We start from the raw sequence: 144,179 nt of genomic DNA on the forward strand, positions 1-144,179 counted from the left end.
AATATATATTTTTTTAATTCTCAAAGTTCTTTGGTGTGCATGTGATTTACAATAGCAGCCTCATCCTTTTATGTGTCCTTTTTTAAGGCAGGCTTTATGTATGCCATTCTTGGTCTGGTGCCATTGTGGTTTGCCTCTGGGCAGAATGGCACCGCATGATTGATGATGCTGACAGAATATTTGCACCAACAGACAGTCTTGCAGTTCTATAAGTTAGCTCCATAAGCTACTGTTTTAAACCAGATAATGTATTTGGATTTGTATAACATAGCTATTCTAAACATGGTGCCTTAATTGCTACATCAGCGAGAGGAGTTTTGTTCCCCAAAATCAGTACACTTGTAGAGAAGGTCATATATGAAAACAGGCATCTAATGAGATAATTGATCATTTCTGGTTGTTTATTATGATAGCTAGCTTGTGGATCTATAGTCTGAAACTGCCTACTTATGACATGATTAAAGAACAAGAGGACTCTTGTGGCATATTGTCCCCATGGAACACATACATGGTTCTAAATAGCTTTATTACTGTTCACAAAAAAGATTTACTGTCACTTTATGAAAAACAAAATACTCAGACCCAGACCACTGGGAAAAACTTGTCAATCCCAGTGCCTCAAAACTTCAGCAGATGAATGATCTTCAACGTGGGGTTTCTAGGTTGGCCAACACCACAATTCTCGCCCAAGAAGAATGCAAAAACAGCTTTGTCTCAAGCCCCCATTGTGCTCTCCAGAGGATTCGCATGGTTTCACTTAGCCAACACTCAGCTTAAAATGCCCCAGTTGCTGTATGGAATAATAACACAGCATATGATAACTGTAATAAACTAACAATGGAAGCATGTGCTTGATATTGGAGTGTGTCTCCTCCATATGTCAGTGATTGAGCTACAAGGCAAAACAGCCTTAATGCTGTTTGATCCAGGTGTTATCATCTGTCCTTCCTCTTATCAAATCATAAAGAGTGCTAGCCTACATCTATCCTCAGATCATCTTCAAGAATCCAACTTTTATTTCCATACCAAACACAATGTTTACATCCTTTCTAAATGTGTTTAGTAGATATGTTGGCCATTATTTGACTTTTTAAACGACATTATGCAGCTGCATGATGTCTCACTCTCAATTTGTTGCCAATTAAAGCAAAATATTTGACGTAAAAGACAAATCTACGTGTAGATTGTCTGTTTTTGAATTGTATTTTTTAAAGATTTGTTTTTGGGCTTTTATGCCTTCATTGTTAGGACAGCAGACCGACCGGGGGGGAGAGACGGGGAGTGACATGCAGCAAAGGTCGTCCGCATCGGGAATCGAACCGGTGACGCCGCCAGGCATCCATGCCTATGTGGCAATGCCCAAGTGGTATGCGCCTGGACCAGTAGGCCAGAGGGCGCCCTGAATTGTCATTTTTCGAAGAACTTTAATCATATCAATGTTTTTCAAATTGATTCAAATTGATTTTGCACTTTTGGATAAAGTATCTGCAATCGGTGGGCTAGGACTCTCCAAGATCGGGATTGGCATAATACAAATGATAGACCCCAAAATCTGGCATTGGCCAGGCTCTAGTGTATGTCACTTGTTACCATCCCAAAACTATCGTCCATTTTGTTCTCTGCAGTGTTAGACAAGATATTCAACTATGGACAGTGGACACTTATGTACGGCTCTGTTCTGATTCCTGTGGAGAACAAAATCTAACTTGGGAGCTCCACCGCCGCAGCCATGCTGTCCATCATCATAAACAATTCACAAACACTTGTACACAAAGTATCGAGGTGAGTAAAACACTTCTTCAGCCCAGATACTGTAATTCTGAACAGCTTTCTTTCAGATTGTGTCAACCTCAATTGAGTTACTATTCACAATGTCATAAAATTAAGACTTTTGTGAAAGTGTGTTTCAAATTAATATTTCTCTCTTTGTTTATAGACATTGTTTCCTTGTAGTTCTGTGATGCAAGTGAGCAAACTGTAAACATTACAAGGCATCATTTTACCTTCTCACTTGATGATTGTTTGGGGTAAGGATACAGTACAATAACAACGCACATATTCATCAGCCGTGAATGGAAACAGCGATTGAGATTTCCACAAACAAAATAATATGACTGGAATGGAAAGGTTAATTCAAACATAATACAAATGATCATCCCAACTGGCAATTTCTCTTGCATGGATAATCAGCATCACACATTTTACCCGTCTAAAATAAGCATCGCTTTACAGATACAATTGTAGTTGTTGCCTGCCTGCTAAAGCCACTGTCAGATGTGCCTTTCTATTTCTCTAATCAGTGGCGGACAGGACTCCTATCACCGTCCCCATGCAGTGCCCCACTCAATACAGACATCCCCAAACACACACAGCCTGGTTTTGTCAAATGTTTTATTGAGTGTAGACATCTGGGCTACTGTAAAACATGCATTATCTGTAGAAGGGGGAGAGGAGCAGGTGGCATTGTCCCTGCTGTCAGCTGTGTCACTGCTGGCACCAGTGATGGAGATTAATGAAGTATCTGGAGAGTAATACGCTTCTTCAAATGCTGCTACATTTTGGAGTGGGGTCTGATCCTGATCTTAAATAGCAAAGCTGTCAGGGTTTTAGTGAACCTGTGCTTTGGTAAAGGCGCTGGAGTGGAGTGGTCGATGGGAGAGTGCAGGGCACAATACTCTGGGTCAGAAAAACAAACAGATAAAACGAGGCAGTGGGTGACTTTGGCTGGGGTGACCTGACAGAGAGCAGTCTACTGTAAATTACAAAGACAATTGATAGCCTGGCTGGCAGTACATTCCAGCATGCCAGCTGACAGGCCGCTCTCGCGTCACTTTTTCTTCGGTGCATTCGGTGCATTGAATTTGAAAAAGATAATGTCTCCGTCCTCAACGATATAGCTTCTTCCCTGTTGTCTGTACTTCCCAGCTGCCTGTAAGTTGGCAAACAGAATAAAAAATTACAGACTAAATAAATGAACAAATAAATAAGTCTTTGAAAGGTGTAGTATTAATTTGTGTAAACATTACATTCTTCTCATACATAAAGAAAACTGTCTCTCCCTTTCTTACATATACAAATATCTGTGTGTAAGTGTGTGTGTTTCCGTGCGGGTGTGTGCACACAAACACACACAAACACACGTTCCTCAAGGTCTACTTTCCCAATCACAGGGAGTAAATACACTTCTTTTTTGGCCATTTCCATCTCAGTTAATTTAATTAGTAAAGTCTTTGATTCCGATCGCATCATAGTTCTCAAGGAAACCGTTTCTATCCTATGGCAAGATGTGATTATTATTTTCTCTCACAAAATTCAAAAAAGAAATAATTGACTTGAAGTGCTAATATGGACAGGTTTATGCATTCTGGTTCTGCACAGCGCACAATTAATTAGAAAAAAAATCAATGTCCCTTTAAAGGCTCAGGAGACTATTTAATCCAAGCTCAATACCACCAGGAACACTGGTTGGAGAGAGAGACAGGGGGAAAAAAATCAATGGCTATTTGTGGTTGCCGAGTATGTATTAAACCAGACACGTCTAACTGGTTCATTTGCACTTGAAAGCAGCCATCTGGAGGAGCATGCTTGGCTTAAGCAGATATGATTACTAATAATGTGATATCCCCGTACACTGGCCCTATTCAGACAGCCTATTCCCACAACTGTCATTAAATAGTATGGGCCTTAATGCCACAGTCAGAAGCGCTCCATGTTCCTATGAGGCCCCAAAAGGGGAAAAGCTTATAAAGAGAGCATGCAGTAAGGATCTAACGCTCAGATCTCAACCTTGGATAACAATGATGCAACCTCCTGCCCCAGCATCACCGCCCCCCAGGGACCCACACATTTCACCCTCTGCTGCCAGCTTATGAAGAGAGGGGACAATATATTGGCAATGAATTAAATATTATATTAAATAATACTGTTTAAAAGGCTTATATATTTTAAAATGGTTTGAAGGATGTTGTAATGCTTCCATTTCACATTCGTGCTTTCAATGACATATTGTAGCGTTGGACTAAAAACCTGAGTGGGAAGAAGCTGTTGACAGTTTATTATATCATGTTCATATGACAGGGTCTGAAGACTCGCACTCCTGATCACACATGGCAGGTCTGAGTCAATGCCAGTTGAATTCACTTCGTTCAAAGCCACTTAAGGTTGGTTCTGCCAATTGAGGAAGTGAAACTTAATGAATTAATAAATTTCAATAAAACATGCATTTACATTTTTTTAAGTCAAATTGATGCAAAACCTGAAATATTGCCCCTGGCACAAGTGCATGGTACTGTACCTGCAGTACATAGTGTATAACTGTCTTCACAAATTCACCATGAAATCAGTTATTATATTTGACAGAGCTGGGCATGTGTAAAAGGCACAGACCAGTAACACAAAAAGGTCAAAACAAACGTTGGGAGTTAAAAAAGATATGCAAGTCACATATCTGTATCAATCATCCATGAAACAGTCCTTATTTAAAGAATTTCACACTTTATTTAACTTGTCTCCTTATATCACTGTCACATGCCCATGGTGGCTTGGGGATTTGGCAACAAAGAGCGCTATAAGCCAACTCTGCTAAATGCCTGTTGAAGTGAAGATGTACTACCTCTGAGAGACCAGGCTGAGCTATGAGCAAGACCTACCATGAGCCAGTTAAGACACAATGTGATAAAGATATGCACAGCTGGAACACAATGGCAGTGTTTAGAGCCAGAATCACTTGGCTTGTCAGGAGTGGTCCTGGAGTGTGTGCAGTAATTTCTTCCCCTGAGTAAAGGTGAAGAGCGGTTTGCAGTGGGCGCTGTGTGCTGACTGTCAGCTTCACTGATCACAGGAGACTTCCCCTCGTCTCCACTCGCACCCTGATGGCTCACCTTGACAGCGTTCTCGCTGCCTTCCTCTTTAAAATCCTGGAATTTCATTACTTCTGCCATAATGAAGCCCTTCTCAAAGTCCGTATGGATCTTCCCTGCAGCCTGTGGAGCCTTAGTTCCTTTCTGTCACAGGGAAGGGAAAGAGAGGACATGTAAGGCAAATGAATTGTTTTGGAGAAGATGGATTACAGCGAGCGAATGACACACTGTTTGATAGGGGGAACAGCGATGGGTGCATCACTAGGGGGTGTGCTGGGTCAGGGGTGTTCCTGCCTCGGTCCTGATTTCTGGATAGCTCTCCACTCGGCTGTGCCCTGCCAGGGCAGCCTGGAGTCCGATAAGGACCCGGCACTGCTATCAATGCTTTCTGATTCCCATTCCTTGGTGGTATTGATTTCTGTCCAGGCAATCTTGCCTCATTGTGGGTTGTTGCTCTGCTCTGCGATCATAACAGCAGAGCTAGTGTTGCAGTGAACAGCCAGTAGTGTATTGACCTCACTGCACCACACCTTACTTTGAGTTGCCCAAAGTTTGGCGATGCTAAAATGTATACTCAATAATGTTTTGTTGGTGTACACAGGGTGCCATAAAGTTCATCAAATATCAGAGAACAAGCTGTTTGTCATTACTCTAAAGTCTAGATTGACTTGGAACAGAGGGTTATTATTTATGTTTTTATTTTAACGTACAATTTAAATGTGCCCTTCGTCGCCATTGGGTTGACCGTGAAAAATCCAAAGTGATTTCAGACGCCAATTCAAAGAGGACAAAATAACATTTTAACAGTGTCATAAATTCTTTGTACATTCAATCCCATTTAGCACCAGAAGTCACAACTGGTGAGTGATAAAATGGGCAATTTATATGCATTGAAATAATGCTGGAGGGAAATGACAAATGACCCAAACAAGTGACACGGTCGCTCTGTATCATTATGACTCCTGCCTGTCGACCTGCTCCCTCTCTCTCTCTCTCTGCTCCGCAGCGCTGTGCTCAGGAACTGTTGAGCGGTTTTAATTATGTATATAATCAGGTTGGGGTCAACATATTTCATGCCAAAAGAATGATGTGTATTTAATGACTCCAATACATTACCATCCCCATGCAATCTCATTGACGGAGTGCTTGTGAGTTTAACTACCATTAATCAGCATCAAGGTTTGTCTATCTGGAGAAAAATAGATTAGGGGAGGGATTTTTTTTTTTTTTTTAATATGGTGCATTACAAGAGATCCACATTGTCCTAGTTAAGAACTATGCAGAGAAGGCTGATAGATAATGGTCACCTCGAGGCTGCCTAATAATGCTAAAGGACTTGGGGCCACGACATTACTGAGTGTAGTTTTTACAATGCAAGATGTATTGGCTTAATATAGTTACTCACTGATGCTTACCTGACTAAATGCCTCTCACACACAATCAAGGCTAGCTGTAATCAGTTAAGTTGAGGAGGACAACCATGTTTGTAAGTAGAGCTTTTTAAGTGTGCCGGGCGGCACTTCCTTGCATATACTGTAGCAAGAGCATTGCTCATGCTGGGACAAGTATGCCCCTAAAGACTATGATGCAACCTGAATAAAATGTAAAGTTTCCTAGCCATAAAAAACAACAGCAGTGATCTCACCTTTTCTTCTCACTCACACATTGTCTTTAAAAGCGAGAAGCTATAAAATAGTCCCCAAGGTCCCTACATAGGCAGATATACCCATTCATGAATGCGTCAGTGCATCTGTGTCGTTCTACAGCAATAAAATACATAAACTAAATATAAAATAATCAATGTTTAGGTGATTTGGATTTAGGTTGAAAATCAATACATCAATATATGGTAAAATTATTGAGCATACACATATACATACAGAATGTATGGTGGCCAAAGTACAGAATACTCTCTGTATGAGCTATTAATACTAAAGTTTAGTAAATTGGTAAAAATGTGGACATTCTTGTTTTTTCAGCTGAGCAATGAAAACAATTATTTAGTTTGACATGTACAGTACATGTATTTACAATCTGGACTGTTGATGCCTGCCTCCCAAATAATCTGGCAAACGTCAAAACACTGCAGCTCACATTTCAATGTAGCGTGTTATACAGTGTTACATACTGTAGTGTTTGTATAGTCTGTTGGGTGTTGATTGTTTTATAATGGACCACAATGGAAATGAGGCTTAATTCATTTAAATTATTGATACAGTGCTTTTAACTGTTGCCAATAAACAATTTCATCCATCTATCTTATAGTCAACTTTTTCCTACAATACCTTGTTTCAGAGTGTGATGAATGCATTGATCTACACAGTCCAGTGTCCAGACCCTGCATGTTAAACTATCAGCCATAGTCTCCCACCACAGTTCCAGAGGTTATACAGGGTTAGTTCGGCAATGGGATTCCTTCAAACTATTATTTACATTGATCTCCGAGTACATAGTAATAAATGACCCGCAGAGAGACCTGATATAACTTAAGGTTTGTGGTGAATGATTCACAAGCCAAGAGTGGAACTATTCATTCCACTCTGCTAAGATTCAGACAGTCTGTCCTGGAGATGAAATCCAACTAAGATTTATTAATCCGAAAGAGGGATGAAAAATGTAATAGCTGACACTGTGTACTTTAATAAAGTGTTGATCTGCTCTGATATTAGCAACTCTACCAAGTATCCAGAATCAAGAGTGTTTATTTGTCACTGCTCATGATACAGGTACAAACAGAAAAATGCTGTGGCAAGGTCGGCATGACTGTGCTAACAAGAACAGTAATACTGGATGTAATAGCAAGAAAAGTAATAAATAATGTGTAATAAGACATAACCATCATTTTCATGTACTGTATTTACCAGTGAATACATCTTACCACTTGAACCCTGGCATTTATAGTCATGTCATTATTGGCAAATCTCTCTTAAGTTTCTTATTTGTTATTTTTCTTTCAATAGAAATGGTTAACAGGAATATGACAATAAATGTAACAGCTTTTGTGTGTGTTTCTTTTTTTATTTTTGTCCTGTGTAATTAGTGTTGCCATAACACTGATTACAAAGATGCAGAAAAAGAATGTAACAAGCCATTGATTCTATACTGACTTCAGGACATAAAGCCATGATATGAATAACACACATGGTGCAAGTCAAAGCCCAAAGGTTTCAAAAAGTTTCAAATGAATTTCTCTTCCCTTCATTTCTTTCTTTCTTTTTTTTCTACTTCTCTCTGTCTATCTGAGCCATCCCTGTAGAACTCCCATGTGAACAATAGCAGTACGCCAGACAACATCTGTATCGATGTAAATCCTGCGATCCTGTTGCACAAAGCCCTCGGCGGGCCGGGCTCAGTAAACTGAGACACACAGGGAGGTGGAGCCCCCAGCAAGGCCCACAAACGGTCAAATGAAAAGCGACATCAATTTTGGCACAGACAGCCCCCGTCACACAGATTAGGCAGGCACAATGCACAGGCCCCTTATCTCTGGCGGCAGGAGGAGGGCAGGCAGATCTGCGCAGGATGGAAACATTCTCATGGACGTAATGGGCAAAATCAATTGTTGCCCTCCTCAATCAATGTACCCCCACTTTCACTGTTCAGCAGCTCACCAGTAATTGAAGTTATCCTTGGCCTGTAATGACTAGCTAAGGCACAACCATGACAAAGTTGAAAGTGTGTGATATCAGTGAGGGTGCCAGCAGGGTGGAACGCTGAGCATGTATGTGTGTACATGTGTCTGTGCGTTTGTGCATGTGCGTTTGTGCATGGGTGTGTGTGCATGTGTGTGTGTGTGTGTGTGTGTGCGTGTGTGTGTGTGTGTGTGTGTGTGTGTGTGTGTGTGTGTGTGTGTGTGTGTGTGTGTGTGTGGGCGCACATATATGGGTGTGTAAGTGTGTGTGAGTGTGAGTGTGAGTGTGAGTGTGTGTGTGTGTGTGTGTGTGTGTGTGTGTGTGTGTGTGTGTGTAGGCACATGTGCGCACACGTGTATGTGTATGTGTACGTGTGTGTGTGTGTGTGTGCGTGTGAGAGAGAATGTACAACCAGCGGTTGGTCCTTACCCGAATGGTCCATGCTCGGACCTCATCCGGTCCAGCAGTGAAGAAGTATTCAAGCTGAAGAGTTGAGTAGCCAGTCTTAATGATCTTGGACAAGATACTGGTGGAAGGAGGAAGACACAGGTATAGGAAATTCAGTTTATCCTAAATTAATCCTAAATTAAAGTAAGATTTAAGAAATTCTTTATCAGTATAATTATTCATAGTCCAAGTTCAGCTCGGTGGCGAGGCCCCATTCATTCCAATATAAACTCATTAAATTAATAAGATGGGTCACTTCGTTTCGCATAGGACATTCAACTCTCCAATGAGTCCTTTTGATTAATTGGAAAGCTTACGGACTCATTTAGCACTTTTACGAATTCAACCCAACGCCTCGCTCTGTGCCTAGAGAGAAAGAAAAAAAATCTGCTGTCACAATTTCTTTCTCTCCATAGAGGTTTTCACATGAGAACAATAAACCCAAAATGCCCAAGTTATAATTATACCTGCAGATGACAGATGACAGTTAAAAACTTAATTTAGAGGAAAACCCTTTGACTGAGTTGTTCCGTAAAGAGAGGGATCCTTTGCTTTATAATGGTAATTACTCTGCCATTTATTATTCTATCAGCACATGCAATTAAAGGAGTGCGTGGAGGACACAGTTGATAATAAAGTGCGGGGAGACTGAATGCTAATTAACCTCTGCGTCTTGTGCTCTGTGCAGTACTTGTGACTCTCCTCTTCACTCAGGTCCTGTAGATGGCTCTCCAGGCCTCCGCTGAAGGGGATGACCACGGCCGGGGTCGTGACAATCCACCCACTCCTTGATTTTCACCAACCTGGCAACACAGCAGCAGCCACACAGCCTTTTAGAGAACTTGACTGACATACGAAGTGTTATCTCTTGGGCTGATGCATATTCATGAGAGCAGCGGAACATATGAATGTTTACTGCACCGTTAACAGGAGATTGCTCTTCAAAGGTTGGTATTTCGTTTATGAAAAGTTTCACTTTCTCACTAGTGTTCTCTTTAGGTATAAGCTTTCCAGCTAAGAATGATTTCATATATTGTAATAATACATGCATTTACAAACTATTACAAATAAATATTCTGGGGCACCTGATAGCACGTGGTTTAATGCATGCTCTAAATCCTGACAGTGAGTCCTTGGTTCGACACCAGGCCAGGCCAGGCCAGCCAAAGACATTATCGATAGTTCTCATGATTTCATCATTGTAGAGGTTATTCTGCACAGTAAATAGCCTCACCGATACCATAACAAACAATCCGGATTTTCTATTTCTGACAGCTAGTCTCCAGCCAAACGATTACCCTGGGGCCAAAAGGAAGTGCAAATAAAATTACACAATACGTGTAATTTTCCCACTTATAAATGTCTTTCCCATAGCCCTTTGAGCTTTTTTTTCCTTTTCTTTTAAACTTTTTTTCTTTTTTTCCTTGCAATCCAGCAGGACACCTGACATTGTAGGACAAAGATATCCTCACAGTTAATGGTAACTCTCAGTCAGAACAATATAAGGGGGTCAGGGCAATTATGAGATTAGCCCCACACGCTTTCAGGCCGGGATTGGACCATTCTCAAAGAACAGCGTTGCACAAATCCATTTTCACACGGCAGGCCTGACCGAGCTCCCAGGCTGGATTGATTCTAAAGGGTCCCTGTCATTATCCAGGTAATCCTGGTTTCCTATTTAAAGTCCATAAGAAATCAAAGACTGGGAGGTACCTCAATACCACATCTCCTCCAATAACAATGTCATGGCTTCATCACCTTCAACACCACAAACCTACGTCTTGAAAATTATTGTCAATATGTAATATTAGACAGGGAAAGACTCTTTAAGCAAATGCCATTTTTACTTGTACAGGTCTGGATGCCTCTCCCAGCATAAACTTGAATTATAATACTATGGTGTAAACCAAGTGCTTCATAAGACATGGAGTTTCGGTATTTTCAGTAAACAACTATTAAGGATCATAATCTAATATTTCCCATTCTGTTAGTCGTATACATGCAGAGCTGAGGCAGCTGCAATACACTTCTTGCCACATCTCATAATCTCACAAAGGACAAAAAATTAGAATAATAAAAAAACAGAGAAAAATCAAATACATTTAGTCAAAACGGAGAACTTGAAAGCGGACGAGATAACTGGCTCTCCAAGAGGGGAAAAGAATCCAATCTGAGATAATAACAGCTGTAGTTTGTCACTTTTAGGAGCATAGCTGTCTATTCGGTGGCATGTTATTTGCATTCCTCAGGTATCGCGTTCTCTACAGGCGGCTGAATAATGATTCACAAATCACTCTCCCCACACCAGTCAAGGGCTGTGATCCTGTGAATAGACCATTGTACCTGAGACTGTAATTGGTGAAGACTTGACAGAGCTGAGCCGAGCCAGCCAAGTAACAAAGAGGCTCTTGGTAGAAGGCTGAGGAATGATTTTAATAATGTGAAGGCGAGATGGAGAACGTGAGCAGTAAATGAGCATGGGGGTCTCCAGGTCCTTGCACTGAGTGACACAGGACCAGACAAACACCTTGCCAGAGGAACATGATACACCCCCTTCCCTCAACTCCGGAAACAAAGCACTGTCAATTAAGAGCTTTGATGCTCCGTCAACATGACTTCCAAAACCAATTCAGTTAGGCCTCACTACTGTCTAGTCATGCCACTTTGCAATTTGTATTTATACCTCTTCCAATTATGTGTATGAAATTGTGAGTGGGAACATAGAATTACATAAAGTGTAAAACCTACTGCAGACGTATTTATTTATTTATTCATCTTTACATCATAGCAATGCATGAATTCCTGAATAATGAATTGGAACCGTTATTGAGCAGGTCCTTGTTTGGGCTTTAATAAGGAGGCATTGTGCCCCAGAGTCCCACCAAAAATCTGATCTAGACTCACTCTATGATGTCAGAAATGTATGCATTGTACACAGTAAAATCTTCAATGTCAATTTGTGTGTAAACAAATATTTAAGAGTTAAATTATTTAAATTCTTAATTAAAAAGACATTACATTTGACTGTGTATATACAGTATAATATAAACTAGCTCTAATATCCAATTTGCTGTTATTTTTATGTAAGATCATCTGCATTATACTGTATGAGATAACCTGACATTATTGATTCTAATTTGTGTAATTTACAGCATAAAAAAAGGATATTTAAAGTATGAGTAACAGAAAATCCACACGCCTCGCGTGCGTGTGTGTGCACACGTGCATGCATACGCGTGTCTTGTCACTCTTCCATTATGTCCCAGCATCAAGTGCCATCTCTCACCGCTCTGTTAATAGAAAGATTCAGCACTTTCTGGTCTACATATTCTTCTCTGAACAAATGATGCCTGAAATTTTTATTCTTTTTGTAATGGAATTCCAATGGCCTTTGCTGCAAATCTAGTGGAAATTCTTGCATATCAAGTGGGAAAAATTAAATGTTAACCACGTTTTAATGTGATTAAGGGTGACAGGGACATTATTTCTGCTAATCATTCACCAGCTTAAAAGGCTCAAACAAGACAGAGGAACAAGCCATGTTTGTGCTGCTTTTTGCTGGTCTCAATTCAGGAAGGAAAGAATATTTCAAAACCAAATAAAAGTAGCAATTTCTTTTAAAGCATGTCGTTACCCAACATTTACACATTTAAGAGTAATTACTAAGGGTATTCTAAAATGAGCGGAAGCTATAGATGCATTAGTCTGTTTCAATCACTACTCAACCTGTTTATTTTACCACCAGAAAAAACAGCTTTAGAGAGCAGCTTGTAAGATTTTACGCCTACAGCACTTATCATAAGTCCAATTAAAAGCACAATATATGGGGGAATAATGACAACCGATCAAAAACAAAGGGAGCTTCCACAACAGAGTGGGTTTGAATGGAGCTGTCCCACAGGGGCCACCCTCTGGGGCTTGTCTATTTGTCTTTTTTTGTGTGGGAATCCTGAAGGGGGAATAATTCCTGTGTTTCCGCATGCCTGGGGCTACCCTAGGCTTTTTTTTTCTTTTCTTTTTTTTTTACAGAGCTTTGATCTGCTTAAACGACTCCGGTGGAGGAAACAATGGGAGTTCCAGAAGTACAGGTGCAGATACCTGAGCCAATGACCTGGGCCTGCCACTGCCGCGTATTCATACAGGCGAGGCTTTATCGTCGGTACTTAGCCAGGTAAGCCTATAAAAGCTGTTGGACAAAAACAGCCCAGCGCCTCCACTCTGAGCTCCTCCTTTCAGATGCAATTGAATGCCGACAGGCCCAAGGAGTAATCCACTACCAGCTCTCCCAAATTCATTACTGACCCGCCCACTGGTGGACAGGCAGCCAAAATAACCGGCTCAGCACCTGAACTGGGTTATATCAGCCCCCGTGTGACGGAGCATCGGCCCGGCCTGCAACGCTAGTAGGCACCGAGTCGTCCAGTAATAAACCTGGGGGTTTGCTTGTGTGTCCCCTCACAGTCGCTGTGGCACACAGCATCCTGACCCCCTCCCCTCCCCTCCCCTTCCTCGAAGGAAAGGGGACAGAAACGAGAGGTATGAGCTCATGGTGGCTTTTGAGGCTGGGAAGTCAGGGGCTCTGTGGGACGCTTTTCATCCTCCCAGTGGTGAGGCTCCTGAGAGGACATGAGTGCAGACGCTCTCTGCTCCCTGCGGCCACTGCCGGATAGAAAGGCATCGCACACAGCAGCCTCTCTAGACAGAGGCAGCAACTATGCACACACACACACACACACACACACACACACACACACACACACACACACACACACACACACACACACACACACACGAACAAATGAATGAATGAACGACATGCACGCTCTCTCTAGCACGCAGAGAGGTACACACTATCGTGCGCAGGCATGCACATGCAGACACGGACAGGCACACGCATTTGTAGACACATACTAGACCCAGAAATTCACAAGTGCCTCTGTGAACACAAACACACATGCACGAATGCACGAATGCACGCACGCACGCACGCACGCACGCACGCACGCACTACTGCCAATATTGTGAACTTCTTTCACTCTTCAGAGCAGGCAGGAGCAGTGGGAAACAAAAGCCAGTGCAGTCACAATGGGAGCAGCTTTAATTAAGTGCATCATGGTGCATACTCTCTCAAACACACCACAAGGACACGCTAGCAGGCCTTTTTCTTTAACAACTTTCTTTGTCTCCTGGTGCACCCACTACTTTTCCAAAGACAGAATCCTTGACACGAACTCAAATCTGTGTTGATTTGGCACATGATGGACGTAATAATTCCCACTTTTGTCATCATGGCAACAGCAGAGGACACATCATCCGAGTAGTCCTAGTTTAACCACTTAAGTCCTATATACCTCCTACTATCTTAGGACACAGCAAAAATAGCTGATCTACAGGCTCACATGACACTTTGTGAGCTTGTTGAGCTGCTATTTTAGCTATTTCTGTCACTCAAATAATACTAATACTAATTAAAAAGGGTGTTTAAGTATTGTTCAGGAAAAGGAAAAAAGACGAGGAAAAGAAAGCGAGAAGACAATCATCGGGAATCAAAACGGCAATCCCCCAGATTGATCACCCAAAATAATTCTCTATATGGGGTGTGTGTGTGTGTGTGTGTGTGTGTGTGTGTGTGTGTGTGTGTGTGTGTGTGTGTGTGTGTGACAGAGAGAGAGAGGGGGGGGGGGGGAGTCATCAAGATGTGACAATTGTGACAAGAGCAGGCAAAGTGTAGCGCAGCAGAATGCCGCATGGAATTCTCCATCTCTCCTTTTTGCCAGGATGACAGCTTAATGTCTACCACATGCAATATTTATTCTCATCGTGTGTCAGACTGTCTAGCTGTCCAACGGAGTACAAAGAATGTCACTTATTAGAATAAAAGCAGCAGGAAGGTAATCAAGGACATATGTAACATCAGCCAATCATGCCCACTCCCCACCCCAATGCAATCCCGCATCCTTGCACCCATTCACAACAATTCAACAAGCTTTCAGGGGCTGTATGTAGGCACAACTAAATGTATTTATTTATCTCATTAGAGCTGGCAGGCTGCAGGACACGTGCAACATGACACTTGTGACATGTGCATTTTTTATAACAACCTGACCACAAAGATAACAAACAGCCCAACTCAACACAGCCAATACTATCAAAACGTGTCATTAGCCAGACTTGAAACTCTGATAGTTGTTTTTGTTCGGGATGCTCCACTTGTGCACCTGATAAAACTGAATATATATAAACAAGGGGTAAATCCTTCCCACAGCTGGCCCGAATCCCTCTCTTTCTCACCGTTCCTGTCTCCATCAGAATTAAGCAGAAATGCAGAAATATAATCTTTAAAAAAAAATGTGAGCGGTGCTAGCCGCTCCACTACGTGACTTTGTGTGTATGTCCATGTGGGGATAATAAGTATTTGATTTCTCCATTTCCTAGAATGGAGAAAATTTCAGAATGGCGAGCTCTGCAATTTTCCATTTTCTGTTTGGATAATATAATGGATTTGAGGATTACATATCACAATATGTAATATAAATAGGTATGACAGAATTCTTCAGGAACAGTATTTTCTAGTGTGAACTGAGCTCCACTCACTTCACACTGGTGTGATTTCTTCTGTACTTAAAATATCAAACTGGAAGCTGCACAGAGAAACAATTGTCTTGGCTTTATTTGATCCTGTATGAATTTTGAATAAATAAATATAAATCTGACCATTATATGTTGAACATTAGCATCCTGCAACTGGCGGTGTAACAGGTCATCATCCTTATCACATCAACAAAGCTTTTGGGGAACAAAATACTATCTTGCAGGATCATTATAGTTATGGAGCAACAAAAGGCATCTGCTTTGGTATTTATGATAAAGAAAAGGCGACACTCCTAAGTCAGGGTCAGGGTCAGAACACAGCAAAGCCATAGAGGCTGTGTCACATCCCCTACGGAATCCACATAGTGACATGATGACGTGTGACATGTCAACCGCATCCTTTCATTACCTGGACTGGGGGACAGTCAATAACGAGACTAGTGATCCAACAGGACTTTATTAGCGACATCTGGTTCAGTTTTACTAGTATACAGCCTCTCCTGTTGTTCTGGCTTGCTGAACATCTAGCTACAGGCTTCCATTAGGATGGGCTGTGGGCAGCAGGAAGCATGTCTTTCCATGGGAAAGTGTTCCTCAGGATCCCACACTACACTACACAAGAGGAGAGTGGACGAGCAGCGGGCGATTGTATATCTACTGTACCCATATGGCTTTGAAAGGCAAACCGTGACTCCCTAGACGGCAGTTCCTAAAGAACTTGCATGGAGCCAGTGGTTTTAAACTCAATAAAGTTTCAGTTGTGTTTATGGGAATTATGGTTTGGAGTAGAGCAGAAGAGAGCTGCAGCGAATGCTTTCATGAAAGGGTTCCCAGCGAATCATAATAGGCCCTTCCCCCCCTGAGCGGGTCTACTGTCCCTCAAGGGGCACGCAGACATGGAGGCCAGGACGTTTATCCAAATGATCAAATATGAAAGAAAATAAATATATTAAATTATGTATTAACACATAATTCACATAATTTCTTAAAAAAAAGAAAAGAAAAAAAAAACGGTGAAATAGAAGTAGCTATTGAAGCCGAGCAAATCTAATCATAATGTGGATAAGAATGTTAAATACTTTTCTGAAAGAGGGGGAAATCATAATTTTGTCCTGCAGGTGGTGGGTCTTCTGCTCTGCATTGACTCCATTCTGGAATACCTACAGAATGGTACACGTTTGCTAAAGCTCCTTCTACAGGCCAACTAAAGTACTGGCAAACAGAGTCTCACATTTCATTATTTTCCATTTTTTGCCTCAGTTGGAAGTACCCAACGAGATGTGCTCAAACCAAACACTAACAGTGCTGTCTTGTAGAATTGCCAGCAAACCCATAAGATCATAGAGCTCTACGAGAGTCAACCAGAAACAAATGTGGCAGGAGATCTTCCCAAATTAGCCCATCCCAGACACATTTAGTAGGATTAATTGAGGGTGAAAATTTTACGACAGTTTTTCTCAGAAGTGTTCAGAGAAAAGAAATGAATCTTTGCACTGGCTGGGAAAGTAACTGTGGTCTGTAATTGGTTCAAGGAATCTTGTAAGCTTTCAGCCTAAATCTAAAGACAAGACAATATGCAAATAACATAACATACATAATATATCGAATGTATTGAGAGACACGTCACGTTTAAGCTAACATTCTAGGCATATGGTAGATAGTCATAGATATACAGACAGACAGACAGACGCACGCACACATGCTCTCTCTCTCTCACACACACACACACACACACACACACACACACACACACACACACACACACACACACACACACACACACACACACACACACACACACACACACACACACACACACACACAGTTAATAAAAGCTACAGCACATGCAAGGTATCCAGGTGTTCCTACAGTACACTCACTGGAAGAAGAGACTGGTAGAGGCACTCATAGACAGGTCACGCTTACCGGTTTCCTTAAAGGTCAACACACCTACTTAAGAGGCTCCAATTTACTTTTAAAGCACATTATCAAAGGAAAGGGGAAAAAACAACTTCCCTGCAAATCAGGAGGATTGTCTGGCATGTCTGTTGCATTTGCAAAACGTGCCTGCTCTTAGTTCTCTGGTGAGGACGGGAAGGAATGACATTATTTGATATCACAACTGATAATAATGTATTAAAAAGTTTATAAAAACAGAGGACATCAGCTTGTAAAATTGCCTATTTCCCCCGTGACAAGTTAAAACACGCAAACACACAAGGCGAACGGCATCCACCGCATCATCATCAGTGGTGGCGTAATGAATGATCCTCTCCCAAACTCACACAGCAACTATGCGGCACAGACCAAAAGTCTTCAAGGCAGCCTACTGACGCCGAGCGAGTGAGAGAGAGTGAGAGAGAGAGAGAGAGAGAGAGAGAGAGAGAGAGAGAGAGAGAGAGAGAGAGAGAGAGAGAGAGAGAGAGAGAGAGAGGAGAAAGCCTCTTGATAGACTCTTGTAGATGCCATTCCCTATCACGCAATGCCTCTCAGTCATAAACACATGACAAACGCGGCCTTAATCATTTTTTACGAGCGGGGATGTGCAGGGGGGCAGCGCATGGCTGGAGGGGCAGAGGGGAGCAGTGAGCAGCAGGCGGCCTCCTCTGCACAGAGGAGAGGGCCGTGCGGTAAAGTCTCCTCTGGAACATCACTCGGCCAGCGTGCCTTTGATCTCCACACCGCAATTACGCCAGCATCCAAATGAGCATGGAGTCGCCTCCGACGCAGACTTCAAACATGCACATGGACGCATTCTCATACACGTACACGGCACTGTATATGGATTGGAGCCATGTGCTCCTCTCAACAGTAAATGATGTACTGTCTCCAGCAGTGAACCTGGGGATGAAAGGAGGCCCTGGTCCTGCTCTGATCCCTCCATTAATGATGGCTTGCTAAACCCCAATACTGCGCATTCTTGTTTAAACGAGGTCAACTTGGTATGTAGTGGCGCCTGCACTCTAAACAGGAGGGTACACACAATGGACATCTTTTTGTTTTGAGACTTCAGTTTGATGAGGCTCCTGATATCAACTGTGCCTGATAAGGTTAGAGCAGGGTCTCTCAAACCCTTTCAGCTTGAGACCCAAATGAGAAATCCTGTGTCTTCCTGCGACCCAAACTTACAAAATATATTTATGGATTTGTGGATCTGCTACTTTTGCAGAAACTAGCCCTTACCCGTTCAAAGATATGAGCTCCAAAATGATGTGCAGTGTGTGGGTTATGGGATGTGCACTGTGCACACAGTATATGAGGGATGGAAAGTAACTTTAACTGGTGCTTGCATGATGTAGGAGCATCAATGTAAGAAACCCGTTTCGTTTATGGCTACAGAGATACTGTCCCCCCCCAGCCCGCCCGCCCGCCCGCCCACCCGCCTGCACACACACCCGCCTGCCTGCACACACACACACACACACACACACACACACACACACACACACACACACACACACACACACACACACACACACACACACACACACACACACACACACAGAGAGAGCTGGTTAAACATGTTGCCTCATGCTAGATGCAGAATAGATTAGCCTCAAGCTAGATGCAGAATAGATAGTAGATACACCATAAAAATGCTAATATACAGCATACGATTTGTGAAAGTGACAAACGGGCTTCACAGTTATGTTAGGTGTGTTCATATGCTAATTGTGATGCGATTTCAGATCAATTGCTCCAGCCACTGAGGAGAAACGCTGTTTCAGACAGACAGACAGACAGACAGACAGACAGACAGACAGACAGACAGACACTCACTCACTCACTCACTCAGACAGACATTCGCAAAATTATAGTATAGATGTCAGCTATTATGACATGCCCAGATAGGGATGCTAGCGTTCCTGTGGTTAAGTTGGAAGCAACAAATGGCTAGCCTAAAATTGCTGATATGAAGTGCAAGGCATTGCATTTGCAACCATAGGACTGTACTGTGAAAAATACTGAGCCCGCAAAACAACCCGGGAAAGTATACTCAACGATACAGATGAAACTGCCGCACTTGCCTCACTTCTCGTCTTTGTTCCCTCTGCACATTAAAAGCTGAGATTGCAATTTGTCTTGCTGTTTGCTTTGAATAGCCCTTAACCATATCATCATCTCAACTGTGCTGCAGGAAAAACACGGGAGCATGGCGACAGCAAAATGGCAAGTCTGGCGTCTCTGCTGCAGACTAGCTGCCATTAGGGCTGAGAGCAGCATTTATTGTACAATTAGGGGCAGTCAGATCTACCTGTAATCATCTCCATACAGGTGTGAGCTCCTCTCTGGACAAGGGAAGTGACTCATCACTTGTCAAACGTCAACACTTTGATGTCAGCATTGTTTGACACAGGGCCCTCAGGGCACCTGGGCACTACTGTTTAAAACGCTCTCTAGATTTATTGCGTTTCGTACAGCTGAAAAAAGGAGGGGAAAGAAACACGCAAAAGAAAAAAAAGAAACTTCCTGCCAATGACTGATGCTCCACATGTCATGAATCATTTGATTTATGAGTTCTCTTCTTGAGATATTCCTCCTCCCTCTCAGTCTGACAGTCATACTTTCATGTCAGGAACATTTTAACAGTCAAAGGTAAACAACTGCCCTTTTAATACAATGCCGGCAAGTAAATTGGTGAAAAACAAATGCCGGAAGAACTGTTTGACATCGAAAACCCTCGAGGGCAATTGGAAAAGTGTGACAACAATCCACAAGATTTTTGTTATTTACGAAACGGCTGTAGATAAATATGCCTTTCAGATGTTATAATGGATGCCTCGCACCCATCTTCTAGATTTGCTCCGACTTCGGCCAGATCAGAGCATTACTCATGCTAAACAGCTGCTCATGAAGAAATATCACATTCTTGTACAACATAATGCCACAGATCTGGAGGGCGGGGGATAAGTATCATTTGGAGCATGCAATGTCATTAGTGACCAGTTTAGCGCTTATGAATAAGTGTGCTCCTGGAGAAAAAAAAAAACATCCCCATCTCGCCATACAAGCATTGAACAGTAAATCATGTATCAGGAATAAGCACATTTTAATGATCTCTGTGACATAAGGACTGCTATTGGAATCTATGTGGATTCTGTCTGGAGCAGACAGTGTAGCCTGTAAAGCATGCTGTTAATATTCTCAGCCCCTGGGCCAACGTTTGAAGCCAGAGTTCTCTTCAGACCAAACCAAACAAGTAAAGCAATTTTAGACATCACAATATTTAAAGACTACTATCCCTGTGATTTATAGGCCTCCCCCACATGATATTAATTACTTTTTTGGCTTCGGGGTCGGAGTGTTTATTTATTTATTTATCTATTTTGTCATTTAAAGCCTTCACCCTCTTTGATTTCATATGGAAATGAGATTTTCTTTTTTTCTTTTTGATGGAAAATGGAGACCATATGCCAAGAAGTGCTTAATGAAGTGCAGAGTTCGGGGGCTGGCTAGGGTTTGGCTAGGGATGTTGTGTTAGGATATTGCTTAGTGCCACCTCCAGGCAGATCCTCTTGCATAGACACAGCCATTTAGCCAGCAGGAGACAGGAGTCAGTGCACCACTCTTGGATATAGAGTACATTTTCCATATCCTTGCACTACAACGCAAGCACAGGCGCACACACACACACACACACACACACACACACACACACACACACACGCACGCACGCACAAACACACACATACTGTACACACACACACACACACACACACACACACACACACACACACACACACACACACACACACACACACACACACACACACACACGTCACGCACGCATGTTTGTTATTGCTAATAAGCGGATATTCAGAAATACTCAGTCAAAGGTTTAGGGGATTAGCATCACTGCAAAAATACATACAGAAAACAAAGGAAGGCTTGGTGATCTGCAGAACATGAGAAGGGGCAAGCAGTGATTTGTCTGGCTTAAGCCCTTCTCCTAAAGCCCTTACCATTTGTTCTTTCTCCTGATGTAGTCTCTCCCCGAGAGGTTAACGAGGTACATCATAGGTTTGGACGTCAAAAATAAGTATTTGTTCAAGACTTCGATCTGTGACAGAGAGAAGGCAAATACTAAGGACCCAAACTTTCCAAAGTAGCCTTTGAGGACCATGCACAGAGAGATAAGTGAGGACAAATCAAATTAGGGTCTGGTGCTCCGCAGGGAGCGCCAAGATCAGCATGGACACATGTCATTAGTTTGATAAAAAAAAGAAATAAAATTTCAAAACACCACAAAAAGAGACAGCATGCATGTTAACTTTCTATTTGCATAGAACACCCTTAAAAATACAGCAGCTGGACTTTCAAGCCAGATGAAAAGATTTAACACGATAAATCACATTAACAAATTTGAGTGTAACATCAAAGGCTCACCTCCTTGTCGTTCCAATCGTGATAGTAGCGGACGTGTTTCTTTTCATCCACAACCCAGCTCTTGATTTTGCACATTACGTCCTGTTTGGGATTAAAAGAGAATGAACAAGAAGCCATTAAAGGAGATGAAAAAGAATATAAACCCAGCAGGGTATGGGGTAATTATTTCCTAAATGCATGGCATCCTGATGCCAAAATGAACAATGGCTGCGCTCGCATTCAAGCAGGAGGACAGGTCCGGCTTTGACAGGGATGGCATGTGCACACGGGCCCCTTCCCTCCTTTAAATCATGACTAAATGCCTTCTGGGGAGCCTCACTTAGACTCATTGTTATGTACACTGATATTCCATAGGGACTGTCTGATGAATAGGATAGCAAGAGGGCAAAATTGGAAAAAGAGCAGGGAACTAATTGCAAGTTGGTTAGTTATGAGTAAATTATTAGCTCTTCCTCAGGCACTCTCTGCTGAATGCAGTCATATTGAATATGCACTTGTAAAGTGCTAATTATGCATGTTCCTTCTGGAGGAAATATTTGGCATTTCCACCTATATGTTTGCTATATTCATTACTGAGGTAGTAGAGGATGATGGAGACTGCAGGCAGGACTGGGTCTTGACAAGATCTGGGAAGTGGAATCGGGTGGGGAAAATGGGAGGGAGGCGGTTATAAAAATTTGTAATAAAGAAATTGAGCCTATTATTGTTGATCCAGCCCCACAGAAATTAGCAGAACACATTCTTTTTTGTTCATGTCAACTTAACCTCCCCCTTCATATAAAAACTACCCCACCCCACCCCACCCGCTACACTCCCCCTACCACCTCTTTCCTCCCCAAACCCTTGCAGCACTTCACAATCACACTCCCTTTTGAAAGAACTGAGGGGGAAAGAGAGGGAGAAAAAAAGGGGAAAAAATCCTGCCAGAGCCTCAATTACACAATGGCAGAAAAAGCTCCACACACTGACCCCCAGCCAGCTGCATTCACTCTCTGCACATCTTTCTCCGCAGGAATTCTAAAGGCCTTTTAGTCAGGCAGCCAGAGTGCAGCCAGCGGGGGACAGCACAGGAAGAGCGGCGCACACTCCGCCCGCGCCGGCCCAAGTCCTCACAGAGAGATTAATCATCTGTGAAATGGAAACAGCAAACGGCCAGTGACACAGGCCGAACCCGCTCCAGGTTTCCCTCATCAGCTCGCAGCCGCCGTGCAGCGCTCCTCTAACAGGCAGGTGTTAATAAAAGGCATATAGGTCCGACAGGGGTCAAACACATACGCCTGCCACCATGAAACGCCGCTGGTGGGCTCGCTTCTTATTATTGTTTGGTAAGGAATGGGATTTCTTTTTTCCCCTGCTTTTTTGGGGGGTTGGGGGGGGGAGGGGGGGTCAAACAGACAAAAGCAATGAAATATTGTCTGTGTACTCACAGTGCTAGCAACATGTATTTGTATTGTTATAACAATACAGTGATGTACAGTGCTATGAGCCCGTTGCCTGTAAACATGGCGTATTTAAGCCTATATTGAGACTCATTCACGCCATTCACAATAAACCTTTGCTGTGTGCTCTGAATGGAACAGGATCCATATAACTGCATCCACAAAAACCCATGTTAGGCTTTAAACCCTATCATTAGCAGGTTACAAAACACAATGCCTTGTGTCGGGAACACATGTGTGATGTACTGAACTTCATTTAAAACACACAGGAACAATACTGGAATTCCCCTCTCAACACATGCTATGTTTCTTTTTTTTCTTTTTTCACTTGGTAAAAGCAATGCATGTTAATTATTCTAAGCTGCTTGCATTTGTCTGCTAGTAATGAACTCTTTGAAAGTTGTGCTGAAACCACCCAGTGGTTGCAGCAGAAAAAAGAAGAAGAAGAAAAATAGAACTTGATGTGGATTTGTTCCTGGGTGTTAAATTCCCATTAGAGCAGAGCTATGGGCCAGATTTCACCCTCCAAAAAAACATTTCCATCACTGAAAAGATATACCAATATTAGCTAAGTCATAACATGTTAACTTTTTCTGTTGAACAAAATTTCACCGGTACATCTTTCACAAAGCCATTCACATCAACTTCATTGTTATGGTCACTATGCCAAAATTATGTAGGCACCGGGAATGTAAATATGTATTTTGCAGTTAATAAATAAACGTTTCTGACAACGATGAGCTGTTGCTTTCCTAAATATATTTGGGCTTTAGGACCCTGCAGCATTTGTTTTTCAGTGCTCCTTCTGTGCTGTAATGACAATGGTGCAACAAAGGTTGTCGCTAAAAACAGACTACTAAAATGAATATTACACAGTATGCCTTTAATGCATTTAAAAATTATAATAGTTTTGAGATCACTGGCTTATTACAAGTCTTACTGCGAATCTCTGAAACTAAATAAACCATATCATAAATAACCTGTTCCAAAATCAATATGCACACTTGTCACAAATTGTGACAAGTGTGCAAGAGTGAGCTAATGGATATCTGGTAATTGAAACAGATTGTGGCTCACAATCTGTTTCAATTGCCAGATCCCATTAGCTCTTGATGGAATTTTAATCATTTTTATCCAAATAAACTAAAGCTACTCCATGACTTACACTAAGGAGGGGGCTAAACCTCCTTGAAGACAGTTCCATAATAGGTTAACTTATGCTGTTTGTTATATGTTTTGCCCTAAGCACCTTTGTCCTGATCCTATGTCAGAACTGATTCTCGACTGTTTTGGACTTGGTCCGGTTACATTTTACGGCGTTCACCAATTTCAAATATCATTGTAAATAACATTTCTAATTAAGATAAGAAACTACAGTTTATCCTAGATGTTATAGATTTAGTCATATTATGGCTTATTCAAATTTACTGCAGAGACATTATATAAAAAGAATTTCCTGGGCAGGAATATGTCAGACTCTGAAACCAATAAAAGGATACTGGGGTGCGGTGGGAAAATGAGGTGCTACTACGGAAATTAGAACTTAATTCAAAGTTCTTGTTAATTACTCAGTAAGTGCAGAATCTCAGTATGTAATTAGCAATTAAATAGCTACATGGTGTTTACCTTTTTATCTCATGGTATTTTGTGGCACTATAAAAGGAAGACCAACCCCCTTAAATTCATAGCAACTGCGGTGGTGCACATGTTGTGCATATACATGTTGTAACAAAAATGTATCTTAGAAATACTCCCAGAAACAGATAGTCTCTCCACAAATTAAACTCAGCTTCACATGTCAAACGGCGTAGACTCTGCAACCCCCACAACCCACCATCTGAAGCTTGCTATAGCCTTTGATAAGGGCCATTCTTCCACGTCTAAAGAGGCCTTCTATAGATTTCACTTGGCATCGCGTACACAACCTTTGACAAGTAATGTAGATCATTTTTATTCATTGCCTGAAATTGTCAGCAATTATGTGCGTCAACGGCCACCTGCCTGGCCTGAATGGCTCCTGTCTGTGGGGCTGCGGAGGGGGATTACTCTGAGGGGAACCAACCAGGCGCTGGGCCTCTGCGGCAGGTGAAATGGCCCTTCTCGTTAGTATAATGAGTGGTCAGAGCCCTCGTGTGTCGGGCCCTGAAATTGGGCTCACAGTTTCACAAGTGAAAGGCCAGATTACCTCGCTTACTGGCCCATTTTGCATCGGGGTCACCCTCTCCCTGCCCTGAGCACCGCTAGTGCATGTCAAATCATCATGGCCCACTATATCCGGCCTTGCTTGTGTGACAGAGGATAGACTCACAACAAAAGCATAGAATCGCTGTCGGGCGGAAGCCTATGTTCCAAATTCGTACTTTTCAGGAAATGAAAAAATATATCAACAAATATACCAGTAGGACACCCTAAGGGTGAGAAGCAACCTCGGCGAGGTCACGCTGAAACAACAGAGACTGACACAATATGTCCATATATGGGCATTCCCAGATATGGGCTTAATATTAATGACATCAGTGATGTCCATGTATGGCCATAAAAGGGACAAGGACGGAATTAATTTGCAAGTGTGACTCTTGTCGCGACAACCACTCTGGTTAGTATGAGACTGACACAATATATCCATATATGGGCATTCCCAGATATGGGCTTAATATTGATGACATCAGGGATCTCCATATGTGGGCATAAAAGGGACAAGGACAGAATTAATTTGCAAGTGTGGTTGCCATGACGTGAGCCATACTTGCAAAATAATTCTGTCTTGGCCAAATATGGAGCGTTACCTGAGGCGTGACTGAGTGACTGACGCACATGAGCTGCAGGTTTTCATACTGTAGTAAATGCGACCTATACAAAAAAAAAGATGAGAGAACATATTACTCCAGTCTTAGCGTCGCTACACAGGCTCCCGTAAAATTATTTTACTTGTTTATAAAGCTCTAAATGGTCTGGCACCTTCGTACCTCTATGACTGCCTGCATAGATATATACGTTCCAAACCGCCCTCTCAGTTCTTCTAGTGCTGACCTACTCGATGTGCCTACAATGACATATAAAAAATATGGTGAAGCAGCTTTCTGCTTCTACGGACCGACAGCTTGGAATAAACTCCCACTACACCTAAGACAGGCAGCCTCTGTGGATAGCTTTAAAGCACAGCTCAAGACCTATTTCTTTAATCTTGCTTTTAGCTGAATTTTTAAATCCATTTGATGCTATTGACGTCCACACTGTTCCGAAATTGTTCTTTAATGTTTTATGTTTTTATTTTTATTTTTCTGCTTTGTTGTATTCATGTGTATTTTTTTTCTGTTAAGCACTTGTGCTTCATTTTCTGCTCTGTAAAGCACTTTGAGCTGCATTTCATGTCATGAAAGGTGCTATACAAATAAAGTTTTATCATTATTATTATTATTATTATTATTATACGGTCGCAATCAATATATCTAAATACAGCCTATCTAAAAGCTCAAAATGCGATATCACAACCCGTAGGTTTGTTATTTTTGCTACTTTTGTGTGACATTGGCGTATGACAAAGTATACAATATAGGGCATTCATTTATGAAAGGCAAAAAAATATGATCTATGAAGACACAAGGTTTCTGCCCAACAGAGCGACGATGGTTTGCTTCACCGCCTCATTACCCACTGCATAACTGATGCCACACACAGCATTATTTGTTTAATTTTTCATTTTCAACCTAGCTACCTCTACCACCCTGTCTCACGGCACATAACCCCAGGAACAGTTCGCTGTATTCATATCTACATGTAGGCTTGTGGGGTCACCCCATTGTGTTGTTCACCCAATTGTCTACGCTGTTGCAGGGTGCACGAACATGAGCAAGAGCTGCACTGTGATTTGAGTATTACTTTACATGAATAGAGCCTTGTGGAAACACTTTCATTAGCCCAGCGCTGCGACCCAGGGTTAGCGGCTGAATAAGTAACTCTCTATTAATGATTTCTACAGCAGAACACCCCTGACCCCTGATCACTTTCAATCTCAGGGAAAAAACAGGGAGCAGCAGAATGGGGTGGCGGTGTGAGAGAAAAGAAGGGGGGGGGGGGGGAGAGAGAGAAATACATACGTTTTCCTCCCATGTCATGTGTGTGGGATGATTATTAGTTGTCGTTAGGCTTGATGGTGGTTTGATGTCCTATTGAGATGTATAGATACATTACACATATACAGTATGTGCATTATTTATGTTTGTTGTCTCCACCAGCCGAAGGCTGAGGGAGAGTATGTTTTCCCCTCCGTCCGTCCGTCCGTCCGTCCGTCCGTGCGTCCGTGCGTCCGTCCGTGCGTCCGTGCGTCCGTGCGTCCTCGCAGTTTGTGAACAGCTAATCTCAGTCACCGTTGGCCCGATCGCTGCCAAACTGAGCACACACACTCCCTGGATGCCAATCTAGAACCTCTGCCCCACATTTTTCAAATCAGCCTCATGGTGGCGCTATAACAGGCCGATTTGTGTGGCCTGGTTGTTACCAGCTAATCTCCGGCGCCGTTGGCCCGATCGCTGCCAAACTGAGCACACACACTCCCTGGATGCTAATTCAGAACCTCTGCCCCACATTTTTTAAATCAGCCTCATGGTGGCGCTATAACAGGCCGATTTGTGTGGCCTGGTGGAGACCTGTGCTCGTTTTTATTGTCGTCTCTTGTGTCTCTCCACTGGGAGTACAAAAGATTCATTTGAAAATGTGGGTATACACCATTTATTCACAGTTGTTATCTTTTAATTGTCTAGGATAATACAGTGGGTGATTTATGCATTTGTCTCTAATTACATTGGTATATGATGATTGTCAAGTTCCCCTTAATGTTTTCACAGAATGTATTAAACCTCAAATGTATTGGATTGAATTGAATTGTATATGATTCATTACTTTTATCTGATTGGTTACATTTGGTATTCTTGTCAGATATTCTTGTCAGATACCAACAGGTGCAATGCATCTCATGTGATTCTCCACATCATGTGACTGCTGTCACTGTGTACTGTACTGTATATAAGATAATGTGTCTGATAAAGAGCATGTAGCTTGAAGCGTCACACAGGCGCGCTGTGGGTACACTAAACGCGAAATGTTAAACTGGAGCCCAACTGTGTGCAAGCTGTTTTTCTTTTGTTTTGTGTCTATTTTGTTTTCTGCCCAGCACCATCCTAGGGCCATTGATTCATGTAATCCGGAGATGAGGGCGATGGACATGCCAGGGATGCTGTCTAGTATCTAATGTATTCAGGTGGACATGCTAGGGACATTGACTCATGTAATCCAGGGCTGGGGGCAATAGACATGCTAGGGATGCAGTCTCGACTCTATGTATTCAGGTGGACATGCTAGGAATATAGACTATAGTGGATTCAGGTAAGGGGGGAGGACGAGTTGTATTGAGGCAGGGGGAGGGATGTATTGAGGCAGGGGGAGGGAAATATACATGCCAGGGACGTTGTACCATGTATTCAGGTGGCAGGAAGATGACATGCTATAGGGACATTGACTCACGTATTCAGGTTTAAGTTTCTTGTCGCCGCCTCTAATGGCCACTTTTTCCAGTTTTTCAATAATAGGGTCGATCATCTCCTCGTCCTTCAGCCTAAGCTCCTCGTGGATGATCTCAATGTCCCTCACTGGGTCCACTGTCCCCTCCACATGGATGATGTCTTCCTCCTCAAACGCACCTACACAGCCACATGGACGCACAACGCACACAGCAAAGACACCCTTACGGTCAAAGACAAAAATACTGTCATCTTATGTCGGTGACAGGAGTGTGCTCCCACGCATACAGACATGTTGCACATAAAGCGCCCACGCAATTGTAGAATCAATGGCATCGACTGCCCGAGATCACATATTGTAGAATGATTAAAGGTAGTTGGCCATGTTTACCTTCCACGGAGAATATCAGTAAAACTAACACATCCATATGAGAATGCATGGTGGGAGATGCAGGAAAGTCACAGTCACAACCAATACACTGAACACATTCATACACATTTGATTTTCCTGTTCAATGGGCAGACCTGTGTGTCAGCCCAATTCACAGTCAACTTGCAGTGTTTCCATCAATCCCTGATTATTCACGCCTTTAAATGGAAAAATTCAACTTCGGCATGGCACAAAGGATTTACGTTCATATTATTCTGTGAACTAAAACAGCTTTCTTCTCTCTGAGGCAGTGTAAACATCCACAATAACCACTAGCAGTAGCTTTCAAGTATCGTGCTGTCTTACAACTTATGAGCCATACTGTATTAGCATTAAGAAACAAATGTCAGAAAAAATAAATAAGCAACATTACCATCTAATCTACAAATATAGAAATATATGAGAAGGGGCACAATCCTTTCCTAATCAATGGCTTAGTAGCAGTGGCTGGACTGGTGATTAGATAATGAGGCACTAAAGTAGACCATTAGCCAGCAGCAGCTCTTGGTCTCCTTCTGAGGGTTAGGGAGGGGGTGGGGGTGTACATCTGTCACACAAGAGTGACAGCCTTTAACCAATGGCAACTACAGCGCATCCGTAGCCTGTTAACAATACACATGTTTACAGGCTTCCCTGATATCATGAGTACTTTGCATAACATACAGTAAACAAAAAAAAAACATCTTCTAGTTGAATTCACTGTCTGAATTTACTGCAGTACAGCGGCACATCTCAGGCCCGTTTTATACATCTTCGACCGACACTGTTGCAGTATTCTTTTCATTAGCGCAACAAACCAATTGTTTGCTGTTCAAGCTGACATAATATGAATACCAACTCATCCACGGGGGTGTGTGGATGATGTGAGATGAGATAGAGCTTTAAGCACTGCCACGTTGATGGATGCTATGTTCGGCATCTGCCTGTTGGAGTCACTTAATGTTGTCGACGATCCAGGTTGAAAGTGTTGACATCCATGTGTAAGGGACTGTTGACAGGTGAAGCCCAGGGAGAAAACAGCATCACTGCACTGTCACTTTATCACGGCTGTCACACCTCGTCTGTCACACCTCCATCACTCAACAAGTTCATACAGTGATTCATGTTGAAAACTGTTGATGATTCATGGCCGCTTGTAGTTGTCACAATGGCTAACGCCTCAGATTTAAGTTAACCACATTAAGCTTAGTGTCCCTATTCTGGTTTGAACATTCGGCAAAAATAGCTGATTTAAAAGCTTACAAAACGCATCACTTTGGGGAGAAAGTGCTTTTCCCCGCAAAGTAATTCCCTGCTTCATCATACCAGACTGTCGCACAAAAAGAGTGAGAATAGCAGATCTACAAGCACACGCCTCGCAGTGCGAGGCATTGTGTGCTTGTAGATCTGCTATTTTCACTATAAATCATTTTTAAAAAGATAACAAAAAAAGGTTTTCGACGTGTATACAAGGTTTCCACCCAACAACAACAAAATATATAAGGTGGTTAAGCAAACCACTGACCAAGATTTCATGCAGATATGTTACATCACTGGACTAATTAAAGCAGTTGAGATCATCATTTTGTTGTCTATGTAGTTTCCTTCCCAAGATCAATCAGAGAAAAACAATTCCGTCTTTACAGCAATGCTTAAAGTACTAACCGATTGATATCAACTTGGAGGAACATTCTACTTGCGTGTTGTATTGTGTTAAGAAGAAGTTACGTTCACTTGAGAAAATGACACAGAACTACATGGCCTGTACACGCCTGTATCAAAAATCAATGAATTTCTCTGGGGATGATAGGATCAGCAACAAAATGACACAAATCTCTAATATTATACGACAGATGTTCACTCCCCAACAGAAGCAGGTAGAGTCTATGGTGCAAGCTGTCATCCAGTGAGTTGTCCTCATGGTGAAATGAACTTATCCAATTACTCGTTGCCTAATCAGGCTGTTTTGGTTCCTCTGCTCTTCCAGAGGTACTCCACAGTATAAACAGTTCACTTACAGCACACAGAAAGGGGCTAATCAGTGGAATTATTGTTTTGCTGCTTCAATTTACCAGCTCCCTGTTCAACACTGATTGGAATGAAAATTTGCTATTGTCTCTGCATGAACCCAGAGAATCTAATGCAATGTAAATCACTGTGTGACCAGCAATAATATGCATACATTAAAAATGGGTGTGATGTATAGTTTTGGTACAATTAGCTTAAAATGGAAACTATTTGCTAAACCTTCTGTACAATTCACAACCTTAGATTTCACTGAAGGGAATGATATTGTTAACAGACAGATGATGATTAGTATGACTAGTATTTCTGTACCTATTAGGACTGTATTGGCACTGCTATTAAGCCCTCTTTTTCCAAAATGTAGAAAATTAAAAAAGCAAGAAGGAAGTACATCACTTTGTACAACTGTTCACACCAGGAATTAATGAGCAACAGTCTATACCTGTTTTAACTCCATTATAAAAGCCTGACGAATCTACCCATCAAACGCTGTTTCCCGTTGTTCAGGAGCTAGAGCAGCTGATCACCAACCATTTAGTCATCCACTTACTCTCTCTTCCGGCTACTATATATTCCAAAGTAATTTGCTTTAATTAATTTCGCCTAATTTAACATTCACATCCACTATGCCACAGTCCCCATTCAGGCTTTAGAGCCGGGGTACAGATGCATGAGGCGAGAAAGAGGAGGGGAAAATACGTGAAGGGGGAAATCTCCACAATTAGTCGTTTAACGACTGGCTCTGGGTCTGCCTGTGACGACAGCTCTCATGGTGCTGCGGCGCCACACAAAGCCACAAGCAAGATTACAAAAAAAGTATAAAGAAAAACAGAGAGAGAGGAAAAAGTGGGAAAGGCCTTGTTTCAGGAGTCAAGTCTCTATCGTACTTATCATTTACTACTTAAGTTTGAAATACTTTGTATTTTGAAGAGACTATTGACAGGTGTGCCTTTATTGAGCGAACAAAGAGCTTTGTTTATCTTTTTTTCTTTAAGGGGTGGAGTGGCTTCCAACAGCCAGCAGACAACACAGTAAAAACCTTACTTAACACAGGCTATATTTCTGCACTCGACAGAGTTAAACATGGTTAATACAGTATATACTGTGAATTGTATACTGTGTACAGTACAGTACAGTACAGTACAGTACAGTCAAGCAGGCAAGTAGTTACAAGAGGGACCTCTGGGTCCTCAGATTCAGCTTATCCTCAGAAAAAATGACTGACTTCTTCAGTTGTTCCTGAAGGACTCGAACCATTCTGTATTCAAATCTATTTTCATCTTGATAATGCTTCGTATCATGTCATCTCATCTTTAAGCTGCATCTTTTATAAACAGATTAGGCATGCATCTTAGGCATGAAACTCTTTATTCAATAGGTATATATATACATTCAATTCAATGATATATACATATATTTATTCATGAAGAAAATCCACTACTTTACTTTCAGGTACCAAGGTACTTTATATGAATTCTGATCAAGCAGGGTCCTCTGCGGTTGCTACCTGGGAGGATAGTATGCGGTCAACGACATAATTCAGTCAAATTATAGTATTCACTGGCTTCTAACTTCCTGTGCATGTTTTCACGTGCAAGATGGGTAAGGGCACATCTAAGCAGTTGCATTCCTAGCACTCCTTTTAAAATGTTCATGCAAACTTAGCAGTCTACCGCAATCCTCCTGGTATTCAGAGCAGTAAAAAGGTATTTTATGGGTCTGTCAGGAAAAGCACATTATGGATGTCTGCCCCGTATAAAACACTGGCAATGCAGACAAGAGTATTTATGTTTATTCAGGAAATATATATATATATTTTACATTCATCTTAGGGATACCGGTACACAAATTTGACAGAGATTTTCAGAATACTGCCTCGTGTAATAGAGTTTGTTGCCAATTCAGCCTGGTTTCTCTGCATATTTTGATTATGGCACATACATTAGCAGCCAACCAAAAAGCAGCTTGACACTTGAAAATGGTGGGTTTTTGTCCTTCAAATAGGCATTCATGTTTTTCACGTGATCCCATCTTTCAAAATAGATTATAGTGAAATGACAGCTCTCCATGGAATATGAGTATCGCACAAGGCGTCTCCAATTCCTGTGTAATCTACTCTTAGCTGTGATGTTTCATAGCTGCCGCATGTACTGCACACAATAAAATCCTCAGCATTCATGTACACATTTGTAACGCACAGAGTTTACATTTGTACACTCTCAAGAGTTAAATTAACAGAAAGAAAAACATGGAGCAGACATTCAATAGAGAACATTCATTTACACTTTTGCAATCTATACATAGCTGGACAATGAATGGGGGAGGCTCCTGTTTCCATTAACTTTGATAGACAATAATAGTGTTCATTCCTTTGTCATTTTACTTAACCTCTGTCATTTCATTTATTTTGTCAAATCAGGTGCGCGAGCGCTGTGATTGAAACGAACCATCACATGCGCGTCACTGTTGTCCCACAACGTTCAGAGAACAAACCTTTTTAGATCCCTAACTACCATAGCGCTGCTGATTGCACAGGCACCAGCAATTTCCTAACCAACCGCCACCTGAACAATGATGTGTTCAGCTTCCAGGCCCTTCAGCCTTTCAAAGGTGAATCATTTCACAGTTTGGAACGAGATCTCCATAGCAACTCCTCTTTGAGGGGTTTAGAATCACCCTCCAATAATTCTATGATCATTGGGCCTTGCCATTCCCAGTGGCCAGGGAAGAGTGTGTGTGTGTGTGTGTGGGGGGGGGGGGGGGGGCCGAGGAGGAAGCAGAAAGATTCTGCAGCCTTTTTCAAGCAATTCTTCCTCGAGCCCCATTAGAATTCAAAATATTTCGACCTTCAATCACAGAGCATGTTATCTGAAGCCGTGGTGATCTTGAGTCAAGATGGACAGACCTTTTACTTTAATCACCCGCGATGAGTGGAGGCTGACAAAAACTCTTCTCGCAGAATCAAAATGGTCATTTAACCACTTTTAACCTGCCGTCCCCATTTTGGGCATTATATTCAGAAACGGCGAAAATAGCCGATCTACAAGCTCACAAAGCACTGTGACGGGTATAGCTCTCATATCATGTAGTGAACTCTTGGATCAACCATTTATGCGGCGCAACACTATTGTAAGATGATGTATATAAAAGGGATTACGTGGTTATGGTCTGTGCACCTCCACACAGCCTACAAACATACAAGAGAGAGGATTTAGGCTCTTGTCAGCAGATCTAAAGGACCTGGATTTGTATCTCAAGAAAGCTGCACTATTGTTTAAACAACGCAGTTAAATGTACATCATGTATCAGCAACATACAGTAGCCTATCTAGTCTAGTCCTAGTTGCAGTTCATTGAGTAAAGTATTATCTAATTGCTTGGACTGTTAACCGTAAAACAGTCCAAACAACATTGACACTTTTAGCTGGACATTCTAACAGAATGCCTGTCACTTGATTTCAGGGCAGTTAGTTGTAATGACAGTTTAGTCACAGTATATCATACGATTATTTTAGTTTTTCCATGCCACATCTTTCACCAGTACAGTTACAAATTAGCTCAAGAGGCTCACATTCATTGTACAGATTCAATCAATCAATCAACCAACCCGCGTCTACAGCATTGTTCTCTCATGATGCAACTCTATCCTCAGCATAGGACAGGCCATGCAAGAGATAGGAAAGACAACTGAAATATTTGGAAATAGCATTTAGCAGTAGAGTTTACCTACAGTACAGATGCAGGTGTTCCATGGCATGAAAATCAGAGTGAAAGACAAGGGTAAAAGTGTGCCAACTGCCAAGAATAACATCTACTTTATAATTGATTGACCACAACCACATCCAGTCCTTTCAGATTAAACGTGCTGTACCACAATGTCTTGAGATTGGATTCTTAGCTTCTTAGATTCCCTGTGACTGTAAAGTGTTCAATAAAGAATGAGTCATCTGATTTCTACATTGGTTGTGGGACACTTTGTGAGCATTCATGTATTTAATTGTTAGAAACCAAACATCTGGGAACAAGGCCAGGTGAGCTGGCAAGCATTGCTAGCAGAGAATAGAGGAATAGATGAAGTAAAACGTGTCTGTCTTGTCTCAGACAGAGAGCATCCAACCATGTTCCAGTCACTCCAGAAGCACTGGGAACACTTATGCCCTGCAAACCATTCCCTTATGACACTGGGGAACACCAGGCATTCAAAAGAATCAGTTTTCAGGATGCTATAATGCGCCTTAATAGTTTTTGGAAGCTTTCGTTGAAAGCAAATCCACTGTTTACACAGGCCTTTCAAAGCCATTAGGGGTTGAAAAATATTCATAAATGCACAATACTGGAGGAATTGAGCAACTACGTCTGGTAGACCTCAAAGTCCTGACATCAAGAAGAAACTCCAGTAACACCACTGCCTGGTTCCAATAAGTACACAGCAGAAGGAAATGAAATCTTTTCAGTAATATCAATATCTAGTCTCGACCCAGGAGCATATTCCACCTCCATGCTTTTGAAAGAGTTTGCAACTCTTCTTTTTTCTTATATTTCACGTTTTTTAAACAAAAGATTGTAACATGATGCAGATCAATCAAACCAACTGAGATACATTATAAAGAGAAAAAGTAAACATTCTTAATTAATTACACAGAGGACCTCAACTTGTGTAGTGTTCTGCACGTCATTTCATCAGGATCATGTTATCCATTGTGACTCAGTGTGGCAAAAGCCTGTGCACTAACGAGCACACAAATGACATCAAGCTCTGGAACTGTGAGCATCCTTCTGTTGAAGCATGTTTTCAAATCCTGCCAGACACAAACATACCACTCCAGACAAGAAAAAGTGTGATTCCCCCAACCATATAATCAAGCAATATAAAAGAAGTGCCTTGAATATTGCAGCCCACACTGCCTGACACCAGATAAAACATTTCTATAATTGCAAAACAAAACCAGCTATGTTTAATGGTTAACTTGAGAAACATACCGCACGGTCTCCAAGGAATCCGCGAGAGGGAAAACAATGGTATGTCAAAACACACAGCTGTAAACTCACAGAAGAAGCCTTATATCATCTTAGTTCCGATGGATATGGATGTTGTTTTTTGTGTACCAGCAAAAACAAAAGAGGTTGGTTTCTGGTCAAGGATCTGTCATGTACATTTGGTCCTTATAAAAAAAGAACAGAGGGTGTTTTTTAGTTATGCACATATCTGTAAGCACAAGAAAAAATGTCCTAAGTCATTCTGGTATAAAGATCTGTTGTGGTCAAGTACACAGACATTATAGTTCCCTGTGGTGGCAATTTGTTGGCGAGTGTACACAGGTGGCACAAAACAGAAAACAAAATAATTCCCAGATCATCTCCTTGTGAGGTAAACAATTTCTTGTCAGTATAAAGGATTTTTTTAAATATACAAATGACAAAAATGTCATCCCTCAAAACCATCAGTCAGACAGTTGTATCTCACCTGACATCTCCTTATCCTCCTCTGTAAATCATTACTAGGCCTGACTTACAGTGGGTGGTCTTCCAATTAGTCACAAAGAACATAGTCACCATGCCGTGTGTGTGTGTGTGTGTGTGTGTGTGTGTGTGTGTGTGTGTGTGTGTGTGTGTGTGTGTGTGTGTGTGTGTGTGTGTGTGTGTGTGCGCGCGCGCGCGCGTGCGTAAGACAAGTAGTGTGTCGCAAAGCTATTGAAAAATGACAACAGAACAGAAATAACACACTTATACTGTCCACCAAGTCAAATCCCTAGCAGAGAAGGGAACATTATGGGAAGATGGTTTTGTATTTTAACCCTGTCCATTTGGCTGCTCTTTGTCTCCAACGAGCGACTCACTAATCAGAGCTCTTTCCACATAATGGTAAAGTCAATAACCGCATACAATCAGTAAACAAATTCTGCTATTTTTGAAAGAGACTCTGCCTCCATTTCAGGAACAGCAATTCAAATTGTTCTACCGTGTAACACTTTAATTGTGTAAGACAAAGACGATGTTGGGAGCACAAAAGAATGCAAAAGCAGAGAGAGAATTACAAGTAATTTCAAGGCTGCCATACTGAGTGACAGGTATTTTTTTGGTAATAATTTGCTGAGCTAATCACTTCTGTATAAGTTCGGAAAAAAGCTGCTGCTCTTCTACCAGACAAACACTAAGAAATGTAGTAGTGTCTGTTGGAAACATTATAGTACATCTATAGTACAGTGGGTAAGCATCTTTTCCAAAACGATTATAAAAACTAACAAAAAATTCTCCAAAATACCCTAGCCTAATTTGCTTTGTCATACCAAAAACTTGATTAAATGTGGCATCTGGAATCAAATTACGATAATATGTGGGATACCGGATGCTGTTCGACAGTCTAGCTTCATATCCAAACCTCAGAATATGCTACTGATTGTGCAAAGCTTAAACCAAACACAGATCCTTCCCTACTCCCCATTTCTGTGATTCTAATTCAGGGAGCCTCCCATTAGAAATGTCTGGCTTCATTACCCCTGACTGTATGTTGATCTTGGCACCTCAGCACAAGCCTCACTGCATGGTAAAATCCTCAGTGTGGGATGGATAAATGAACACTGAGGATTTTACTGTGTAGTGAAGCCACAACACTGCCAAAGCATCTCGGTTTAAAAAAGACTGGAGCAGGCAGGGACTGCTGTGTAAGACTTGACACTGATGACACAACTGCTTTAATGGCAAGATTTGCAACACATAATGGATGCTTATTGGTTCAAATAAATGTTACTTTTTCTTCCTTAGCAGGGAGAGTAACCTTAATGAGAGTGACTTACGTGTCATATGGAAGATGCCATCACATGCACTGATGTGGGACAGGAAGGCGTTTCCCAAACCTTCACCAGCATGAGCGCCTTTCACCAGGCCAGCAATGTCCACAACATTAAGGAATGCTGGGACTTTGCTGCATCCGGGAGGACGGGCAAAGAATTAGGCATTTAAAACGAAAGTTCAAAGATACATTGTGTCAAACCTATTCGAGCAACAAACTTTGTGGATTATATGCTTTTGTAAAGGGTTATAGCGATAATGACCAATGTTGTGTTCGTTTGGTTTCCATTGCTCTCTAAATGTTTGACTTCACATATCAAACGGTTCAATACTGTACTGATACTTGTCTGTCCCAGAGTAATAGAATCTATCTACTGGCTTATCAGCATAGTACCATGAAACACGAACGGAACCTCCTCTAACTGCTGGAAGATATGATAACCACGGACTGACAGCTCAATCAATGCTATGTTTTTTCTTTCCCAAACATCACGGAGAACAGCTACAATCATACATACCGGTAATGTGAAAGAAATTACATCTATGTGAACAACATTGTTATTGCTATCCTTTCACTTTCCTATAGTGTGTAGTTGGTATATGGCACTCAGGTACCTATATTGTGAATAATATATGAATGTGAGACCCCATACCTGGCGGGCTTGTGGAATTGGCAGAGGAAATCATAGCGTTCATCAGGAATGGGCACTCTGCTTTCATGTGGGTCAATGGTGCAGAAGGGGAAATTTTCAGCTGCAGCTTGGCTCTTTGTCAGCACGTTGAAAAAGGTTGACTTCCTGAAAATAAAAAAACAGAACAGAGGTCAATCTATCATAAAGGGCTTGTGGGACCTGATGGTTGGAGAGTTTTATTTAGATTATTCAAAGTCCTTGACAAATTATGTGAGACACGGAAAATATATTTTCCTTCTTCTTCAGAAGAAGAAGTTAATTCTAATGCATTGATATTTCTCGTTTTTGAATCAAGCCTACTTTGATTTTGAAATAGGCTACTAAGCACAATTACAAGGTCAGATAATCCCATAATAGATCAATTGTACTTGGAATCGAGGGGCAAATTACATTTCTGACAGATCTGGGCTATTGAACGGGTTCGGCCAAATGTAGCCCCATGTTGTGCTCAAAGGGACATTTCTATGGCACAAGCACCTCAAGGACACTTCAAGATGTACAGACAACAGAATGAATCTAAGTGAAATAATGGCATAGCAGTTAACTATAATCCTTATCCCCTCACCTGGTGACTCACATTTAAATGATTGGTTGACAGGACCTACAGAACTGAAATTGCTCAACACTGCAAAGGTCTATGTATTAATTTCTTATACAAAGCAGGGTCGTTTCTCTTAGATACTTAAAGGCTTTTCTTGGGTCACCTTCAGGGAAAACAAAACAAAGCATAAATGTAAAGTAACACTAGTATCACCAGGCAACTTGAGGCAAGTATAGACCCTGGTACAGTATATACACTGTGACAGATAACATGCACTTCAACGTAATGTTGTGGTAATTAACTGAAAATATCACTGTATGCTGACATTGATGTGAAGATGAGGCAGGCTTTAAGCTTGGCTAAGCACTGTAAATCTGATTGTGTTGGGATTAGCTATCAACAAATTATGCACAATCCTATTTATAACCAAAGACTTACAAAATGTACAAGTACACCCCCTAGACATGACGCTAGTATGTCACAGAGACTTACCCCCAATCGAACATTTGATGCAGAGTGACATGCGGGTACCATTTTTATTATAGCCTTTGGTATGACTCAGCCCCCCAGCTGAACACCCATCCTCAGGGCGGACACTAAAACCATTAACCACAAAGCCACTTAGCCAGGAAAGAATCTCTTTAGTTAACAATCTACTTCGCACAACAGTCTTGCCTACCAAAAATAACAGATTTTCAAGCTAACAACATGACAAAGTTATAAATTAGGCTAAAATTCAAAGACAAAATAACCAAATTAAAGGAATGTAAACAACTAGGCCTACTCAGGGAACGATGTATGTTGGGAATGCATAATACCCCACCTGGTTATGCAATACCGTTGCACCCATTGTCAGACTGCCCGTTGTACTTGTCTTGTCTGCGTTGCTTTTATGTCCATATATGGACAGATTGGGTGGATTGGTGGTTCTCGACAACCGATCTGACCGACGCCATGCACACTGGGAACCACACTCCCTCGGGTCCTCAGTTTGTGATATTACAGAGCGAGAATGTGATGTCATCAGCACGGTTCATGTCTGCCCGCCAGAAAATTCTCCATATATGGGCATGTTACTTTGTGACCCGCATGAGAGCCTATGTAGGCTTCAACTCTATATCACAATGCCGATATGCCCATATATGGACCCCAGGGGCCACATGTGCAAATCTGCGTTGTTATAGGTAAAAGTGCCACCAATATCCATCTTATAAGATGAAAAAATGCTTGAGATTTGCTTGTAGCTATAGGGGCACTTTTTTCTCTGTAGTGCTCTACTAGTACTCTAGTAGTAGTATTTAGAATGGCCCTTGTTTGGGGGAGGGAAGCCGGGTGGGAAGGGTGATATTGGTCACTGCACGTACTCCTATGGGCTGGGGCGTCACCTGTCAGCAGGGAGTGTTGGGCGGGAGGAGTAGGATGAAGGCCTTACGCTCCTCTCTGGCAGGTAAGTCAGTAGGATACAACACATAAATGCGTGCCGTGCAGGGAGGAATGAATTGGCATGATGACAAAATTTGGGGTACAAAATAATTGGCTATTCTAAATTTTAAAACAAAAGACACATCAGGTCAGCTACCAGCAAGGTCTTATTTCATTATTTCTAATGGTAAGTCACAGCAAATGTTAACCCTCAATGTTGAGCGATAATTTGTTTTCATATCATATGCCCATAGCTTTACTCATTCACAAAGACAACAAGAAAATAGCATCTGATCAACACTTTAATTCCCTCCTACTGTACGCTATATGGAAGAGAGTTAGCTGCTGACGGGCCTCACCCTTGTGGGAACAAGCATCCCTGAACTGTCAAAGAACGTTGTTTTCCACTCTGTGTTTTGATTCCTGCACCCACTAGGCTCTCCTCAGACATTAATTGTACCACACTATTAGCAGCAATTGTGATTAGTGGTCAATTTTACTGGTTTGACTCAAGATTATCATGACTGGCACTTGGGTGGTGCAGGGGTAAAGTTCCTGCATGCCACCGTGGAGACTATGCATGGTATAAAGGGACTTGAATCCTCCACAGTGACTCCACTAGCTTGACCAGGCATCCATACAAACACGTTTGGCTGTGTTTGCAGGAGGGAAGTTGGGTGATCTCTGTTGTTGCACTAGCAACTCTTAAGCCTCTATCATAGTCCAAGGTGAAGAGCTAACACCTCACCTCTGTGTAGTTTTCTAGCTATCGCCTAGGTGATTAATCACATTTTTAGGTGATAGCTAGAAAACTATACTGCGGTGAGGTGATGGCTCTTCACCTGGGACTATGATAGAGGCTTTACAGGTCAGTCAGAGCGTCTGTTCAGTGGATGCCCTGACCATTGGTGAACTAGGAGGAATATAGTGTACCTCCACATGTGGATTATAAGTCCTACTGATGAAACTCCTCACTGTCAGGTGAATGGATGACATAAGGAGGAGACGCAGGATTGTCTGTACTCTCCCTGTCGAACCAACTGTATGGATAACAGTGACTATGGGAATGGGGGGGAGATGGCAAAAACAATTGTGCACTAAAACAATTGTGCACTAGAACTCTCAAAATTCTGAACATTAAGGACATGCTACTTTTCCCCTCCAGTAGAACATGCAATCCCTCCCAGTTCTGCTCCCTGCTGAATAGGCGCCTCTGCCAACCTGCTGTAGTGCAGCGACAGAATCCTCCCCTGCCAGGTTTGCACCCTCAAACATTGCCAATTGTTTTCTTGGAGGCCCAATCAATGTCACATTCAACACTGCACTTCCTCAGGTTGTCAATAATACACAGTACACCCGCCAAATAATGTAAAGTGGATCGGAATGAGCGGTCTGTGAGACACGTCTGACTATTCAGAGCACGCAGGGCCGGTTCTGGAGAACCGCTCGCCTGATCGACTTCACGCTGCAATACCTTGGGTCCTTAGCAATACATCTTCCAAGTGTAAAGTCTATCTGATGAGTAGTTCGCTAGATCTATAGGTTAAGGACAGACAGACATACAGACAGAACGTTCCTGGAATTTATAGATTTACATATACCAGGGGTCAACAGGGGGTCCGGGACCCCTAGGGGGTCCTAAGAGTTACTACAGGGGGTCCTCCAAATCTTTGTGTGATAGAAACTTTTTTCTTCTTTTTTGTATTAACCACTTGAACCCTATAGCCGGGGAGCCACAGGCCCAAAAGCTCAAAGAATAGGATGTTACCTGTGATGTCATGACATACTTTTAATTTTTGTTTTTTCTATTAATTTGGTCATCAAGGTCCACAGAATGAGAGGCCTGCTCTGCCGGAAATCCTGCGAAAAAAAGTTATGGCCATTTGTATATTCACTCCATCGACTTCAATATAAAGGAAAGAAACACACCAAAAATAAATATGCTTTAAGTAGCATGTGAGGGGTCAAACTAGGGATTCTTGATGATTCTGAATCCATTGCAAGCATTTGTTTTGCATGAAAAACATTCCTTGGGCTAGGTTTGAGAGGCTGAAAATCTAGCCCAAGGAATGTTTTTCATGCAAAACAAATGCTTGCAATGGATTCAGAATCATGAAGAACCCTTAGTTTGACCCCTCAAATGCTACTTTTTTTGGTGTGTTTTTTTCCAGTATAGTGAAGTCAATGGGAAACTTTTTTTTCGCAGGATTTCCGGCAGAGCAGGCCTCTCATTCTGTGTACCTTATTGACCAAATTAATAGGACAAACAAAAATTTGGAGTATGTCATGACATCACAGGTCCTCTCTCATTTTGGCCCAGTGGCTCCCCGGCTACTATGTGTCTTTTTTCTGAGAACTTTAGCAAAAAATAGGAGATCTACGCGTTGTGAGCTTTTAGATCAGCTATGTTTGGCAAAGAGCTTTGGTGTAGAGGGGGAAAAGAGCAGACTAAGTACAGAGTGAAAGGTAAAGTTTATTGAGTATTGACGGTTCAAGGGGTTAAATATCTGAAAACACAAATTGACATGAATCGAAAATACACTGATGATCGATCGTGCTGTCAAACAATGAAACTATATGGAATCTATGAAAAGGTTGTGGGGGTCCGTGCTTCATCTCTCTCTCGGCTAACACTGCTTCCTCTTCCACGAAATCCATGACTTCCATGAAGTCTTCAAGTAGCTCTGGGTCACAGCTCTCATAGCACCATACTTGAAACAAGTAGTGTTTCTCAACCAGTGGACCAGGACTCAAAAGCAGGTCATGACATGTGGTGAAAGGGTAATACCGGTAGATAAAGAACAGCTCTGGGGTGTATTAGTTAATTTGATATACTGGTCCTATAGTCTATCATTCACATACCAGTGTGAAACCAGAATAAAAGCACTGGATTAGTGACTGCATGGTGCTAGAAGTGTGGGAAATATTTGATCAATATATGTCAAACATATCTTTCAAAACTTTTTAGGGATCAGTATTATCAGGGATAGGTATTTTAGCACTCATAAATATGAATAAATAAAACACAAGTGCAGCATGATGCACAAGGTGTGAAGGTTTGCTGGATATATGCATAGCCCCTGTTCAAATCTGGCGTCTTCAGCTGTAGATGTAATGTATATCTTGCATTACCTAAACGTGTCTTTGTGCATGCCCAGTGTTCATAAATAAGAACCTTTTTACTTACCCTACATTGGGTAGTCCGACAATTCCTATTTTCAATGAGGTGCCAAACCTTCCAATCAGTGGTGCTGCCTTCAGTTCTTCACCTCCCTTTCCCTATAAATGCAAAGTGATAATGCCTGGGATGAGTAGAGGCACTTGTCATTATTTAACCGGCAGTTCACATTAATGTTTGAATGGTGAGGTATTCCATACAACAGGTCACACACCTTCTTTGGAGCCATATTTGTTTTATACTTAGTTTTACACTGGGGTTATACTCTACACGCTCTATAAGCAAAACACATACATTAAAAGACAACGTGTCTAGCCCACTCCTCAGTATCCAGTCGGCTCCATTTCAACTGCCGCATGCCCCTCTCTCAAAATAGGTCATGCATTTGCTAGAAATGAAAGTTGACACTGGCTGCACGGCAAGCTGAACTATACTTCCAAATTTAGCAATTGTGCGTTGAGAGATGCTGCATGGTCAATGATCTGGTCTGAGTTCAGTCTTACAAAGAAATGTCAGTTGCGGAGATGGTATTGGAAAAACTAGCTAATACTCTTCATATTCTTGTAGTAAAATCACTCTGCTGAGAGTAATCAACAGTTATCAGTGTTGCCCCCTGTTCCTCTGAAGTTATTGGTCAGAGTACTGCTTCATTAGTACAATATTATGTAACATGTCATTTCAGCTATCTGATTAACTCACTAATAACAGGCTACAAACATTGGATTTGATCAGTTAGTTAGTTGGTACTCTATGGAGACATCAGAAGGAGCCATTCATAAGCAATAAACGTGATAAGGCAGTGTAAAATAAGGTAACAATAATCTACATTGAGTTCCAAAAATGTTAAGAATGCTTTCTTAGATAAGAAATATTGACAAGAACTTCACATATTGGTCCTTGCTGTTCTCTAATATTGATACCCTCCAAACATAGCTTTCCATATGCTTTGATCAGACAGCAGCGTACACAGGTGCTTAAAACATGACATGGCGTGAATAATCCCCCCACAACCTTTGACAGAAACAGGTGCAGGTACATTGAGATAGCCTAAAAATGTATAACATCCCAAACTTCCTTCTAGATAAATACATGATTAAAGCATGCAAGATATATGTCCCCAAATCTAGCACCCTGCATAGAATTACATGCAGAAAATGGATCTCTAATAATCCAGATTTGAAGCAAGTAGGGGTGCTTTTGTGGCAAGAATTTAAATGAATAGGTCTGAATTAATCATTTATCTTTTGTTGCTTAACGCCTTGATGGATGTACCGTCACTTAGACTGATCACAATAGATGCAGAGCGTTTTGTTCTACCAAATAAATCATCCCCATTGTTTAAGGTACATTGATCAATCTAATGGCTTGTAATAGGTTCCTAATTGCCACAGAAAAGTCCTCACCAAAGGAGTTCAGAATTAGAGATTCAACTCAAAATTCTCTCTTGAATGACAATAAGATTATATTCTTTCCCTTAGCCATTGGTAAAAAAGTTGAATGAGATTTATTTTAATAAATCTTATTACAGTGACACTATAGGTGAATTAGAAGCAATGTGTCTGAAATTTCTATATTCATATGAGCATGCAGAATATAGGGAAAATCATGTCAGCCTATAAATAAAATTGGAACCAGCATGAAATAATGTATAGGCTTGTATTGTCTGACCTTCATTAACAGTGAAAAGGCAACATCTTTTAATTGAAATATGAATTAGGCCTATAATCAAAACAATTACATATATCTATTGTAATTAGTTACTTCAATTTGTAAATAATGGGGGGAAATCGCCTTACATGTTACATTATTTTGTATTAATTGTCATATTATTTGAATTTCTTTAGCAACAATCAGAATACGCATTTAATGGTGTTAATGGCACTCCGTTAAATTGCCGTGATTGCAAAAATGAATCAATTTTCTTTGGCATAAGTATTTGATGAAATTGTTTTACTCGCCCCCCACAAAAGGTGGGGATTTAAAGCAAAAGGCGTATTTGAACAAATTGCGCTGGTGTTGACTAGCAGCAATCAGACATATAATGGTGCATTATTTGGCCGTTTAATTTGAATACTATAATGCACATGTTGGTTGAAGCCTTTCTCTGGAAAATTGCTTTAACTTTCAAAGGGAAGATCATGGATGATTCGCATTAACAGCAGGTAATTATTACCCCTGAATGTCTTAACAAGTTGTGGAACATGTTTGTGCCTTTGTATCACTGCATGCTGTCTTGAGAATTATTAGAAAAATAATATAAATCTAGGCCTATATACACAGACGAAATTAGCTCATTTCCCCGCTTCAAGCACATTAGCGAATTAGTTTCTCCAATGACAATTCTCCTTGCTATCGAATCAGGTTAGTTAATTTCGACTATGCTGATTGTGATGATGGAACATTCCAGAGGTCTCTAAAAGTTTTTCCTAAATAATTTAAGGACTTAAAAAAACGACTGTCTGGTAAAGCAATCTGTCATTTTTAATTAACCCACCTCACTCCCACAACAGGCAAGCATGAGGGAGTGCGTACACCCACGCGCCAAACACACACGCACGCACGCGCATTTATACTTTTGTTTGTGGTCCCTTTATACACCTGTCAAATATATCCCCATATACATCTTAGATCTCTATAGGCCTTCCGTAGGCCTATTGTATGTATAGCCCAAGTGTGTGTGTGGGCTATAAACTTCCCATCGGAGATGAAAGTGCATCATAGCTGATATTTGGCGAGCCGATCCGCGCCTCGTGTCATACCGTCACTAGCAAATTACACTTTAATAGCCCACACACTTTTACAAACAATCATGGGATGTTAGATTGTGTAAAAAAATATATATATTATAGGCTATATATATTGCCTCGCAGGCTAGTTGCCTAAATCGACCTAAATGTGCTTAAGATCGACTGCAGTTTCTCAATAATGTCTTGCTCGGTGACGTATGGCGTAAATGATGTATGATGTAAAGAATTAAGAGACATGCCACAATCCCCCCCCCAAAAAAAATGTTAAAAAGCAATTTGCTTACCTTCTGGAGCACTGGTGTTTTAACTCATTTCTTTGAAAGAAGACATTGAGCCTTCGTGTGAGAATACATAAAATGTATTTAAGGAAAAATTACCAAATCGTATCATGCTTGACAGTCAGAGCAGAGCTACACAACGGATGATTGACGTGAGGCGTCTGAGTCCATAGTCGACCCTCTCATTGGTTGACTTCATCGCCCAGCTTGGAATGCCGTTATTAGATTGGCTGCGCGTCCGTGCCAGCTGTACTTCAAAGAACACGCTCTCTACAACTAGCTAGTGTGGGAGCCAAGAGCCAAGAGAGAAATTGCGTGGCTGGAGAAAAGCACAGCGTCTGCATCAACTTGGAAACCTACACTATTTGCGATTGCGAACAATTTCATCATAGCACAGACCCTGGATATGGCTACGTCTATACTTGGGGTAAGTGGAATTGAGTGTCTATTCGTGCGTAAAAGTTACGCGTAAAGTTATTCCCCCGCGATTTCACCTATCCAGTAAAAGTAGAATGAAGCGTGGGATAGCCTGCATTTTATTGACATTCTTTTAAAATCGACACTATATCGGACTAGCCCACAGTTTCGCGGAATATTAATTATAATACCACCAATTCTGAACGTTTCCCCTTAGAATGGGCTAAAGCTGTCAGCTATTTTATACATGGTAAACAAACTTTCGAGTCAATATTCTCGAGTTTCTGGATAGCTCTTCACTCACGGACTAGAGCTGGTCTAAGCTACAAACTGACATGTCATAACACGTTATTTCGCCTATTGTAAGTTACAATTAACCTTTGTTAGTTATACAATATGCTACGTAGGTATACCACGGATGTGTCCTTGTCAAAATGAGCACTCCAAAAATAAAGAAACAGAGTAGCTGCTTGGAACAAAATGTCATACTTTTAGAACACGTTGGACTACTAATGTTAAACTTAATAATTTGTATAATGACTGAAAATGTCTTAAGATAATTAGACGAATTACCGGTCCTTCGGTTGTTAACTGAGAGAACTTTCAATGTGGTTTAACAAAATTATTCCAATAACTTTTTTCCCCCTCCCTTCCAGGAAGAGCCACGTTTTGGAACTACTCCTTTAGCGATGCTGGCGGCAACCTGCAACAAAATTGGTAACGCCAGTCCCCTCACCACTTTACCTGATTCCAGTGCTTTCTCAAAGGGTGGATTTCATCCCTGGAAGCGGTCCTCCGCTAGCTGCAACTTGGGCTCCAGTCTCCCCGGCTTCGCTGTGGCAACGAGCCGCGCGTCGACAGCACTAACATCAACTGGTGGCGGCAGCAACAGTGCGTTCTGCCTAGCGTCCACCTCCCCGACCTCGTCTGCATTCTCCACAGAGTACAGTGGTCTGTTCTGCAACTCTGCGAGCGTGAGCTCCCAAGAGTCCGGACAATCAGCTTTCATCTCCAAAGTCCACACATCGGCAGAGACACTTTACCCGAGGGTCGGGATGGCTCATCCGTACGAATCGTGGTACAAGTCCGGTTTCCATTCGACCATCTCTGGCGATGTTGCTAACGGGGCGTCGTCGTGGTGGGACGTTCACACCAACCCCGGGTCGTGGCTCGACGTCCAGAACCCGGCGAGCACCCTCCAGACCTCCCTGCACTCCGGGACGCCGCAAGCCATACACTCGCAGCTCGGTGGCTACAATCCAGACTTCTCCACGCTGACCCACTCGGCGTTCAGCTCCACCGGCATAAGTCCCTCCGCGTCCCACTTGCTATCGACCAGTCAGCACCTTTTAACGCAAGAGGGCTTCAAAACGGTCATCCCCACGTACACAGACGCGTCGGCCGCCAACGCCATGATTTCGGGAGCCAGTTCAGGAATAAGTAGTTCTTCGAGGTCATCCAGGAGGTACTCGGGCAGGGCGACGTGTGACTGTCCGAACTGTCAGGAGGCTGAGCGGCTGGGGCCCGCGGGGGCCAGTCTCCGGAGAAAAGGACTTCATAGTTGCCACATTCCTGGCTGTGGCAAAGTGTACGGGAAGACGTCTCACCTCAAAGCTCATTTGAGGTGGCACACAGGCGAGCGGCCTTTTGTCTGCAACTGGCTCTTCTGTGGCAAGCGATTCACGAGATCCGATGAACTCCAGAGACATCTTCGCACCCACACGGGCGAGAAAAGGTTTGCGTGCCCGGTGTGCAACAAGCGCTTTATGAGGAGTGACCACTTGAGCAAACACATCAAAACGCACACGGCCGGTGGCGGAAGCAAAAAGGGGAGCGACAGTGACACCGACACCAGTAACCTGGAGACCCCACGGTCCGAGTCCCCTGAACTCATATTAGACGGGGTACATCCCAGAATCACGTCTAAAGACCCGTCTCCCCACGACGAACCCTGATAGTGAGAAATGCAACATCATGCAACAATCTAATTGAAAAATGGCAGTTTTGAAAACGGGTCTGATTAGAAAATGATTTCCAAGGAGGCATTTGCGAAGCTAAAACACTGTTCTCCACAAGCAAAACGAATTTTGATTCGTAACACCATTACACACAATGGGACATAAATTAAAGAATAGCAGGCCTTGAACTTTTGACAACTTGAAAAGAAATGGCACGGTTACGCGCGCTAAACCTGTTGAACTTGGTTGGACAATGTGAGTTCATCTTGTATATGACGACAAATGTGTTACTTTCATGTAAATGTAATGATTGTTTTATTCGTGTTTGGTATCCTGAAATCAGGGAGTTTACTTTCGAAGCACTTTGTGGATATGTATGTACACAGCTTTTTAAAACTTTAGTTAACCATTTTATTTCTTTGCTAAAATATATATATATAAATGTTTACCTGTATAAAGCCACGTATAAGCCTTTCATTTTACCATAATTAAAAACATTTTAAAACATCCGAGGTTGAAATTGTGTGATGAACATTTTATCATTTGCCCAAATGATTTCCTTCAGGCCTAAACACATCTAGAAATAAAATTACATGTATTTGTACAAATATGGGATGACATTAAGATGTGTTTATTTTCTAAATTCTATCAGGTAATCGCACCTTGACTTTGACTATTTTCTCTATGGAATAAATCAATGGTTAATGCCCCGGAAAAGACATTTCATGCCCAAATGAAAATCTTGTTAAATGGTATTAATTATGACTTGGAGCACATCACAGCCCCATGTGTCTTGTATTTGCGATTAGGGATTCGTGTCTTATCAAATATCTAATTAATCTCCGAGACATCTTTTGTTCAATTTCACTTTATCTGGCGGTTTCCAAGGGGGTATGATGACAAAGGTCCCTGAATATTTATTCTAATTGTCCAAATTAACTGCTTTAATTTGCATACAAAACGGAGATGGTATATCCCAAGAATAAGGCCCAGTCATCTTTTCTCTTTGCTGGAAAAACACACTAAATGTTAGGGAACAGTTTTTTTTCCCTTCTTTTTTTTAACACTTTTGAAAAGAAGGGGCAAAAAGCCACATGCAAATGTTTGAATTTAAAATGCTCTTTGCTCAGCGCAGTCAAATGGTGCCTTGTGTGTATTTGAATATCAGTGGCCCCGTGTTGAAAGGGTTCAAGGATGCTCTCTGCCTCCTTCTTTGTGCTTACCCACTGCAGCGTCCGACTCTCAAAGAAAAACCAGCCCGGGGAATAATTACAGCCCAGAGTCCAGGCCTGGGAATAAGCATCTCATCCTGGCAGACACGCTCTCTTTTTACAAGAGGAAGTTAAATTGAGCAGAAGGCAATAGAGGGGAATTATTTTCATTTCCTTTTGTGCGACTGCCGTGGAAGGAAACGGTTAGATACAACCCGGTGTAAACTGTTAAATTTGAATGGCATTTTGAATTTCGTCAATAAAAAAATCTGAACTATAGCGGTATTTCAATATAAAATATGGTAGGCCTAAAATTACAATGTTTAATTTTCAGACATTCAGCCATCAACACAAATATATCAATAGGCTATATTAGGCCTGTCCCCGTCTTGCTTTCAATTTAATTCTAAAAATAAATAAATAGATAGAATAATATGTAATTAATAATAACAAGGGTAATAATCATAATAATAATAATAAGTTAGAGAAAATAATTCCCCTGTGATTTTAGTTTTTTTTAATGAAATAAATGGTGTCACTTATTTCATGTCGCCCTTGGGCCAATAAAAAAGAACATTTAGATTGCTTAAATTAAATGAGACTTAATGAGATGGTTGCGACATGGATAGTAAGTAACTAAAGTCAATGATCTATATATTCTTTTGCCTAATAGAACCACTTTGAACATTATCCATAATATTTTCAGGTCACAATAAGGCAGATGCAAGAATAGGAGCACTCAAGAGACAGCATACAAGGGACATTTTACTCAGGACTCACGCCTGTTTTCCCGTCATATAGCCTATCATCAAGTCCAAGTTTAGAATTGCAGTAGCTATCCAGAGTAGCATAAATCACAAATGAAAAAGGCCTAAGATTTATTATAATTGATTTGGCTTCTTAAACTGGAATTGGTTGATATCAGAGATATAGGCAGCACACGAAAGATCGTTGGCAATTATGTACAATATATGTGCTGTGATCACTAAAGCGAACATGACAAGTGTTTATTTCCATTAGACTGATAGAGTTACACGCTGCCAGTGCTGATATCAATTTAACCTCATGTAAAAGCATTCATTTAGGATAAAATACATCCCTGTGTTGAGGAATCCAGTATACCTTCAGATATAGGCCTACAATTATTCAATAACATAGGCAACACAGAGGAACAAACACACCACACCACCTGTGGTCAAATTAACGCGAAAACGACTCTCCAACACTATGAAAGGGCCACAGATGAAAATTACTCAAATACCAGGAATCAATTAACCCATACAAAAGGGTTGTGGCAAGTCTGATGTTATTTGTAGTCCATGACTGCCATCTACTGGAGGAAAATCAGTCCCACATAATCTCTCCTATGTCGCATGAAAATAAGGGACGGTCCATTCTTATATTGCTTTGTCTGTTATAGGCCTACTAATCATCAGCAATAATAATAATAAAAAATACATCAACATGGTAAACATTTCATTTTGTCTCCCCCCCCCCACCAAAAAAAAAAAGTAATAAAAAAAAAACACAGGACACACTCAGTGCTTTCACTCTGATCTATGTTGATTCTTATCTCTATTTTTCCAACTCCTACTCCTTTCTTTCTTTCCCTCTTTCCCTGCTTCTGCTCCTTCCATTTACCACTCCATCCTTCCGTCTGTCTGCACTGTTCCTATAGTCATCTGTACTGTGACGACCGCCTTTACCTCTGTCGTCGCTCTGGCTCCTCTCCGGACCAGACTTGGAGCTGCTGGGTCTCTGTCTGTCCCTGCTGTCGCGTCTCTGTCTGTCCCCGCCGTCGCGTCTATGTCTGTCCCCACCGTTGCGGTCCCTGCTGTCGTGTCTTTGTCTGTCCCCACTGTTGCGTCTCTGTCTGTTCCTGCTGTCACGTCTTTGTCTGTCCCCACTATCGCGTCTCTGTCTTTCCCCACTGTCACGTCTCTGTCTTTCCCTGCTGTCGCATCTCTGTCTTTCCTGACCTTCCTGCAGCTTGCTCTTCCTCTCGGGGCTGTGCGTCCGGCCCTCCTTGCTTCCCCTTTCCATCCCTCTCCGTGTGCCATCTCCATGGCGAGGGCTGCGTGACCTGCTCCTGTGGGGAGACCGGTTGTTCCCACTCTCCACGTCGGTATCCTCCTGACGGGAGTCGTTCCTCTTGCACTTCTTCTTTCTCTTTTTGTTCTTAGATTTGCCGTGGCTGTTGGAGTCAGAGTCTGAGTCAGATTCACTGTCGCTGCTGCTGCTGGAACTGTCACTACTCTCATGCTTTTTCTTGTGCTTCCTTTTGTTTTTCTTTTTCTGTTTCTTGCTCTTCTTGTTCTTCTTCTTCTTTTCCAGGCGATCAAGTTTCCTAGGGAATATGAGAAGTAATATTTAATGTACAATGCACAGTCCCTCTGTCATAATAATAATAATAAACACACACTATATATGTTATACAATAGTATATACACGTGTTGTGTGTGTTTTTAATTATGTAGACTCCCCACTACAGACCAAAAGATTGACAGTAGCAGTAGCGCAGTACAGGCACATACATTCCAGTTGTCAAGAAAATATAGTTTTACATTATATTATCTTGATATGTAATTTTAGTCCAACACAGATAACAATTAACAACAATTAAGTGACTTTCATGGATTGTTGTGACTGTATGAATGGTGCGAGTGTGAGTGGGCGTCTGTGTGTGTAAAATGTGTTTGAGTTATTGTTCCTGCTCTTGCAGAATTTTCCCCGACTTGATATTGTTTGCATCAGGCAAGAGCGGAGGATAAATGATTCTATCAAAAACCTTGTGACAAACTGGTCCGAATGTTTTACAATCATTCCATACAAATGGGTGTACTCATTTTAGTCAGTCAGTAAGTCAATGCTCCCGTCAAAAGTGTTCACACACTTAAAGTAATAATGTCACATTTTGTTGTACTTACCGGAGGAGTTTCTGTTTTTGTTTGGTAGTTAGTGACTTCAAAAATTCCACTTCAGGATCCTGTTCTTCGTCACTAGCTACATATTCCTACCAGACAAAAACGAAGAATACATGCAATACTTAGGTAAATTTCTTTTTTTTTCTTGTGGGAGCAAAACTATATCCCACTCTGATTGCACAAATTGGTTTTGAATATCTTTTATCAAATCTTAACACATGACTAATGTTGCTTATAACTGAATAACACAGTGCTTAATGTAAATAATTGGCCACTTTATAGCAATCACATGCAGAAAAAAGACACACCCAGAGAATGTTGGCAGTATGTCTAGACCTGTGTGTGTGAAGATGGGGAGGGTGAGATTGACAATTACCTGTGATGGATCACAAACGGTAGCATTTCTATCAAGGACACATTTCTTCAGGGCAAACCCACTGTTTCGCATCTCCGCCATTAACTCCGAGGGGTGCATCGACGGACCTGTTAGTGCAAATCACAGCCTCAGAGTCCCATTGATGTCAGCCCATGCCAACACACTACCTCCACAGTGGAAATTTCAGGGGTGGTTTTGTTAACAGAATAGGACCACCAAATCAACTCACTCCACTTCCGGCTGAGCAAATAATATAATATCATTCTTCGCAAAAGCAGCACTTACAGAGAATCAGAATATACAATAATTGCATTTTTCTCCGATCACAGGAGGGGCACCATTACCAAAGTCCACCATCAACACTGCTGAACTGGACTCTTCCACAAACGTGTTACTTTAGTACTCAACTCCCTGATTGCAGGAGTGAGATGCAGCCCGAGACTATGAACCCAGCTGAAACACCAGAGGAGTGCTGTGTGTGTCTACAGCACTACGGCTCAGACAAGACGACAGATTAAAGATAGATTATTTCAATCTAACCACCATTTTGTAAACCAGTGCCTGTATAAGTGCAACTTAAACAGGTCTTCTTTATTGAATATTGAGAATCCAATCACATAATGCAAAATGACCACTTAGAGCAATGATATTGTTTATAAGGGTTAAAATGTAGGTTACCTGCTGCTTCCTCTGTAGTCACAGAGCTGGCATTGATACCAGACAAGCCAAAGAGAGGACACTCTCTATCCGTGTTCACGTGGCCCCATTTGTGACATTTGATGCATCTGACGTTACGCACCTGAAAATTAAAGGTCAGTAGACATAAATGTCTCTATTTCAACAATCTGTGAACAAGGACAAGCAAAGTGCCAGATGTCAAGATATAATTGAAGCTTATAGGGACATTTACTTATACATTTAAAAACAAATAAGAATAACTTTCAGGATCTATTAGACAGGGTTAATTTCAAAATATGAATGTATCTTATTCACAATTCATGATGGCATTGAGACAAATGCAACAAAGTCCCACTATGATTTTAAACACCCACCTGGATCCCAAATGGCTGATCTCGGATAGTCATGTCATCCTTTGCATACCTATGTGTGAAAAAAAAAAGAAGTAGAAGAGGAAGAAGAAGAAGAGCATAAAACATATAGCTAGGTCTTAATGCTGAAGGCCTACACATTCCAATGGTTAAGATGTGTGTGTAAAAATCATATTTACTTCTCTCGAGGAGCAGTCTTTTGCCACTCAAACTTGCACTCTGACTCCCCCTCCTGAGGAATAGAAAAACAGCATTAAGATAAATCTACCACACAATCATGTTTTACTTGGAGAATAAAACAACTTAAAGGACCATACCAGTTGTATGTTATGTTTAGCCCCATCGACTACAACGATACACAGTATACTACACGGTAAGCAGACCTGGCTTAAAATTTTAAGAAGTTATGTAGATACAATTCATTTCAGTACAGTATGAAAATCTACTTTTAGATAATTGAAACTTGTTTGAGATATAATGAAAATTATGGCACCTTTATATGTTGTGAAAGTTATATTACTGTATCATTGCATTTTAACGTGTGGACTTATCTACCGTAGCTGAACAGTCCCAGGAGAAAATATTGATTTATAAGGAAAATGCTCTATGTTGAGACCTATGTACAATCAATATATGGCTGAATCTGAGAATAGAATTGTCAGTTTATAATATATGTAGTAAGTGAATGGTAAATGGTGCATTTATATAGCGCCTTTATCCAAGGCGCTTTACAGAGATTGTGCATCACGTTCACACACACATTCATACACTGATGGCGGGAGAAACCATGCAAGGCACCAATCTGCTCACTGGCAGCAAAAAGGGGTTCAGTCTTGCTCAAGGACTCTTCGACAACAACTTTGGGGGAGCCCGGGATCAAACTGGGAACCTTTCGGGAACCCTCCGAGTTCTAATGACGGTTTCTCTACCCCTGAGCAACTGCCGCCCCTATAAGTAAGCCTTGCCGAGCCATGAGGCCCATAGGGCAGGAGCCCATCTCCTGATTCTGTAGCGAGAGGCAGCTTTATGTACAAGTACACCCCCTAGACATGACGCTTACCCCCAATAGAACCCTTGATGCTGAGTGCACAAGGCCACTGAGCTGGTTTATATATACACTGCAATATTTTAATATTAACTACATTAGGAGATTAGTCTGAATACGAAATTGCCACGTAAACAACATTTTCTTATTATCTTAAACCGAAAAAGGTTATAGTAAAAAGTATAAATAATCAGATTAGGACGTGTCATCAAGTATTCAAATACATCTTAATCTAACTATTACTCTCCATTAAGAGTTTTGACAGCCTTTTGCTCAATATTTATTAGAGCATGTGTTGTTAGCATGCTCTACCAGCAATTGTGAAGGAAAGGGATATTTCATTAAGGTTTTGGATGAACATCGCAAGGTATATATTTTTTGTCCAAATGAAGGAAGAGTGCTGTGTGTTGGTGTAAAAGATTGCAACCATTGAAGGATGTTAACAGCTACTGTACTATGCTGCTGTGGAGGGGCATCTTCAGTCATCAATAGGCTATACTCTGTAGCAAATTCGCAATCTGTGTAAACGTCAGGTCTATAGAGCACCAAAGTCTGATGTCATTTACACATCATACCCGGGTCCCGTTTTTTTTTTTCATATTTCATTTTTCATATCTCGCCAGAAACAGACTGTATCAAATATGAGTGACTTACAGTTTTTATTTTTGGACCACGATTCTTATATGATATGACACGATTTTCAGATGACCCAAGTTGTTCTCCATAGAGAAATTACTTCCGGGAACCAGGGGATGAACGAGTGACGTCAGGACATAGCTACTCTATGACATGTACTAATGGTATGGTCCTTTAAAATGAGGTACATTGTACATAATGTGCTGGTTGGCATGATAATGTTCTTTACCTCCAGCTCCTTTGTTTCCTCTTCAGCAAGGAGACAAATATGAAGGAGAAAAGAGAGAAGAGTTCAAATAAAGTGCTTTCCAAAACAATCATATGTTGAACATATTGGAGGATAATAATCATTCAATAACCATCAGCGATGTGGCGATAGTGATTACTAGTGAGTTACCTTTGGATGCTCCGGGGGGAGCTTCATACATGAAATTGAGGCCATTTTTAACACGATCATCTCCCATCAACACTCTAAAAGTAGAGAGAGAGAGCAAATTATATTGATCAATGTCAGCACAAAAGCATTATCTGACCGTCTCCTTAGCAGCTGGCAGAAAAGCAGTGATCATGTGAAATGACCACCACGGTTATCTCTAATGTCTAATTTCATAGTTTCTCTCTGCAGCATAGAGATTTTTTATGAATCTCTAAAGGCCTGTCCATACTTTGACCGAAATGTTCGGTGAGTTGGACTTTCCAACGTGCAAATTTCTCTCATTCGGTGTAATGCTTTTCAGAAGTCGCGAGTGACGTCATTTTGTAGTCGAACTGGACTTTTTGACCGAAAAGGGCGGTTTCGGTCAAAGTATGGACAGGCCTTAATGCTGCAGTTTCATAAAACCATGTTTAAATGATTCATGTTCCGAATATGCATATTTCCAAAAGAAATTCTGTCAATTCAAGAAGGAGGCTGTTATTTAATAAAGAAATTTAGTTTATACAGAAGCAAGCAACTTTGACCTCACCTGTTGTTGTAGGTATCCTGTTCTTTCATATAAGCCTGCATAAGATCTTCTTGCTTCTTCTTCTCGAAGGTCAATTTTTGTTCTGCTATCCATACCTGTAAAATAAAAATAAAACATACGAGATGCTTCTTGTATAAATTGAGTACAAGGGTACCCCTGAAGGGACCCCAATGCAAACAAGCCTAACAGCTTTCTTGTGGTCTATATCCTTTTAGTTGACCAGTCAACTGTACTGTCCTGTACTTTTTCCTATGCAAACTTCTAATAAACTAAAGTATTCAATCAATCAATAATCTCAAGACATCGCCTGAAAAAATATAAATGGCCAAGTAATAACAAATATTATTTATAATAAGAGTTTCCTTAAACAGCATAAACATCATGTTACTAGCTCTTGCCTCCTTAACGCTATGTGACTTTTCGGGCATTTATTTCATACAACTTTAGTCAAAATGAAGAATACACTTTCGCTACTCGCCAATACAAATAAATATAAAATTTCCATTGACCAGATCTGTAGGCGAGGTTGTGCCATGTCTTTGCCATCTGGCCAGTGATGTACTGTATATCGGACCAGTTACCCATATAGAGATCCATGTAGGCCTATATGGAGATATAACACCCCAAACATGCTTATTCAGTTATTCATTATGTGGGAGTCCTATGACATCTGACATCATACATACAATCCCATATATGGAGATCCCCGTCTGTAGAACCAGCCACACAGATATGGGCTATCTTCATCATATGGATTCTGTTAGTGTGGTATGTGGCCTCCATATATGGGCATTCCCATATTGATGACATCAGGCCAGGGATCTCCATATAAGAGCATAAAGGGGATTCTGTTAGTGTGGTTCCCCTGACATCTCAGTGATGTCAGAGCGTCAAACCGAGCGTAGACAGACGGAGACAAGATGTGGTCGTTTTCATACTAAACAACCGCGACCTACGGTCGCAACTAAAACATTTCCCTGTCCGGTGGAATATTGTATTTTCTGGCCAAAAGGTGTAATTTAGACGGAACTTGGAAGGTGTGGTGCTGAGCGTGTTACAACCGAAGAGAGTATAGGCTTTCAAAGCTTAAACCCGTCTTTGTTTTGGTGAGTACTGAGTAGCGAACGTGTATTCTTTATACTTTTTACTAAAGTCGAGAGACCTGGAGCTGGTGAGAACTGGCCTGTTGTTTAATATGTTCAGTTATGTCATTCGTATTGTTGAGTCTATAGCCTATAGATTTAGGCTATTTGACGTTGGTTATTTAGTGTTATTGTTGTATAAACTTTTAATGTCCTGTAATCTGTGTTGCCTTAGCATTAGCTTAGCTAAATCCATTGGGAACGTAGATTAGCATGCAATTAGCATAGTTTTAGAGGGCTGTCTTGTGTGTGTAACTGTGTAACACTCACCTTTTTGATGTTTGACTTCGACGCAGGATGGAAATCTTTCTTGCACATGAAATTAGCAAACGACTTCCCCATGTTTGAATTATAACTTAGCTTTGTAGCCCAAGACCTTGATTCAAAATGAGTAAGTAGCTGCTAACTTGCTAGCTGTAGGGCTGACGAGAGTCTTCGCAGTACACAGACGCAACCGCAGTCACGCCATCTGCACTTCAGGAAAAGCTGGTCGCGCTATCCTCACTTCAAAATATGTTGCGCTTCTACACGGCTGTTTACGGTTTGACCAGGTGATGGTGCGTTCAAGGCGAGCTGGTAAATTATACATTCTAGACTTTCTAGACCAAAGGTGTATAAAATATGGAAATACATACTATTCAATTAACAGATGCTTTAAATTAGACCCCCCCCCCACCCTCCATTTAATAAATAAAATGAAATGAAAATATAAATGATATTGTATTTATTTTATTGATGGATAAGTTTATATCTTGAGTGGGACTTGGAATCACAATGTCTGGCTTTTGTGGGGCCTTCGCCGCTCCACTTGCATCCGACCGAGGGGCCTCCGCCTCGGACTCCAGAGTGGCGGACCCCCCACCCGGGGACCACCTCCAGGGACCCCTGGCGATATAACGGCGCCCCTGGGGATATAGAGACTGAGAACCGGGCGGCGAGGGGCCGACGCCGCTCCTTCTCGCATCCGACCGAGGGGCCTCGGACGAGGGACCAACCGGGGACCCCCTGGAGCTCCGGGGACCCCCGCGGACCCCCTCGCGCCGCTCCGATTTTTGGACCTCCAATGTTAACTACGATCGGACACATTTTTTTTGGAGAAATTCTGGACTTTGACCTTGTGGACCCCCTCCAGGGGTCCCAGGGAACCCAGAAAAATTGACAGCGCCGCCTAGTGGCGGCCCCTGGCACTACAGCGCACAAAAACGTCCATGACTCGGGCTAGGAGCGACTGGGAGAGACGGGACCGGTACCCACGCGTCCGCCTCGGGGCCCCGGAGCCGGCCGTGCGTAGAGCGCCCCCTGGCGAAGGAATGCCGCCGCTGCAGCCCACCTAAAAGGCCTTAACTCGTCTCCCCGGCCCCCGGAAGAGACGGGGCCGGCTCTGGGGGGGTCCCTGCCGGCTTGCCCACCCCGGGGACCCCCGCAGACCCCCGCGCCGCCGCCGAAAAAATACCCAAAAGTAGCCGATCTACGAGGCGTCGCTCCACTCCGCGGGCCGTAACTCGCCCGATGAGGGGTCCCCAGACCTATAGAATAGGTTACTGTAATGTGAATATTATGTAGAGGTACTTATGTCCATTTCCTTTTTGATAAGCGCTTTTATTTTTTTCTCAGATGTTTTCCCTTTTGCTTAACACATATGGTGCCAACCCCGAGTTTCCCGAGTTTGTATTGGTACTAGTGCTGTGCCAACCCCGAGTTTCCCGAGTTTGGGCCGTTTTTGAAAAAAAAAAAAAAAAATCATTTTTTTTTTTTTCAATTTTTTTTTTTGGACCTCCAGAAATGTATTAGGCATGATCGCGATCGCGAAATTGCATGTTTAACCCCCATACCAACCCATTCTTTCAAACATGGCAGCCATGTTTGTTTACATCTGAAGAAAACATAATGGCCCATAAATCATGAATGCCTGAACGGATTTCCAAGCGGATTTTTTTGTTTGAAAGCTGTGAACAGCATCTACACACGTGGTGCATCATCTAGGTATGGGCGTGCACTTTTTACACACTTGCACAATTACATGGAAGTCTATGGTAACCATGGCAACGCGGGACATTGGCCGGAAAAAATCATTGCAACATAAGTGTTAATAGCGAATGGGTCACTATAATATTTGTTGACACAGTCAAACAGGTTGGGAATGTTTTCATTGGTACTCATGTACTTCATGAACCAGAGGATTTAGTAGTATTTTGTTATGTAATGGCTTATGGTAATAATTGTAGAATTTATTATAAATTATTGGCACAGTAAAACAGGTCGGGAATATTTTTAGAGGTACTTAGGTACATCATGAACAAGTTGATATAGCTGTTTTATGGTAACAAATCTTCTTAATCTTTATCTGATTTTATACTTTTTGGTCTATAGCGGATGGATTATGGTAATATTTGTAGAATTTATTATAAATTATTGGCATAGTAAAACAGTTTGGGAATATTTTCAGAGGTACTTAGATACATCATGAACAAGGGGATATAGTTGTTTTATGGTAACAAATCTTCTTAATTTTTATCTGATTTTATACTTTTTGCTCTATAGTGGATGGATTATGGTAATATTTGTAGAATTTATTATAAATTATTGGCACAGTAAAACAGGTCGGGAATATTTTTAGAGGTACTTAGATACATCATGAACAAGGGGATATAGTTGTTTTATGGTAACAAATCTTCTTAATTTTTATCTGATTTTATACTTTTTGCTGTATAGCGGATGGATTATGGTAATATTTGTAGAATTTATAATAAATTATTGACACAGTAAAACAGTTTGGGAATATTTTCAGAGGTATTTAGGTACATCATGAACAAGGTGATATAGTTGTTTTATGGTAACACATCTTCTTAATTTTTATCTGATTTTATACTTTTTGCTGTATAGCGGATGGATTATGGTAATATTTGTAGAATTTATTATAAATTATTGGCACAGTAAAACAGTTTGGGAATATTTTCAGAGGTATTTAGGTACATCATGAACAAGGTGATATAGTTGTTTTATGGTAACAAATCTTCTTAATTTTTATCTGATTTTATACTTTTTGCTCTATAGCGGATGGATTATGGTAATATTTGTAGAATTTATTATAAATTATTGGCACAGTAAAACAGTTTGGGAATATTTTCAGAGGTACTTAGATACATCATGAACAAGGGGATATAGTTGTTTTATGGTAACAAATCTTCTTAATTTTTATCTGATTTTATACTTTTTGCTCTATAGTGGATGGATTATGGTAATATTTGTAGAATTTATTATAAATTATTGGCACAGTAAAACAGGTCGGGAAATTTTTTAGAGGTACTTAGATACATCATGAACAAGGGGATATAGTTGTTTTATGGTAACAAATCTTCTTGATTTTTATCTGATTTTATACTTTTCGCTGTATAGCGGATGGATTATGGTAATATTTGTAGAATTTATTATAAATTATTGGCACAGTAAAACAGTTTGGGAATATTTTCAGAGATACTTAGTTACATTCTGAACAAGGGGATATAGTTCTTTTATGGTAACAAATCTTCCTAATTTTTATCTGATTTTACACTTTTTGCTGTATAGCGAATGGTTTATGGTAATATTTATGGAATTTATTATAAATTATTGGCACAGTAAAACAGGTCGGGAATATTTTTAGAGGTACTTAGGTACATCATGAACAAGGGGATATAGTTGTTTTATGGTAACAAATCTTCTTGATTTTTATCTGATTTTATACTTTTTGCTCTATAGCGGATGGATTATGGTAATATTTGTAGAATTTATTATAAATTATTGGCACAGTAAAACAGTTTGGGAATATTTTTAGAGGTACTTAGATACATCATGAACAAGGGGATATAGTTGTTTTATGGTAACAAATCTTCTTGATTTTTATCTGATTTTATACTTTTCGCTGTATAGCGGATGGATTATGGTAATATTTGTAGAATTTATTAGAAATTATTGGCACAGTAAAACAGTTTGGGAATATTTTTAGAGGTACTTAGATACATCATGAACAAGGGGATATAGTTGTTTTATGGTAACAAATCTTCTTGATTTTTATCTGATTTTATACTTTTCGCTGTATAGCGGATGGATTATGGTAATATTTGTAGAATTTATTAGAAATTATTGGCACAGTAAAACAGTTTGGGAATATTTTTAGAGGTACTTAGATACATCATGAACAAGGGGATATAGTTGTTTTATGGTAACAAATCTTCTTGATTTTTATCTGATTTTATACTTTTCGCTGTATAGCGGATGGATTATGGTAATATTTGTAGAATTTATTAGAAATTATTGGTACAGTAAAACAGGTTGGGAATATTTTCAGAGGTACTTATTTACAACATGAACAAGGGGATATAGTTGTTTTATGATAACAACTTTTCATTATTTTTCTCAGATTTCTTATTTTTTTAGTCACAGAATCCAAGCTTGGTTATATGCTACCACATGCTGTTATTTGGGGGGCCCCGGGGTCTCCGAGCAGCGCGGCAGAGCCCTGGTGCTCGGAAGGCAGCCCGGGACCCATGGGGACCCCCCCTGAGAAGCGGAGCTCTGGGGACCCCTCCCTGGGTGAGTTACGGCCCGCGGAGTGGAGCGGCGCCTCGTAGATCGGCTACTTTTGGGTATTTTTTGGGCGGCGGCACGGGGGTCTGCGGGGGTCCCCAGGGTGGGTGAGCCGGCAGGGACCCCCCCAGAGCCGGCCCTGTGTCTTCCGGGGGCCAGGGGGCCGAGTTACGGCCTTTTAGGCGGGCTGCAGTGGCGGCGTTCTGCCGCCGGGGGGCGCTCTACGCACGGCCGGCCCAGGGGCCCCGAGGCGGACGCGTGGGTACCGGTCCCGTCTCTCCCAGTCGCTCCTAGCCTAAGTTATGGACGTTTTTGTTCGCTGCAGTGCCGGGGGCCGCCACCAGGCGGCGCTGTCAATTTTGCCGGGGTCCCTGGGACCCCTGGAGGGGGTCCGCATGGTCAAAGTCCCAAATTTCCCCCAAAACATTTTGGCCGATCGTAGTTAACATTGGAGGTCCAAAAATCGGAGCGGCGTCTGGGGGTCCGCGGGGGTCCCCGGGGCTCCAGGGGTCCCTCAGTCTCTATATCCCCAGGGGCGCCGTTATATCGCCAGGGGTCCCTGGTGGTGGTCCCCGGGGGTCCGCCGCTCTGGAGGCCGAGGCCCCTCGGTCTGATGCGAGCGGAGCAGTGAAGGCCCCACAAAAGCCAGACATTGTGAGTTCAAGTCCCACTCAAGATGTAAACTTATCCATCAATAAAAGAAATGCAATATAATTTATACTTTTATTTAATTTATTTTTCATTAATTTTTTTGTCTAATTTAAAGCATCTGTTCATTGAATAGTATGTATTTCCATATTTTATAGACCTTTTGTGGCCATCGAATCTAGAAAGTATAATTTACCAGCTTGCCTTGAACGCACCATCACCTTGTCAAACCGTAAACAGCAATGTAGATGCGCAACGTATTTTGAAGCGAGGATAGCGCGACAAGCTTTTCCTGAAGTGCAGATGGCGTGACTGCAGTCAGACGCAACGTGAAGTAAACAAACGTGTCACGTGACACACACGTCGACGCAAGGTAGGAAATCTGGAAATGTCTTTATTTAATAAAAAATGTCACTTTATGTAGCCTATATGAATGCGCTATAACTGTGTTGGATACATTATAATAACCCAGGTTGAAGTCAAAATATGTTATACTACACCACCATAACAGACTTGATGACAACGTTTAACTGCGAATTAAATGTAGACTATTGTTTCCGGATTAAGCAGTCACGTGGCCTCCTGACTGAGAGGAGGTGGCTTTCTGAGAGAAAAGGTGGAATGGAAATAGAAAGTGACTGTATGAACACTGGTGAACATTGGTAAGAAAGATTATCTCGAGTCTCGACTCTCACGATAGATATTTTGAGCACAAATATAAATCGGTCGTAGCCGACCTGACGTGCAATGGATGACTGAATATTACAGTTATAGTTATTAATATAACTGAACTCAAGACTGATATGGTGGACAGTGGACTGTAACTCTAGAATGGCAGTGATACAAACAAGACAAGTAGGCCTACACACATTGGGAAGGATCCGATTTAATTCATTTAAAGTAATCAATAATAATAAAAAATAAATACAAAATAAAATATAATAAAGTAGAAAATGGCTGGAATGTCAGCCAACATTAATTGAACTCGAAAGTGTAGACCTATAAACCAAATAATCCGCAAATTTAAGGGTCTTTTAAAGAGTTAGAAATGTATTCGTTAACAGAGAAGATTTGAATATGTTCCTGTATGTTTCAGCTACTACATTTTTTCTGCCCTTATGTTTGATGTTATGCCTTTTCTGCTATTTTTTTCTGATATTATCCTAGATAAAGTATTATGTTCTATCCGTCTGTCTTTCAATGTTATATGAGATACATAAAGTGTGGTTCCTGTGGAAATAAGCATCGGCTTACTAGGATCTCCTTTAGTTGACCTTGTACCAGTGATTTGTACAGTCATGAAACTGTACTTTTTTCTATTGCAAACTTCTAATACATTCTTCAATCAATCAACCAATCAATCAAAAATATATCCAGTGGTGTAAGTAACTAAGTACATTTTACTCAGGTAGGCTACTGTGGTTCTTAAAAACACTTATTTTTTGCGCGGTGGTCACACCGTCTCCTATACGTGGCCTTGTGTGTGGGTATGCGTGCGTGTCTGTCTGTCTGTATGTAGCCTGCAATACCTTTTCTGACCACACATGTTAAGGGAGGGGCTCTGTTGTTCAAGCCAGACACACGCACGCGCGCGCGCACACACACACACACACACACACACACACACACACACACACACACACACACACACACACACACACACTCACACACAGCCTCCACCGCTCAGTTCACACAAGTGTGATTTTTTACTTTCACAGCCAGTATATCCAATTTTCAGTACTTTTACTTCTGCTCCATTATATCTCAGAAATATTGTAAATTTTTACTCCACTACAATTGTTTTAAAACTTTAGTTACTAGTTACTTGATTTGACTTATTACTACAAAACATACATTATAACCACTCCAGCCCTATATACATTTTGGCCATTTGAAAATAGCAGATCTTCAAATGGCCTTATGGCCACACATTGTGAGCTTGTTGATCTGCTATTTTCAAAAGATATTTGTACATTTTGAAACCCGTGAAATACGACATTCTTCATAATGGGTACTTTCTACTTTTGGTACTTTACACTTTGATGCCAAATAATACTTTTACTCAAGTAAATGTTGAATATCGGAGTATTTTTGCATGGTAGTATTGATAGTACTTTTTCCACCCTTGTGTATATCTGACAATACCAGAAATGTAGCACCGTAGAATAAGTTGTTCTTACTTCTTTCCTTTTTATCATCATAGTTATACCTGCCACCATGTACCCATCCTCTTGTGACACTTTCGTGGCCCTGCCTCCATCCACCGAAGGACAACATATTGTGTTTGGAAAGAACTCTGACAGGTAGGGTTGTCACAATGATTTATTATTTGAGATAATCACATATATATATATATATATATATATATATATATATATATATATATATATATATTGCATAATCATCAGAATAGTTTTCATTCATCTCTATAGATTAAAACATTTTTAATATAGGCCTACAAAATCTTTCAAAAATAGCAGATCTACAAGCTCACGAGATGTGACGCATTGTGAGCTTGTACATTTGTTTCCATACACTTTTCTTTCTTAAAATATAAAAGTATTACAATATGGACTGTTCTGGTCATAGTACTATTTATTATTATTATTATTGTGTCATCATTTTATGAACTGAATGGAAATTAACTGAATAGTAGCAACGCCAAGGGGCCAAGATGTTACATACACTCTGAATATAGGGATAATACCTTGCCCTCTTCGTAATGTTTTGCATGTTATGCTAATGAGGTAGTATGATCTACGGTTAGGGTATGGCTCAATAAGTGTTGAGGTAGCAGGGCTAAGTGGGTCAGTCAGGTGTTATAGCACAAAAATCACAAAAGATTTCTCACAATACCTACAGTACAGTGTCAACTTCACGTAGCTCATTTCATGAATATCAAATGTCCATCTTGGGGGAAATAAGTATCTTATATCAGTCATTCCTCTCCTGGAATTTTTTGAGGAGTTTGTCATTCTAACTAAGAAGTTCATTTCATAAATATCAAATGTCCATTTGGGGGGGTCAGGATAAGTATCTCATTTCCATCATAACTGTCCTGGATTTTTTTTTTTGTGGAAATGTCATTGTACTGTATCAACCAGGTTAGGTAATAACTAACATATACAGTAGGCCTTAGTTACCCACTATCTGGTCCATCTCTCAACCCCTCTCTCTCTCTCTCAGAGAGATATCCACCATAAGATAATTCACATAGATCTTTTGCCGATTGTGGAGAGAGAGAGAGTCTCTCTGGGCTCTGGTGGTTATCTATCCTAGATCAGTAGGTTAGGTTAAAATATTGGCAAGTGTACTTAAAACTTTGTCAATTATCTCTGTCTAGTTATCATCATTGGTACAGTTCATTGTCAGTCGTTTCTGTGTATAAGCTATTTGTATTTGATTTAGCTGTATCTGCTCTGTGAAGTTTTGGCTTCAAAGCCTAAAAGGCACACAGAAATGAAATTGATAGGTTCCAACGTTCAATTCCCATTCCCATTCAGGCCTTGTGATGAAGTGCAGGAGGTGGTTTACTTTCCTGCCAGAGACTATGAAGCTGGAGAGAAGGTTGAGGTAGGTATAGGAAAAGGAAATCCTTACTTGCTTGCTGTTCCGAAACTGTGATATTTGAACATTGCCGAGTTGAGATTCGAAACCCAGGTCCCCCACATGGGAGACCACATTTCAACTGTACTAGTTATATTGTATCAAAATAAGTTCTGGATCGCAGGTTTAATACTATCCATTGACAGCTTTTGCTCCTCTTTGTTCTTCTTCAAAGTGCACGTATATAGAGATTGAGCAGGCCACCCACACATATGCTGTTGTGTTGAGCAGACCTGCTTGGCTGTGGGGGGCAGAAATGGGGGCAAATGAGCACCAGGTTTGTATTGGAAATGAAGCCGTTTGGGGCAGAGAGAATGCTGATGATGAGGAGGCTCTTCTTGGCATGGACCTGGTCAGGTAATAATTGCTCTCCAGGTGGATCATTTATGCTTTTTTATTTTTTTTACCATGTTGCTCCTTTTACTATTTGTTTTTTTAATCATTTGTTTTCTTTCGGAGAGCAACAGTTTAACTGTTTAAATTTGACTTTAAACATTACCATGCAATGTATTACAGCTATTATCAAGTTGCCCTTATTATTGCTTAATTAATACAATTGTAGATGCATACCGTAGTCATGCACATTAACTGACATTTCCTATTAAACTATGTTTGAGAAAAGATGTGATCTTTTCTGTGATTAAAGATCACAGAAAAGGCAATGCATGAATCTGTCTCTCTTAATCTTTCTAGACTTGGACTTGAGAGGGCGGACACTGCTGAGAAAGCTGTGGATGTCATTACAGAGCTGCTGGGAAAATATGGTCAGGGAGGATCTTGCATGGAGGATGAGAGTGGCTTCACCTACCATAACAGCTTCCTTATCTCAGACAGGAAGGAGGCATGGCTGCTGGAAACATCTGGGAAGTACTGGGCGGCAGAGAAAGTGGAAGGTAATCACATGCAACATCTTCGACATGGCTTAGACTGAACTCACAAAGCATGCCATCACATGCCCTACAAAATTCCAAAGTTCAGGCCATGGATAGTGTTTGTCATTAGGATCAACCATATGACCCTGTATGTCAATGGTCAGGGGACATTTAGGCCGGCTTTACACTGCAGTCAAATCCAGCCCAAATCCGATTTGGTTCTCAAATCTGATCTTTTGGCCCGACTTTTCACACTGCATTTGCAAGTGACACAGATCTGATCTGTGCGTTCTGACTGATTTTAACAGCGTCAGCCCAAAGCTGCCCTGCGTCTACATATCTGCTTTGGTTACCGTGGTAACGACGTCGGCGCCATGACGTCACGTCACAACGTTGATGCTAGTTGATCACGTGTTCAGGAAATGCGACATAACAGACAAGCGACAACAACAAAAACTTTTTCTCTCCTTTTCTTCACTCTTGTGTTTCGCTATTCTCTCTGGTTGTATCTATTTAGCTCACGTGTTTTCTCTCTCCTCTCTTGTTTTTGAGCGGTGGTCACACCGTCTCCATAGCGTGGCCGTGTGTGTAGGTATGTGGGTGGGTATGTGGGTGGGTCTGTGGGTCTGTATGTAGCCTCATGTGGTGTAGTACCTTTTATGACCACACATGTTAAGGGAGGGGCGCTGTTTTCAGGCCAGGCCAGGCACACACACACACGCACACACACAGGGGGGAAGGGGGGGGAGGGGGGAGGGGGGGGGGGGGGTTGGTGGGTAAACCACCGCTCAGTTCACACGGGTGTGATTTTTCTCATGTGCTCAGCGCGCTGTAATATGCGCTGTAATCAAATAGTAAATAATCGCGCTCTGTAATGACGTCGGCGCTCCGCGCTCGGGTTGCGCAGCAAGTGACGCTTGGCCACTTTGATGTGACTTGCATGTGACCTGCATATAACTCAATGTGGTTGCTGCTTTCAGACTGAGTCAGATGTCCTCAGATCCGATATGGATCGGATTTGAAACCACACAAAATCGGATTTCATGTGACCTGCATGTGACATGTTTGGATTTAGACTATTTAAAAAAAATCGGATTCCACTTTTGAAGTGACTCAGATCTGATTCAGGCTAGATTTCAGTGGCAGTGTAAAGCCGGCCTATATATCGCACCAAACAACTGAGGTGTCATCTACAAGTTTCCCCAGCTAAATGATTGACAGTTAGGAACCAAATTAATCATTTCCATTTGTACACTCTCAGAGTTTAGTCCCAGAGATAAAAAGATTACAAAATAATTCTGAGAATACAAATGTATTTTGTCCAATCCGTATGGTAGAGTACGTTTATACAATATAAATAACTTACAGTACATATGGGGTGGTTGGATTTTTGTCTCCCTTCTATTCTATTGGAGACATTGCCTATGTCTGTTTGACTCAGGTCAAAATTCAATTTCTCCTTTGAGAAAGCAGGCAGGCTCTATTAGCTCAGTGGTAAAAATGTATATGCTTTAAAAAGTTGGGAATCGCTGATCTAAATGGTATTATTGCATGTAGTAGTAGTCTTAATCTCTTATGTCAATCGTGTTTTACCCTGCTAGATGGATACCGTAACATCTCTAATCAATATGGCATAACAACCAAGATAGACAAGGAACACCCAGGAATGAGGGAATATGCCCAGAGCCAAGGCTGGTGGGATGGAAAGACACAGTTCAGCTTTGCTCAAGTCTATAGCTTCTTGACTACAGCCAGAATCGAGGCCTCTGGCAGCCGATACTGTGAGGGAAAGAACTTGTTGGAAAAAAGCAATGGTCAGTCACAAATTCACAATGCAATTCATTGTAATAATAATAATGACAATATTTGATGAAGAGATTGTTCATGATGTGACTTAAACTACCAAATACTTATATTTACTTAAGGCCACATCACTGCTGAGACGATGATGGATATCCTAAGAGATAAAGAAAGCGGTATCAACATGGAGGGGATGTTCATGACAACAGGGAGTATGGTGTCAGTGATACCCAAGGATTCAGCGTTGCCAGGGGTCCACTACTTCACTGCAACTCCTGACCCTGAAAGGTAAAAGTTACAACAAAATACCTTTTGCATTAGAAACAACACATTATTTCATTATAAACCTTATTCACTGAATTATCTTTTTCCTGTGACAGGTCTGTTTTCAAACCTTTCGTCTTTGTGAATGACATTAAACAGTTGAAGCTGACATGCTCTCCCAGCTATGGTATTGATGATCCTGTGAAAAAGAAACCCCGGTTCCAGAGCAAGCCTGATCGCAAACATCCGTTGTTCATCAAACATGAAGTGGTGGCTGCCATCATCGAAACCACAAAGGTTAAAACCACTTAGTAAACTTGGCCAGTTCTATTTTTTCCTCGAGTCTACACCAAATCCCTTTGTGGGAAAAGTTCCACATTTCGTTGGATGTTCCACCTAGAATAGGGAAGTGACTTCAGACTGGGAGTTAAAAATGTATTTATAGTTCAGAATTCAGTTCTCTGTTGACTATTTTCTACCTGCTTTATTTCCTACAGGAAAGAGGAAAGAAGATTACAGAAAATATGAGGCAGCTGGAAAAAGACAAGATGGCTGAGATGGAGAACATTCTATCAAATGGTGTTCAGGACTCTACGTTGGTGGTGAATCTGTTCACAAACGCTGTTCAGGAGGAGATGGCTGTGTATAGCAAAAGTTGAGAATGGGTCTATAACCCATATCAGTGGTTCCCAAACCATTTCAGCCGGATACCATAAAGAGACATTTGGTATCTCCCCGGAAGTCAAACTCACTAAAATACATTATGAATTAATCACTTAAACCATCACTGTTCACATAGCCACTCACAATGCGTTGCATCGAGATGCGTTGTGAGCTTGAAATTCTTCACAATTTATTATAGGTTTTTGGATTCATATTTTTGTGTGTGCAAATTTCAGATTCTTTTGGGGAAAAAATACTTTGATTTCTTAATAAACAATTTCATTGAAAAAAAGAAAGAAAAAAGAACTAGACTAGAAAACTAAAAAAGAAATGTTTACTCGTGACCCATAAAGATTGGGTCTGTGGCCCAAAAAGGGGACCCAATCCACTGTTTGGGAACCACTGACATAATGACAAGTTGAGACTGTTTTGTACGGCATATACTGTAACTTCTCTGCCAAGTACAGACCACGAGATACTTGCTCATAATTTGCACAAAGACAGTATATTAAAATCATATTACAACAGAACATTTGATTAACTATATTAATAGGCTCAGCTATAGATGCACTAAATTATGGTTTTATATATTGAACCATTGCATGAATTTATTAATGTAACTACAAAATCCTGTTAAGCTTGATGAGTATAAAATCGGTATAAAATGGTCTGATAACACGTAAGTGTTCACAAATGTACTTTATTTTTTTTAAACATGTCATAAATATGCAGCCCTTGGCATAAAATGCATTTGCTCATTTGTTTTAGTAACTGACAAAACAAATACACAATTATTAAATAAGTGTACACAATTCTGTTCCATATTTATAAAATACATACAGCTGTCTTGTTAAGGCTAAAGCAACATGAATCTTTTTTTTCTTTTTTCTTTCCAAATATACTTATTGACGTGGCATAGTTTGTTCCGTACTCATGTTTCCATATAAACGGAGCAACTAAACCACTACAGTAGCTTGGCGAATACATTCCCCTGCATTCAATCCAAAACATTTACGCATAAAATGCATTAGTAGTAATACATTCCCTGAGTTCTGACTGACTTGCATTTCTCAGGCTTTCAGGAGGTTATGAGCCCAATACTACCATCATATGGTAATTATTCTTACGGTAATATACCTGGGCTATCATTTATAAAAAACAATAACAAAACTATAATGACAAAACGTTCTGGCTGAAACTATTATGTGTGCAAACTCTAAAAAGCAGCAAAATGTTCAAGTCACTTATAAATATTAGTATTGCCTGCCAGCTAATTCATCACCCAGTGCCAGAGCAAGGCGTTTTGAGAGAGTCATGCTTTTATGCTGTTGCATTTGCTTAAAGCAAAAGTCAGTGTAGTTCACAGCTGGCATTATGGTCTCATATGACACTTATTTCTTTTAAATCTCTGCATTCAGAGAATTACTGAGGCCTGTCACATTTTAACATACTGTGCCCTTGGATTGTTATCCATACCGAAAAGCTATTTGGCCACTTTAGAATAAATGAAAGGGATACCCTGAACATTTATGTGGTGAATAGGGATGGGACGGTAAGCGATAAAAAACACTCACGATAATAGTATCGTGGAGATTTAATTTATCGTGATATCGTCCTCCGTCATGCGTCTGTGATCAATTCACTTTTTTTGCCGAGCTGCATATCAAGTACCGCTTAAACCCTCTATAATTGGTAAAAGGTACTTAATAATATACGTACTTGATACAGTCTTTTTTTCACTATCAAATGTCTTTGCCAAAAAATAGCCGATCTACAAGCTCACAACGCGCCACAAGATCGGCTATTTTTTGGAAAAAGTTCTGCCCTGGGATAATGGATTTTGATTATCGCGATAATATTGTATTCTTTTGTCACAATAATCATGATATGACATTTTCATATCGTCCCATCCCTTGTGGTGAAGCAGTGAAGCAGTAGTAGAAGTTACTGTCCTGGAAGTCATACTCCTGATTGATGTGCTGGAGTACAGCACCCCGCTGCAGCCGAGTCCCATAGAGCACTGCCTCACCCCGGTCCTGTGCTAAGCCCAACTGTAGGAGCCACTCCACAAGATCACTGCCTTGAAATGTGTCCACCATAGTCCTCTTCCCACACCTGTGAGTCAAAGGAAGTATTCCCCCAAGGGCCAATTAAGTTGTCTTCATCGCTGCAAGGGCAACGGTGAATGGCAGAGTGGGTGAGTGGGAAGAGATTGCATTAAGAGGAAGCAAGAGAGGCATGCTCTGCAGCACAATACATGCAACATAGCTGTAATAACTTCTTTTTACAGTGTCTAAAAATATGTCATGCACTTTCCATATCATGCATTATGTGTGTATTTTGAACAGTGAAACTGTGGAGCAAATAAGGTTACAGACAAACATTTTCTCAAGAGGTCAGCCTTGGTGAACATCACAAGTCCTCACCTTCTCTTGTGGACAATGTCCTTAATACATTGGTCCTTGTGGTATTTGTTGAACTGAGTGCAGGTCATCCTGATATCCTCAGGTAAATCGGACTCTGGTTGCTCTGCTCTTTCCTTCCCATACCACAGGCTGTGTATCCTAAACATAATTAACAACAACAAACAGATTATCTTAAAACTCTGTCAGTGCAGAGGAAATGTGGCATTGTGAAAAGAAAATAACAATTACCTTTTCTTGAATGGTAGTATAACCAAAGTTTTGTCAAGCCCAAATAGTCCAAAAGAAATAAATCCCTGATGAGAGAATACATATTTAGTACAGAGAGTGAATATTATTACCTGTAGTCACAATCATGATGTTTTAGAGAAGAACTACCTGTCCAAAGTTAGCCACAGCACAAAAGAACTGCAGCTCTAAGTAGAGTTTCCCAGGAACATGGTTAAAGAACAGCCACAGGTAGCTCGAGAAATTCTTCAAAAAGCAGTGAAAACAAACAGGGATTATATAATTAGACACAGTAGTATTTTTGAAAAGTTATTTTGGATTCACGGTAATGGTTCTACTGGTGCTATTAGTAAGTAGAGTTTACAGCATTAGGACATTCAGCTAATGTCAGGTTTGACTTCCAAATGCTTTTGCAGCACTATAAACTTTTTGTGCTCTTTGGATGCAAGCCCTACCCTATACCTTGTAACTCCTTTTTTGAATTACGCTTTATAATTACAATTTACACACTTACGTATGTACGTGCATGCTGACTATGTCTTCAAGTATCTACCCTTACCAGAAGCAAATTCCATTCAGCATTATGATTACTTAAATGAATGGATATATAGGGTATTAGTTTTAGATTACTCACAGCAAGCAGACTGACAGTCAGAAGCAAACATAATAGTACATGACGCGGCAACTGTTTATCCGTATCCTGCTGGAACTGCTCCACTTGGATTAGTAGACAGTCTGATGATTCACAGCTATTCCCACACTGACCTGAGGGGGGCAGCACAATGTAAGGTTTACATATTATTCACTCAATATAATCTGGGTTGTTCAAATACAATGAACACAATGTCAAGATAATTTGATCTTCATTAATGAATTTGACATAAATTGCATAAGATTTTCCAGTAAATACAGGGCCAAATGCATAAGACTTTCCAGTAAATACAGGGTCCGATGCAAAGATACTCATCAAGGTTAGTCTGTTAAGTTGTTTCCATGAAGTATTGAAAAGTACTTCTGTAATAATTTCCCTATCAGTCAAACAGCGTCGCTGTCGAGTGGAAACCTTGTATGTAGGTGAACCATACAATACCTAGGTGTGTGGGTGGTGTGTCATTTATGTTTGTACTGATAATCATATCAGGCAGATCCAGGGGCTGGGCAGGGGCACAGTCGCATATGAGGCAGTCTGAAAACACAAACCAGTGAGTGATTTTCTGTTAAGAATTTACACACTGGATAAGTATGACCTACTGTATATTGACATAGTTTGATATTTATTTAGTTATTAAATAACTTCTCTGTCTGTCTGTCTGTCTGTCTGTCTGTCTGTCTGTCTGTCTGTCTGTCTGTCTGTCTGTCTGACTGAAGGAAAGGAAAACAACTACTGTGATCTTAAGACAGCAGAAGTTCCCACGAGATTGATCTTTCCGACTTCTGTTGTTGTTTTTACTCTGAAGGTGAGTCAGACTTGGAAAGCATAAAGCTGCTATACTGACACGTCTCATGTCATGTAATGTCATGACATGCCATTATACTAAAGTGAAGCATGGCCTAACAGCATTGTTCAGCACAAGAATACAGCATATTTGTTGTCCAAAATCTGGCTTAAATTATGAATCACTTGGCTAAAACGTAGGACATTTTCCTCCATGTTTTGCCATTGACCATGTTTAAATGGCCGCCATTATCATTCACCCCAAAGGTGCTATTGTTTTAAATAATCATGACACCATGTGGCATTGAGTTGTGAACTTAACATCAGACTAATGCAGAGTTTCACCGTACTGCAATGTGTTCTCTGCAAGAGCTCAAAGCTGCATAAGATACTCTATGCTAATTATTTTATTGCAGATTTCATTTAATTGCAGATCTATCACCCACTACTCCTTTCTGATCCATGCAAAGATTTGAAACAAGCTACTTAAAATGTTGTCTATCCCCAACTCTGATGAAGTGGCATTGAGACATTTGTCTCTACAGGCTACAGTAAGGGTTAAATAAATCTGTGGACCTCAGTTAATCATCAAGTTAAACACGGTACAGTACTACGCTGCACACTTTCTTTTATCAGCAATGTCAAAATAAAGGTTTAATAAAAGTAATATTTTGAGAGAACTGTTGTTTGGTTACCTCCATTGATGCTTCCTGATGGAACAGCTGTCTCCAACACATTTTGGTTCCTTGGTTCATCTACAGGTCTCAGGTCCTCTGCAGTGCCACCAGAGATATCTCTCTCAAGGACTTGGTAATTTGAGTCCCAGCTCCCTCTACTGAGACACACCAGAGAGCCCCCTCCAAGCAGTATGCTGAGGCCAAGCAGAACCGTGGTGCAGGTTATCTGAGCAAAACAGATATACAGAAGGTTGTTGAATTCATGGTTATTTTTTTTTTGTTTGTTTGTTTGTTTTGTCACATTCCTAAGCCAATAATTTGAGGACTCTTTGTAGGGAACAAAGCAGGCTCTTTGTGTCTCCTAATTTCACCTAATTACATCCCAAAAATAGGGATGCCAGGTTAAAAGTGGTTAACTTCAGCAGATGTTTGAGGGAGTGAGAAGTTTATTACCTGTAGGCTGCCGAAAAAGAAGGCTGAGTCAATTGTGTCTGGCAATTTCTCCCCAGAAATGAGTAGCACCGCAGAGGCAAAGGCTGGAACTCTAGAAACAGAGAGAAAATTCCATTTATTTTCTGCTGGCCATTTGCAGACAAAAGCAAAATGTAGACTAAACACTGTAAAAGGTCTGCCGAGGCACACTGGTGTGCCATGGGAGTTTGTGACATCTACACATTATTGTTGTGTGTCCTGTCCACCCTAACCAGTTGAAAGATAAATAAAAACGAATATCTACACAGTGAACAATGATCTCCCAATATTTCATTTGTTTTAATTTCGGTTATATAGTGCTTCTTCAGGCATTTAGATTAGATGTCTGCCTAATGAGAGAGATCTAGAGTAAAGGGTACTCTGTTTTAGGACACTTTGTACAATTTGCAACATACTAGTGTCATGTCCAGGGGTTGTACTATTTGTGAACCAAGCATACCAGATTAGTTTCATTTCTCATTTCCAGTCATTTACTCACCCCCAGCCTACCATCACCAAGACAGCTGGTGATACCTTCATCTCCTCACCACTCTTTGTTAGCACAAGAGAAAGCGCTATTAAGCCTAAAAAAATAAATAAATACAATTATACATAGACATACAGCATATATAAATAAAAACTCGTAATTTGCAACCCAAAAAAAGCACATTGAATCTCTGCAGTGGGAACAAATAGCAACAGTAACTTTGAAGTTGTTCTACAAAAAAGGTTAGTGCTAGATCCCAGCTGGTGTAGGAACGGACGATTAATAGACAGCTCTTCCAACCAATCAAATGGTGTTTAGTGTTGTTTAATTAATTCACTTTAATTGGACAACACGCATAAAGTATCTAACTGGAAGTACAGAAATCTAGCCCTGTATTTCCTGTACTTCCAGATAAGACACTTTCGGCAGTAGTCCATTTCCAGACATTATCTCCTCGTGAGATGGTGATGGGAACGGGGTTCAGCTTTAGCTAAGTTTAAGCATTTTATCAAAATCAGACTTATTGTCACACCACGGGATGTTTACAGTTGTAAAACAATGGGCGAAATTAGTTTTTGTGCAAGCTCCATCATTTTGATTGTTTCCAGAAAAGAGAACAAGGAGATAGAAGGGGGAACAACAACATATCTACATAATGTATTCATTGGAATAGTTAGGCTATGCCACATTTATACTTGGTGTTTGGGTGCCATGACACACTCCAAAAATGGCAGCTCTACAAGCTCACAACACGTCCCGGCATAACGCATTGAGCTTTAGATCTGTCATTTTTGGTGCTCAACAAAGCATACAACCAAGTATAAATCACTATTTAGGGTAAGAATTTGGGTGAGGTGTTCTGTGCTTACACTTCCTGGGATCTAGCATTAAACCCAACAGTACATAAATACCGGTATGTAATCCCAGTCATTATACAATATGGTAAGAGGAACAACAGAGATACAGTGTAATGTAAACAGTATTTATAATATGATGATGGTAAATTATTAACAGACTGTATGCATACTGTAGATGGCATACCTGGCCATACATATGTACTGTAGAGCGAAGTATATAACAACGCAAACGTCAAAACCTGGCCAAAGAAGGAGTCTTCTCTAACAATGAAGTTCCATAGGATCATTCCAATACATGTTGAGAACTGGAAGTGAGGAGATGCAATGTTTTTTGTTTTTTTTTAAGCATTGACAAAAGTAGAACTGAAAATATAAATGTTAAAATAGTGATAAATCATTTATTTTGGTGTTGAATGTACTGCTTACCTGCGCCAAGAACAGGTTGAATGTAAACATGTGAGGTAGACTCTTAAATTTCTTACTGAGGAGCATGACAGCTGTTGTCCATACCTATTAAACAGAGGATTTAGCATTAAAACGTGAGACATTTGTATTTGGGCATTAATTGTGACGACACAAAGGGTGATGCATGTATTATTTGTAACTGCTATAAACACTATTGATTGGTACAGGCATCAGTTAATTTACAGAGGAGGAGAGGAGAAAACATTGCAAAAGAAAAAGTATAAAGTATAATAAAAGAATAAAACAGTACTGACACAGTACTTTTTTTACGTGCAATAAAAATATATTAATGGGTAACATGTTTCATTACAAAGTCCTTCATTAGGTTACCTTGCTGTTATCTTGATGAAGATAACCTGATGAAGGACTTTAGAAACGTTCACAATAAATATTTTTGTAAATTGCAAGTGAAGAAGAGGTGTGCAAGAAGTAGTGCACACAGTCTGCCCATGGTCTTCTCCAATTAACACACCTGTCAATCTACAATTATGCAACAGTTCTTCTCTTTTCAAACATGTATTGTAAAAATGAAATTTCATCATTCTTTCCATTGGTATTGGTTCTGTGTTCTAGTTCCTTCTGTGTTGACAGTCAGACACAAAATGAGGAAGTAAGCCAAAGGTACTGGTATCTGTTGCCTCTCTGAACAGATCAATTTTCATCCCCTGGCAGCAACAGTTCTCCTTCTCAAAGGAAGTAGTGTCTTACTATTATTGCAGCCACAGTCCTTGGCTGAGTGTGTATGTGTGCTCTGTCTCTTGATACATTAGTATTGTGTAAAACTGTGCCATCAGACAAAGTTCAGCTCCACAGCTAAATTCCCTGTAATTGTACTGCTATAGTATGAATGGATTTAAGTGAAAAGAAGACAGTTCATTATTAAACCATACCTTGTTGGTAAGTAATAATTTACTGAAATAAAGCATACTGCCTTCAAACAAATCAAACAAAAAGGTCTCTCTGCTACAAAGGCGGTCGCAAATAACAGCAGCTGTAGATAATGATAGCCCTCATGTAATGGAGGTGCAGGCAGCTAATACTCACCAGTAGAACTAAGCTCACAATGCTTATGTTAAAGCTAACATTCTGCAATGAATCCATCAACAGCTTAGGATCCATCCCAGGTATTGTAAGTAACCAGGCAGAGGCATACATTATTGGAGCTGAGAGAAATGTGCTTATAACCATCCCAGACGTAACCTGTTGATTAGCAAAACACAAGAATCACACAACAACTCATCACAGGATGGAAGCTACATGACACAACCTTTAGGTAGTTAATTGAACAAATCAATTTAAATAAAATAACCCCGAAAGACACATGCACACATTTATACACACACGCGCACACGCACACACACTAGGGCATTCACCGAACATTCGAATATCAAAGTCACTATTCGACGTTGTTCACCAAGATAGGAAGTCCTAGATAGGAAGTCAAAATAAAGAGTTGTCAATGCCCCTGGTGTTAATGCTCTATATGGGGTTCTCAAATCTTTTTAGGCTGTGACCCCCAAAATAAACATATTTGAACTGGGGACCCCCACCCTGACAAGCACTTGGAATTGTATGTATTACATTTAATTTGTCTCGGTTCCGCAGATAACTATTGTGAAAATAGAAGATCTACATGCTCACAACGCCTCGCAACGCGAGGCGTTGTGAGCATGTAGATCGGCTATTTTCACAATGTTCGCCTCTTGCTTACTTAATATTTGACAGTTTGGTCAGTCCTGTCAAATATTCGAATACTTTGAAGTCGAATAATTCGAATACTAAAAATCACTATTCGTGAATGCCCTAACACACACACACACACACACACACACATCTCGATTAGGTAGCGACTTACAACTTCTAGCTCCATGTTATAGTGGGCAGCATAGATGGCCACACTGGGCGCAGTGGGAAAGACTCCATAAAGAAATGCATAGTTAGAAAGGCTGGAATGGTTCAGAGAGCTGCTGTTGTTACTAGAATCCAACAGTTCCACTGTGACTTTACAAAGTAGGGGCATCAACAACCTAAACAGGAAACAAAAGGAAAACAATTAAAAACACATCTTCTAAAACCGAGGGACTGCCAGCAATCTTGAATTACTGTAAATGATTAAATACAGTTGCCGTCACATTACAGTACATGCCTCGGATTTCACAAAAGGATTAAAATTTTGCGAAAGAGTTCTGAGTCATCAAAAGCTGCAAGCAAAATAGCATGTGCAGTGTACAGTACAAGCATGCAGAGGCCTAACCCTTTGTGATTTGTATTACAGTCCTAAGGAACAGCTACAGTAGTTCAGATCATTTAGGCAGGGTCACTGATTATGAAAATGATTTCATCCTGTACATGAATTAGATCAGCGGTTCTCAACCTGTGGGTCAGGTCCCCAAATATGATTAACTTAATGTGCAACATTGTTTTATCACTCAACAGTAAACAAACCAACATAATGTTTAGGTGTATAGAGTATGTATGCACATTTCTAAAGTAACAATTTAAGGACTTCTTAATACCTCTAAAATGACAAATTAAACATTGGCCAAATGGTCAAATATTAGAGGCAGAAATTGTGAAAACAACCAATCCACATGCTCACAACGCCTCGCAACTTGTGAGCATGTAGATCTGCTATTTTCACAATAGAACCGTGTCATACAAAATGTAATGCCTCAACTGTTAGTGCTCGACAGGGTGGGGAGTCGCCAGTTAAAATATTATTATTTTGGAGGTTGCGGCTTGAAAAGGTTGAGAACCACTGAATTAGATAGCAGCAACAGAGGAACATACCAGAATGAAAAGAACCAGAAAGAAACTCAAATACCTTGTTGAAGCACACAAAATTGGCCAAATATCGTTCAGTAAAAGTATTAATCTGATAATCTCCAATTATTTTTTTGCCCACAGCAAAGTACTTACAGTTTTGCTGTAATAAGCAGTATCAGAGCGAGAACCGTGGACCTGGTTAGTTTCCCCAACTGTCCCACCATGGACAGACCCAGGTAGAACAGTGCTGCTCCGCCAAAAGAGTTCGCCAGGCCATCCACAAATTCAACCATGAAGGGCGGAATTCTCTGGCCCAGGACAAAGTGGGCAATGATGCCAATGACAACCATGAATACGATGGGGTTCTTTAGAACCTGCAAGACGACAATCCCAAGAATCATAAGCTTGCTCTGTTGACGGTCTCTTTGGTTTTTCCATTTTTGGATCTCGCAGAAGGCGAAGCCAATGGGATTCAGCAGCATCAGGGACACAGGTGCCACCAGGTAGATGTATTGGAGGTACTCTGGATATGTGTTTCTGTACAGGGCCTCGACTGGGGAAAGAAAGTGAGAGGAATGACATAAAAAAAATGTTTTTACTTTACCAAGTAGGGTACAGTTTGCAATTGACTTCACTAATTTGATTCCCATTTTACTTTTACTGTATGTCATAATTCGGGGGTGGGAAGCCCCACGGTTTCTCACACCTGCAAATATGACCTACGAGCAAAATGGCCACTGTGTGAATACTGAATATGGTCAATGACGGCAAACATGCTGAAACAGTGCCCACGTTTGGAGATGACTGACATCACTGATACGTCTTAAATCCTACTATGACGTCACTGATACCGCTGCCATGGTAACAGCTGCAAGCTGAAACGGTGCCCATATTTGAAGATGACTGACATCACTGATACGTCTTAAATCCTACCATCCTATGAGCCGATACTTTAACATAATAAAGACACGATAGCTTGATAATAGTACTAAATCAAATATATGTTCACTGTATTTTACTCACCAATAGGGTATCCCAAAGCAAAATCATTGCTTTGAGTGGCAAAAATAGAGAAGAGGCCAGCTTTACTAAGGCGACTGTCTGGACTGGAAACCAACAACGTAAGGACAAAGACGAGGAAAAACACAGACACTTTGGCAATGAGGATGCTCCACAGAAAGGACCAGATGACATTGCTGAAGTCCAACAGAACCATGTTCTTGAACAGCAGTGCTGGCAGGGCAAACTTTGACACAAAGTTTCCCAGTCCTTTGGCTTGTGTGGATGTAATGATGTTGGCTCTCCCTGCAATGTATCCACACAGTATTATCCCAAAGCACTCCAGGAGAGCAGGAAAGAGTTTGTCAATTGACATCGTGGAGGGACTAGGAGTTGAATGCGGGTCTTCCACATATGATGACATGGCGCTACTAAAACTGTTAGATTCCATTGTGCTGCTCGTCCATTACATGTCAGCGCTCATGCTTGGTTTATGATCAACATGCTGGAGTTGTTTACTCCAGAGGGCTGTGGTGAGAGAAGATGAACCAAATTTAGATACATTTTAATAAAACAAAAAATAATGATGTGTATTATTATTACAACATTAATACAACATATTTCAGATCAAGTTTTTGCGTTGTGGCCAATTATAACATTTCTGTCTTATATTTAACAAGAAATCGTATGAACATGCACGGTACATCATTATCAGACTTAATTCTATCCTTCAACTTCTGGTTGAATATCTGGATACAGGTTTGTAGAAATAGTGGACTTTCATTGTCGAATGTAATAGCATGTTCTACTTATAATCGTGTATGCTTTACATTAGGCCTACTTAAGACCATTTAAAAAAATGTATGTCATTTTTTTCATGTAGGACAAAATAGCCAATTTTACATCGAGGTGCCAAGAATGATGTATCTAGTGCCCAGTGCCCACCTATCCTGTCTCAGATGCTACATCTGCATTATTTTTTTGGTTTGACAGATGTGTAGCTACATTGTGAATACATATCAGAATTATTATTATCTATATAGAAGAAGCATAGTAGCCTATACTGAGAACATAATATGCCCAAGGCAGTTCTTTGTACAAACACCAACAGATGACTTGTGACTTATCTCCACTCAGACACATCTCCAAGACAAGTGGAACCAGTTTAGAACACATTTTGAGGCCAGCCCTGCTCTCGAGGCAGTTTATGACACAACCAAGGCAAGAACCAAAACCAGATACCTTATTAGCATCAGCGCGAACTCACATTATCATATAATTTAGTGAGAGCAGTTCTGTAATCTCTGAAGAGAAACCTGACTTTGTAATTACACGTTAACGAGTCATTTTGTAAGCTCACTGCTGTTGACTTTTAAGGTTATCACTGATAGTGATTAGTCTAGACGCAGACACGCAGTAGTTATTTATAAACTTGAACCCCGGGCTGCTGTTCCGTCAGGTGATTTGCTGTAAGCTCACTGTGTTCAGACAAATAATAATCAGATCACGTTGTGTCAGTACTTACGATTGTTATTGTCAGTCAGGTCCATGTCCCGGACATTATGGTTCACGCACCCAGGGTTCACCCCTACATACAGTACAACTTTCATTAGTCCTATTTTGACGCAGGGAATCAGCCAATCACATTTGGAGAACGAGAACGACGTAAGAGGGGAGCTTTGAGCTTCTACCAATGCGCATTGCGCAAGCGCAACACTTTATACTGTGCTGTCTGTATAGTGCAGATTAAGATACCTTGGTGTGATTTGGCAGTGTTTTATGTCCATTTGGATAGTCTATATTATCTCGTATGTTCTGATGTATGATAACATTAGGATCAGGATGCCATCATCATCATAGCTAAAGTTGTGTATCTGGTTGCCAGACTTGCCACTATGAGTAGCTCCTGACTGGAGAAACAGTGCCACCTACTGCTTATCTCATGAACTAAGTCCTAATGTCTGCAATATTTGCACAACACTGGTGGGTGGAAGCATTGTAGGTTAAATCATGTTGTACAGGTATTGAACTCTGGGATATGAGACTGTGAACTGTCCAAATCGGTGGCCTCATGTAAAATGCTTTTAGGTATACTACTGTATTCAGATGTTTCATTCTCTTTTAAACAATCAGCATTTGAACCATTCAATCCATTGAGACAGGACATTTTTCTTATTGTTTATTTAATGTTCTCGAGGCACACAACAAAGTCATAACAAAACATTTTAAAGTCAAAAACTATATGTAAATATAATATCAGCACAACATAATTGCAAATATTACAGCAACTGAAGGCTGCAGATGGCACAAGAAAACATATATGACAAAGTTTACAAGACAAAATAAAATGCCTCATCTAATAACTATTGATCTAAGAGTCAATGTTCTATGTTTGAGGTGTGTACCAAATCACATTATCTCTACATCAACTTATAACTAAATCACTCTGTGACTATGTCTACACTCTTGACAGTGGCACACTGGCAGTAACACTATCAGTTATATATATACAGTACATACAGTTGATATCAGGCACTAAAGATGGTGACTGAATACCTGCTGCTAAATTGCTACGTTTTCCTTCAACCATGCCACTTTATCTATGCACATGAAAGTTTCATGATGAAACTGTGATTTTTATATAGCCTACCTGCTGATATTTCTATTATATATGTTTTTTTTATATTATGTTTATCACAAGAGGCATTTCTGCCTTCCGTATAGTGCCATTTATTCATTGCTATTTTCATGCACCTTGTGGACTTTGAATATTTGATGTGACTGTGCCTTCCTGTTATTTGATTTGTTCAGTGTTCTTTTCTGTCTGTTTTCTCGTTCCCTATTCAAACTCTTCCTCTAACAATGTAGCAATGTTGACAGCTTAGACAAAATATCATTTCTGACTCATTGTGCTCTCCATTATCAAGATACTGCAGCAGGCCTATGCATACAGCAAGTCACTATTGAAGTAACTGTTAACTGCTTTCTAGAACACCATGTTTCCTATCTACACCAATTCATATCCTGTATGGCCTACTAACAGGCATGACTCATCACTAACATCATTTCTGGTTACATAATATGGCTCGTGTAAAAACCCAGAACTCGGGTGTGCCCAAATACCTGCCCAACACCACAGTGTCTATAGGGCCTCAGAGTGACACACATAAAAAGCAGGTTATGCTTTACCTGGGGGGGTGGCGGGAGAAGAGCTGTGTCCAATTCATTCCCTATGGAAATCACATGGTTTTGAAGAAGCAACTTTCTTTAAGGCTGCCTTTAAGACAAGAAGCAGCCGTAAAGCAAGTTGCTCCTTCAACATGTGACTTCCATAGGGAATGAATTGGACGCTGCTCTTCCCCCCATGCTTTTTATGTGTGCCCGAGGCATATAGGGCTTCGAATTCATCGTGATTCATCCAGTTTGACAGCGTCTACTCTATACAAACACAATTGTCTGTGTTCAGGGGAGGGAACAAGAACTCAACTCCTACGGCCTAGGACGGCGCCTGTCCAGTGGGGAATGTTGAATGGGAGGAGTAGGATGGAGCCGCTATGTCCTCTCGGTGGGGGCTCCTCACTGGCAGGTGAGCCAGTAATAACATCATTGGCAAACAGTGGGAGGAAATAATTGGTGAATTTGGGCTACTTTAAATTTAGAAAAGAAAAGAAGAGGTGAAAAACTAAAAACTAAAAGAAACCTTCAGGACAGTGTTCTGCCTTTGGTGTCATTTTGTTCTCAGAGCTTGCGTTAGCTTACAGATGAATGACCAGTCATCACCTTTAACCCAAACTTAGTTGACCGTATTTCCAAGGGCTCTGTAGCAGAACTCCCCTCAATAAAGTTTATTCTAAATGATTCTGATTCTCTCCAGTTTTCGCTCCACAATAATGATCTGAAAATAGACGATTTACAAGCTCACAGCATGTAGATCTGCTATTTTCACAGAATGTTCCCTAGAATAAGGATGCTATAGGGTTTGTGTTTTTAAAAGAGGATCACAACAACAGAGGATTGTAAATTCCAACAATCAACTTGAAGAAAACATTAAAGTATCTAAAGTCTACTTAGCTCAATGAGGCGGCCTGCGAACACGCCTAATGTACCAATGAGACATACTGCCATGAACACACACAGCAGAATGTGATCCAGAACCATTGCCACAAACTTCCACTCCTCAGCAGCCTGTGGAGAAAAAGGACATATAATGTGTTACTCACAATGACAAGAGACAACAAAGAACAACATTCCTGCTTCCCTTCCTCAGAATGAGAAACCTCACATTGTTGGATTCCTCATCTGATTTCATGGTTTCTGCGATGTACTTCACCCCTTCAATGGCACTGCGAACGTCAGGATTCTTGGTGATAGGTGACTGGTAGGGGACACCAGAAGGGACAGGCTTTCCAGAGATGTCTGAGATGTCAAAATCAGCATTATAGATGACTTTGTCTGGCTTTGTTTCCTGACTTGGGCGCTTCATGGTTGAGAAGAACATGATGTTCGGAATTGTTTCAATAAACACCTGGAATGGAAAATACAATGCTCAATGTCAAAGTACCACCATCATGACAGCAAACAATGACAGCAGACTCTAACAATATTTAACAAAACTAGAAAACTGTTCCTTCAAAACAGTGTGGGCTCGCTTCCAACCCAAAACAATAATAGTAAAAGTGTCAAGTTCCCAGGCAATGCTCTCTTTCATTTTACTGACGTAAAATGGTAATGCAAATACAATGTAGACAAGCAGTGTTATTACATGAACTTAAAGGACCAGGTCACCTTTGGGACAACCAGATCTTATTTTATTGTTGTGTGGGACACGATCAACACAATGTTGAGTTATTTTTTGTGTTCAATCTGTGTTTTTAGATATTTTAGTATTTCAGTATGCTACAACTGGTCATATGATGCATTTTGCATCATATGATGCATGAGATGATGCAATATCATGCTACAAAGCATCATATGACCAGTTGTAGCATGCTGAAATACTAAAATATCTAAAAACAAAGATTGAACACAAGAAATTACTCAGGATTGTGTTGATCGTGTCCCACACAACAATAAAATAAGATCTGGTTGTCCCAGAGGTGACCTGGTCCTTTAACGGTATGGACAATTAAATCAAAATAAAATAAAATTAAAGCTGCAAGCAGCGATGACCGGGCCCTCGCAGCTCTACCCACGTCACAAGGGGCAGCGGTTACACTATTACACTTATTGCCCTTTTACACTTATTGCCCTATTACACTATTACACTATTACACTATTACACTATTACAATTATTACACTATTACACTTATTACACTATTACACTATTACACTTATTGCCCTATTACACTATTACACTATTACACTATTACACTATTACACTTATTATACTATTACACTATTACACTATTACACTTATTACACTATTACACTTATTACACTATTACACTATTGCACTATTACACTTATTACACTATTACACTTATTGTGCTATTACACTATTACACTTAATACACTATTACACTATTACACGTATTGTGCTATTACACTATTACACTTATTACACTATTACACTATTACACTTATTACACTATTACACTTATTGTGCTATTACACTATTACACTTAATACACTATTACACTTATTGCGCTATTACACTATTACACTTATTACACTATTACACTATTACACTTATTGCACTATTACACTTATTGTGCTATTACACTATTACACTTATTGCCCTTTTACACTTATTGCCCTATTACACTATTACAATTATTACACTATTACACTATTACACTTATTACACTATTACACTATTACACTTATTGCCCTATTACACTATTACACTATTACACTTATTACACTATTACACTTATTACACTATTACACTATTACACTTATTACACTATTACACTTATTACACTTATTACACTATTGCACTATTACACTATTACACTATTACACTTATTACACTATTACACTATTACACTTATTGCGCTATTACACTAAAATCATAGTCGACTATACAAATCCTTAGTCGGGGACTGTGTGTGTGTGTGTGTGTGTGTGTGTGTGTGTGTGTGTGTGTGTGTGTGTGTGTGTGTGTGTGTGTCCCTCTTCTGTGTTGCCTAGAACTGGAGGATTGATTTTGGGGTTTGTATTGTAAAGTACAATGTGTGATGTCATCAAGTTGTAATTTGCAATACAAACCCCAAAATCAATCCTCCGGTTCTAGGCAACACAGAAGATGGGGAACTTTCTTTTTATTTCCACACAACTCCTCTAAGGTATATTAATGACATAGTTCAATATTGAAAATGGGTGGTCTTCCCCTTTAAGACGTCTCTGCCGAGACTTTCGCATTGTCACTGCAGGGCCGACTTATGTAAGGCTAAATCACCACAGAACAGCCAATGACAGCCAAGCCTTTAATCACAGCTGTGTCAATCAGTAGAGTGCAGAGGGACATTTATTTATAGTTTTAACTATAACTATAGTTTTATATATCACACAGCTTAGACATTTGGATCAAATCAGACAGCAGACCTGTGTGAACGCATTGATATAAATAGCATATCTGAAGTGTGAATATTGCAGCCACAGCGACTTAATATAAACATGGGTCCCTTTCCTCTGTCTCACTCTGCTAAACCCATTGGAAATGCATTGGGTGCTTAAAGTTAAACATTTTAATTTTTTTATAATTAAACTACAAAACATTTCAAAAAGAAAAATACACGCACACTTGTCCTCAGTAAGCTGAACACATAAAAATTTGAATGGTGTTGAAAGGTGTAAGCGTTTAGGAGATGAAGCGCGCCAAAGTTTTGAGGATACTGACTAGTATAGTATAGAAATAAATAATGAAGATAACATACGTTTGCTCGCCTTCCAGGCGAGCCCACAATAACAAAATGCAATTCATCCTACTGCCACTAGATGGCTATAGAGTGCAAAGAATACATAGGATCCATCCTATGTAAAGTGCTGCCAGACTGAGGGAAACATAATTTATAGATATTCTTTCCTTGAAAATCTGTTATTTATTGGCGAGCCACGCAATCATACAATTGATCATCTAAATCAGGGGTCTTCAATGTTTTCAGGCCAAGGACCTCTTAGTTGAGAGAGAGAGATGAAGCTGGGACTTCCAAAACCTTTTCAGAGATTCATTCCATTGTTTGACAGCACAATCATCAGTGTATTTTGGATTAATGTCAATTTGCGTTTTCAGATATTTAACCATTTGAACTGTCAATACTACTCTTGAAGACCCCTGATCTAAATCCATTTTACAACAGTATAACCTCACCTGGCGAACCCAGTCGGGCATGGTGTGAGTGCTTGGGGAGCGGTGGTGGGTGTTGATGACAATGACAGTGATGATGATGGAGGCAATGACGAAGACCATGGTGAACAGCATGTACTTCCCGATGAGTGGAACAGCACTGGAGGTGGAAGGGATGAGCTCCACGATGACCAGCAGGAAGACAGTCAGAGACAGCAGGACAGAGATGCTGAGGGTCATCTTCTCACCTATAGGGACACATGGTCAGGGGCGTCACAAGGGTGGAGGGGCCTTCATTATTTTATACTTTAGCTATTGAAAAATAGCATAGGCCTATATATATTTTGAAAAGTCATGAAAATGTGTGCAAATCTTTGAATATATGTATTTTTTAAGCGAACATTTGTAACTAAAATTTTGCTTCTGGGGGGTCCCTGGAGCTAAATATTTTGAGATGTGGGTCCGTGGCCAACTACATATCATTTTGGGGGTCCTTCACATGAAAAAGTTTGAGCACCACTGACATTTCTTTAAACGGAAGGATTTGAAATCGGACTTGAATATAGACTGAAAAATTGCAGATCTACAAGCTCGGAGCGCGGCACTCAGTGTTGCACTGTGAGCTTGTATATCTGCTATTTTTCAATAGTTAAAGCACAAAATAATGCAAAACCCCCTCCCTCTATGAAGAACATTCATGGGGGTCTCGCAGTGAATTATTGTACCCAGGGCCCAGAATTTGGTGCAACACCCCTGGACACATACATCAAGTCAAGTCAATTTGACTTATGAAGCACATTTAAAAACAAGTTAAACAACCCAAGCTGACCAATGTGCTGTACATTATTAAAACAGCATAAACATTTTTACAAACAACAACATTAAAACAAGAGGATTAAATCAATTGTAGAAGGAAAGGTAGATAAAAACGTGTCATTGCCTGGGCAAGATGGAAAACAGTTTAGACTGCATGGTTCAAAGGCTATAGGGAGAAGGGTCACCAGCACTTTCGCCTATAACATATTCGCCTACACGCATTTGGTCCTTTCGCCTGCCATTTTCGCCTTGGAGGAGAGTCTTTTCACCTACCTGTCTGAGCCATTTCGCCTACCCTCAATTCTGCTGTCAGACTGTCCATGTTTGCAAATTATCTCTTTGTCATTTAAATATTATAGTGACTGTGACAGTGGTGTCAAGTGAATCTAACAGTTTACTTGACATTTATTATTTACATCACATTTTATTCCTAAAAAATGGCAAAATAGTTTTTTATGCCTGTTGACAGGCAAGGTTGATTCTATAGGCTAGCCTATTTAGGTGTAGCATATCTTATATAGACCTATATAGGCTAATAGCCTACATATATATTTTGTATAGCCTAATGTTAAAACAATATAGGCCTACAATACTGTTCATTTTACAATACTGTTCAATACTGCACCAAAGAATGTATAGTATCGGGACATGGATTAATTCATTATTTGGGCGCACCTGATTCCAATAGCTCTGTATTTATGTGATTACTATGGAGTGCATAGGATAGCCGTGTGTAGGTTTGACATGTAACACCACTGTCACAGTCACTATAATATTTAAATGACAAAGCGATAATATGAAAACATGGACAGTCTGACAGCAGCATTGAGGGTAGGCAAAATGGCTCAGACAGGTAGGTGAAATGACTCTCCTCCACGGCAAAAGTGCCCCGCGAAAAGACCTGGCGAAAATGTTATAGGCGATTATGCCTGACACCGGGAGAAGAGGTGTGTCTTTAGTTTAGAATTGAAAAGTATGAGGGAAGGGGAAGATCGGACAAGGAGTGGTAGGCTCCATAGCTTTGCCCTTTAGTTTGTCACAGGTCACCTCAGGTCATCCTCACTATCTGGCCCTTATATACCGGTATAATGGTGGACAAAGTACTCAACTCCAATATTTTGAATCAAAGTATAGATACTCCAGGTCAAATATTACTTAATGTGAAAGTTGCTCTGCCAAATTTGTACCTGAGTTAAAAGTACTGGAGTACCTGCTTTTAAAAATACTTAATTGTTCAAGTACATGCTTTGAAAAGTACAATTACAAACTACATTTTCCTTTTAATATCAATGCATTGCTGCATTAAAAGTTAGACTATTTCCAAACAATAAATAATAGTGAAAATAGCTAATCTAAGTGGTACTTTTTCTCTTTCTAGAAACAATTATTATTGTTATATTTTTGTCATTTTGTTTCAGTGCTGTTTGTTGTACTGTTGTGCTGCTGAAAGTATCAATCCACAGGGAAGATTCTTTTGGCATCCTTCACAGTATCATGTCAGCAGCCATATTAAAAACAGCCATCTAGTGATGTATAATACATGAAAGCAAAGGCCTGCTCGCAGACATGACAGCACAGAGGGTAATGAGGCAGGCCTCCACACTGGGAACGCGGCCAGATGTGCACTGGAGCACTGCAGTTTCAATAACTTAACACCTTATAAGCTGACATCCAACATGGAGGACAAGCTCTTGGCAAACAATATTCGCTCGAACTGTACAGGAGATAAACCCAAATGATCAGTGTTAGAACTAGATAACTAGAAAGATGCAATTGGAAATTCCAAGTGTGGTTGCCAATGATGCGGATTTCACAAATGAATTTCGTCTTACCATTTGAATTTCCCCTGTTCAAGTCAACAGGTAAAATTAATTCACTAATAGATTAATGGCCATATGGAGATCAATGTGTCAGTCCTTGTCCCTTTTATGCCCATATATGGAGATCGCTGATGTCATCAATATTAAGCCCATATCTTGGAAAAGCCCTATAAGGTCTATGATGTCTGACATCGATGAAGTCAGCCATCGCCATATTTGGGAAAAGTTTACATTTTAATTAAAGTCAATGGAGAAAATTAATTCACGAATAAATGTATATAAATTAAACTATATAATGTATCTCTTAGCAAATGATGAAGCCGGTCGATTTGACATATGGTCCAAGTGCGTGCTACCAAAACTGTGGGAGGAATAAAAAAGTTTACTTGGGAGACGATAGAAGATGGAGGATAAAAAATATAGCCTATTATGTAATTCTCATGTGGTCTATATATGGACATACCGGTACACGTGCCACCAAAACTGTGGAAGGAATTCCGTGGGAAAAAAATGTTTACTTGAAAGATGGAAGTACTATAGTCTGGTAATAATTAGTGTGGTTGCTATAGGCAACACACTATTGTTCTAGGTCCGGGAACTTTTATGACAGCTAAAGTTAACCTGTTTTTTGTTAACCTTTTAATTGAAGTTATCTGGGTTGCAAGGCCAGATATCTTGGACAATATAATGTCCAATCAGACAGGATTGGTCATGCTTCACTTGACATCACGATATTTAATCGCGACTCGTGTCAGTGCAACCACACTTGCAATTTCCCAGAATTGTGCCTAGTTATTTATGTGTTCCAATACACAACTTAATTGCCTTTGTTTGACTTTCTATTCCTCTAATATATGCACACATACATATGCACCACTCCACAGACACAATTACAGTATAGTGCCCTAAGTATCATTTTGGTTAGACCCTCGCCTAAGGCCACTTCACCAATGATTAGCAGCCATCACAGCCAGGTGTAATATCACCACTCTACAGTACATTCACCAGCCCACCATGGGCATACGCATGCACGCACGCACGCATGCACGCACGCACGCATGCATGCACGCACGCACGCACGCACGCACGCACGCACGCACGCACGCACGCACAAAGTTCAAGTTGACAGTGTGTGTGTGTGAGTGTGTGTATGTGTGTGTGTGTGTGTGTGTGTGTGTGTGTGTGTGTGTGTGTGTGTGTGTGTGTGTGTGTGTGTGTGTGTGTGTGTGTGTGCGTGCGTGTGCGTGTGTGTGTCTGTGTGTGATTCTTCTATATACTGCATGATTTTCCTGCCACCTCATTCATTCCATGTGTGCGCACTGAGATGAATTGGAAACAAGCGTCAACGTACCAGAGTCTGTCGGCAGATAGAAGACGAGGCCGGTCAAGAAGGAGAAGAGCATGCAGGGGATGATGACGTTGACAATGAAGTAGAGCGGCAGACGGAGCATAAGGAAATGGTAGGTGATGTCCAGGTACGGTGTGTCCAAGCAACAGGCATAGTACACCCAGTGCTTCCAGCCTCGGAAGTCCTTCATCACCCACTCGCCACTCTCCATGAAGTTACTCAGGTCAGGCCGGTCACTGTCCTGGTGAAGAGAAACAGCCAGGAAGACTTTTAACGCGCGACCTCGCCTCTCGCCCTTAGGGCGTCTTACTGTTTAGTATTAATATGGGTTCATTCAATTACTTAATCACTTAAGCCCTGTACTGTATGTAGGCCTACTTGTCGTACAAGTATTTTTCTTCCTTTTCCAGGAAGGAAGGACTAGCGGACATAGTCAATCTATAAACCCATAACGTATTACAGTATGACACGTGAGCTTGTAGATTGTAGGTTGATGTCTGAGTGGTACGGATCATTGGTGTTACCATGTTGACAACGACCAGGTTTCCATCATAGGTCCAGGTGCCCAGCTTCATGCTGCAGTTCTGGAGGTCAAAGGGGAAGTGCAGCACAATGATTTCACAGTAGCTCTTAAAGATGGCCGGCGGGTTCCATGTGATCATCCCTGTGTGTTCCAGCAGCACCTTGGTCTCATGAACGATTGCAAAGTCTCCGTCGGCGCTGTGGGCACAAATAAGCGCACAGGAAAATCCTCAGTGTGCATTTGTTATAATTCATGTATCTCTGGGCATCCGGGTGAATGATTATGGCACAGAGTGCCATGCTGTGAGCTTGTATATCTAAATGCCATCTAAATCCTTCAGAGGTTTTTGAAAAACTCATGTTTCTATCATGAGAGGTTCCCAAACGTTTTCATATCAAGGACACCCAAAATGAGTATTTGGCCACCGCCCCCCATCTCTAAATATTATGTATCAGGGAACCCCCAGAAGCAAATATTTGAATTACAAATGTTCGCTTAAAAAATAGATATTCAAAGATTTGAAAAAATGACAAGATTTTTCAAAAATAGCAGATCTACAAGCTCACAGCGCGGCACCGCTGTGAGCTTCTATATCTGCAATTTTGTAATAGTTAAAGCATAAAATAATGGTTAAAGTAATAATGCGGATAGGATTGATGTGTGTGTTTAGGCAGCACGAGAGTGGTGGGAGATAATGTTAACATGAGGGGACATCGGTGCCTGGGGCTTTGGCAACGTCTGGCCATGCACTGCAGTCAAACAGCCCGACCAACCAGCGCAGAGCCTGGGTGGTACAGGTTGTTGTGGCAGCGGAGGCTGGTTGTCAGGGAAAGAACAGCAGTGTGTGTCAGACACAGCATATGGTATAGAGAGGACCTGTGATACCAGGGGCCAGATTTAGCCTGATGCAATCTGAGCCTTTCTCCACTCAACACAATGGAAGTGAAGCAAAACGTGACTCGACAACATCCCTTTGAAGTCGTGTTGAGTAGGGCTGCAACTATTGATGCTTTCAGTCATTGATATCTTTAAATAATCAATAAATATTATCAATTTGTACTTTGTCGTACAACTGTGTTACGCAAAATAGGAAAGAAATTATCTACAAGCTACAAGCAAAAAAACGTTGATACTGTTTTTAAAATGACATAAGGATTTTTTGTCAGACTGGATGGAGAGGAAAGCTTACTTGTTGTAGAGAACCAGATCGGGCCGCCAAATGTCAGTGGATGGAACTCTTATCTTTTTGATACCGCCATAATCGTCCGGGTTCCATAGCAAGTTCATATCTTTCCATTGCTGAGTAAATGAACATAGAAAGGGCATCAGGTTATGCAAAAATATATTTCTGACCACGTTTCTCTTGGAAATGGAAAACATTTCCGGGATTTTATATATTTATTTACATTGTATACTTTTTAAATTTGTACTATTTGTACTATTATGCATGCGCAACATTTTCATTTTAAAGATACTCAATTCTTTGCATTCATTGAAGGAGACCTTACACAGCAAGTAATGTGTCTTTAGGCCATACTTATCTGTGCATTTACAGAGCATTTACAGAGTTCCAAAAATATGAGCTCATATTCATATAATTCACATTCACTAGGCCTATATAACCTTTCACAATAGCATTTGTAGCAGGTGTCCCTCTGTTGTGATTAGAAACAATTATTACACAAGTTACAAACCTGTTTTAATCGCACGTTGCTGCTGACAATCTGGTTGACCTCATCCTGCATATGGAGATAAACGATTCAACCATTTAGATTCTTGATCACAGTATGTGACTCTTAATAGGCATGAGGCGATATGGGATGGCTTAACCTCTCACCACACTGATGAGCTGGATTAGCTGAAGTCCAACAGTCACTACAACCGGATCCTTGAAGTGAGTGACAGGGCGCACAATCTTGTTGTAACCAGTGAAAAGGGTTTTGACCAAGCGGGTTTCATCCTCAGACGCCCAGGCAATACCTACAACAATCAGATAGGATAGAGATAGGATTCAGACTTAAAGGACAACTTAGTTTTTTGTACAATAAGGGTTCATATTTTATTAGACTGTAATTAGAGAAAAGAAAAGGTGAGTGTTTAAATGTTTTCATTTGCTGCTTTCTATCATTTTAGTGATTTTATCGATTTTGATTTCAGTGGGTGGGGGCATGCGGTAAGTGGCTATACTGTATGTCTTTTTAGACACAATAAGCCCTTAATTTCTTTATTACTATTTACAGTAACACTACTAGCCCCCATAAGCCACATCTATGAGAGATTGCTGAGCATCTTGGGAATGGGCTTATTGTGTCTAAAAATACATATTAAGCCACTTGTACGCATGCCCCACCCACTGAAATCAAAATCATCGCTAAAACTATAGAAAAGTAAATGAAAACATTTTAACACTCTTTTCTTTTCTCTAATGAGGCCTACAATCTAAAATATGAACACTTGTCGTAAAAAACGAAACAAAAAGTTGTCCTTTAAAGCAGTATGGTTCAAATATAGACAGCCATAACATGTGGGCACCCTGCCTGCAGTGATGCCACTAGAATCCCAATTCTAATTCACATAATTGAACTATTCAGCCTTGTTTTGTTCATAGTGGAACATGAAATCCTATCCGTTCATGAACAGAATTAGAAGTTGTCGTCACCACTGGAGACCACACAGGTCAGCCAGGGTCACTTTCCTACGTCTTCAGGAGACTGTCACAAGCAGCACCCACTGGTGCTGATGTCTGTGTAATATCAGATTTAATGTGTGAAAACCATCTCGTATTTCCAGAGAGCTATGTAGCAGCCTGCTTCTTCCATAGATGTAATTTGGACATCTATATAAAGTAATAAAAACAACAACAACAACAACAACAACAACAACAACAACATACAGTTTCAATTCTGCATGCTGTATTCTGGTGCATAATCTTTTGGAGATGAGAATTGTGTAAGGGTCATTTTGATAGAGATAGTGTTTCATTTCTACTATCCAGTATTTGACACAGGCCAGAGCAGTATCCCATTTCATTTTCCACATGACCTTGGGGGGAAGGCTGAATTAAAGCAACATGAACCATCGAATGATTCTTGACACATTTAGCTCACTAAACCCAGGACCCTCCGAACTTAACTATGCGGTTGTCTCGTGAAACATTGAAGCGGCAGCCGTAGGTTATAAAGTAGCATACAAATGTTCTTGTCAATCAAAGCATGTTATAGCTGGACAAGACACACAAGTAATTCACTTAAATTAAAATGTGTTTAGTTATCATTTATGTTGTTCCAACAACACTAAAGTCATATAGTACATCATTCATGGAAGAGTCGTCCAACAATAGCGACTAGGACCTATACTTTAAGTTAAAATTTTACTTAGTGTCATGCAAATCAAACATCTGAGTTAAGTAACCCTTTTCTTTCTCTGGTTTGCCAGCATGGACTAATTTCAGTGTCCAATCCTTACCTGTTAAACATATTAGATGAAAACCGAAAAATAAAAGCTTCATTCTTGTCAATGCTTTCTTGTAAATCCAAAATGAAGACTCAACTTCAAGTTGTTGCCTGCTGGCCCCTAGGAGAATGAAAAAGTATCTCCCTGCTTAAAGGATTCCTAGAGCACTGGCGCCCAATTACTTACAGCCGAGTTTTCCCGTTAGCAGTATTGTTTTCCTCTGACACCGTATGTGTATGACTGACTGCCAACGTTTGTCATTTGAGAGCCACATTCTTTGTCATCTGTTATAAGCCCAACATGCCACAGTAATCTACCACTGAAATATCCCATCGTGAAATAGCCCACACAGAACATAACAGGTGCAATGACAAGCCCTGGCTGCTTTTAAAGGAATGGCATTTGCATGTTTAGATGGACATTGAGAAGAATCGGAACAAACAAACTGGACTCTTTTGACCCTCGAAGATGTAACAACAAAGCTACCCTTGAACCTTGTACCATTATTGTTGTACTCGGCCCTACAAAGCCAATTGAACTTTATAATAATAATGGGTTTAAAAGTGTTTCAACTGGTCAGCCAAATGAGATATCGGCATATAAGTGATATTACACTAATTGTCTCTGCCAGGCCGAAAGGCATGGGGAGACGGCATGGGGAGACTATGTTTTGCACCCTGTCCGTCCTTCCGTCTGTGAACAGCTAATCTTTGGCACCGTTGGCACGATGGCAGTGAAACTGTACACGCACACTCCCTGGGTGCCAGAGCAGAACCTCTGCCCCCAGTTTTTCACATGGGCCTGTTATAGCGCCACAAGGAGGCGGATTTCTGCAAAACACATTTAAGAGAGTAGTCTACTAATACAGATTTTGTCCAAGATTCACACAAATCAGTATCTCTATAGTCATTAAACGAAACGGGTCTGATTTTTCATATTCCTTCCCGATTGGCTAAGATTTGCTTCCAAAGTTTGCAGGACAAAATCCCTCAAATCATGAACACTGCATGCAATTTTGGTGAAATTGTGCTCACGCATTCCCAATAGGCTAAGGAAGAAATTCCACTTCAACATTTTCAAATCAGCCTCATGGTGGCGCTATAACAGGCTGATTCGTGTTTTCACCTACAGTGTAAAACTTTGTATGTGCACTCCCTAGAAGAGGCCAAGGAAAAACATTGGCTTCCAAAGTTTGCAGGATTGGTCAGTTTTGAACAAAATGCCTCAAATCATGAACGCAGCTAGCGCTTTCCGTGAAACTTTGCACGTACATTGCCACTAGGTCACCAGCCACCAGCAGGTCTGGCGGAGACCTGTACTTGGAAGAGCACTGCTTCTAGTTTTATATCTCTGTTCTTGAGGTAATTGTTTATCCCCCAAAATCATGAAGGCTAGGGTAGAGTATGTTGATCAATGGTTGAAAACAATGCAGACAGTGCTTATGAAGACATTTGTAGTATCTAGAATATGTTAGTTCATTTAAAATGTTCTTATTCCGTTTTGTCTTATTTTGTCCAGTCGCACACTTTGAATAGATTATTAGTCATAGACTTAATTGAATAATTCTCAAAACGTCCACTGAATGTTGCAACAGCCATGTGTTTTCCAGATGGCCGGGCACTACACCCATGTGGCCCTCTACACCTGCCCAGCCCTGCTGAGCCAGTGATGGGTCGGGCAACTCAATTTCCTCACGGCACCAATCTGTTCAATCAGCCAGTCACTCAACAACTAGTCTCATTCATCTCACTTAAGGACAAATGACCATGTTGGCAATGGCTGAATTAAGAGAGATTTGTCTCAACCCCCCTTCCGCTCCGCAGATCACCCACCCCTTTTCCCTATCAAGCAGACCACCTGAGTTCACACGCACACTGCTCTGCCTCGCCTCTGCGCTGCCATGTAAGCACTGCAGTGTTCATTTCGCCGACTAAAACTATGACGAAAAATGTTCGTCGACTACCTTTTTCACTGACGAAAACGAAATGAAAACGAAATAAAAAGTAAGATATGAAAGACTAAATATATTTTCAATTTTGTCAACAAATAAAAACTAGACTGAAATGTTAGGTATAGGGACTATATGGGAGAAGAGATCCAGTAGAACAAAAAGTCATTTTATGAATGGTTGCGCACGGGTGTTGCACTCTGAAAATAGCAGATCTACAAGCTCACAACGCGCCATGCTTCGCTGCGTTGTGAGCTTGTAGCTCGGCTATTTTCAGCATTCAACCAAGTGTAAAATCAACCATTATGACGCCATCAAGGCCCGCCAAAAGACATTTGTGACAAAATCAACTGTACATTTAGTCGACTAAAATGTTATATTTAGTCGACTAAAACTAAAACTTTTCAGATGACTAAAATATGACTTAAACTAAAATTTAATTTTATTCAAAAGACTATGACTAAACTAAATCAAAAATTGTTGTCAAAATTAAGACTGCATGTTAGCGAGGGCAAATCATTGAATCGGCTCAGTAAACCAGGGTACTGACATATTTATTTTTATTTTTATTTATTTTTATTGTTTTTGTATTCGAAATGTGACTACAACAGTACTGGTTCCCGTACAGGAAGCGTACTGACCAGTACAACACTGGTTCCAGTAACAGCTCTGAAGAAGACTGGACAGTATTTTTAGCTCTCTTCGTGTGATGAAAATGGTCATGGAATATATGAATGATGATGCCACTGCTGGGGTTGGATGAACAATGGACAGCATGCTGGATGTTGTGGAAGATTATGGGGATTAGGGTTTCCATGATAGAGAGTATTAAGTGCATTATAACCATGATTATGTTATATATATCTGTGTGTGTGTGTGTGTGTGTGTGTGTGTGTGTGTGTGTGTGTGTGTGTGTGTGTGTGTGTGTGTGTGTGCATGTGTGCACGCGTGCATACGTGCATGCTTGCGTAGGCCTACAGCATATCTACAATATCTACCTACCTACCTATCTATTGTGAAAGTAACTATATTCAATAAGTAAAAACATAATATGTAAGCGAAGAACACTGATTATGAGATGTGTGTCTAAGAAATCTAATCACACAGTAGGCCTACTATGTGCCTATATGTGATGCCATATACTGGCAAATATATTTGACATGTGGATTAACTGAATATTTTGGTTTATCTTAGAATTTGTATACTTGGGCCAGCTATCTCTGTGGGAGGAAATCAACAGAGAGTAACATGTAATCAACAAAGAAGAAAGGTCACTTATGTCATGGATCACAGACACTGTCACATTTAGACTCATTACTGTGAATAAGGCACAGCCATCACACAATAAAATTGGCAAACATTATTGGATGTGCATGAGGAGACTACTGTCATGGAGTCATCACAGCAGATGTCTAATCGGTGCATAGCTTCCATGGTTTGGTCTATTGCCTTTTGCACCCAGTCAGCGCCTAATGTAGATGAATGTATAATACATTTGAAAAAAATGGCTGATTGTGGCTGGTGGAAAGCCATACAGCTGGAAGACGAATTTCCATTTTGTGTACAGCCAACAAAAGGTAGGTATGAATCCGTCACACAATAATTTGATGTGATGCGGTCCCAAAAACCTAGTGATTAAATGTCAAGTGAGGACAGCTTCTGAATTGCAAAGCAGGCAATGTTTGTGGGCATGTTTAAAAAGAAGCACAGGGTGAACAATAGCTGAATGAACAGAGAAGATTACATTTGACTGTTTTAATATTTGGGCAGGCAGTGATCTCTGTGAACAACCACTTAATAGGATTTTACTTCAGATAAGGAGACAGCTGTGTCCTTCATTGAGGACAACTGTATCCGTACCAACAGACACAAATAGAGAATAGTTGCTAGCAGACACTATAGTAATAGTATGCCAGCTTGTCTGAGTGTAACAATCAGGTTTGCCTTTAAGCCTAGTAGAGTTATCACTTGGTAGGGAAAGTAATAACGCCTTGATGTTTGCCCAGGGGAAAGAACATTATTTTTAAGTGTTTCAAACAATTCACCTCACTCCCATCTAACTGAAATGTCCACCTATTCAAGAAGTCAAAGTCGGTATTCAGATCACTCAGCAAAACTAAATGCCCCATATATTTTTTAAATGTAAAAAAGAGAGCTAAAATGCCCTTTCAAATGCAAAGAATATTACCAAAACATTGCAGTAAGAAAAACAACCCATGGTCGTCTTTCTTGAACACTCCCCTTGACCAATGAGAAGCCTAATCCACAATGAAGTATCATAGAGCAATCAATCCGAGATGGCATAAATCACTCACTCCAAACTAGTCACTTCTAGTCTCCCTGCAATATCTGGTGAAAATATGTACTGTATACTGATCAGTATTTCTTTATGTAGTAAATGGCATAAAGGTGCAAGCATTGTAAAGGGCATGCATGGCTGTGATTATAAACAATAACATAGATATATTTTAATTCACAATCATGATTTGCACCATACTGGTTCAAGATAAAGCAACATATTTAGAACCTGCCTTTGTAACTTGTGTAAGCCAAAAACAGTGGTAACACTTTGATCTCATAATGAGCTGCCAATGAGCTCACTATGGCATGACTGGTTTTTGGAAATTACATGGAAGGATTGCTTGTGGATAATTAACCCTAAAATGCATAAATCCCATGTGAGGTTGTTTGCATATATATCTAGCAATTAAAAATCTCATGGATGCACAGAGAGCGCGATGCCTAAGGTACTGTGGATTTTGATTTAATCTCACAGTGAATGACTGTGATTGACGTGTTCCCAGAGGGGTTGCTGTACAATCATATGTGGCATCTAGCATTACCCGTCACTCCGGATATGCAGATTTGAAGAAAGATGGCCCCATTTGCCTGTGTCATCGTGGAAGGTCAAATAAAAATGTAATTGTCGACATTTGTCGACAACAAGTTGTCATTAAATGACTACTTCCCCTTTTTGTCAACCATTTCCTGCAATTAAAATGTACCATACAAAATGGTGATGCCAATTCCAGAGCTTAATTGAACACATTCAGATGAGTCGTGCAGTTTCTGCATTTCTCAGCGAAAGGTTTAATAAATTAAAGTGTTCATGCACAAATTATGTACAAAAGCATTACAGTAAAAAAACAAAATAAACAGCACAAATAATCCTCTTTGAACAAGAAAAGTTATATATATTGTTTTAAACTTCAGGCAAATATAACAAAGCACACATTGACTGGTTGCTTTCTGTGAGGAAAGGCTCAAATGGTAACTTGGTAAGAACCGTAGGTTACATAAAAAGAGATAAGGAGGTAAAAACACAATGTCATAAAGGTGCTCCTCAGTACGTCAGTAGATTTCCAGCTAAATAATTTTTCACAGAAAGAAATAATTGCACAATAGGTAGCTATAGGGATCTGGAATGTAAAATCCCCAGTGTTAACTCGGAGGGTAAAGGAGGCCACATGGTCCATCTGATGTCCGAACTGTCTTCGGACAGGGTAGGTTATAACTACAAAATGTATTCATAAATCATAACTTTGCTTGGGCAGTCTCAGATAAATCCTGGATGTTCTGACTGTCCAAAGACAGTTTAGACAGTGTGATTAGTCAGGAGTTGGGTGGGTGTGAGCCATTTAGTTTTGTTTTTAGCCCAAGGCTTCATTCTGATGCTAGCCCAGGGTACTTCACTGCTGTATAGAAGTTGCACATTTTTATATCAACGTCTTTAACAAGCATGTAAAATCATATAAATGGCATATTTAATGTCTAAAATATATAAATAATTTACAAACAAGCCTGGCTGCCTGCCTGGCTGTGTGCTTGTTGGTGTGGCTCTCTGGCACTCTCTGCTACAAATCTCACAATATCAAGCCAGACAGTCTTTTTCAGACAGGCCTTCTGAAAAACATTCGGCGATCAGATGGAGCATGCAGGTCCCTTCAGATTTAAATGAATTAACATTGAGGTTTTACTGTGTAACTACTACATCAGGACAAACAAAATCAAAGTCACAGGGTTTCACAATCTTTAACACATGCTGGGTTACTGCTAAAAAGCTACACAGAAACAAAGAACCTGCAAAATTCATACTGGCCCATCAGCTTTAAGAAAAGCCCCGACAAAAATGGGGAGACATACAGTACATACAAGTGTAAGGTACATCATCCACACCCAATACAGGGGAGGAAGAATGTTAGGTTCAGCACTGGTCCATAAAGAGGGCATAGGGGGGGGAAAAGTATTAGACAATGTAATAAAAAAAGATTTGTTCAAGTCTTTACACAAAAAAATAATTATTATCAAATGGCTGTTCTACAAAAAGCAGTCCTTCCTCATCTGCTTTCAGAAGAGCACATCAGAGTTTTTAATGAGCACCTCCACCACCTGTCTTTGATGGCGGATGTCATTGAGTGCTGTCATGGCGTCCAGGTCTGGGGCTCGCATGAGGGTGGGCCCAAACACAATGCCCAGGTTCTCTGCGGTCATCAGGTTGTCTTTTGCATTCTGCGTCACCCTGCAAAAGTACATGATTGTTTTTAGAACACTGGTTCCCAGACAGTAGGTTCTCTCATTTATTTCGAGATTTTTCAATGGAACATTTAGACAATATCACAACAGACACATTTATAGTAAAACATATTTATTATTATTTTATATATTATTTCAAAAGATTTAAAAAAAGGTTTAAACTAAAACAAATCACATCTTTTCATCAATTGAAGAGTATTCCAACATTTTTCAAAAGTATTTAATAAATAAAACAAACTAAATCCAAACCATTTTGTCAAAATAAAAGTTTAAAAAGTAGTGAAAATCGCAGATCTAGAAGCTCAAAGGCAGTGCAAAGCGTCGCCTTTGAGATATTTTCACTAGTTTGGGTCCCGGGCAAACGTCTAACATAATATGTGGGTTTACTATGGATCATCACTCACCTATTTAAATGTGCCATGAGGTATTTCAGAGTTTCACTGTGTGATGGGGGCAACAGTGCCAGAGCTTCGCGGAAAGCTTCAAGTTTCTTTTCGGGGTCTGTCATTTCTGGAAAGCAGTGATAAAACATGCTGTTATAAGAGCCACTTGATCCACAGATACTCAGACCTCTCTAATCATGAGGGGTCTCACTGAGATTATTTGTACTATTCTGTAATCCTGTAAAAGTAAAAGTATCATTTGCTGTGAGGACATGACAGTCTATACAAATCTGCAAGGTAAAATATTCAAGACTTAAGCCATGCTCTGACATTAGGCTCACGTTACAAAAGTGTGACTGTGATCAGAACTGTTGGTTTAACAAAAAATAGAAAAGTAGTTAAGAACTGACTTTCCATTTATGAAAATGTTTTTAGGAAATAATGAAACTGTGGGAGCCTAGTCTGTGATGTCTTGACACTGAATCATTCTGTATGCCATGCAGGTTCCTGTATCCATAACAATAAGCATAATTAGGTCCCCCAGCAAGGTAGGTGCTGTAAACACGGAAACAGCACTTATGACCTATCTTTACTAATATAACTGCAGTACATACTTTACTGGACCAGCTAAATTGTTTGTAGAGGAAATGACCAAACTAACTCTTTCGCCTCCCTCAACAACCAACATTAAAAATGCCCACAGGCAAAGATTATTACTGTGGATCTGTTATGCCTGGTTTATACTTTGTCCTATGTTGACAATGTGGACCGAAAATAGCGAACATATAAGCTCATGAATCGTTGTGAGCTTATAAATCTGTCCGCAACTAAATTGTACAATGGAGCATAAATTAGGCATGATTAATCTAGACAATGTGAGCAAAGCATTACTGAAAACGTGCTTGCATGCTCAGCAAAAGAATCATAATATAAAGAGTAAAAAAAAGAAAGAAAGAAATTGATTAAATGGTTTGACAAAACTACAGACAGTATACAGTTTGACTTACTTGCAGCCTCGATAAACCTGGGGTAGGCATCATATGAGATGATTGGAACAGGCAGATCCCTCAGATAGAGTTTCAGTGCACCTGTGATGATATTGATGTCTTCATAAGCATCCACTGAGATGTCCGTCTTCTCACCATCTGTGAGGAGACACGACAGTATGGAGGGAACACAAAATGTGAGCTTGAAAATAAGAAAACTTTCCTCGTCAGAGGATTAAGCTTATGTCTCAGAATAAAGTGAGGAATATATCTCGCTAGCCTCGAGGGGGGGATGAATCTCTAGACTATTAGTCTGAATACAAAGTGGCTTCTATCACTCGCCTGAACTGTTTTACTCTGACATTGTCTTCATTTATGCGTGGTATTCAGCATAGGCTGTGGCCTAATTCTACTGGGCGGTCTGAATATCATCACAGTGCTGTGAGCTGGAATGACACTCTGTCATGGGTGATCTCCCAAATGCAGCTAAGACTTTAGTTTAGCCTATAGCTGCGGGGTTTTTCCTACAGTTAAAAGTCACGCTGCACTGGGCTACCAGGATAGACTCATTGTCACCACCGCCTCTTAAACTGGAACACCGTTTCTCAACCGGTGGTCCATGGACCAGTAATATTCCATGGCAATAATTACAGGTGATCCATGAGATAAAGGTTTTCAAATATTCAGCAAATATAATTTATAATGTAGCCTTGTTTCTTTGGGTGGGCAAAACCGCCACCGAATCGAGCTTTAAGATCATTAATGAAAATATTAATATTAAAATAAAATAGAAATTACTAAGTTATGCCTTCTTATATACATAATATATGCATATTGTTGTGGGGAGGTCCGGTGGGATGGTCCACTAGGATTGTTCAAAATATTCTTGTGGTCCAGAGGTCTAAAAGATTGAGAATCACTATAAATGGTGCATTTATGGTATATAGCTTTACAGAGATTGTGCATTATTCACCCATTCACACACAGTCACACACACATTCATAAACCGATGGCAGAGGAAACCATGTAAACCAACCTGCTCACCGGGAGCAACTAGGGGTTCAGATTCTTCGACACTAACTCTGGGGGAGCCCGGGATCGAACTGGGAACCCTTTGGGAACCCTCTGTGTTCTAATGACAGTTTCTCTACCCCTGAGCCACTGTAGCCTTTCTCCTGACCCCTCACTGTAATGGTCTGCGTTGAGTGGACCATGTCCGGATATGTTCCCAGACTGACATTAATCCCTAACAAACTGCATCACTTTTGTGCTTAATCTGAAATGTCCTCAGAGCCTTATGTAAACACATTGCAATGTTAGCATGTCACGTCAGCAGTTGTATCGAATGCTGATAGGGATCTATAAGCAGTGGTGGAAAGTAACTACTGTAAGTACATTTACTTAAGTACTGTACTTAAGTACAGTTTTGAGGTACTTTTACTTTACTGGAGTATTTCCAATTATCAGTACTTTTAATTATCAAAACTTTAGTTACAGTAGTTACTTTGTAGATTTGGATTATTATTACAAAACATAAATTACCCACTTAATCCCTATATGCATTTAGGCCATTTGAAAATAGCCGGCTATTTTCAAAAGATTGTTATACATTTGAAAACTTGAAATGGGATAATGACTAGGCTATTTTTACTTTTGGTACTTTAAGTACATTTTGATGCCAATACTTTTGTGCTTTTTCCACCACATGTCTATAAGACATTCTGTGTGAAGTGAAACCACTGGCCTAATCCATAGCAAAAAAGATAATGGACACTCTGGACAGAAAACTTGCCTCGGTCAAACGCTGTCTTGACATCTTCTACTGAATCGCTGAATCCAGACACTCTGTAGAGCCCTTCTGACTTGAGACCTAGAGAGAGACGACGACAAATAGGTTTCATTCATCACGTCACATGGAATTCTTTCCACCATTACACGATTAATGCAGTCAATTTACCTTCATAAGACTTCTCGGGTCATATGGCCACAAAATGCTCTTAAATATGCATATAAGAAATTAGCGGCCAAACGTCTGCAGTATCACAAGGGGGAATAACATGGACAGATGCAAATAGTTTTCTGCATCAGTGAACAAAATAATAAAGACATAAATCAAACTTAGAGCTGGTTACGCACATGTATTAGACACCAGACAATGAGTGAGAGATGAGGGGGTTCCATAGTTGAATGATTTGAACTGAAATGCAATCAACTTCGCCAGCAGGAAACAGTAATCTATTCCTCATTACACAAGTACAATTACTAGCACTCTCAGCAGCCCTCTTAATCATTACTGCATAAGACCAACACTAGAGTCATTAATAGAAAATACAGACATTTTCACAAAAGCAGGGGAATCGATTAAGATTTGCATCCTAAACCACTAAAACCAGGAAAGCATCTGTGTCATTAAGAAAATACAAATTAGGGTTTTATTTTGGACCACACTACTATGATTATGTAAATTATTGCGCTTCTCAACATGGGGTCCGGGGACCGGGGATCCCCAGGGGTCCTTGAGGGGGGTTCTATGGGATCATCCCCAGCTAAATGATTGATAGTTGGGAACCAAATGGATCCTTACGGGTCTGCAACTCAGAGCCTACAAATGGAACAATCTGTTACACTGTCAGGGTTAACCTCACACTGGGGATTTTACAGTGTTGTTTGGCATAACAGATTAAAATGGTATGAAATGAGCGCCCGTGCCATAATGTGTGTCAACTGGGGGTCCTTGAAATTAAAAAAAGGTAAGGATCACTGGTTTACGGCAGATGTAAACAATACTCTAATGTAAATAGAGGGTGGTTCCACCTTTTTTTTCCTCTGAGCCCACCTTTATTACATCTGACAAAACCTGAGACTCCCCAAACGTGCACACTTGTGTTAACCATATTGTGAGCGTGTAGCTCTGCAATTTCTCAATATTTTCTATAGTTTAAAATGTAGGGAATACCTCCTAAACAGACATGCCCCAGTTTGTCAGTTTGGGCACCTATAGAGCATGAGTGCATCTTTCCTTTCCGACATGTCTCCATTCCAACACTAACCCTATCTCTTACTCTAACCCTAACCTTAACCTCTATGGAAGTGTTGCCACTACGACAATAAGAAGTCACTGTCGGAGTGGCGACATGTCGGAATGGAGAGCGCCCCCCATAGAGCATAGGGCATGACAGTGGGTGTGGTTTACTGGTGCCACTAAAAAAAATCTCCCATTAATTTTCCCTATATAGACCATCAATCGTTTTAAGCCTAGAATCAAGCCATCCAGTATCCTGGTGAATCATGTCCATGAAACATTTGATTCTGTGAAAAGACAAATATTCAAAATAGCCAAACAAAGGGTATTTATTAAATGTAGTATGTCATAAACTTAAATATTTGTTTTGACAGAATCAAAGGTCATGATTCACCAGGATCCTGGATGGCTCGATTCTAGCCTTAAAATATTTTTTGTAAAAGTCTATGGGGAAAATGAATGGGAGATTGTTTTAGTGGCACCAGTAAACCACACCCACTGCCATGCACTGTTATAATGAAGTATTGGATTGTGCGCCCTCCCCCCCACACACACACCCCTGAACTAACCTCGTGACTCTATCTCTCGTATACACATGTCCACCACCATGGGTCGCGCTGTGTTGTGAGCTTTCACCAGGGTCGTGAGGTCGCAGCTGTAGACTTTACGGACGTGTTTCAGGTCTGGCTTGCAGTCGTTCGGTACCGTGGTTGAGCAGTGTTTGTGGACATTCATGCCACAATCTATAGAGAGATGCAGAAAAGTAGAGCAAGAGGCTTAACAGTGTTACAGTATAAGGTGAATAACACAATCAAATCCTGTGCAAAAATTTGCTAAACTAAATCTTGAAAACATGAAGCAACAAAAACAAATACTGTAGTGATTTCCCCCCCTCTTCTTATTTTTTTAAACTAAGAGGTACCAAATTAACATTCAGCTCATGTGTTGTTCATTTCACTTTCATTGGATGGTTTAATTGGCGCTTTTGCTTGCTTAGGTCTAAATCCCCTTAATCAATATTTGCTGTCAAAATGTCACAGGAACACTGGACAACTACTGTCAGCAGCTGGTGACATCACTCTGGTCAGCTGCCAGGCGTGTCATTGGGGTCACCTTGAGCACTAGAGTGGAACGCAGCTCCACAAACAACCAGTCATTTATAAATAAAGAATAACTCATCCAAAAAGCTAATCAAGGAATAGAAAAACACCTCAAATGTCAGATTTCAGGACGGTAAATGAACCCAATATTTTGCTGTTATATTGAAAGCCCACACGTTTGTGTTTTTGTATTATTATTTGTAAAAGCTCAAGGTTCTGATTACTTTGTGTTGTTATTGTGTACTGCCAATTCAAATGAATGGCATTTGATCATTCTTAGATGCTATATGTGTGGGGAATGAGGATTCCCCTTATTTCAACTTGCCATGTGAAATCTGTGGCCTGATCACAGTATCTATCTCTGTGGATGTTCAAACAGTGTCTTAGTCATAATGATCATCTGGGTTTTGCCTTCAGCGGTGCATGACAGTACTGTGTGCCAAAAATAGCAGACCTACAAGTTCATAGCGCGTCACATCCGCGACACGTTGTGAGCAGGTTAGTTTATTTTATTTTATGTTGTGGTATCCGTTAAAATTTCATTTGTAATACAAAGAAAACAAATCTAAAACCTATATTTTTTGGCAAAAAAGGCTGAAGCCATAGCGTATTACACCTACCCTTTTAAAAAAGAAAGATAAGATGAAAAATTGTCAAAATGGAGAGTGGTTTTAAAAATGATCTTATTGTTAAGTCATTTTTTGAATATGTTGGGTATTTTTTAAGTATTTCTTTGAATATGTTAGGTTGGCTCTCTCTCTCTCTCTCTTGTAGGGAGCTCAGCAGCCCACAGCAAGCCAACATGGAGACTGACTCCAGCACTGCTTTGTAGCTGAGGCTCTTTGAGGGAATTTAGAGGCTCAGTGGAAACAATGTGGCCTGCAGCAGGGACAGTCATAGACCCTGCTGCATGCACACTCCATTCTCCTCCAAATCTGAGCTCGCACACAATGGCTGTGTGTGGAAGGAGCAATTCAGACGCTGCGGGCTACACTAGACCTAGTTTCCCACACGAAAATGGGGGCAGCCTCTCCAAACTCTCCCTGAGCTTTCTCCAAGTTCTGAAAGGGATTTCTTCATTTTCCCGACAAAATGCTTTGTGCTTTTGATATACATTTTTTTTACCTCAAAATTTGATAATTTTGCTCATCAGGATGATTCTCGTCTTCCTTTTCCGTTTTCTTTTGAACAACTATTCGATCGATAAGAAGAAAAGGATCCCCTATAGTCGTACTAGACTGCTGTTCTCAGCATATAATTTCACATTTTGATTAATATGGACCCCCTGAGAAATGTGCACACAGCCTGTATTTATATGCATTGATGCAGAAATGTAATTACTTTTAAGAGATGATTCTCTTAAGGATATGAGACAGGCAGCGTAATAGAGGGCACTCTGTCATCAGACACAGGTCTGGAGTTGTCCACGTGTGTGTGAGCACACTGATGGCCCTGGGGTCCCAGGTGGGGTGGGTGAGGGAGAAACAATGGCCCCAGGGACACCCTGAGCCTGGAGACAGAGGAGGCTACGCAGTAAAAAATCATGTGAGGATTTAACTGCATAAAAATAGATGCATATAAGGGTGCATTTTATGCTCTTGGAGCTAAATGAAGACTGATGACTTTTACAGTATTTTTTTACTGCACTGTCAGCTCTATCTCTGTCGCCATGGTGAGAAGCACAGCGAAGCACAACGATCAGCCGTTTTTCTTTTTTGGCTAAAAGGTTCTAATGCTGATGAGAAGTGGTTGGTGGGGGTAGGGGGTCGCTGGTGGCTTATCACCACATTATCACCATATCACACATCTACAAAAGGACCCCATCATGTCGGGTACTAGTCCACCAACATATTATTGCGCACGTCTCTGGCCTGGAACGGTGGCTGTACTGGCTGTTTTTGAGTGTTTTATGTTGTTTTTGGGGAGGATAATTTGTTTTTTCCAACAAGAACTGAAGCTGAATTGAGGTTGAGCTATGGGTGACCTAGCTCTTTGGTTGAAGCTGCTGAATTTTAATGCATGTGGAAACGGAGCTCCTTCCCCACGCTCCGAGCCCCGCTCCTCATTAAAGAGACATGCCAGCTTTGTTTTCCTTCACAGGCATGATGGGATGAGAGGCTGGGGGGGGGGGGGGTACTCCGATGAGCAACAGTGATGCCAGGTTTTGCGAGAGAAACAAGCAGCCAAGTCTACGAAAACAAGCCCCAAAAAAGCGACTAGGCTACTTTAAATCATTTGAAAATAGCTTGTATCTTTTTCAAAAGATCTTGAAATAAAATGTGGAAGATCTTTGAAACATTCTAATACCAAAAATCTGGTACCACCGCTTCCTGGCACAAAACATTTTCAGATGGGGGTTAGGTTATAAATACATACTCATTTGAGGGTCCTTTGCGTGAAAATGTTTGAGAAAACATTAGAAAACAAGCCCTGTAAGCAACTAGACTTTAGCCCCCCAAAAAAACACAACCCGCAACTAGCAAAATTAACAAGCAACTTTACAGGAAAAATGTGCCCAAAGTCGCTTATAATAAGCAGACCTGGCAACCCTGGATGAGAGGCTGGGGGGGGGGCTACTCCGATGAGGAAATGTGGCACAACAAGCAGTGGCAGAAGCTGGCTTCCTGGCACTCGGCCAAAAACAGTTCACACATACAGAAAAGAAAAAAAGAAAAAAAGGGGGGTGGGAGAACATTTTTTTAATGCAAATTCAAAGCATCATCTGATACTTTGTTGCCCCAGTTTCAAGTAGGCTAGCTATGGGTTGAGTCTGAAGGAATGACAAAATAAAAAATATAAACAAATAGGCCTACTCCAGAAAAAAAGGAAAGAGCTTTTCCTTTGACCGGTTGTCTGCTTTCTAAACCAATAAATAACACATCAATAATTAATGTGAGTGCCCCCACAGATATGTGTGGCTCACTTTGTCCCATCAATAAAACATCATCACACATTATAGTGCTATTCGTGATGAAAACCCATTTCTTGCAAGCGTCTGCTGCAAAATGGAAGTCTCAATTATTGACAGCCACTGAGGAAAAAATATATACTAAATCCCACTGAATTGCAATTTTGGTAGGTTAATAAATTCCCTTAAACCGCAGATGAATAGGAATAAAAAACAAAGGACCACTGCATGACTGTATACCGTATAATACGGTGGGTGAGTCTGTGTTATAGCATGGTGACTGCTAAGCGAATGAATGCAGAGACAGAGTGTTCAGCCAAACACTGCCGCCTTGCCTAAATGTCAGTCCTATGGTAAGCTAGCTACTGTAGCTTCGTAGCCAACCAACCAAGCTACGATGGGGGTGGTGTTCCTTCTCCCCCAATCTGAACCCGACAAGTAGAGGCAGAGAAATATCTCTCATTGTGTCTGTATAAGAACTATGACAACATGGCAGAATAGAGATGTCCTGGCCACGATAAACATAGCCTTGGGAGCAAAAACAATGAGTCCATTGCTTCAGAAAAGGTGTAGTTATTTTAATATTCTAAATTGTATCAGTTCACATCCAAAAGTGAACATATACTGCACTGAATCTTGCATTCACCGGTCAAATGAGAAGCAACCAGGTCAAAAGCAAAGCATTAATATTACTTACAATTATCTATTACATCACAGTAAATCCACAGTAGGCATAAATGTTCATTTCACTATGTTATACAACCCTTTAATCTATAGGGCCTGGTGGGATTTTTAGATTAACACAGTTCTACTCATACCACAAACGACTAACGACGTAACCCATATGCAGAAATAAGAACTTTAAAATCCACGATTACATAAACTAAGTAGAGAAAATTAAGTAACCCAGAGCTTACATTTGCACAGAGTACACATTGGAGTAAAAATGAAGATTAAATTAAGACTACATTAGAACAAAATGTACCTGCACATTTGACCCCTTGAGCCATCAATCCCCACATAAAGTTGGCACACTGTTCACACCAGTGAGGACCTCGAAAGGTGTGCACCTGGAAAAGGGTGAGAGAGAGAGAGAGAGAGAGAGATATCAGATCAGATCAGATTACTGATTATGAAGAGAAAGCAAAAGATAGCCTTACATCCCAGCTACAGACAGTAGACTCGTCAATGTTAACGTATTGAAATGAGGAAGATCAGGATGATTAAATCTGTAAAGGAAACAATGGTTGTTTAAACAGACTCTAAAACTGATGGGGAGTGTGCCAGAGCAGTGATGGCATTGCAGCTATTGTACAGTGCGATATGACAGACACCAAAGCAATGTAAAGGTGCAAGTTGTCATGGAAATTTGCTATGGAAACAGTAGGACGCTGCCTTGCTCAGGGAGCCCACACTCTACCAGGTAACAACGGCCCAGCCAATCAGGAAAGCCCCGACGAGACATCAGCGGGTGACAGGGAGCCACCTCCCTGCTAGGTGTTTTTAAACATGATGACAATGGTGGTTACAATACACAAGCTCATTAAATCCCACAAGAAAGGCTGAGGCCTGGAACCAATATGTCACTTTGGCACAGCAGCTGTAGGTTTTGGCAAGCATGTCCCTGTGCAGGTTCTTAGACAGTCAGCAACCATTAGTGGCTTTCCCAAGAATGGGATGTTTCTTTTTGTTTGTTTTTGAGTCTGAAGCTCATTTCTCTGCCACACATGTCTGCTATGAAACCACACTTGCCTTATTAAATACATACATAAATATACCTGTTTGTAGCCAATTTCCAATAGAATGACATATGCCCAAATATCAGTGATGACAACTTTGTCGGAGTGGCCAATGTTGGAGGTTGGTGGATTGATTGTAAGATCAGGAGATTGTGCTGGAAATGTCTCAATTTGAAATATAGACATCATTAGTCTACAGTTCTATAAAAACTTGACTGCAAGCAAAAATAAAAAGAATCATTAGGCATCAAACTAAACACATCATTCTGTGTGTTAAATAACACTAGACAGTAGCACAACTCATCAGAGTCCATAGCTTAGATTCATTAGCAAAACAAAGTATTTTGCTCTCTGTGATTAAATTACAGTAGCTTCAAACTGTTGAAGGGGGAATACAATTAATCCCATCAATATAAACCCATTTATTTTATTTATTTGCAGACTATGGTGATAACATTCAGCTAATCGTTGTGTCAAAGTGTGAGAGAGTGACATTAGTTTCAAGAGATAATTATTCTATATTAAAGATTACACTGATAAATTAGTCTGGCACGATTTCACACAAAGTTAAAAAAAGAGTGCAACTCTTGAGAAATGGAACCTGTTCTATTTAGACACTCCCAGTTAAAGTAACACTCACGATTATCCAGTGTGGGAGCAGTAAACATGCTAAATGTGTAGGTAAAAATGGGTGCTCAGCAGAAAGGAGGAGAAGCCTGGTGAGCATCAGCACTTTGAAAGCCTCTAAGGCAACATTTTCCTCATGGGCCTCCTTTTCCATTAACAAACCAAGATAGTGTAGGACTGCTGACACAGGGCAATATGGGGAAAACCCTCCTCCATGGTTCTCTCTTCCCATCATCCTAATCTCTCCATCTGGTGTCCAAACCAACAACAGAGGTCCTCGGGCCGCCAAACAGATTTTCCTTTGAAAAATAAAAGCTCAACCGACTGATCCAAAACCATTTCCCCTGTTTTTTAATCCGCTCTCCCACTCAACGGCAGGCCTGCCTCCTGTTCCCACCCGGCAGGAGGAGACTCAAAAAACCCTGATTTCTGGTCATGACACAACACGAAATACACAGGCAACATTTCGGGACGTGTAAATGAACAATAACTCTCTCTCCAGACTCACCTTGAAGTTGTGGACTTTCTCAGATTTGGGGGTCCGGTCGCTCTCCTTCAGTGTGGCTCTGCGCACCAGCGAGGTGAGCTGCGAATAGGCAAACAGTTTGAGAGGCTGCCAGATGGTGGCTGGAGGTTTCTGTGGTCCCATCCTCATGGCCAGCGCCGCCGCCGCCAAAATCTCCTCTTGGTTGGCCTCTCGCTTGGCCTTTTGCACCAGGGACTTCTCCCCCTTGTGAAGCTCGTAGGACTCCCTGGATGGCATCTCAGTGGCTAGGTCTACCGCAAAACAGACCCAGGAGAGTCCAAAAAGTTACAGTTACTGGGTCCTACAATTAAAAAGTTAAAACTCTCTGAGGCTCAAAGAAAGTCTACAGTATGCAGGGTTACTTTCATTGCTCCAGTCAAACACAACATCTACAATAGCTTTGATAAATATGCAAATCTAAACTGTGAAGAGTAAAAAAAAAGAAAGAAAATAAGTCCAAAAGGAGAAAAATGTGTCTTCTGTTAAATCCTCTCTCAGCAGTGACAAGGAGATTAAATAGTGCTTTGGTTTTGAGAGTGTCAAGTCCTGTGATGGCTAGATACAAAAGAGGTACAGCAGCAGCCCTGGGTGCTCATGTGGTTGCCTGGGAATGTGCATGCAGATGAGATGAGTGGTTGCGCTAATCCTCTCCTCCCGGTACAGTGCTGATATCCTCCCTGGAACAGAACAGACACAGAGCACACAGTAGAGTATGGATGCTGCCAGGGCTGTTTGAGTGAGGGGGAGGGAGGGAGGAGTACTACAGGGGCGTACCCTGTTGTATGTCACCAGCGGATTAAATGGTTCGCACTGGCCAATCATAGCACGGCCCCACATGCTTTCTAGTCGCTACTACCCCGCCCCCACACAGACGCCTCTATCAGATATCCAAGCAGGGGTGCCTTGGTGGGATGAAATTGAGTGTGGGTTGATGATAATGAGCAATGAATGAGTCATTGCATCATCAGTGGGATGCTGTTTGCAGGACTACCAACAGCAGTTGGCCGTTGGATCGAGGGGCTATTTTCAAAATCAGGTTGCCACAGTAACTGGTTGTGCGTCAACTACAATGACCTGTACAGTACCAATTCATGCCCAGTCGAACCACATATAAAAGCATCTTTATCATGATTGTAAAGTTAACAAGAGCGCCTGGGGATTTTCTTGTTTTCCCCAGAACAAAGAGAAAATAGCAACATGGTTTAAACAGTTTTAAGAACATACAATAAAAATATCTAAAAAAGGGACTATTCTGAGATGATGCAATAGTTTGTAAAGGCATGCAGTTTACCAGATGGAGGCAGCTCTGATGTGCATTAACCACAATTAAAAGCACCTAAAGAGATTTAGCTGTTGTTATGCTCCCTGACTTCAAATCCATAAAAGGATTAAAGTAAATGCCAATGCTCCAAGATAGAAAGCTGGCCTAATTCTACCAATGAGATTAAAGAGTCGGCAGCATACAATTTGTACAGTATATATAATTATAAAATACCCCCCCCCCCCCCCCCCAGATTTTATGGATATTGAATGTCATTAATTTAAATGAGGTTGATTGTTTACCTGATATCATAGTTTCAATGTGTTATTTATATTATATCGTCACTGTCCGGCAGAAATCTCGTATCTCTATTTTCAAATGTGTATGTTTTTTCCCCCCGTAAAGTAAAGCCCTGCTTCATCATACAAGACTGACGCAAACTAGTGAAAATAGTAGATCTACAAGTACCCAACGCCTCGCACCACGAGGCGTTGTGTGCTTGTAGATTTTTAAGATGGTAAAGGCAAAACAAACTGTTTTGGACAGGTTTCCACCCGACAATAACAATATATATATTATATTGTTTAGACAGATGCTAGGTTCTTGGTTTACCTGGGATCTTAGTTTCTTGAGGCACTACAATTGTCTCTTGGATACTCCGGATAAGAGGGATACGAGTGTCTGGTAAATGTCTAAATTGTAATTGTATTGGATATCCAGACCACCTACAACCACACACTTTTGCTAGACAATGCAGAAGACAGAATAACAGAATTTCTGCATAGCGTCTCTCATCTAACATGTTTGAATGTTCAATCCCCTGATGCAAGCATTGCGTGCGGGTGTATGCAAATGTGGTATCAAACACAGGACCATGATAGCACTGTGTCAGAAAGGATCTGCAACCTGCTTCAAATCACACCGCAACACAGGGACGTGCTGGGCCCCTGATTCAGCCCGGGAAAAAGAGTTGGAGAGGCCCTAATCGTCGTTGTCGGGTGGAAACCTTATATGTCCAAAACCGTTTGTTTTGTATTTATCATTTTAAAAATGATTTTAACTAGTGAAAACAGCCGATCTACAAGCACACACCGCGAGGCGTTGTGTGCTTGTAGATCTGCTGTTTTCACTACTTTTGTGCAACGGCCTTGTATGATGAAGCAGTGCTTTGCTTTGCGAAAAAATGTATACATTTGAAACTTGGAGATACAAGGTTTCTGCCCGACAGTGACGATTTACTTTGTTGGCCGCACAGCCCCCAAAATGGAACGAAGGCCGACATTTTATTTAATTGTTTTCCTAATGGCCGGCCTGGACCGGCCGGGAATGAACCGGTTGTTCGGGAGTTGTCCCGCTTTTCCCAATGGCCAGCAACCCTGCCGCAACAAGTCAAATGTGAATTATAATCCCAAATGTAAGAGCTCAATTTAGCCTTTAGCTGTCTTCACACCTCTTGAAGGGAGGATTTAAAGTTGTACCATGTAACTTTTTTTATAAAACAAATCTTAAAATTGTCCTAACTCTTAAATCGCTAAAGTTTTAGAACACCCACTCCGTTATTTTCAGCTTCTGAAGCCTTCTCTTTATATGTTTTCTATGATCCTGACCGGGGTCCGGTTTTCGCGCAAAAATTACGTCATCATACACTATCGGCCAATCACAGCGAGGGTTATACACTGCCGGCCAATCACAGCGCATCTTGAAGTGGGGTCGCTAGCTATCACAATAGGGCGGCCATATTTGTAGGCGCCCGTGTGTCTCTATCTATACTCGGGTGAAACACTCCGTTTCTCCGGAATGCCTGAACGCACAGGAACCAGGGACCCCTCTAAAGATAGATCTCGGCGAGGTGGAGGCAGACGCGGGGGTGACGCGGGGGTGTGAGGCCCGGTCCGCGGCGAAAAACGGCCGAAAGACGCGGACGCTACTGACCACTAGTTGAGCAACTTACACAGTATAGCTTTAAGCATTGCAGAACAGACCAGAGTGAATGACTGTACAAAAGTTTCATATTGGTCACCAACACTCCCCCTGGCACATCACTGACTTGGCTCCACCCATTCTCTCACCTGCACTGATTCACCACACCTGCACCCACTCAGCCCTAATCAGTTACCTGGTGACTATATATACTGCCCCAATGCTCAGTCACTCAGTTTCCTTTTGGCAGCAGCAACAACACTCATGGAGAGCCCTGTCCTGGAAGAGCCTTGCCCTTGTTTATGGTCAATGAAGTGAGTTCAATGTTTGTCTATATGACTTGTACTGTTTGCCTAATGCCTATATGACTTGAAAGGTTTACCTGAATGTAGCCTTGGCTTATGGTTTTCACCTTGAGTTGTAACATTGTATTTATGTGTAGTCCTTATGCCTTAGAGTATTGACCTTGTGTTGCTATTTGTGTGTATTTACTGTAACTATGTTCTCTTCATTTACTGTATGTTCTTTTTATCTATTTTATAGAATAAAACCATTAACTTTATAAATCACAACCACCTGGAACTCTTCTTCTTCGCACTCTGACCGGTGCAGCCAAGGCAGTGTTGAAACCAGACTCAAAACCTGGAAAGATCCTACCCTTTCTAACATGGTCCTTCGACGCCGAGAATGTCAACATTGCATGGCTGGAGAGGAGCCCATGATGTCTACCACTACTTCTCCTCCAGCGCCCAGGGCGCCGCCTCCTGCAGCCGAGGCTCCCTCCTAGTCTCCGCCTCCTGCAGCCGAGGCACCCTCCTAGTCTCCGCCTCCTGCAGCCGAGGCTCCCTCCTAGTCTCCGCCTCCTGCAGCCCGGCACCCTCCTAGTCTCCGCCTCCTGCAGCCGAGGCTCCCTCCTAGTCTCCGCCTCCTTCAGCCGAGGCTCCCTCCTAGTCTCCGCCTCCTGCAGCCAGGCTCCCTCCTAGTCTCCTCCTCCGCCTCCTGCAGCCCGGCACCCTCCTAATCTCCGCCTCCTGCAGCCGAGGCTCCCTCCTAGTCTCCGCCTCCTGCAGCCGAGGCTCCCTCCTAGTCTCCGCCTCCTGCAGCCGAGGCACCCTCCTAGTCTCCGCCTCCTGCAGCCGAGGCTCCCTCCTAGTCTCCGCCTCCTGCAGCCGAGGCTCCCTCCTAGTCTCCGCCTCCTGCAGCCCGGCACCCTCCTAGTCTCCGCCTCCTGCAGCCGAGGCACCCGCCTAGTCTCCGCCTCCTGCAGCCGAGGCTCCCTCCTAGTCTCCGCCTCCTGCAGCCCGGCACCCTCCTAGTCTCCGCCTCCTGCAGCCCGGCACCCTTCTAGTCTCCTACTCCTTCTCCTGCTGTAAGGCCTCCTCAGTCTCCTCCCCCTCCTGCAGCCAGGCCTCCGCAGCCTCCCCCAGCACCTGGGCCCCCTCGTCCACCACCACCTGAGCCCCCCCCAGCCCCAATCCGTTCTCATGGGGCTGCGACACCACTCATCACCAATATGACCTTTTTAGATTTGTAAATACTGTCGTATTTGGGGCGGCTGTACAAAAGTTTCATATTGGTCACCAACACTCCCCCTGGCACATCACTGACTTGGCTCCACCCATTCTCTCACCTGCACTGATTCACCACACCTGCACCCACTCAGCCCTAATCAGTTACCTGGTGACTATATATACTGCCCCAATGCTCAGTCACTCAGTTTCCTTTTGGCAGCAGCAACAACACTCATGGAGAGCCCTGTCCTGGAAGAGCCTTGCCCTTGTTTATGGTCAATGAAGTGAGTTCAATGTTTGTCTATATGACTTGTACTGTTTGCCTAATGCCTATATGACTTGAAAGGTTTACCTGAATGTAGCCTTGGCTTATGGTTTTCACCTTGAGTTGTAACATTGTATTTATGTGTAGTCCTTATGCCTTAGAGTATTGACCTTGTGTTGCTATTTGTGTGTATTTACTGTAACTATGTTCTCTTCATTTACTGTATGTTCTTTTTATCTATTTTATAGAATAAAACCATTAACTTTATAAATCACAACCACCTGGAACTCTTCTTCTTCGCACTCTGACCGGTGCAGCCAAGGCAGTGTTGAAACCAGACTCAAAACCTGGAAAGATCCTACCCTTTCTAACAATGACTGTGCACACTGTGACTCCTTCAGAAATCAATAAGGATTATTTTATTATTGACACATATAGTGTGCTCCCCCCAACCTCAGCAGAGGGGTGGCGAAATGAAAGTCTGGTCGGTAGAGGGGAACAAACGATAGCTTTGAAGATCAGTGTAGGTGCGCACAATAGCATCCACCAAACTGCAGTGTCTGTTTGCTGACAGGAACTGAAGCTCCACATGAAAGTTGATATTCTTTTCTTTTTGAAGATTTTCTAAAGGAACCATCTCTGCCGTGTTCAGTGCAAGTCTCTGCTCAGAGGGGGCATCACAAGTTGCTGGATAAAAGGCAGCAAAGTCCTTTTATGTACAGTATACAGTATGCATCAGGCACCCTCCCAGACCCCAAGCACTTTGGAAGGCTTTGCAGCATAATTGCATTGCATGCTGTTAAGTGCAGAGCAAGCATCTGACTCCCAGGATGTGGCTTACTTTGAACGCAGCTCTAATTGACACTGATTGATTTGCTTGTTTCCCCAAACATGTCTCAAGTTGGGGCCCTGGTGTAAAGGAGGACGTAGAGCTGTTAATATAATACCTTTTATTTCTCCTCCTACTACTGTCCGTCAGAGTCCATGGGCATGGCCAACAACTGAGCTTTTTTGAGCATACAAAATACAGTGTGCCAATTTGAACCCTGACAGTGTAAAACATTAACCTGTAACTTACAGAGGTAAATTAGAACTCACACTTTTGCAGTGTAGGTGACCTGCCTCACATCTATGTTCTCAACGAGAACATTTCCTCCAATGAATAATAATAACAGTAATAACAGCACCAGTCCCCATTCAGAAACTAGGACAAAGGTTATACTGTGTCAGATTTTCAGTTGTCATTTGATACTTTGGGTTTCTGCTGTGTTCCATTATCTGCCCACAGTACACAAGCAAGCCATTACCGAGGGGCAATGGAAGCACTGACATCGTTTATGGAGTAGAGAGGTGGTTACATAAGGAAATGTACTTCTAATGCGCTGCTGACCTAGCATCAACATTAAGAGCCATTATGTGAACAGCACAGTTCTCTGTATTGATTTGATCATAAAATATAGCTGGGAATGCATAATCTCTAGAAGAAATGATATATATTGTATGATGAACAAAACACTTTCACACCAACCATCATAATGCATTATCAATCAAAACTGAGAATTGCATGTTTTAAGCTGGTAAAGCTTTGAGGCTATTTCTTGAACGAGCAACTTTGTCAATTACATACCGTAAGGCTGGAAATGCAGCATATATGTGTATACATTGGACTACAGCCTCAGACTTGAGCAGATCATGGATCAGTAGTACATTACATAACCATGCCGCAATCAAGAAACATGGGAAGTGGGACATTATAGAGACCACAGGGAAAACAAGACCATTGAATAACAAACTCTGAACTGGGGCACTGTTCTATTGACGCCGCAGCTAAATGGCTTCATAATGTCCGAGGTATGCATCATGCTTCCCAAACAGTCCAAGTGCAGTGGACCAAGCAAGAGTACTGTAGTTTACCTAAATCCACTCTAGTACTTCATTTCTATTCCCTGTGTGTTACTATCAGCTTTCTCTACTTAAAAACTCTTACTTAAATTAATTATTATTATTACTACTGCTACTCTTTACTCCTAGCTGTATCCTTTTTCTGTATCTGCCCTGTGTATCATAACTGAGGTACACTGCCATGACAACTGAATTCCCCTCGCTGGATCAATGAAGGTCTATCTATCTAGGACCTACAGTAGGTAACCACAATAAATCCTAAACCATTAGTCAGTCTAGGGCAGGTCTTCATCCACTTTGTGAGGGGAGTGGTATTGGCCATACATTGAGCAGCTCAGAAGAAAACACATGACTGCTACTTAAACCTGTCTGTGATATATAATGTATGTTTGATATGAAACTAGCAAAAAGCTATGCATCAAAATAAATAAGATGAAATGAGTCTGCCTTACATAACAGCTAAAGTATGCCTATAGCACATATGGTTGAGCTCCCGCTGCCAAGCAGAATCTCCTATATAAGAGCCAGAACGTGGGATAAAACCACTGCCTTTTTGCTAGCGTTGCAAGGAAGCTGAAACAAATTACACCACATTTTACCAGGACAAAATAGATTACCCGACTGTGGCTGGTGGCGTCTGTGCTGTGACAGTGATGTATGGGAGGCTGCTATCATGCTTTCCTATCGAAAGAGCAAGGTTACAATGGACATACTGTTTATAATGCATAGGAGCAATATCTTGTGTAATATAGTAACTTGGGCTGCATCTTAACTGGTGATTTGGATTCAATTTGATTTCCTGAGGTTTCATTTCAAAAACAAAGGGCAATATGCTGGCAAAAAATGGTATAAGGTGCTTACTCTTTGTTTGTCTGAAGAAAAATATATTTGATCAACCGGCATGGACTAGTATGACCTTGATCTTCCCAAAAGGATGAATAAAGAAATTAAGTATAGATTAATTGCTAGTAGAAATCTTACTGCATTTTATGGCATACACACCTTACTGCTGTTATACAGCATAAATAATACAGATACTCGATATAGTCCTGATTTAAGAATACATATAGAACCTTGGGACAAAATGGGAACAATTCCATAGTTCACAATCAAAATAATCTCATCCCTCACAGCAACAATTCTATTTGACCATTTCATTCTACATGTTGACCACAGAACCAACAAGGAAGCATATTCTTTCACATGGAACCATTCATTACTAGAGGAAACAATAGTGATTCTGAAGAACTGAGAGGACGTTCTAAAACTAAATTGTGATTTAGCAGCAGCTAACAAGGATTGAATATTCTAAAATAAATAAAACACATAATAGAAACAAAAACGTAATAGAAAAATATTGATACAATTTCTTTTATGGCATGTGCCTGTTTGTCTATCAATATATTCTCACATAAATTTCACCGTTTGTGAATTCATGATGTCAGATGCACCATCCTGCTGTCCCTCCATATTTGGGCAAGACAGACGGCATCAATATGAGATCCACAGAAGCTATGCCTTCATTAGACCCTATGTTGTTTTTGTGTGCTTTTTAGGAATGTTGGGAGATGCCCAGGGAGATGAAGATAAATTGACTTTCTGGTTGCATAGGAATGATTTGGGGTATTTACATCGAAATAGGAATTAATCTGGTGGGATTCGAACCCTAAAATAAATCCTGTTCATGAAAGATAATGATGTAAAACGTACAGAATAAAGGAGAGATGGATTGTTTTCCAATCAGAGTGAACAATTAACATTAACATTAACATTTATTTTCTTTCTGTTAGTAACCTGGAAGATAAGAGGCAAGTATCCAATCAACATGACGTATGAAAATCTGTGGGTGCAGAGTGAAAAATAGCTCAGCGTGGTACATTACATCCTGCGTTCCAGGACAGGCACAGATGAGGGTCGTTCCGTCCGTCATCCCTGTCAAAAGACTCTTATGCAACTGTTCTTCATCATTCTCCCCCGCATCACAGGCGAGCACAGCTAGAAGTCCATGCAGCCTCCTTCAAGGCATAGCCATAGACGTTTCATAACTGATTGATGATCGCATTTCACTTTCTCTTTCACATACACTGCACATAAACACATTGCATGGCCAAATGTACAGTCAATTAATGAATGATCCCAGCTAAATGAACCAGTAAATGTAATTCAAGGTGTTAAGCGGGTATGAATATGATCAAGATATGCACGCACGCGCGCACTCACGCACGCGCACACGTGCACACAAACACACAAACAGTCAGAGGTCTTTACTTACTTCACATAAATAAAAAAGAAAGAAAAGTAAAGTAAGTGAAAAGTAAGAAAACGTACTTACAAAAAAGCAACAATAATGACTGTCCCGATTATGGGCAGGAATAAGAGGGGTTATTTTAAACGTAGAATGTGCACATTAACATTGTGTGTCTTTGTTAAGGTAATCAGTTTGGTTTGAGCTTGCTTGTTGTATTTTTGTAGACGCACACTGAATTTACCATTAGCAGACTGAAAATGACACTGAAACAACTGGTTCAGTGTGATTTTTGTACAATGTTTTTTTAAAGAATTAGAATAAAAATGATTTTACCGATGCAACACATCTGTAGAGTAGCCTACTGTCCATATTGCAGCTGTTTCAGTTTGTTTGGGTGTACTGTACCGACAACGGATGTATACGAATCGTCGTTGTACAATGGAGTTATGCACTTGAAGAAAGCAGATCAACAAGCCCACAACATGCCATGGATGGATGCGTGGTGAGCTTATAGATCGGCTATCTTCAGCATGCGACTCCATCATACAGTACGTCAAAGTACAAATCGGGCTTAAAACAGCATCTGTTGTGCAGTGGGTGCCACTTTCCCATGAGAACAGAGTTCTGTTTTTGGACTTCTTTTATACACCAGTGGTTCTGTAAGTTGCCGATATAAGTCCCATGAGGATGCAATGTTAATGAACACTTTAAAGATGCAGATGTATATGAATAATTTTTGATCAGTCTTTTCTTATTTTATGGCAGGCGACACTGTGATATTGCATTCTGAGCAACAGATTCACTTGAGTGGCTCAAAACAAAAGAACATTTTGTCTCACATTTGTGACACGCATGCAGGATTTTTCCAGTGAGTAGGGAATATATGTCATCATTAAGAATGTAAGATTGGACACAACAGAGAAACACGGCAGGGGTCTTCAAAACCGGGGAAAGAAAAGTAATGTGTTAGCCTGCAGCCTTAATCATCTAATAAAGGCATTTTCAACACAGCTTTCAGAAAAGCAAGAGAGTTAGAAACAGCAGAGAGACAGAGAGAGCAAACTCTTCAGAAACAGCCAGGAGGACCAAATGAGCAGCACTCCTCCAAGGCACAAGAGAGCAAAGACAGTGTTGCCAACTCGGGCATTTATTGAACAGTTCTTATTTTACAACAGCATTGTAATGCAACGTAGCATGAATGAACAACATAAATGTGAATAACTGAAATTGTCTTTTAATAAATCAACACAAGGTTTTCCCGGGACGGGGCTGTCGTTTCTCCTCTTCGTGGGGCGGCCAGGGGGGGGGTAGGTAAGAGTTACTTTAAAGGGGTTTCCCTCCACAGGAAACAGGCGAGTATAATTCCATTGTATAGTCTCTCTTCCCCACCGGCGCTAGGTGAGTATAGTTCCTCTCTACAGGTGACAGGTAAAGTATTTCTTTCCCATAGGTAATAGGTGAGTATAGTTCTTTTCCACAGGTGACAGGTAATAGGTGAGTAGGTGCCCGCTCTTACACAAATCCGTCTAATTCTCTATCTTCTAAATAAAATGAACACGGGGTATAATGGGCCTGGGGCCAGAGAATTTCCGGATACTAGTAAGGTTTTAAGGGAAGTGAGATATACTCAACAAAATAGGAATAGGGGTGGCTCGCTGGGGGTCCGGAAGGTAAGGCTGTGGTCTCCTTTTCCAGGTCCTTCTCCTCAGCTCGCCGAGTACACACTCTCCAGTGATAGGTACACACTCCACAGTGAGTCAGGTTTGCGCTCCTCATTGATCCAGGTACACACTCCTCAGTGTCAGTCCGCTCCCAGTCCATGCCTAGAAGTAATGAGTAGAAGGAACATTACTATAATGCACTTTACACAGTAACATGCGGTGGAGAGGGAAATATGGTGGCTCTTACCGCCTGTCTGCCCATGATCAGCTTGTCAGAGACTCCCAGCACAGACTGAAGGGGAGAGCGAGCTCAGTACTTATGCACCCCTGTGTTGGGTGGGGCCCACAGGTGCATACGCTTGTGCCTGATGAAGCGTGTGGGCCGGCAGGTAACGCCCGTCAATCACTTGGCCCACACAGTGTGTTGGTCTGCTAGGGCTCGCTCTCCCATCCAGGGTGCGCTTCTTTGACATGCAGGGCCTACCTGGCGGGCGGTGTCCGAACGAACCACCACACATCCCCCCCCTTAAGCTTGCTACTGGTTCGCAAACTTGCCGCTCTTCCTCATAGAGCCTGGACAGGGCATCGGCATGGGGAATATCCTTCCCTGGTTTATGCTCCACCTCAAAGTTGTAATCCTGCAACTCCAGAAACCAACGTGTTATTCTCTTATTAGTGTCCTTACTTTTAGCCATCCATTTCAATGGTGCGTGGTCCGTTATGAGAGTGAAACGCCTTCCCCACAAATAATAGCGTAGGTGGTGTACGGCCCACTTAATAGCAAGAGCCTCTTTCTCTATCGTTGCATAATTAAGTTCATGCTTTAAGAGCTTTCTGCTAATGAAGACTATTGGGTGCTCTTCGTCATCAATGACTTGCGAGAGCACGGCCCCGAGGCCTGTGTTCGAGGCGTCGGTGTGGAGTAGAAAATTCTTACCGAAGTCCGGGGTTTTTAGGACCGGCTCATCGCAGAGCTTCAGTTTGAGGCCTCGGAACACGGCCTCGGTCTCCTCTGTCCAGCGCAGCATATTGGGCCGACTTTGTCGGGTCATCTCGTACAAGGGAGCTGCAAGGGTAGCATAGTTATTTATGAACTTGTTATAGTAGGACATGATTCCCAAGAATGACTTTAACTGCTTCTTGCTGACGGGTTTGGGCCATTCGCGTATACGCTCCACTTTGCGTAATTGGGGTTTTACGCACCCGCGCCCAATAGTGAAACCCAAATATTCGGCCTCATACAGACCTATTCGGCACTTCTTGGCGTTGGCGGTCAGACCCGCTCGTCGGAGAGCTCCCAGGACTGCTTCGATGTGATGGAGGTGATTCTCCCAGGTGCTGCTGTGGATCACAATGTCATCTAAATATGCGGCGGCATAGAGATGATGGGGCCTTAATACTCGGTCCATGAGTCTCTGAAATGTTGCGGGGGCACCGTGTACCCCGAACGGTAAGACAGTATATTGGAACAGCCCTTCAGGGGTAGAGAAGGCTGTTTTCTCTTTGGTTTCTTTTGTAAGGGGCACTTGCCAATAGCCTTTTGTCAAATCGAGGGTGCTTACAAATCGAGCGGGGCCCAGCCGCTCGATTAATTCATCTACCCGGGGCATGGGGTAAGCATCAAAATTTGAAATCTCATTTAATTTACGGAAATCATTGCAGAACCGGATTGTGCCGTCCGGCTTGGGGACCAGCACAATGGGACTCGACCAGGCACTGTGTGACTCCTCTATAATTCCCAGTTGTAGCATATTTGTTACCTCCTCTTTTACAGCTCCTCGCCGGGCCTCTGGGATACGGTACGGACGTTGTCTCACTATTTTCCCCGGGGTTGTTTGGATGTCGTGCGCAATAGCGTGGGTACGGCCCGGCAGTTCTGAGAACCGGTCCGCATTCCTACTCAGAAGCTCACGTATATCTTGCGCCTGAGCTGGGGACAGTTCCTCTCCAATAGGGACTGGAGGCGGGTTCTGAGAGGAGAGAGTGGTTAGTAGGGCCGGGAGAGCGACAGGAGGCACAACGTGCCACTTTTTCAGCAGATTAATATGGTAAATTTGCATAGTTTTCCGCCGCCCTATTTGGCGCACGCGGTAGTTGACCGGGCCCAGTTTCTCCATAATTTCGTATGGCCCTTGCCATTTTGCGAGAAATTTACATTCGCTCGTGGGAATGAGCACCAGCACTTTTTCGCCCACCTCAAAGCTCCGCAGCGTGGCGCCTCGGTTGTACACCCTGCACTGGGCGCGCTGCGCTTGTTCCATGTGTTCACGAACGAGCGGCCAGATCTTCTTGGCTCTCTCCCCTTCACATAGGTTCCCATCAATCGCGCTGACGTTCCTCCGAGCATTTTCCAGGTTCGGATCGTTCCACTGTTGTGTGGCGAAGTCCCCTCTGAGCGGAGAGCTCTCATCCTCCTCTTCGGGGAAGTCAGGCCACGCCACCGGCTCTGGCTCTTCTGACGAGGTGCCCCGCGGCGCTTCCTCCGCCTCGGGTGCATCTCCCTGCAGCTCCTCGTCTGGAGAGGGTTCGCTCTCTGGTCCCTCTGAGTCGGCGCGGAAGATCGGGCACGCGGGCAATGAGTTCCTCCAACGGGGGCCCGGCCGGATCTTTCTTCTTCGCCGCGGCCGCGGCGGTCCTCTGCCCCCCGGGTTCCAATGTCTCTCAAACAGCACACAGTCCGTGCCGATGAGCAGTGGGACCGGTAGGTTAGGTACAATTCCAGCTTCCACTTCGACATCTCCTTTGGTGGATTGGACGCGTATCAGCGTCGTTGGGTAGGAGCGCACATCCCCATGCACACAGCTGACCGGCATACGGCTGGAGGTGGGACGCCCGGCATGCTCAGCGTGTACCAGCGTGACGACGCTCCCCGAGTCGAGAAGAGCCTGGGTGTCCACTCCGTCAATTCTCACCGGCAGGTTGGAGTGGCGCCGCCGCTGGCTCCCGGAGTGAAGGCAGGGGCGTCGGCCGTCGGAGGCGGCGGTGGCGGATGGCATGGATACGTCCCGGTCTCGGTCCGGGCAGGACCATGCGATATGATCCGCTTTCCCGCAGACGTAGCACCGGCGTGATGTCTGCGGTTGGCTTCGGGCAGTCCGCTCTGTGGCGGCTCGTCTCGTAGTAGTAGGCGACAGGGGAGTAGCCGGAGGCCGCGAGCGGTCCCGGTTGTAACGTGCCTCCCCCGTCCCTCTGGGAATCTCTGACTTTGTGCTTCTCATCATCTCTGTACTCACTTGGTGATTTTCCAGGAGCGCAACCAGGGCCTCCACGGAATTTGGGCTCACCTGTGAGGCATAGCGGCGGGCATCAGGCGGCAGGGAACGTATACATTTGTCTATGACAATTCTCTCAATCAGTGGCGGGTCACCGGCCGTAGTCAGCCACCCATGAGTTAGGCGGAGGAGAGCGGCTATTTGGGGCCGAGGCGGCAGCGCCGCTTGCATGTTCCACCCATGGAAGCGCTGGGCTCGGGCCGGCATACTATAACCTTGACTAGCCAAGATAGCTGCTTTCAGGCGCCTATATTCACGGGCCTCTGCCAGGGGTAGGTCACGGCACACACGTTGGGCTTCTCCTGAGAGGAAAGGAGCGATGATGCTGCCCCAGTCGGGGACGGGCCATCGTTCCCGGGCAGCGGTGCGCTCGAACACCTCCAGGAAGGCTTCAATATCATCATCGGGGGACAGTTTCGTTAACACTTCTCCAGGCGAACGTGTGGGATTAACGTTTTGGTCAATTTGGATTTTCTCTATTAATTTAGTCACCGCTTGCTGTAATTCGGCCTGGCTCTGTAACAGAGCGTCTAGGGCCGGTGTGGTTGTCATATTGCGTCTAGGTGAGGTTCAGTACCCGTATTCTGCACACCATGTGTGGAGACTGAACCCAAACCAAGGCACAAGAGAGCAAAGACAGTGTTGCCAACTCGGGCATTTATTGAACAGTTCTTATTTTACAACAGCATTGTAATGCAACGTAGCATGAATGAACAACATAAATGTGAATAACTGAAATTGTCTTTTAATAAATCAACACAAGGTTTTCCCGGGACGGGGCTGTCGTTTCTCCTCTTCGTGGGGCGGCCAGGGGGGGGGTAGGTAAGAGTTACTTTAAAGGGGTTTCCCTCCACAGGAAACAGGCGAGTATAATTCCATTGTATAGTCTCTCTTCCCCACCGGCGCTAGGTGAGTATAGTTCCTCTCTACAGGTGACAGGTAAAGTATTTCTTTCCCATAGGTAATAGGTGAGTATAGTTCTTTTCCACAGGTGACAGGTAATAGGTGAGTAGGTGCCCGCTCTTACACAAATCCGTCTAATTCTCTATCTTCTAAATAAAATGAACACGGGGTATAATGGGCCTGGGGCCAGAGAATTTCCGGATACTAGTAAGGTTTTAAGGGAAGTGAGATATACTCAACAAAATAGGAATAGGGGTGGCTCGCTGGGGGTCCGGAAGGTAAGGCTGTGGTCTCCTTTTCCAGGTCCTTCTCCTCAGCTCGCCGAGTACACACTCTCCAGTGATAGGTACACACTCCACAGTGAGTCAGGTTTGCGCTCCTCATTGATCCAGGTACACACTCCTCAGTGTCAGTCCGCTCCCAGTCCATGCCTAGAAGTAATGAGTAGAAGGAACATTACTATAATGCACTTTACACAGTAACATGCGGTGGAGAGGGAAATATGGTGGCTCTTACCGCCTGTCTGCCCATGATCAGCTTGTCAGAGACTCCCAGCACAGACTGAAGGGGAGAGCGAGCTCAGTACTTATGCACCCCTGTGTTGGGTGGGGCCCACAGGTGCATACGCTTGTGCCTGATGAAGCGTGTGGGCCGGCAGGTAACGCCCGTCAATCACTTGGCCCACACAGTGTGTTGGTCTGCTAGGGCTCGCTCTCCCATCCAGGGTGCGCTTCTTTGACATGCAGGGCCTACCTGGCGGGCGGTGTCCGAACGAACCACCACACATCCCCCCCCTTAAGCTTGCTACTGGTTCGCAAACTTGCCGCTCTTCCTCATAGAGCCTGGACAGGGCATCGGCATGGGGAATATCCTTCCCTGGTTTATGCTCCACCTCAAAGTTGTAATCCTGCAACTCCAGAAACCAACGTGTTATTCTCTTATTAGTGTCCTTACTTTTAGCCATCCATTTCAATGGTGCGTGGTCCGTTATGAGAGTGAAACGCCTTCCCCACAAATAATAGCGTAGGTGGTGTACGGCCCACTTAATAGCAAGAGCCTCTTTCTCTATCGTTGCATAATTAAGTTCATGCTTTAAGAGCTTTCTGCTAATGAAGACTATTGGGTGCTCTTCGTCATCAATGACTTGCGAGAGCACGGCCCCGAGGCCTGTGTTCGAGGCGTCGGTGTGGAGTAGAAAATTCTTACCGAAGTCCGGGGTTTTTAGGACCGGCTCATCGCAGAGCTTCAGTTTGAGGCCTCGGAACACGGCCTCGGTCTCCTCTGTCCAGCGCAGCATATTGGGCCGACTTTGTCGGGTCATCTCGTACAAGGGAGCTGCAAGGGTAGCATAGTTATTTATGAACTTGTTATAGTAGGACATGATTCCCAAGAATGACTTTAACTGCTTCTTGCTGACGGGTTTGGGCCATTCGCGTATACGCTCCACTTTGCGTAATTGGGGTTTTACGCACCCGCGCCCAATAGTGAAACCCAAATATTCGGCCTCATACAGACCTATTCGGCACTTCTTGGCGTTGGCGGTCAGACCCGCTCGTCGGAGAGCTCCCAGGACTGCTTCGATGTGATGGAGGTGATTCTCCCAGGTGCTGCTGTGGATCACAATGTCATCTAAATATGCGGCGGCATAGAGATGATGGGGCCTTAATACTCGGTCCATGAGTCTCTGAAATGTTGCGGGGGCACCGTGTACCCCGAACGGTAAGACAGTATATTGGAACAGCCCTTCAGGGGTAGAGAAGGCTGTTTTCTCTTTGGTTTCTTTTGTAAGGGGCACTTGCCAATAGCCTTTTGTCAAATCGAGGGTGCTTACAAATCGAGCGGGGCCCAGCCGCTCGATTAATTCATCTACCCGGGGCATGGGGTAAGCATCAAAATTTGAAATCTCATTTAATTTACGGAAATCATTGCAGAACCGGATTGTGCCGTCCGGCTTGGGGACCAGCACAATGGGACTCGACCAGGCACTGTGTGACTCCTCTATAATTCCCAGTTGTAGCATATTTGTTACCTCCTCTTTTACAGCTCCTCGCCGGGCCTCTGGGATACGGTACGGACGTTGTCTCACTATTTTCCCCGGGGTTGTTTGGATGTCGTGCGCAATAGCGTGGGTACGGCCCGGCAGTTCTGAGAACCGGTCCGCATTCCTACTCAGAAGCTCACGTATATCTTGCGCCTGAGCTGGGGACAGTTCCTCTCCAATAGGGACTGGAGGCGGGTTCTGAGAGGAGAGAGTGGTTAGTAGGGCCGGGAGAGCGACAGGAGGCACAACGTGCCACTTTTTCAGCAGATTAATATGGTAAATTTGCATAGTTTTCCGCCGCCCTATTTGGCGCACGCGGTAGTTGACCGGGCCCAGTTTCTCCATAATTTCGTATGGCCCTTGCCATTTTGCGAGAAATTTACATTCGCTCGTGGGAATGAGCACCAGCACTTTTTCGCCCACCTCAAAGCTCCGCAGCGTGGCGCCTCGGTTGTACACCCTGCACTGGGCGCGCTGCGCTTGTTCCATGTGTTCACGAACGAGCGGCCAGATCTTCTTGGCTCTCTCCCCTTCACATAGGTTCCCATCAATCGCGCTGACGTTCCTCCGAGCATTTTCCAGGTTCGGATCGTTCCACTGTTGTGTGGCGAAGTCCCCTCTGAGCGGAGAGCTCTCATCCTCCTCTTCGGGGAAGTCAGGCCACGCCACCGGCTCTGGCTCTTCTGACGAGGTGCCCCGCGGCGCTTCCTCCGCCTCGGGTGCATCTCCCTGCAGCTCCTCGTCTGGAGAGGGTTCGCTCTCTGGTCCCTCTGAGTCGGCGCGGAAGATCGGGCACGCGGGCAATGAGTTCCTCCAACGGGGGCCCGGCCGGATCTTTCTTCTTCGCCGCGGCCGCGGCGGTCCTCTGCCCCCCGGGTTCCAATGTCTCTCAAACAGCACACAGTCCGTGCCGATGAGCAGTGGGACCGGTAGGTTAGGTACAATTCCAGCTTCCACTTCGACATCTCCTTTGGTGGATTGGACGCGTATCAGCGTCGTTGGGTAGGAGCGCACATCCCCATGCACACAGCTGACCGGCATACGGCTGGAGGTGGGACGCCCGGCATGCTCAGCGTGTACCAGCGTGACGACGCTCCCCGAGTCGAGAAGAGCCTGGGTGTCCACTCCGTCAATTCTCACCGGCAGGTTGGAGTGGCGCCGCCGCTGGCTCCCGGAGTGAAGGCAGGGGCGTCGGCCGTCGGAGGCGGCGGTGGCGGATGGCATGGATACGTCCCGGTCTCGGTCCGGGCAGGACCATGCGATATGATCCGCTTTCCCGCAGACGTAGCACCGGCGTGATGTCTGCGGTTGGCTTCGGGCAGTCCGCTCTGTGGCGGCTCGTCTCGTAGTAGTAGGCGACAGGGGAGTAGCCGGAGGCCGCGAGCGGTCCCGGTTGTAACGTGCCTCCCCCGTCCCTCTGGGAATCTCTGACTTTGTGCTTCTCATCATCTCTGTACTCACTTGGTGATTTTCCAGGAGCGCAACCAGGGCCTCCACGGAATTTGGGCTCACCTGTGAGGCATAGCGGCGGGCATCAGGCGGCAGGGAACGTATACATTTGTCTATGACAATTCTCTCAATCAGTGGCGGGTCACCGGCCGTAGTCAGCCACCCATGAGTTAGGCGGAGGAGAGCGGCTATTTGGGGCCGAGGCGGCAGCGCCGCTTGCATGTTCCACCCATGGAAGCGCTGGGCTCGGGCCGGCATACTATAACCTTGACTAGCCAAGATAGCTGCTTTCAGGCGCCTATATTCACGGGCCTCTGCCAGGGGTAGGTCACGGCACACACGTTGGGCTTCTCCTGAGAGGAAAGGAGCGATGATGCTGCCCCAGTCGGGGACGGGCCATCGTTCCCGGGCAGCGGTGCGCTCGAACACCTCCAGGAAGGCTTCAATATCATCATCGGGGGACAGTTTCGTTAACACTTCTCCAGGCGAACGTGTGGGATTAACGTTTTGGTCAATTTGGATTTTCTCTATTAATTTAGTCACCGCTTGCTGTAATTCGGCCTGGCTCTGTAACAGAGCGTCTAGGGCCGGTGTGGTTGTCATATTGCGTCTAGGTGAGGTTCAGTACCCGTATTCTGCACACCATGTGTGGAGACTGAACCCAAACCAAGGCACAAGAGAGCAAAGACAGTGTTGCCAACTCGGGCATTTATTGAACAGTTCTTATTTTACAACAGCATTGTAATGCAACGTAGCATGAATGAACAACATAAATGTGAATAACTGAAATTGTCTTTTAATAAATCAACACAAGGTTTTCCCGGGACGGGGCTGTCGTTTCTCCTCTTCGTGGGGCGGCCAGGGGGGGGGTAGGTAAGAGTTACTTTAAAGGGGTTTCCCTCCACAGGAAACAGGCGAGTATAATTCCATTGTATAGTCTCTCTTCCCCACCGGCGCTAGGTGAGTATAGTTCCTCTCTACAGGTGACAGGTAAAGTATTTCTTTCCCATAGGTAATAGGTGAGTATAGTTCTTTTCCACAGGTGACAGGTAATAGGTGAGTAGGTGCCCGCTCTTACACAAATCCGTCTAATTCTCTATCTTCTAAATAAAATGAACACGGGGTATAATGGGCCTGGGGCCAGAGAATTTCCGGATACTAGTAAGGTTTTAAGGGAAGTGAGATATACTCAACAAAATAGGAATAGGGGTGGCTCGCTGGGGGTCCGGAAGGTAAGGCTGTGGTCTCCTTTTCCAGGTCCTTCTCCTCAGCTCGCCGAGTACACACTCTCCAGTGATAGGTACACACTCCACAGTGAGTCAGGTTTGCGCTCCTCATTGATCCAGGTACACACTCCTCAGTGTCAGTCCGCTCCCAGTCCATGCCTAGAAGTAATGAGTAGAAGGAACATTACTATAATGCACTTTACACAGTAACATGCGGTGGAGAGGGAAATATGGTGGCTCTTACCGCCTGTCTGCCCATGATCAGCTTGTCAGAGACTCCCAGCACAGACTGAAGGGGAGAGCGAGCTCAGTACTTATGCACCCCTGTGTTGGGTGGGGCCCACAGGTGCATACGCTTGTGCCTGATGAAGCGTGTGGGCCGGCAGGTAACGCCCGTCAATCACTTGGCCCACACAGTGTGTTGGTCTGCTAGGGCTCGCTCTCCCATCCAGGGTGCGCTTCTTTGACATGCAGGGCCTACCTGGCGGGCGGTGTCCGAACGAACCACCACACATCCCCCCCCTTAAGCTTGCTACTGGTTCGCAAACTTGCCGCTCTTCCTCATAGAGCCTGGACAGGGCATCGGCATGGGGAATATCCTTCCCTGGTTTATGCTCCACCTCAAAGTTGTAATCCTGCAACTCCAGAAACCAACGTGTTATTCTCTTATTAGTGTCCTTACTTTTAGCCATCCATTTCAATGGTGCGTGGTCCGTTATGAGAGTGAAACGCCTTCCCCACAAATAATAGCGTAGGTGGTGTACGGCCCACTTAATAGCAAGAGCCTCTTTCTCTATCGTTGCATAATTAAGTTCATGCTTTAAGAGCTTTCTGCTAATGAAGACTATTGGGTGCTCTTCGTCATCAATGACTTGCGAGAGCACGGCCCCGAGGCCTGTGTTCGAGGCGTCGGTGTGGAGTAGAAAATTCTTACCGAAGTCCGGGGTTTTTAGGACCGGCTCATCGCAGAGCTTCAGTTTGAGGCCTCGGAACACGGCCTCGGTCTCCTCTGTCCAGCGCAGCATATTGGGCCGACTTTGTCGGGTCATCTCGTACAAGGGAGCTGCAAGGGTAGCATAGTTATTTATGAACTTGTTATAGTAGGACATGATTCCCAAGAATGACTTTAACTGCTTCTTGCTGACGGGTTTGGGCCATTCGCGTATACGCTCCACTTTGCGTAATTGGGGTTTTACGCACCCGCGCCCAATAGTGAAACCCAAATATTCGGCCTCATACAGACCTATTCGGCACTTCTTGGCGTTGGCGGTCAGACCCGCTCGTCGGAGAGCTCCCAGGACTGCTTCGATGTGATGGAGGTGATTCTCCCAGGTGCTGCTGTGGATCACAATGTCATCTAAATATGCGGCGGCATAGAGATGATGGGGCCTTAATACTCGGTCCATGAGTCTCTGAAATGTTGCGGGGGCACCGTGTACCCCGAACGGTAAGACAGTATATTGGAACAGCCCTTCAGGGGTAGAGAAGGCTGTTTTCTCTTTGGTTTCTTTTGTAAGGGGCACTTGCCAATAGCCTTTTGTCAAATCGAGGGTGCTTACAAATCGAGCGGGGCCCAGCCGCTCGATTAATTCATCTACCCGGGGCATGGGGTAAGCATCAAAATTTGAAATCTCATTTAATTTACGGAAATCATTGCAGAACCGGATTGTGCCGTCCGGCTTGGGGACCAGCACAATGGGACTCGACCAGGCACTGTGTGACTCCTCTATAATTCCCAGTTGTAGCATATTTGTTACCTCCTCTTTTACAGCTCCTCGCCGGGCCTCTGGGATACGGTACGGACGTTGTCTCACTATTTTCCCCGGGGTTGTTTGGATGTCGTGCGCAATAGCGTGGGTACGGCCCGGCAGTTCTGAGAACCGGTCCGCATTCCTACTCAGAAGCTCACGTATATCTTGCGCCTGAGCTGGGGACAGTTCCTCTCCAATAGGGACTGGAGGCGGGTTCTGAGAGGAGAGAGTGGTTAGTAGGGCCGGGAGAGCGACAGGAGGCACAACGTGCCACTTTTTCAGCAGATTAATATGGTAAATTTGCATAGTTTTCCGCCGCCCTATTTGGCGCACGCGGTAGTTGACCGGGCCCAGTTTCTCCATAATTTCGTATGGCCCTTGCCATTTTGCGAGAAATTTACATTCGCTCGTGGGAATGAGCACCAGCACTTTTTCGCCCACCTCAAAGCTCCGCAGCGTGGCGCCTCGGTTGTACACCCTGCACTGGGCGCGCTGCGCTTGTTCCATGTGTTCACGAACGAGCGGCCAGATCTTCTTGGCTCTCTCCCCTTCACATAGGTTCCCATCAATCGCGCTGACGTTCCTCCGAGCATTTTCCAGGTTCGGATCGTTCCACTGTTGTGTGGCGAAGTCCCCTCTGAGCGGAGAGCTCTCATCCTCCTCTTCGGGGAAGTCAGGCCACGCCACCGGCTCTGGCTCTTCTGACGAGGTGCCCCGCGGCGCTTCCTCCGCCTCGGGTGCATCTCCCTGCAGCTCCTCGTCTGGAGAGGGTTCGCTCTCTGGTCCCTCTGAGTCGGCGCGGAAGATCGGGCACGCGGGCAATGAGTTCCTCCAACGGGGGCCCGGCCGGATCTTTCTTCTTCGCCGCGGCCGCGGCGGTCCTCTGCCCCCCGGGTTCCAATGTCTCTCAAACAGCACACAGTCCGTGCCGATGAGCAGTGGGACCGGTAGGTTAGGTACAATTCCAGCTTCCACTTCGACATCTCCTTTGGTGGATTGGACGCGTATCAGCGTCGTTGGGTAGGAGCGCACATCCCCATGCACACAGCTGACCGGCATACGGCTGGAGGTGGGACGCCCGGCATGCTCAGCGTGTACCAGCGTGACGACGCTCCCCGAGTCGAGAAGAGCCTGGGTGTCCACTCCGTCAATTCTCACCGGCAGGTTGGAGTGGCGCCGCCGCTGGCTCCCGGAGTGAAGGCAGGGGCGTCGGCCGTCGGAGGCGGCGGTGGCGGATGGCATGGATACGTCCCGGTCTCGGTCCGGGCAGGACCATGCGATATGATCCGCTTTCCCGCAGACGTAGCACCGGCGTGATGTCTGCGGTTGGCTTCGGGCAGTCCGCTCTGTGGCGGCTCGTCTCGTAGTAGTAGGCGACAGGGGAGTAGCCGGAGGCCGCGAGCGGTCCCGGTTGTAACGTGCCTCCCCCGTCCCTCTGGGAATCTCTGACTTTGTGCTTCTCATCATCTCTGTACTCACTTGGTGATTTTCCAGGAGCGCAACCAGGGCCTCCACGGAATTTGGGCTCACCTGTGAGGCATAGCGGCGGGCATCAGGCGGCAGGGAACGTATACATTTGTCTATGACAATTCTCTCAATCAGTGGCGGGTCACCGGCCGTAGTCAGCCACCCATGAGTTAGGCGGAGGAGAGCGGCTATTTGGGGCCGAGGCGGCAGCGCCGCTTGCATGTTCCACCCATGGAAGCGCTGGGCTCGGGCCGGCATACTATAACCTTGACTAGCCAAGATAGCTGCTTTCAGGCGCCTATATTCACGGGCCTCTGCCAGGGGTAGGTCACGGCACACACGTTGGGCTTCTCCTGAGAGGAAAGGAGCGATGATGCTGCCCCAGTCGGGGACGGGCCATCGTTCCCGGGCAGCGGTGCGCTCGAACACCTCCAGGAAGGCTTCAATATCATCATCGGGGGACAGTTTCGTTAACACTTCTCCAGGCGAACGTGTGGGATTAACGTTTTGGTCAATTTGGATTTTCTCTATTAATTTAGTCACCGCTTGCTGTAATTCGGCCTGGCTCTGTAACAGAGCGTCTAGGGCCGGTGTGGTTGTCATATTGCGTCTAGGTGAGGTTCAGTACCCGTATTCTGCACACCATGTGTGGAGACTGAACCCAAACCAAGGCACAAGAGAGCAAAGACAGTGTTGCCAACTCGGGCATTTATTGAACAGTTCTTATTTTACAACAGCATTGTAATGCAACGTAGCATGAATGAACAACATAAATGTGAATAACTGAAATTGTCTTTTAATAAATCAACACAAGGTTTTCCCGGGACGGGGCTGTCGTTTCTCCTCTTCGTGGGGCGGCCAGGGGGGGGGTAGGTAAGAGTTACTTTAAAGGGGTTTCCCTCCACAGGAAACAGGCGAGTATAATTCCATTGTATAGTCTCTCTTCCCCACCGGCGCTAGGTGAGTATAGTTCCTCTCTACAGGTGACAGGTAAAGTATTTCTTTCCCATAGGTAATAGGTGAGTATAGTTCTTTTCCACAGGTGACAGGTAATAGGTGAGTAGGTGCCCGCTCTTACACAAATCCGTCTAATTCTCTATCTTCTAAATAAAATGAACACGGGGTATAATGGGCCTGGGGCCAGAGAATTTCCGGATACTAGTAAGGTTTTAAGGGAAGTGAGATATACTCAACAAAATAGGAATAGGGGTGGCTCGCTGGGGGTCCGGAAGGTAAGGCTGTGGTCTCCTTTTCCAGGTCCTTCTCCTCAGCTCGCCGAGTACACACTCTCCAGTGATAGGTACACACTCCACAGTGAGTCAGGTTTGCGCTCCTCATTGATCCAGGTACACACTCCTCAGTGTCAGTCCGCTCCCAGTCCATGCCTAGAAGTAATGAGTAGAAGGAACATTACTATAATGCACTTTACACAGTAACATGCGGTGGAGAGGGAAATATGGTGGCTCTTACCGCCTGTCTGCCCATGATCAGCTTGTCAGAGACTCCCAGCACAGACTGAAGGGGAGAGCGAGCTCAGTACTTATGCACCCCTGTGTTGGGTGGGGCCCACAGGTGCATACGCTTGTGCCTGATGAAGCGTGTGGGCCGGCAGGTAACGCCCGTCAATCACTTGGCCCACACAGTGTGTTGGTCTGCTAGGGCTCGCTCTCCCATCCAGGGTGCGCTTCTTTGACATGCAGGGCCTACCTGGCGGGCGGTGTCCGAACGAACCACCACACATCCCCCCCCTTAAGCTTGCTACTGGTTCGCAAACTTGCCGCTCTTCCTCATAGAGCCTGGACAGGGCATCGGCATGGGGAATATCCTTCCCTGGTTTATGCTCCACCTCAAAGTTGTAATCCTGCAACTCCAGAAACCAACGTGTTATTCTCTTATTAGTGTCCTTACTTTTAGCCATCCATTTCAATGGTGCGTGGTCCGTTATGAGAGTGAAACGCCTTCCCCACAAATAATAGCGTAGGTGGTGTACGGCCCACTTAATAGCAAGAGCCTCTTTCTCTATCGTTGCATAATTAAGTTCATGCTTTAAGAGCTTTCTGCTAATGAAGACTATTGGGTGCTCTTCGTCATCAATGACTTGCGAGAGCACGGCCCCGAGGCCTGTGTTCGAGGCGTCGGTGTGGAGTAGAAAATTCTTACCGAAGTCCGGGGTTTTTAGGACCGGCTCATCGCAGAGCTTCAGTTTGAGGCCTCGGAACACGGCCTCGGTCTCCTCTGTCCAGCGCAGCATATTGGGCCGACTTTGTCGGGTCATCTCGTACAAGGGAGCTGCAAGGGTAGCATAGTTATTTATGAACTTGTTATAGTAGGACATGATTCCCAAGAATGACTTTAACTGCTTCTTGCTGACGGGTTTGGGCCATTCGCGTATACGCTCCACTTTGCGTAATTGGGGTTTTACGCACCCGCGCCCAATAGTGAAACCCAAATATTCGGCCTCATACAGACCTATTCGGCACTTCTTGGCGTTGGCGGTCAGACCCGCTCGTCGGAGAGCTCCCAGGACTGCTTCGATGTGATGGAGGTGATTCTCCCAGGTGCTGCTGTGGATCACAATGTCATCTAAATATGCGGCGGCATAGAGATGATGGGGCCTTAATACTCGGTCCATGAGTCTCTGAAATGTTGCGGGGGCACCGTGTACCCCGAACGGTAAGACAGTATATTGGAACAGCCCTTCAGGGGTAGAGAAGGCTGTTTTCTCTTTGGTTTCTTTTGTAAGGGGCACTTGCCAATAGCCTTTTGTCAAATCGAGGGTGCTTACAAATCGAGCGGGGCCCAGCCGCTCGATTAATTCATCTACCCGGGGCATGGGGTAAGCATCAAAATTTGAAATCTCATTTAATTTACGGAAATCATTGCAGAACCGGATTGTGCCGTCCGGCTTGGGGACCAGCACAATGGGACTCGACCAGGCACTGTGTGACTCCTCTATAATTCCCAGTTGTAGCATATTTGTTACCTCCTCTTTTACAGCTCCTCGCCGGGCCTCTGGGATACGGTACGGACGTTGTCTCACTATTTTCCCCGGGGTTGTTTGGATGTCGTGCGCAATAGCGTGGGTACGGCCCGGCAGTTCTGAGAACCGGTCCGCATTCCTACTCAGAAGCTCACGTATATCTTGCGCCTGAGCTGGGGACAGTTCCTCTCCAATAGGGACTGGAGGCGGGTTCTGAGAGGAGAGAGTGGTTAGTAGGGCCGGGAGAGCGACAGGAGGCACAACGTGCCACTTTTTCAGCAGATTAATATGGTAAATTTGCATAGTTTTCCGCCGCCCTATTTGGCGCACGCGGTAGTTGACCGGGCCCAGTTTCTCCATAATTTCGTATGGCCCTTGCCATTTTGCGAGAAATTTACATTCGCTCGTGGGAATGAGCACCAGCACTTTTTCGCCCACCTCAAAGCTCCGCAGCGTGGCGCCTCGGTTGTACACCCTGCACTGGGCGCGCTGCGCTTGTTCCATGTGTTCACGAACGAGCGGCCAGATCTTCTTGGCTCTCTCCCCTTCACATAGGTTCCCATCAATCGCGCTGACGTTCCTCCGAGCATTTTCCAGGTTCGGATCGTTCCACTGTTGTGTGGCGAAGTCCCCTCTGAGCGGAGAGCTCTCATCCTCCTCTTCGGGGAAGTCAGGCCACGCCACCGGCTCTGGCTCTTCTGACGAGGTGCCCCGCGGCGCTTCCTCCGCCTCGGGTGCATCTCCCTGCAGCTCCTCGTCTGGAGAGGGTTCGCTCTCTGGTCCCTCTGAGTCGGCGCGGAAGATCGGGCACGCGGGCAATGAGTTCCTCCAACGGGGGCCCGGCCGGATCTTTCTTCTTCGCCGCGGCCGCGGCGGTCCTCTGCCCCCCGGGTTCCAATGTCTCTCAAACAGCACACAGTCCGTGCCGATGAGCAGTGGGACCGGTAGGTTAGGTACAATTCCAGCTTCCACTTCGACATCTCCTTTGGTGGATTGGACGCGTATCAGCGTCGTTGGGTAGGAGCGCACATCCCCATGCACACAGCTGACCGGCATACGGCTGGAGGTGGGACGCCCGGCATGCTCAGCGTGTACCAGCGTGACGACGCTCCCCGAGTCGAGAAGAGCCTGGGTGTCCACTCCGTCAATTCTCACCGGCAGGTTGGAGTGGCGCCGCCGCTGGCTCCCGGAGTGAAGGCAGGGGCGTCGGCCGTCGGAGGCGGCGGTGGCGGATGGCATGGATACGTCCCGGTCTCGGTCCGGGCAGGACCATGCGATATGATCCGCTTTCCCGCAGACGTAGCACCGGCGTGATGTCTGCGGTTGGCTTCGGGCAGTCCGCTCTGTGGCGGCTCGTCTCGTAGTAGTAGGCGACAGGGGAGTAGCCGGAGGCCGCGAGCGGTCCCGGTTGTAACGTGCCTCCCCCGTCCCTCTGGGAATCTCTGACTTTGTGCTTCTCATCATCTCTGTACTCACTTGGTGATTTTCCAGGAGCGCAACCAGGGCCTCCACGGAATTTGGGCTCACCTGTGAGGCATAGCGGCGGGCATCAGGCGGCAGGGAACGTATACATTTGTCTATGACAATTCTCTCAATCAGTGGCGGGTCACCGGCCGTAGTCAGCCACCCATGAGTTAGGCGGAGGAGAGCGGCTATTTGGGGCCGAGGCGGCAGCGCCGCTTGCATGTTCCACCCATGGAAGCGCTGGGCTCGGGCCGGCATACTATAACCTTGACTAGCCAAGATAGCTGCTTTCAGGCGCCTATATTCACGGGCCTCTGCCAGGGGTAGGTCACGGCACACACGTTGGGCTTCTCCTGAGAGGAAAGGAGCGATGATGCTGCCCCAGTCGGGGACGGGCCATCGTTCCCGGGCAGCGGTGCGCTCGAACACCTCCAGGAAGGCTTCAATATCATCATCGGGGGACAGTTTCGTTAACACTTCTCCAGGCGAACGTGTGGGATTAACGTTTTGGTCAATTTGGATTTTCTCTATTAATTTAGTCACCGCTTGCTGTAATTCGGCCTGGCTCTGTAACAGAGCGTCTAGGGCCGGTGTGGTTGTCATATTGCGTCTAGGTGAGGTTCAGTACCCGTATTCTGCACACCATGTGTGGAGACTGAACCCAAACCAAGGCACAAGAGAGCAAAGACAGTGTTGCCAACTCGGGCATTTATTGAACAGTTCTTATTTTACAACAGCATTGTAATGCAACGTAGCATGAATGAACAACATAAATGTGAATAACTGAAATTGTCTTTTAATAAATCAACACAAGGTTTTCCCGGGACGGGGCTGTCGTTTCTCCTCTTCGTGGGGCGGCCAGGGGGGGGGTAGGTAAGAGTTACTTTAAAGGGGTTTCCCTCCACAGGAAACAGGCGAGTATAATTCCATTGTATAGTCTCTCTTCCCCACCGGCGCTAGGTGAGTATAGTTCCTCTCTACAGGTGACAGGTAAAGTATTTCTTTCCCATAGGTAATAGGTGAGTATAGTTCTTTTCCACAGGTGACAGGTAATAGGTGAGTAGGTGCCCGCTCTTACACAAATCCGTCTAATTCTCTATCTTCTAAATAAAATGAACACGGGGTATAATGGGCCTGGGGCCAGAGAATTTCCGGATACTAGTAAGGTTTTAAGGGAAGTGAGATATACTCAACAAAATAGGAATAGGGGTGGCTCGCTGGGGGTCCGGAAGGTAAGGCTGTGGTCTCCTTTTCCAGGTCCTTCTCCTCAGCTCGCCGAGTACACACTCTCCAGTGATAGGTACACACTCCACAGTGAGTCAGGTTTGCGCTCCTCATTGATCCAGGTACACACTCCTCAGTGTCAGTCCGCTCCCAGTCCATGCCTAGAAGTAATGAGTAGAAGGAACATTACTATAATGCACTTTACACAGTAACATGCGGTGGAGAGGGAAATATGGTGGCTCTTACCGCCTGTCTGCCCATGATCAGCTTGTCAGAGACTCCCAGCACAGACTGAAGGGGAGAGCGAGCTCAGTACTTATGCACCCCTGTGTTGGGTGGGGCCCACAGGTGCATACGCTTGTGCCTGATGAAGCGTGTGGGCCGGCAGGTAACGCCCGTCAATCACTTGGCCCACACAGTGTGTTGGTCTGCTAGGGCTCGCTCTCCCATCCAGGGTGCGCTTCTTTGACATGCAGGGCCTACCTGGCGGGCGGTGTCCGAACGAACCACCACACATCCCCCCCCTTAAGCTTGCTACTGGTTCGCAAACTTGCCGCTCTTCCTCATAGAGCCTGGACAGGGCATCGGCATGGGGAATATCCTTCCCTGGTTTATGCTCCACCTCAAAGTTGTAATCCTGCAACTCCAGAAACCAACGTGTTATTCTCTTATTAGTGTCCTTACTTTTAGCCATCCATTTCAATGGTGCGTG

The 144,179-nt window shown here is 42.6% G+C and overlaps 7 protein-coding genes across 7 annotated transcripts; 2 read left to right on the forward strand and 5 right to left on the reverse strand.

Annotated features, from left to right (window-relative positions):
• Positions 1-2,827: 2,827 nt before the first annotated feature.
• LOC308307406 (obg-like ATPase 1) lies at positions 2,828-44,155 on the reverse strand (the record flags this gene model as incomplete). Its single annotated transcript, XM_080752666.1, is given in 12 exon segments — positions 2,828-2,929; positions 4,881-5,003; positions 8,921-9,017; positions 9,603-9,698; positions 9,700-9,741; positions 21,493-21,590; positions 21,917-21,997; positions 28,876-29,051; positions 38,099-38,226; positions 38,747-38,890; positions 43,936-44,027; positions 44,141-44,155. Coding segments are annotated over 12 exon segments (1,194 nt in total).
• A 3,202-nt stretch (positions 44,156-47,357) lies between these two features.
• On the forward strand, positions 47,358-49,323 carry sp9 (sp9 transcription factor; the record flags this gene model as incomplete). The annotated part of the gene is made up of 2 exons (XM_080752626.1): positions 47,358-47,378; positions 48,025-49,323. 2 exons carry the CDS (start codon positions 47,358-47,360, stop codon positions 49,321-49,323), a joined length of 1,320 nt encoding a protein of 439 aa, XP_080608752.1.
• Positions 49,324-51,282: 1,959 nt separating this feature from the next.
• cirsr (corepressor of RBPJ and splicing regulator) lies at positions 51,283-59,126 on the reverse strand. Its single transcript, XM_080752623.1, has 10 exons — positions 58,945-59,126; positions 57,533-57,627; positions 56,965-57,038; positions 56,797-56,816; positions 55,066-55,118; positions 54,890-54,938; positions 54,516-54,636; positions 53,838-53,944; positions 53,465-53,550; positions 51,283-52,884 (listed from the first exon to the last, which is right to left on the reverse strand). Exons 1-10 carry the CDS (start codon positions 59,014-59,016, stop codon positions 52,128-52,130), a joined length of 1,434 nt encoding a protein of 477 aa, XP_080608749.1. The 5' UTR covers positions 59,017-59,126; the 3' UTR covers positions 51,283-52,127.
• A 5,379-nt stretch (positions 59,127-64,505) lies between these two features.
• scrn3 (secernin 3) lies at positions 64,506-71,100 on the forward strand. Its single transcript, XM_080752628.1, has 9 exons — positions 64,506-64,550; positions 66,092-66,191; positions 67,392-67,461; positions 67,670-67,851; positions 68,188-68,387; positions 69,968-70,180; positions 70,292-70,454; positions 70,547-70,727; positions 70,928-71,100. The coding sequence occupies exons 2-9, from the start codon at positions 66,106-66,108 to the stop codon at positions 71,087-71,089; spliced, it is 1,257 nt and encodes a 418-aa protein (XP_080608754.1). The 5' UTR covers positions 64,506-64,550; positions 66,092-66,105; the 3' UTR covers positions 71,090-71,100.
• Positions 71,101-72,955: 1,855 nt separating this feature from the next.
• Positions 72,956-83,510, reverse strand: gpr155a (G protein-coupled receptor 155a). Its single transcript, XM_080752574.1, has 16 exons — positions 83,427-83,510; positions 81,926-82,429; positions 81,056-81,455; positions 79,992-80,163; positions 79,181-79,336; positions 78,098-78,181; positions 77,856-77,976; positions 76,827-76,911; positions 76,310-76,400; positions 75,875-76,082; positions 74,835-74,930; positions 74,379-74,509; positions 73,895-73,990; positions 73,748-73,812; positions 73,520-73,657; positions 72,956-73,208 (listed from the first exon to the last, which is right to left on the reverse strand). Exons 2-16 carry the CDS (start codon positions 82,350-82,352, stop codon positions 72,974-72,976), a joined length of 2,505 nt encoding a protein of 834 aa, XP_080608700.1. The 5' UTR covers positions 82,353-82,429; positions 83,427-83,510; the 3' UTR covers positions 72,956-72,973.
• A 702-nt stretch (positions 83,511-84,212) lies between these two features.
• On the reverse strand, positions 84,213-101,996 carry LOC308307527 (acetylcholine receptor subunit alpha-like; the record flags this gene model as incomplete). The annotated part of the gene is made up of 9 exons (XM_080752793.1): positions 84,213-86,086; positions 86,184-86,426; positions 89,215-89,438; positions 93,178-93,415; positions 93,699-93,894; positions 94,887-94,996; positions 95,392-95,436; positions 95,535-95,677; positions 101,942-101,996. 9 exons carry the CDS (start codon positions 101,994-101,996, stop codon positions 85,958-85,960), a joined length of 1,383 nt encoding a protein of 460 aa, XP_080608919.1. The 3' UTR covers positions 84,213-85,957.
• A 1,449-nt stretch (positions 101,997-103,445) lies between these two features.
• Positions 103,446-115,159, reverse strand: chn1 (chimerin 1; the record flags this gene model as incomplete). The annotated part of the gene is made up of 7 exons (XM_080752671.1): positions 103,446-103,617; positions 104,036-104,141; positions 105,022-105,159; positions 106,793-106,870; positions 108,592-108,765; positions 113,016-113,100; positions 114,905-115,159. The coding sequence occupies 7 exons, from the start codon at positions 115,157-115,159 to the stop codon at positions 103,446-103,448; spliced, it is 1,008 nt and encodes a 335-aa protein (XP_080608797.1).
• Positions 115,160-144,179: the final 29,020 nt, after the last annotated feature.

Source organism: Nannobrachium achirus (genome assembly GCF_963921795.1).
Source record: "Nannobrachium achirus genome assembly, chromosome: 22".
Taxonomy (NCBI): domain Eukaryota; kingdom Metazoa; phylum Chordata; class Actinopteri; order Myctophiformes; family Myctophidae; genus Nannobrachium; species Nannobrachium achirus.

Coding starts and splice junctions, on each gene's coding strand:
- cirsr (XM_080752623.1), bottom strand. CDS start 59,016: ATGGGGAAGTCGTTTGCTAATTTCATGTGCAAGAAAGATTTCCATCCT. Junction 57,628..58,944: donor CGAAGTCAAACATCAAAAAG/GTGAGTGTTACA, acceptor TTTATTTTACAG/GTATGGATAGCAGAACAAAA. Junction 55,119..56,796: donor AGGAAACAAAGGAGCTGGAG/GTAAAGAACATT, acceptor TCTATTCCTCAG/GAGGGGGAGTCAGAGTGCAA.
- scrn3 (XM_080752628.1), top strand. CDS start 66,106: ATGTACCCATCCTCTTGTGACACTTTCGTGGCCCTGCCTCCATCCACC. Junction 67,852..68,187: donor CTTGGCATGGACCTGGTCAG/GTAATAATTGCT, acceptor TAATCTTTCTAG/ACTTGGACTTGAGAGGGCGG. Junction 70,455..70,546: donor GCAACTCCTGACCCTGAAAG/GTAAAAGTTACA, acceptor TTCCTGTGACAG/GTCTGTTTTCAAACCTTTCG.
- gpr155a (XM_080752574.1), bottom strand. CDS start 82,352: ATGGAATCTAACAGTTTTAGTAGCGCCATGTCATCATATGTGGAAGAC. Junction 74,931..75,874: donor ATCAGGAAGCATCAATGGAG/GTAACCAAACAA, acceptor TTGTGTTTTCAG/ACTGCCTCATATGCGACTGT. Junction 73,209..73,519: donor GACATTGTCCACAAGAGAAG/GTGAGGACTTGT, acceptor TTTGACTCACAG/GTGTGGGAAGAGGACTATGG.